This window comes from Jaculus jaculus, chromosome X (genome assembly GCF_020740685.1).
Source record: "Jaculus jaculus isolate mJacJac1 chromosome X, mJacJac1.mat.Y.cur, whole genome shotgun sequence".
NCBI classification, from domain to species: domain Eukaryota; kingdom Metazoa; phylum Chordata; class Mammalia; order Rodentia; family Dipodidae; genus Jaculus; species Jaculus jaculus.
Window position 1 is genome coordinate 103216823 of NC_059125.1, and position 144179 is coordinate 103361001.

Below are 144179 nucleotides of genomic sequence, written 5' to 3' on the forward strand. Positions count from 1 at the left end.
GTGCCAGTTACTTAGGACCCCCCTCTTGAGGATCAACTGAGATTATGAATGGAAAGGAGCTAAGAAAAATAGAGCAGCTACAGATGCATAAATTGTTCAGTTTATGCTTCCTCTTTTTCATCCTTGGGAAGTAGCCTTGGGCAGTCAGGTAAAGAAAGGAAAGGAAATATATAGCAGCCCATGATTCTTGCCCTCATTCTTTTCTCTCATGCTTTCTTCTAATCACTCTTGGGCCTGTACTTTCAAAAGCCTATATGCTAGTCCTGGTTGAGACATGTTAATATGGTTTTATAGCCATATTTTAAGGCTCTATGGCCTGCAGATAAAGGGTAATAGGATAGATTGGTGAGGCAGTTATGCCTGGTTTTCTGGTCAGGCAATATTCTGAGATGGGGGTGGTAGGCTCAGGATTCTGGGAGGTGTTGGCTAAGCACATATTGCCAGTCTTCTTTTGGTAATAAGAGTAAATTATGAAGAGTGGAGAATTTTTCTCTTCCTTCCATTTCCCCCACCTAACTGCCAAAGATACTCTCAGGAAGGGCAAGGAAAGCATTAACTAAACACCATTTACTATATGGTAGCTGCTGTATTTCTCCTAGCCCAATCCCATTTATGATCTCTAAATTCTCCAAAGCTGTGGAGAACTGAGGCCAGAAAGTTAAGAAGCATACTCCAAGAAACAAAACTGTTTAATTGGCAAAGACAATGTTCTGCTTCTTGGTCCAGAGTGCTCTCTCTCCTCTCTCTCTCTCTCTCTCTCTCTCTCTCTCTCTCTCTCTCTCTCTCTCTCTCCAGAGTAGATTTGCTTTAGCAACTAGGTAAAATTGTTTGGAAATCTGCCCAGACCCTTTTATTTCTGCTGATACAAATTAAGTATAAATCTTGGATTTATAGCAGGCAAACTGAACAGAAGATAATAACTAGAAACAAAAGAAAGACTCCTCCAGACAAGTGAAATGTACCACATAAAAATGTTTGTAATGGAAGAAAAGCTTTTGTTTATTTTTTGTGCTGTTGATGAGCACTTGTGAGCATCACAACTCCAAATGTCTCCCAGTCCCTCTGTTGGGGGCTTGAAGTTAAAGGGAGCTTAGGCCTTCTGCTTCATCATTGTTGTGGATAAAAGCTTGGAACCTGAAGGCCAGGCGTGGTGGCACACACCTTTAATCCCAGCACTGGGGAGGCAGAGGCAGGAGGATCATTGTGAGTTTGAGGCCACTCTGAGACTACATAGTGAATGCCAGGTCAACCTAAGCTAAAGTGAGACCCTACCTCGGAAAACCAACACAAAAGAATAATAAGATTGGGACCTGAATAAAACACACTGTGTATGTATATGCAGAGGAGCAGGACAGCCTGTTACGTGGGTGTTTAAATGCTATTGGCACCGCCACTGTCTGCAATATAGTTGGCTGTACAAACTTTGAAGCAATTTCATTATCTTGGGCACAGTAGCATCTATGGAAGTAGACCAAAACAAGCACACAGTAATGTAGATCACTCTCTCCCAGGCTGGTTTACTTTCCTCAAAGTGAGAAAACTCTTATAACTTCTACTGTGAGTGCATGTTCTTAGAAGGCACCTTAGCTTATTATGAAAAGAGTAAACTGTTCTTCAAAGCACAAATGGTTTGGCATGACATTTGTTTTCTGCTACTGATACAGTAATGCTTCTTTACTGGCATGGTCTTAACTATATCTAACTTATTTTTAGCAATATGTACTTATAAATGTTGATAATGGTACACATATATTGGAAAGTCTTAACAACTAAACTATGAGTACACTTCATTATCAAAATAACTTTGTGTCCCCAGTTATGTCAGATAAATGACTGGTATGACCTTACTTAAAACATAGTGCTTGGGACTGCCACCCATGGCCTTCAGCTCTGCTGGATACTGTACCATTCCTGCATAGCTGGGATGGTTCTCACAGCAGCCCCTGTCTTCTGATCACTGTCTTGGATTCTTGCCCAATGCCCAGCGCCTATCATCAAGGGAAGGAACTGGGACTGGAGAGGGTCCAAGAGGACAATGCCATTGTAAGCTTAAGAAGTAAAGCTTGGGAATGAACGTAAGTTCCTTTAACATATTGATAGCTACAGTAAAACCCTAGACAGGCTTTGAAGGTCAAAGACAATGCCTCAAATGAGGTTTGTATATTATGAGGGCATTTGAGTGACCCATAATACCTTTATGCTATTATTACTGAAAAATCACCTAAATTGAAGCAATTTGGCTTATTCTTAGGAGGCAATTTCATCCGCATTTGGTGAAGCCCAGACCATTGTCATCAGGCTTAAGCATTCAGCCCTAAGCAGGCTAGTTTCTGACAACCTTGAGACAAGAAGAATGCATCAGTAAGCAGACACCTCTAGATCCTGTTATGATGGCACTACCTGTAATCCCAGCATTTGGGAGGCTGGAAAAGGAGAATCATGAGTTCAAGGTCACCCTGAGATACATATTAAGCTCGAGGTAAGTTTGGATTGCATAGTGAGATCCTGTCTCAACCCTCCCATCCCTCCCAGTGAGGACATATACCTCTAATTCTGTCCACACTACTTTGTGGTAGCATGTTTCTTCTGGCTTGAGATTTACACTGGACAAATCTTATAGAATTATAAAGGTGGCTTCTAAAAATTAGTTTTGATACTAGCTAACAGTGATGGGCCGGGGAGACTTTTTATAATGTGCATAATGAACAACTGCAACAGAAAGTAGGAAATACTTATTTAACATTGTTGTATTTTAAAGTGATTCAGAAATAAGAGAAAATATTCCATTTGGCCATAAAAGCCATTTATTCACCATGTGGCCCAGGTAGGCCTTGAATTCTTGGGCTCAAGCAATCTTCCTCCCTCAATATCCTGAGGAGCTGGGACTACAGTTGAGCACCAGAATGCCCAGCTCAGACTCTTTCCCCACAACCGTGACTACCATATTGAGCCCATCATGAATATTGATCTCACAACAGCCCAACTCCCACACCCAAACATCATTCTCAAAAGAAAAACAGAGAAGCTTCTTTCTCCATTTATACTGTCTCAGGGCTGGGAGCTTGAAGAGAAGAGTCTTGGGTTATTAATTAACAACCTTTATTACCTGCCTCTGGCATTCCCAGGGTTACAGAGGAACTGGGAATACCTGAGCTCCATGCTCCATAGATGAAGCACACACTGTAATCATAACTGAATCAATAAACAGGAAGCATTTGCAAGTACTGGGTGAAGCAATTATACTCATAGTTTCCCCAGGCCAGGTGCCCAACATGCTAATACCCAGACAAGTTATCTTTGGTATGTCAACAGAGGAGACAAACACACACACACACACACACACACACACACACACACACACAGACATACCTCTGGGGCCATAGCTTCCCCTCCCATTGAGCACCACCCCTCAACATTTTACTCTCCAATCTATCCTACAAAGTGGTCCTAAGTGTCTCCCTAGCTCCCTGCTGAAGAGAAAAGAAGGGACAAGATGTCTGAGGACATATCATTTTCTTTGTCTTTGTCCCTAAAGCAATAGGAAGCCAGTGATGGCAAGCCCATTGGCGCTACAGAATGTGAACAGTCCTGGACAACCTGTGGTATCGCGGCCAGTTAGAAGGCCCAGAGTTCTGCTAGACTTCATTGCTTCGATTCAATGCCAAGCGATGGACGTGTGTGTTCAGTCCCAGTAGACTGGAGCGCGGTGTCAGTGCTGTTTGGGAAAGATGAGAGCAGGTTTAGTTCAGTTGACTGTGCTGGGTGGGGCTGGAGGCATGGGAGGAGAGGAGGGAAAAGCATGGCCAGGTGTGAAGAAGGCGGTGCTTCTCCTAGAGCCTTTCAGACCAGGTCTTCTCATCACTGTCTGGGCATTGGGGGGAGGCGAGCCCGGGGCTGTAAAGGGCAGGAGCTGGGCCCGTGCATAAGCAAGATGAAGAGCGTGCAAGTGCGAAGAGCAAGCTGGGGCGATGGATCTAGACCCGCTCGGCGCCCTGAGCTAGAGCTGGAAGAGCTGCAGGGATGCATTGGCAGCTGCCATCAGCCAGGGAGCCAACGGCAGTCTCAGCGTCTGCAGACACGGGGGACCATTCCTGCTGAGTGGCACAAGCCTGGGATGGCTCCTCCTTGGCCTCCACGAGCTTGCGGGAGCGGGTGTAGGCCAGGATGAGGCCTCCGGCTAGGCAGGCATAGAAGATCATAATGAGCAGGATGTAGAGATAGGTGTCGTCACCATTGGCGCTTGTCACCTCGCGGCTCACGAAAGGATCAGGCACGACCCCCATGCCCATGCTCGGGCCGGGGCCCGCTCCCAGGCCGCTGGCATTGCCCCGATGGTGCAGCTCGAGTAGCAGGCGGCTCAAGAGGGCTTGCAGCCTTTGACTCTCGCTGCAGTTCATGGCTGTCAGGGAGTGACACGGCGGCTCCAGGATGCTGTTGACCTCTCTCTCTGGACGAGGGGAAGCGAGCAAGCTAGCCGGAGGGCGAGCAGGCAAGGACTGTGGTGGCAGCCAGCTCTGGGGCGGGAGCTCAATGGCTGGGGGCGCCCGCCTGCGGGCCTCCTTATCCCTTCACCCCGCGCCTCCTCCCCTTCCCCACCACGCCCCCTCCAGCTCGCCAACGCCTCTTCCCAGACTCCTGCTGTCTGGCCACTTAGGGGAAAGGGGACAGCTGGTAGGGGGAGGAGAAAGGAACAAGGGAGGGGGCGAGCCCAGAGGAGGGACAAAAGAGGCTGGGGCTCAGAGCAAGCAAGGCCCCAGGCAGCAGAAGCTGTAAAGGAGAATTCCTTCCAAGTTCTGGCCACCGGCCCTGCAGGGCAGGCCTTGGCTCTGAGAGAGCAGCAGCTGCCCCCTCCCCCACCAAAGGCAGGGCCTGCCCCCAGACGCCGGAGCAAGACCTCAGATGCCTTCCATCCCAATCCTTGCGTCACGGGTGCAGAGACCCCTTGTTCACATCTTGGGGTCATTATTCCAATAGACAAGGCCTATCTAGTTTCTAGTACTCACAGTTTTTCGCGCACTCGGTCTCCTCCTGGTCTGAGGAAGACATTTTATGCATGATATTCAGGCCAAATTGGGTGACTGGTTGGTTAGGTCCTTCCTTTAGAAGGCCAATGCAGAGTAGGTCCCATATCGTCCAGTCCAACATGGTTGCTGATGCTATACCATACTGCTGGAAATGATTCTGCTTCTGATCCTCACACCTTTTTCAGGGGTCCTCGCAGTGAGTGTGGAGTGCATGATGAGCCCTTGTCTCCTTTGGGAAAGCCTTCTTCCCAGATGTGAAGCCAAGTTATTGCATTAAGAAGAGCATGGATGTCAAAGACTCGTGATTACACTACCTAAGATGTTCCAGTGTCTCCAAAATGCCAGTTTTAGAAAATGTACTCACCACACTTAGGCCAGCAAGCAGCTATGTGACTCTCCAGGGCTTGGTAACATGCTGGTCTAGACCCTGGTGACATCCATGGCAGTCATTTTCCCCCTCAGGGAATATCTTCATTTAGGAAGAAAAAAAAAACACACACACACAAGGTGCTAAGACAAAGGTTAGTTTAGACTATATTAAACTGAATACAGACTGGGCTTTACAAAGGAGAGTTCATTGGTAGAGAGGTAGTAGTAGTCATATCTGGTTTACATAGCCACCAAATGAGAATAATAACAGGGGGAAAAAATCCATGGTTGAGATCCTATGGACACCTCATAACCAAGGTGCCTGTTTAATACCATTTGATTCAGTAGCCAACAGTTAAGTGTCATTAATTTTTAAGAATGAAGGTTTCCTTGTGCCTCTGCCCCAGCCATTCTTCAGTCCACCAGTAAATCCAGGCCTCTAGCCTTCTGTGTATTTAGGTGATATTGGTATTAAATCTTATCCAGGTCCAAATAGAACCAAATTTTGCAACTTCTAATAGAACACAAAGACATGACCCGGACTACTGCCTCAGTGCCTCAGTACCTCAGAAGCGTGAAGCTCAGGGAAGAGTTGTTAAAGTGACTTGCATGATGAATGTCACAAGACACTGCCAAGGTCTTTTTGAAAGGCCGTGACTAGAGATGTGACTGTCCAGCTAAAACACTGCTTTTATCTGTTCAAGGCATGCACATATGCATGCACACCACATATGCATGTAAAATTTAAAAAATGAATAATCACTTAAACTGCTTTTCAAAAGTCTTATGAATTAGTAAGATTACTCTTGTTCTAAGAGGAAACAGGTTCAGACTGGTTAAGTAACAGCACTAGAATTATAAACTTTGATGGTGTTCTTGCTCCTACCGTATTACTATTACCACATAGACAGGGTCCATGAGCTTCTTCCATTTCCCTACCCCTCCCTCCTTCATTCAGTGCTATCTAGCAGACTGTCTTATGTTAAGTTCATCTGCAACCTCCAGGCTAAATTCAGGGGTCTTATCTCAGTTTGACCATAGGACCTGGAGGATGAATTTGAAACCACAACCACCCACTCTCCCACAACTTCCCTAGCCTTGCCACTCTCATGAATTGTATTCTCAAGTTTATCTTATCTCTAATTCATCATGCTCTTTTTTTTCTCTGCTGATGCCTCTTTTTTCCTCCTCCATTAACTGTTGGGATCTCTGAACATTCATCCACCAGCTATTCCCTCTTAATATTCATTTCCCTGGAAAGTGTCTCATTCCATGATTTCAACTACTACCTGACAAGTTTTTAGTGAAATATCTCCAGCTCTGTTACTTTCTGCACAGCATCTCTCAGATCCACTTCTTCCTTTCTGTTTTTATTTAATTGATTTTTTTTTTTAATTTTAGACAGAGTGAGAGAATTGACTCACTAGGGCCTTGGAAGCTGCAATCGACCTCTAGACATTTGTGCCACCTAGTAGGCATGTGCAACCTTGTGCTTGCCTCACCTTTGCATTTGGCTTACATGGGATCTGGAGAGTCAAACATGGGTCCTTAGGTTTCACAGGCAAGCGCCTTAACCACTAAGCCATTTCTCCAGCCCTCCTTTCTGTTTTTGTTGCCACAAGCTTAATCTGTGCTTTCATTACTCAAGTCAAACATGCATACAGTTTCTCTTGGCAAATCTCCCTGCTTTGGCCAGAATAATTCTCCAACATCATGCAATCAATTTGCCCTCATATTCAGAAGCACAAGTTGTTCCTCATGGCCTCTTTAATGGAATTTACTCTTCTTTAGTGGGCTTTCGTCCCTCATCACAACATCTCCTTTGAACTAGAAAAACAGCATATTCCTGGAGGTTGAAGGGGTTCTCCAATACTCTTGATTTTTGCCTTACTAAGGCCCACACCCTTAATGCCAGCACTTATGAGGCTGAAGAATGAGAAACACTCTGAGTTTAAGACCAAACTGGGCTATGGATTAAATACCAACAACCTGTCTCAGCAAAAGATGTTATAAAGTACAAGAAGTTGTGCTTCATATCCCTATTTTCACTTTCTAATTCCTCACTATGTGCTTCTTTTGGCTCTGTCCTAACTCAATCTGCAGCATTTAATGCAGAAATCCCACAAAACACAGAAAATCCCCAAGGAAAATACCTATAATGTGCACGTCTGTTCTCCCACATACACATGATGTAGCCATGTAAGTGTGCTTGCATGCTTTCACCCAATCATTGCTTCATAACCTATCTTTCTCTGGTTTTAAATGAGCCCAGTATAAGATTTCTTTCATTTCCAGATGTTCACTATTAAATGGATGAGTTAGTGAAGCCATACATGTCTACTTTTAATTCTATTGAAAGAAAGAGTTTCCAGAACATAATCACTAATTTACAGTGATATTGAATGTGATATATATAGATAACAACGTGGAAACAAATGAATGGTTATAGAATTTAAACAGTCCCTATCCTCAAGAAAACAAACAAACACTGATTGTGTGTGTGTGTGTGTGTGTGTGTGTGTGTGTGTGTGTGTGTGTGTGTGTCCTGGCTTCCTTTGTATAGCAGAGATTATTGAACCTTCCTTCAAATGCCCGGCCTAGGTAATTCGTGTATGGCCATAATGCCAGCATCTTTTCTTTCCACCGAATGAAATCATGAGTCTATCAGACAAGGTTTGCTTCCTATTCCTCCCATTCTTGCATCCCTTCCATACCTGTTCTATGCCTGTCAAACACTCATCTGTTTATCCATCATATAGGATTTGTCTACTTCCTGAATGGTAATCAAGTGTGCTGAGAAGAAGTAATTTATCATCATATAGCAAGACTTTCAATAACTCTTAGGAAAAGTTCTGGTCCATGTCAAGGTTGTTTTAAAAGTACAATGGAGGTGTTGTGGAATAGGAAAGGTTTTCACTGGTCCTTAAGACTATGACTGCTTCATGGCAACAGTGCAGCTTCATGGAAAGTAGTTGACTTGAAATGAGGTGGTTTTGGCTAGTTGGCAAAGGATGGACACAGATGGCAAGTGCTGTTGGAGTCTAGGGAAAAACCATAGTGGCTATAAAAAAGGAGAAGGGAGGTTTCATGACGTACCGATTATGGATTGAGAATCCTTCCTTCCTACCTTCCTTCCTTAACAATTAGGCTTTACACATTATTTTGTGCAAGGCCCTGTAGTGGGTCCTAAAAGGACACTGGTGAACAGGTCTGTGCCTTTATAACTCTTCCAGCTACTTCTTTGTGAACTGGGAACAAGGAGGGAGTGTCAGAACATGAAGCTGGGTCAACAGTGGACCATGAGTCCAGCCAGAATTGTGGTTAGGAAAGAACTGTGACTCTGGACCCAAGTTCTAATCACTAGAGTCCATGGCCTCATCTGAAAAATAATAAGCATGTAGGTATACTGAACTCACTCGCTGCTATGCTGCCATGCAACCTCCAGGCTTCTTGAAGGACCATCTTGAGGGGTAGGTCTTCCACAAGCCATCCAGCTGGTTCAATCTCACAGGATGAATAGGTGGGATAACTGATGGCTACCCCCATAATGCATGACCCACAATCTGCGTGGGGATGACTGGCATCCCCAATGAGGAGAGTCCCTTAGGAGGGGGCCATGGATAAAGGTAAGGATGGTACTAACATGTGCTGTTAACATAACGAATATGTCCATAACTAATAAAAAATGAATTAGCAGTTTAATTTCTAGATCCATATTTTTTCTCAATTGTTCCATGGTGATATGTGCCACATTGGGGCCATCTAGGATTTCATAAAAGTAATACTTGTGGGTATCAAAGTGTGTTTGTGGTGTCAGGTGCCCACTTTAGAGACTTTGTTTTTAATACTTTTATTTATTAATTTGCAAGGAAATAGATAGAGGAAGGGAGAATGGGAAAGCCAAGGCCACTAGCCACTACAAATGAACTCCATTTTGTGCATCTGACTTTACATGGGTACTGGGGAATCGAACCTGGCTCATTAGGCTTCACAGGCAAGTGCCTTAACTGCTGACACATCTCTTCAGCCCCCCTTAGAGACTTCGTGAGGATTTTAATGTGCTTGTGCTGAGACAATTATAGAATAAAAACACTTCCTTTTTCCCAGAAATCAAATTAATATTTCATCTCTTTGGATTTAAGAGCAGTTCTAGGTTATAAGACCTCCCCTCTCCCTATGGATATTTCTACTGGTTCCCATTGCTCCTTTGAGGAGCATGAAAAACCCCTCTTCTTGGCCAAACTCCCTAAAGTGATATTTATTTTACCTGCTATTTGCTCCCAGCAACCTTCTAAGGCTGGGTAATGATTAATCTTCAGTGTCAACTTAGCTGCATTTATAGTCACCTAAATGACATACCTCTGGATGTGTCTGTGATGACATTTCCGGAGGAGCTCAGCCAAGGTGGAAAGACCTAACCTGAATGGAGCCAGCACTATAGTATGGTATAAGGTCTTGGACTGAATAAAAAATGAAAAAGGAGGAAGCAAGTAGGTCAGAAGTGTCCATCTCTCCTCACTTCCTGACTGTGGATACAATGTGGCCAGCTACTTCACATTCATGCTGCCACAACACAAGCTGTTTTCACTCCCATGACTTCTTCACTGACATGGAATGTACCCCCAAACCATGAGCCCAAATAAACTTTTCCATCCCTCAAGCTGCATTTGGTTAGGATTTGGTCACGTGAATGAGACAGTAGCTGATACAGGCTGTCATTCTTTGGCTCAACATTTTTCTTGTTTTAAAACACATTTTTATTTTTATTTACTTATTATAGAGGGAGAGAGAGAGCGAATTGGTGTGCCAGGGCCTCTAGCCACTGCAAACAAACTTTAGAAGCATGTGCCATCATATGCATTTGGCTTTCTTGGGATCTGATCTGAGGAACCAAACCTGGGCCCTTAGGCTTTGTGGACAAGTGCCTTTACCACTAATCCATCTCTCCAGCCCAGGTTCAACAATTTTCTACAGACTATTTTTCATTATGTTGCCTAGGTTGGTGTGAAGCTCCTGTGCTTAAGCCATCCTTCTACTTCAGCCTCCCAAGGAGCTGTGACTATCACTCAGCACACGCATGGCTCTACTAGACTGTCAAATGGTCTTAGTGTGGTCCTCTGGAGAATGTGCTCTGGCTTGAGGATGCTTTCCAACCATGCTTGCAGAAAAATGACTTCAATACCAGCTGCTCCTCAATGAGGTGAAATCTCATTCTCTTTATCAATCCCAACCAGTGGTGTCCCGTACAGTCCTTGGCAGGAAGGTACCATGTTTGACCTCCCGGCATCCCTTACCTGTTTTGCACAGTGTCTGGACATAAGTGCTTAGGAAATGTTTATCTAGTTGAGCTCTACCTTCATCTAATAAAGCTGGCCAAGCTTCAAAAAGATTCACTCTGTAAGTTGTGAAACTTTTCAGTTATATATTTCCTGAGAAAATTTCTTATGCACAATTTCAAGCATACAACATCATTGAAAGATTTTGCAGTGCATACCTTATTATCACGCAGATACTGCCACTGATATTTTCGTATGATGGCTTTATCCATCCCTTATGCATCCCTCCACTTCTCTTCATTCTTCAGCATGTTCCTCATAACTCAATATTTGCTTATTCTGACTTTTTCCTTTTGTGGAGGTCTATATATACATACATATGGGCTACGTAAATACTAATTGTATTTTTAATTTTTTGAGGCAAGCCTAACAAACTGGTCTTTGTGTGTGAGAGAGAGAGGGAGAGAAAGAGAGAGAGGGAGTAGAGAAAAAGAATTGGTGCACCAGGGCCTCCAGCTGTTGTAATTGAACTCCAAATGTATGCACCACCTCATGTCATGTACATATGCAACCCTGCATGCTTGCATCACCTTATGCATCTGGCTTATGTGGGACCTGGAGAGTGAAACATGGATCCTTAGGCTTTGCAGGCATTAACTACTAAGCCTGTATTTTTTCATTTTAATAAATATTACCTCTACTAAGATAAAGATCATTACACCACTAAGAAAGTTCCTTATTCCCTTCCAATGCAAATGCCTCCCTTCATCCAGGGGCAACTATTGTTTTGATTTTTTTTCCATTGATCATTAGTTTTGAGTGTTATAAAACTTCATAACAAATTCAGTCATATATATAATGCAGATTCTTTTAAATAAACCTTTTTTAGGCCCTACAGCTTCTGAGTTGGTCAGAGTGCGGTCTTGGAGGAGCATGTACTCTGAGTGGGCCCACGATTTACAGCCACCTGGCATCAGCTTCCAGCCCAGACTGTTTCCATCTGTTCTCTCTAGCTGGTGTCTCCAGCTCTGCAGCAGAAGCTTCCATATGGCCACTCACTACATCTGACACAGAGCACATGGGCTCATTAAATGAAAACAAGTTACATGTTCCACAGGAAGTACTTAGTGTTTCATGATGCAAACCAATCTTTTAAAATATATTTTATTTTTATTGTTTATTAGAGAGACAGAGAGAATGGGCACGTCAGGGCCTGTAGCCACTGAAAATGTATTCTAGATGCATGTGCCACCTTGTGCATCTGGCTTATGTGGGCTCTGAGGAATCAAATCTGGATCCTTAGGTTTCATAGGCAAGCACCTTAACCACTAAGCTATCTCTCCAACCATGCAAACCAATTTTGCTGTGCATTTATTTTTATTATTATCAAACATTCTTAAAAGAGGAGAAATATAACAATACTCACTATGCACATATTATTAATAATGGCATTCAGTAAAAATTTTCTTGACTCCTTACTAAATGCCAGATATTATTAAGACTGGGACTAGAGCTGCCAAATAAAGTCTCTGCTCTCCTACTTATATCCTCATGATGACAAATGAGTATATTATAAATGAGGCACTAGTAAGTGCTATGAAGAGCAATAAGACAGGTAATGGGCTAATGAAATGGTATGTTATGTTTTATATAATAATCATAAAACACATTTTATTAACTGATACTAATTTTACAGACTGATAGGATGTAGTGTGGCATATTCATACATGCATACAGTGCAAATTGATCACACATATTCCCCCTCAATCTTCCACTACCCTTCTCAGTCTTCAGTCATCACTCTTCTATTTTGAGGTTTCTATGTGACAAATCACAAGCAATGCTTGTCTTTGTGTCTGTCTTATTTTGCCTTAACATGTTGTTCTCTAGATCCATCCATTTTGCTAAAATAGCATGGTTGAATTCATTCTTTTTTTTTTTTTTTTTTTGAGGTAAGGTTTAACTCTAGCCCAGGCTGACCTAGAACTCACTATGTAGTCTAAGCTGGCCTTGGACTCACCGCAATCCACAAATGTGTAAATAAAACATTTTAAAAAAAAAGGAAATTCAGGGCCTGGAGAGATGGCTTAGCAGTTAAGGTACTCGCCTGCACAGCCAAAGGACCCAGGTTTGATTCTCCAGGATTCAAGTATAGCAGATTTACAAGTTGCTCATGTGTCTGCAGTTTGTGTGCAGTGGTGCAGTGGCGAGAGACCCTGTTGTGCCCATTCTTTCGCTCTCTCTCTTTCTCTCTCAGATAAATAAATAAATTTTAAAAGTAATTCTGAGATGTAGAAACTGTGTGGGTGAGTTTTATGAGCAGATGTCAAGCTGTTGTTCAAAGTGGTTGTCTTCTTATGCTCCCAGGAATAATGTATGAGGATTCCAACTGTATGTGATCACTTCCACAGCTCCTGCTCCTGTTACATCCTAACCTTGTCTTGTACCCATGAAACATATTTGCCCTTATAAAATGATGAAACCTGTTTTGCTTTATTTTACAATTGCCCCCAATTTTGTGACCAAATGTACAACCAAACCTGACATGAAGTTTCTAAAATGTGAGTTCTATACCTGTACTATAACCACTTTTCTTGAAAGAGTGCTATCACTGTGTTAAGCGCTTTTCTTCTCTCTCTCTCTCGCCCCCCCCTCTCTCTTTTGGTTATTCAAGGTAGGATCTCACTCTAGTCCAGGCTGCCCTGGAACTCACTATATACTCTCAGGGTGGTCTCAAACTCAAGGAGATCCTCTGCTTCCCAAGTGCTGGGATTAAAGGCATGTACCACCATGCCTGGCTACTGTGTTAAGCACTTTCTGTGAACTATCTCAGTCCCTCACAGCAACTCTATGAGGTAGGTTCAGTATCACTCCCATTATATTGATGAGGAAACTGAAGCCTACAGATGTTAAGTGTCTGGCCCAAAGTCACACAGGGCAAAACTTTAACTAGAGTCCATGATTTTTGTTACTGTGGCTTTATAATTCTGCTATCCCATGTATGTTGTATAGAAGGTGGCAGGAAGAATATTTCAAAGTAATAAGAGTTATCCAGCTTTCTTAGTTAGCATATGACAGACAAAACCAAAGTCCCTAGGGAAGAGACTGCCCAAAATCCTCCTTTAGTCAATAGCAGAGCTATCAAGATCCAACAGCCTGTGTCCTGGACAGAAAAGTTGTCTAGGCCACTGCCCTGCTTCCTGCAAAATTTCAAGCAATTTTCTATTTCATTTCTAGCCTTTTAACAATGCCTACAATCTACAGAGTACTTGGTGATCTTTGAAAGAAATGCCTGACTAAATAAAAGGGCAAAGTAAGGTTAACCTTCCCTTTGGGGCCAAGAACTGGGCTATAAATGAAATTGGCAAATTTGTGCCAATTCCTGCCTGAACATTATCTTGAAAGTGTCTCTCCTAGCCATTAAATCTTCCCTGGACAAGGAAAGAAAGCAATGTGGCTACTTGGAGCATTTGGTGGGAAAGGAGTGGGAAGGGCAGGCAAGCAAACAAGGCGGGAGGGGGACGACGACTTTCTTTTGGACTCTCACAGCGCCATCTGGTGGACATCTAGGCTTGGCGCCACCCTAATATTTAGCTATTAAGTCCTTTTAGGTTCTGGGGATCCAGAAAAAACTTGAGGGCATGATTCCTTGGTGGAGCTAACATTCTTGAGCAGGACAAGGAATAGACAGAGCCAGCAAGGATATTACAGCAGAGTGTGTTCAATGTGGTGTTAGAGATCAACAGCAAAGAATAATCCTTTAAGAAACAGCCTTGACGCTTTGGAAAACCTGTGCTTGAGTTCCACTTTAGCCACCTACCTAACCGCTGTGTTACATGGGGTAAAGTTACTTCATGTCTCTGTATTCTAGTTCCAGCTGCAAAACAGAGATGTCAAGAACAATCGTCTTTACCATAGGATATTGTGGCAAGGACTGAATAAAGAAAGGCTTACAAGGCACTTAGCACAGTTCTTGGAATGTATTAAAAGCTCAGCTGTGGTTATTTCATTCTTAACTGTACCCTTATGATGTTATGGAACCAGAGGAGACGCATTGAAACCGACCACATAAAGTTCAGGGCACAGTTCCTTGAAGATATCACACCTGGGCTGAGTTTTGGGCAAGAAATAGCCAATCAGACTTTTGTCCAGGTAGAAAGCAATACCGGTCATATTAGTGGGGTGGGGGTGGAGGGAGCAGGGCTCCCCTCACCTCACATCTACATCAGTAGGGATGACCTCCTTCGGGATACTAGGGGTCCCCATGAGGGCTTATGAGTTGGAAAATAATATTGGAACATTTAATAATTACTAAAATCAGGTCCCAAACCATGAAAGAAATTGTTCCCAGGTTGGGTACACAGGCTCTGACTTGAAATTTAATGCTAAGAGAAAAATGAAGACCAGTTGTGTCAGCTACCATCTGTTTGAAATGTGACTTTATTCTTGGGCAGTAATGCTTCAGTGGCTCATTGCTCATTCCACAATATGTTAAACACGCGTGATTGGCCTGTTAATTCGCCACTGTCTCATACGTGAACAATGCTGAGTGCCTCAGTTGCTCACACCATGAGCAGATCTGAGTTCATTTGTTCGTTCATCTCCCCTACAAACCTTAACATTCCAGGTTACCCAAATTTTTCATCCTTCAAGGTCTAGACTTCTTCATGCCTTGTGTGGCAGGCACTGGAGATATAACAGCATATAAGAGTGGCACAGTGTCTAACATCAGAGGCCCAATAACAGTCTGCCTAGGGCCTCAGGAGAGCAAATGAGTCAGACCATGTGTTCTCACCCTGTCCAACAAGAGAGGTGTTTCTGCAACGTAATTGTTCAGTACAGTTTGTAGATACTGATTGATCAATTTCCCGGGATAAATGATGTGCTGGTTTAGGTGTCCCCCACAAACATATAGGTTCTGAATGCTAGGTCCCCAGCTGGCGGCAATTTGGAGATTGAAGCCTCCTAGTGGAAGTGTATTGTTGAGGTCAGGCTTATGGGTGTTATAGCCAGCTTCCCCTCGCCAGTGTTTGGTAACTCTTCTGCTGTTGTTCACCCCATGTTGGCCAGGAGGTGGTGGCCAGCCTCTGTTCACACGACGTTTTCCCCTGCTATCATGGAGCTTCCCCCTCAAGTCTGCAAGGCAAAGTAAACTCGTAATTTCGTTCCACAAGCTGCTTTTGGCCAGGTGATTTCTACCTTCAAGGAGAAGCTGATTGCAACAGATGAGAATGCAACCTACCAGTGAGTTGAGGCCACCCTAAAGGCAGACAGCATCAGTATCTGGCACATATGGAATCTCTTGGAGATCTTTGTGTGCAACCTCAAGCCATAGACCCTAAAATTCTTGTTGCACGCTGTCCACCTACTCTTTAAAGCCTGTTGGGGATTAATGCATACTACTTGTCAGAAGTGAGTGAAAAGCACTCTTGTCCTTCTGCATTAGGCTCCTGAGGCTTTTAAGGAAATATTCACAGCCAACTGGTCCATATAAAGATCTCACTTTTCCACATTCCTATAGCTGTAGAGTCTTCAGTTCTTGGTTCAGTGTCTACTTCACTTTCATGGTCTGTTACCAGGTGCTGAAAACATGAGACTTTTGGTCTCCTCATTGCATCAGGCAGAACAAGTACTCAGAAGCACTTCTTATGTCTCATGTTATTGTGTTTTTGCATATGTATATGTGTGGTGTGCATGTGTTCATATGTGTATGTGTGCAGGTGCATGTGTATCATGTGTGTAGGTCGATGTGAGGTATTTCCATTGCTATTCACCATACTTATTAAGAGGTCTTACTGAACTCAGCGCTCACCAATTGAGCTGCCCAGTGATTCCCCATCTCTCTACCTTCTAAGTGCTGGGACTATAGGTGAACACCATCATGCTCAGCATCTACGTGGGTGCTGGTGATCCAAACTCAGGTCTTTGTACTTGCATGGTTAAGCCATCTCAACAGCCTTACCTCAAATTGAACATATAAACAGATTTAATAGGATTGGAACTGAGTAAGGGCCTTAAAACAAACAAAAAAAAAATTAGCTTTGCTATCTAGGGAAAGGTCATGGTCCAACCTCATGAAAATCTTTTAGCAGGGCATGATGGTACATACCTGTAATCCCAGCATGTGGGAGGCTGAATCAGGAGAGCAGGCTTGAGGTCAATCTGGGCTACAATAGTGAGATCCTGCATTTCACTATTGTAAAAAAAGGACAAGAGATGGGGATGACATATCTATACTGGGAAGATAAGATGTGTGCCTGCTTGTAATGAGGTCAGTAGCAACAAAATCAAGAGAGTACTAGTAGAAGCATGTTACTTAGATGCACCATAGTAAATATGAAAACAATCAACTATGAGTTGGAAGTGGTTGCCGCTGAGAGGAAATAAGGAAAGAGAGGGAAGGAGACAGCTGTCACTCTTCCACTGTGTAGAACAATTGACTTTAAACCAAAGCTTTGCAAACTGTGGCTCATAGTTTCTTTAATGTTGTGCAGTCCAATATCGACATAAAATTACAAACTGAACTCGGTCACACAAAGCACATTGCAAATATTCAACTCATTTGGCAGTTCTTTAATGGACATGAATACAGAACATTTTTTTTTCACATCACAACACTATTTTACAAGGCTATGAATTTTGTGGATGCACTTAAGTGAAATAAAATACTGGTGTGCATCTCATTTTAGTACTATCTTCTAAAATACTATTCTATATATGTTGTATAGCACTGTGGATTACATTGGAAAAGTTTGAAACACTGCTTTAAAATTATGTGTGGGGGCTAGAGATGTGATGTGGTTAGTGGTTAAGGCATTTGTTTGCCTACAAAGCCTAAGGACCCAGGTTCAATTCCTCAGTACCCATATAAGCCAGATGCACAAGGTGGTGCATGCATTTGGAGTTCATTTGCAGTGGCTTGAGGCTGTGGTGCATCTATTGCCTCTCTCTGAAATAAATAAAATATTTAAAAATTATGTGTGCATACCCTTGATTAAAAGTAAAAAATGGGGGAGGGCTGGGAAGATGGTTCAGCAGTTAAAGCTGCTTGCTTACAAAGACTGCTGATCCAGGTTCAATTCCCAAGCTGTCCACGTTAAGCCAGATGCAATATATGTCTTCTTGTGATAGCATCATCCATAGAGTCATATCTTTATGGGAAACTTGGAACTGAGTGTACCACCTCAATAAAATAAACAAAACAGATCAAGACAGTAATATCACAGTATACAAGCTAGGCATGATGAAACTTATGGACCACTACATTCCCTATTTCTTGTGTCATTTATCTTTATTTACAAAGGGAATCTGTTTGGAAATCCAGTCTGATTTTTAAACAGGAAAAGGCCTATAAGGATAAAAGGCTGTTTGCCTATGGTCCAAACCTCCATCCACAAAATCTGTAGGGATAGGGAAGTCCTTAAGACCCTTGGTATGCTAATAAAAAGTTTAAATACCTGACTAGTTAATATTGTTTGGCTATAATATTATAATAGCTAATATAAGCTATTGCTCTTAACACTTTACACTTTACCTCAATTTAATATAGGATAGATCTTATTATCAATCAATTCAATTCTTCCAGATGGATAATTGCAGCTCTGGGATGTTAAATGACCAAAGTCATAGAACTAGTGAATGAGAAGGGCAGAAAAGAGTATACTAAAAGAGCTCTTAACACCATTTTATATGTATATGTCCATAATTCAAAACTTTCTACCTAAAATTATCTCTTACTAGAACCTATCAAAAATCCATACAACACATTTATGATTTGTCCCACAACTTCAGTGTAACAAATGGTTATATTCTATGAACTTTATTAAAGTAATAGTTTTAGGTTAAAATAATCCAAACTAATGGGTAGATTTGATGTAAGGTAGGTTAACCATTTAATTTAATGCTATAAACTATATTAAAAGTTGTACTTAAGACCTGATGGAGGAATGTTCAGCACTGAAATATCTCTATCACACCTTCCAAGGCTCAGGGTCCACTGCAGAAGAGGTGGCAGAAAGTATGTAAGAGCAGAAGGAAGGGCAGGACTGCTTACAATGCAATCAACCAGACAGAAATTGGCCTTGATATCCATCCATGACCTTGCAGTGCCTAGCATTATCTTCACAGGACCCTCATAGTAGGAGGAAAAGATGATGACATCAAAACAAAAGAGGGACTAATGAAGAGAGGGAGGGAATATGATGGAATATAGATTTGTGAAGGGGAAAGTGGGGAGGAGAGGGAATTATCATGGTTTATTGTCTGTATGTATGGAAGCTATCAATTAAAAGGAAAATATGTAAAAAATGTTGTACTTAAAAGTTTGGTTAATATTTAAATGTATAGATTTAATATAAGCACACAAGAAAGTACAAATTGTCTGGATAACATGGGTGGATTTCTTTAATAAGATTCAAGTGCAAACTTAAAAACAAGAACAAAGCTTTTCAAGAATAAACACAAAATCTAAACAACAATCCTGCAATCGTGCATTTTAATAGAAAGTACAAATATGAATACATAATTTGCAACTACATTCAAGAATTAAAATGTCTGTCTCCAAATCCAAATTACCACACGATCTTTAACCTGTTGTCATCTTGTTGCCTTAGAAACATTGGTCATAAGAAACCAGGAAAATAAAGGCAAGGATTACTAATCAATCTACATGATGAAAGAAATAGTACTCTTCCCCACTTCTGACTTTTTGTATCATTCACCTGTATTTTAGTTCTGAAAAGCCATACAATCATATCTCCATTCATGAAAAAATGAGAATGAGTACAAATGCCAGGAAAGCAAGACATTTTCATGTAATCAAAGCAAAGTGTTCAACTTAGAAATATACATACTTAGAGAAAATATTAAGTACAACTTTATTTGATGGATGGCTGACATGTAATACTAACTGTGAATGATTTAAACAGGTATAAAAATGTGAGATCATCTTTAGGCTCAAGTAGTTATGTTACTATGAATATGGAAAGATTTCTTCTTACATAAAATGTATATTTTAGGATGAAAAAAATCAGAAGGCAGTGGCATCTCCCTGGTCCCTTAATAATATTTGGATTTTTTTTACAAAGAATTAGCAGCACCCAACCTTTAAGTGTTAATTATGTGTTTCTAAAGGACCTATTCAACTGACTAGTTGGCAGTGTTCCAGCTTTGAGGAGATGTGGTTGGTGGGGTGCAAGTATCTGAAAGAAGATAGTATGCATGCACATTTAAAAATCACCATTCCAAATGAGGATCACATGTTGGAAAAGTCTAAGAAAATGACCCTTATAGGATAAACAGTGGGCTGGGAGAAGTAGAAGCTAAATAATAGTCTGCTTGATAATAATTACTTTTCACTCACAATGGCAAGTTAAGAGAATGAGAATACTCATATGTAACTTCAGGGAAAACTTGCCGAGAACTTTATATTGAACACTGAACAGAAACTTTTGCAAAAACCTTCACTCTCACTTATAAGAACCAGATGATTTTTCCCTTATTACCACCATATACATAACATTTAAATAGTTTCTTTATAAATATTTTAGAGCACAAAGAATTCATTTTGTTATAGTGGTGGCCCACATCTGTACAATGCAATGTAAGCAACATATATATATATATGTATATATAAAATGATTATGAAAAAGTGCAAAGAATAACAGTATTAAGATTTTTTACAGTAACTATGGTTCAAGTGTGAATATCTATCAAGAATATATAATTCCAGACTTTAAGTGAAGATTTTAAAAGAAACCCACACACCATGTTGTTACTGCACAAAACAGTCCCCTTCTCAAGTAACTCTGCCCTTCTCCCAAATCTATTATTTCCAGTTTCTAAACTTTTCACAAACAGGAAAAAGTGGTAAAAATGTTTCTTCCCTTTAACTTCCCAAAACTCATCCAAGATAATTAATCACCTGTAGGTTTGAACAAGATTTTAAGGAAGTCATTCATCATAACCCGCTTTGCTAAAATTAAAGCAAAATGAAAGGCTTTCTGAAATGCAAACTACTGATTACAAGTCAAACCAGCAACAGCAAACAGACCATAAATTAAAATGGCGATTTCAGAGGAGTACATTTTAAAATCAACCTTTGATATGAAAGGTAAATTCAGAGTGAAAATTGCTTTCCCAGGCCCATTGTTATAAAAGGGTCCTGATCCCAAATATTTATGCGTGTCAGCTTTTCTCACAGATAAAATGCTCACTATGAAATTTTGACTATTTTTTTCTCTCTCTTGGTTTCTGTGTTTTACTTGAACAAATGCAGAAAGGTCATTTTTAGCATTTTTAAAAAATGTACTTTCCTCTTGAATAATTCAGATAATTACAGTTATTGATTTTTGATGTCAAAGATTCAAGAGAGCAATTCAATTTCCTTTCACATATACTACTACATATTTTTGGTATGTAAATGTTTTATTCTTGCTTCAGGCACTGTAATTGCTCACAATTTTATAATGATTCTATGTCTAACCTATACAATTATGATCTTAAAATAATTCCTTCTAAGATACTGACTTCATACATTATTTTACAATGAAATTTTCCCTTCAAAACAAATGGTCAGAAGAGAATTCTCAAGCCCTGTAGCACTTTTGCTTTGAGTAGTGTTGATACATATTTTTGTCATGCTCACTATGGAAACTTCTGAGCTAGGAAGACAACAGACACTGAAAGCTGCAAATTTCATCAAACTACATTCTACTCCAACTCCAATTCATTTTGTTCACATTAAATATTTTCTTTATGAAAACAAGTGTATCTTAGGCTAATTTTTTAAAAAAGAATTTCTGCCCTAAAATTAAAAACACAGCTAAAGGGAAATAGCTTTTCAATTTCATCTTCACTAGAACTATGCAAAAACTAGGTTAAAGGAGACTCAACCACTATTTTAATCAGTTTTGGTTTTTTAAACATTTTTAGAATGATGTATCATACATTCTAACAGACAGCTCAACAAAGGCTTAAATTCAAGAACTGAAACCACTAGGCCACCTCCTGTGTGACTGTAAATAAGAAAGCAACATTTTATTTGCCCCCATACATCCGCTCAATGTCCTTGAGATAATGGTTCTTCAATTCCTTCCTTTTCAGTTTGAAAGCATCAGTTACCAAACCAGTTTCAGGGGTCCATGGTTCTGGGCTTAATCGAACTTTGATTGGAATTTCAAAGCGCTCCAAGTTCACTGAAATAAGAAAGGAAGAGATGGGTCAGAGAGACAATGAAAAAGAGAAGAGGAAATGAGAGGAGGGAAGAGAGGAGACAGGTAGAGAAAAGCAATTAATAAAGGAGATAATGTAGAATTTATCTAGATAATGCAGGTGATGAGACCAACTTACTTAGGTGAATGCCAGATGGTACAATTTAATTTTCTATTTATCAAGATATAAAGAAGTTGTTTCAGTCACAGAAACAAACACCATACCTTCCTCTTGAGAGGTTTTATACTGTTGTTCCTTACTATAGGTGTATGGGTTTCTTACCTTGTCATGTAAATGCCACCTGCTCTGGGAGGATTTTCCTGACTAGTGGTAACAAAAGGGAAGACATTATAAAGTATCAACTACAGGTGGCAGCAAGTCACTTTGAAAACCATTGGTAGGTGTCCACACAAACCTAAATTACTTTGCAGTCCTATGATAAGACTTGCATCACCCTCATATGTAAACATGAAGAGACCTAACAGAAAAGTTGTCTAATTTTAGACAGATTTCTGACCACAATCCAGACTATCTTAGAGTATCTCCATACATTTGAAACAAAAAGACTAATAAGATACATCATTTGTGAATACTTTTTAAAATAATTTATACATTTAACTCATCAATAAGTACCCAAATCATATATTTCCCAATCATATGCCATACTCTAAGTACAGTAATGCTATGGGACCTAGTGGGTCCTAGAATCTTTATTCTACTTTCCTTTCTTTTTCCTTCTTTCTGTTTTTCTTTTCCTTTTTTTTTTTTTAAAAAAAAATTGACCTGGAACTCATTCTGGAGTCCCAGGCAGGCCTTGAACGCACAGTAATCCTTCTGCTTCTGCCTCCTGAGTGTAGGAATTAAAGGCTTATGTCACCTGGCTTTATTCAGTTTTCTACCTGATTGCAATGTAGCTTGATTTTCCCAGTTAACATTACACAGTTAAATACACAATGATAAGTATTCAAGTAACATTCTTTCATCAGCATTCAGAGAATGACAAGAATGTCAGCAGTGCACCTCCAATGGGTACCTTATTGGCTGAGATAATTTTTGAAATACTACTGTAACAGAGAAATTGGGGTTCTGTGGTGCTTCCTGGAATCCCAAGCCCTCAGTTCATATCTGCAAATTAACCAAAGAACTTGAAATTTCAGATTGAAGAGAATGATATTTTAAAATGCCATATTTTATTTAGATGTTACAAAGGAGTGTAGAAAGGGGAAGGCTGAGAGGTAAGGGGACATAAAGTGGGGAGAAGAGAAGTACACCAAGTAGAGCCCAAAAGCCCATGTGGGCCACATGCAGCTCAGGAGTCCATGTGACCAGATGGATCTGGGTAAAAAACATGGAAAGAAAATAGAAAAGCAGCCCCAGGAGATAAAGAACCCATGCTGAGAGTAAGGGCTAGGGGACCCTCCCACCTGGGCTGAGCCAGTCCAGGCCCAGTGGAGGGAAAAAACTCATCCACAGCTGGAAGTTCCCACGTGGTCAAAGAGCAAAAGACTGTCCTCCCCTTGCAAAGGTATTAATATAATAACCTTGGGGTGGTGGGCTATCTTTTGGCCCAGGGGCTGTCTCAGGAAGAGGTTAGCTTAACTTGACCAACCACAATCTTTAAATCCTACGAAAAAGGGCTGGAGGCATGGCTTAGCAGTTAAGGCGTTTGCCTGCAAAGCCAATGGACCCAGGTTCCATTCCCCAGGACCCACATTAGCCAGATGCACAAGGGGGTGCACACATCTGGAGTTCATTTACAGTGGCTTGAGGCCCTTGCACACCCATTCTCTCTGTCAAATAAATACATAATAAATAATAGTTTAAATCCTATGAAAGACCTCCCTCCCAGGAGGGGTCCTGACTGTGAAAAAAAAAAGTTCTTTGGAACTAGGCAAGAGATAAGAAACTTTCCTGTCCTTTTTACCTTCAGGGGTCCAGTCACCCTAACTCTACCCCCTTCACTATATTTAAAGAAAACAGATCAGGATTTGTATCAAAGAAAGTTTTATGAATCTGGTGACATTAACATAAAAGTGTATTAAATCAATAATCCTATAAATAAGATTATCTAGAAAAAAGCATTACACTACAGTAAATAACTATTCTTTCAAACGGATTGTTTTAATAGACCATTGGTATATTTCAATCTTTTTAATGCCCATAGTTGAAACGTTCTTGAGGGAGGGCTGGAGGGATGGCTTAGTGGTTATGGCATTTGCCTGCAAAGCCGAGGGACCCTGGTTCAACTCCCCAGGACCCACATTAGCCAGATGAACAAGGAGGCACATGTGTCTGGAGTTTGTTTGCAGTAGCTGGAGGCCCTGGCTCACCCATTCTCATTTTCTCTCTCTCCCAAATAAATAAATAAATAAATAAAAATAAAATATTTTGGGCTGGAGAGATGGTTTAGTGGTTAAGCGCTTGCTTGTGAAGCCTAAGGACCCTGGTTCAAGGCTCGGTTCCCCAGTTCCCACGTTAGCCAGATGCACAAGGGGGTGCACGCATCTGGAGTTGGTTTGCAGTGGCTGGAAGCCCTGGAGAGCCCATTCTCTCTCTCTCTCTACCTGCCTCTTTCTCTCTGTCTGTTGCTCTCAAATAAATAAATAAAAATGAACAAAAATATTAAAAAATAAAATATTTTTTTTTAAGTTCTTGAGGGAAAATAAAGTTGAGGTTGACAAACTATTGCTACATATTATATTTTAAAACCCAAAAGAAATCAATGTTAGTTTAAAAAATAGAAGGCTGTAAAGAGAGCTCAGTTGTTAAAGGTGCTTGCCTGCAAAGCCTGAGTTCACTCCCCAGTACCCATATAAAACCAAATGTACAAAGAGGAGCATGCATTTAGAGTTTTTTGCAGTGGGAGGAGGCCCTGGTCTGTGTGTTTCCCACCCCATTCTCTCTCTCTTTCTTTGCATGTGTGTCTCCTTGCCAATAAATAAAAATATTTAAAAGTAAGTAAATAGAAATATAGTAGGTCTATTAGGGAAACAAGCACATTCATGCATTTCTTTTTTTTTAATATTTTTTGTTCATTTTTTATTTATTTATTTGAGAGCGACAGACACAGAGAGAAAGACAGATCGAGGGAGAGAGAGAGAATGGGCGCGCCAGGGCTTCCAGCCTCTGCAAACGAACTCCAGACGCGTGCGCCCCCTTGTGCATCTGGCTAACGTGGGACCTGGGGAACCGAGCCTCGAACCGGGGTCCTTAGGCTTCACAGGCGAGTGCTTAACTGCTAAGCCATCTCTCCAGCCCTCATGCATTTCTTATAGGAATATCAGCTACTACATTTTCTCTACCCACCCCCATGTGAAGTAGGGAGCAGTTGATATTGAGGAAAAAAGCCTTTGTAATATACTTTCCTTTTGACTCAGAGATTTCAGTTTTGTAATTCACAGTGAGAAAACAGACACACACACACACACACACACACACACAAATTGTGCATAAAAGGTCTGTTATATTTGCTAAAAGTGGGGGTATGGTACTCACCCAAAAAACCCAACAGATTAAATGGATATTGAAATAACCTTTAGCAATTAAAAATTACAATGTATTTCTGCAGTTACTGATTTAGAAAAACAGAGATGATGTAGACAGGTGAAGTGGCAAACTTACCAACCAGAGATAACTAAAATCAAGAGGACATTTACTTTCTTCTTTATACGTTTCTATAATAGCCATTTTTTAATTATAGCTGACTTATAATTAGGAAATGATTAGATTCATCATTAAAAGAAAAATAATCTTTCAATAGTTTCCAATTAAACATGAAGATGTTGGGCATAGTGGTGCACACCTTTAATACCAGCACTTGGGAGGCTGAGGTGGGAAGACTGCCATGAGTCTGAGTCCAGCCGTGGACTAGAATTCCAGGTCAGCCTGGACTAGAGAGAGACACTACCTCGCGCAAAAAAAAAAAAAAAAAAAAAGAAAAAAGAAAAGAAAAGAAAAGAAAAAGAAAATAACATGAGTAGTACATGGTTTCTCTGCTTTCCATACAAAATTAGTAGCTTAAAATCATTTCTTCCTCAGGATACAGAGGCAGAAGGCTAGTGTGGTCCACAGAGCAAGTTATTGGGAAGCCAGGAATATGCAGCAAGACTCTGTAATAATCTGCATCACCATCTTCATAAATTTCTTAAAGAAGGCATTATCCACAATGAAGGTATTATCCACAATGATACAAGAGGAAGGGGCACTGGAAGGGAGAACTCATCAGAGGTTTATAGGCAACAAAGCGAAAGGGGGCTGCAGAGATAGTGCGGTGGTTGAGGGCACTTGCTTGCAAGGCCTGACAGCTAGGGTTTGATTCACCAGTGGCCACGTAGAGCCAGGGGACCAGGGTGGCACATGCATCTGGAGTTTATTTGCAGTGGCTAAAGGCCTTGGTGTGCCCATTTTTCCTCCCTCCCCCCTGCTTACAAATCAATAATACATAAAAGACTTATTTGAAAAAGCAGAAGAATGTTTGGTAACTGACTTAGAGCTGAAATGGCAAAAAGAACTACCAACCAAGAAGGATGCTAACAGGAAGCAAAATAATCTGGTGCTAGAGGCTGGGGCAATGGCCCCTGAGCAGTATGTGCTTCTGACAGACAGGGAAGAAGGGTGTGACGCTGAAAGCTGGAGGTTAGGTCCCCAAGTCCTTTCTCAGTCTGGTTTGCTCTTCTTGTACCAGGCTGGTCACAGGTTTATTTAAAATATATATTTTTTATTTACTTATTTACGTATTTGAGAGAGAGTGAGATGGGGGGGGGGCAGATAGAGAGAATGAGTGTTCCAGGGCCTCCAGCCACTGCAAAAGGACTCCAGATGCATGCACCACCTTGTGCATCTGGCTTACATGGCTACTGGGGAGTCAAACTTAGGTCCTTAGGCTTCACAGGCAAGCACCTTAATGGCTAAGCCATCTTTATCCAGCCCAGGTTTATGTTTTTGAAATTGAAAACAACAACAAAAAACCTGAACTAGAGAGACTCTGGATATAATGACAAGACAAGAGAGGGAGAGAGTAAGAGTAATGAGAATGCTAGCCAACAGGCAAGAGATTAGTGAGTCTTCATTAGAGAAATAAAGGATCCAACATAAAAATGACACTAACTGGGCTGGAGAGATGGCTTAGCAGTTAAGCGCTTGCCTGTGAAGCCTAAGGACCCCGGTTCGAGGCTCGGTTCCCCAGGTCCCACGTTAGCCAGATGCACAAGGGGGCGCACGCATCTGGACTTCTTTTGCAGAGGCTGGAAGCCCTGGCGCACCCATTCTCTCTCCCCCCCTCTATCTGTCTTTCTCTCTGTGTCTGTCACTCTCAAATAAAATAAATAAAAAAATTTAAAAAAATAAAAAAAAATGACACTAACATCTGAATAACTTTTCAGTGATGTCTACATTGCTTTCCAGAGAGTGTATTTTTAAAAATACGTTTATTTCTTTACTTGAGAGACAGTACATACCAGGGCCTCTTGCTGCTACAAATGAACTTCAAATGCATGTGCCACTTTATGCATCTGTCTTTACAAGGGTACTGGGAAATTGAAACCAGGGCCATTAGGCTTTGTAAGCAAGCACCTTTTTAACTGTTTTACTGCTGAGCCATTGCTCTAGCCCAAGAGAGACTGCATATTTTTAGTAGCTCATTCTTAAATATCAGTTAAATCTGAATGACAGACAAGGATCAACAGATACATGTGGCTATAATCATAATGCAGCAATTCATTGGTTTTTAAATAAATTCCAAGTTAATTTTGAAAACTAATAGAAACATAGTAGGTCTATTATGAAAATGAGCATCCTTATGCATCAGTGACAGGAATATAAGCCACCACAATTTTTTTGCTGGCAAATAGGGAGCGATTTGGCAATGAGGGGCACACCACAAAAAGGAGTACCTTTAAAATCCTCCTTGGAGGAAAATAAGAAATAACACATTGATTTCATCCATAAAGAACAACAGGCTGTTATTAAAAACAAGGCAGTTCAGAATTCAACTTGTCAATTTTAACATTACCATTACATCTGAAATAAATTTATGTGATATTCTGGTAAAAAAAAAATTAAAACCAAATAAAAACAAGGCTAGAAACAAATAAATAAAATCTTAAAATTAATATTCTTAGAGTAGAAAATGGAAAAGTCGAGGAACTATTAGGCTATAAAATTAAAAGACAAAGTGAAATTTAAAACGATAACGTAGACCATGAAAACAGGTGATCTAAAATTTATATAAAATTAATCTCAAATACAAAAAGAAATGAGGGAGTATGGGAAGGAAGCAGGGAGAGAGGGAGAGAGGAGAGAGAGAAAGAAAGAAAGAGAAAGATATCAAGCTACAGTATGGAGAGACTATAAAAAAAATGCAAAGGTAAATACTTCCCAGAACTGACAGAGCTCTCTAGACTAGAAGAGATCATAATGAGTCTATGATAAGTGATTAAAAAAAAAAACCTACATGGGGGCTCATCATTATATCATTATAAACTATCACACCAGAAACAGTTCACTATCTCTGAAATCTCAGATATGAAAGAGTTCATGTACAATGAAATGAGAATATGGATAGAATTGGATTTCTGAGCTAAAAACACTTAAGTTAGGAGACAATGAAAGCAAGCTTACAAACCATCATTGAGAAATGATTTCCAAGCTATGTCACAATGCTGAGGATAAACTAAAGACATATTTAGACATGTAGAAACATCTCAAAAATTTACCTCCTTTACACTTCTCTCAGAAAATTGCAGGAGGATAATACACTACCAAATGAGTGAGTAAAGCAGGGAAAAAATGCACGCAATAGAGGAAACAGGATCCAAAACAGAAGAGACCAAATCAATTCTCAAGATGATAGTAAAGGAGGGTCTGGGGTACAAACAGCCTGAGCATCAGTAGAAGGAATGAAGAGCTCTAAGAAAGGAAATATATGGGCAAGCTCTACTTTCCTATACCTGATAAAATTTTGATATAACTTTATCAGAATTTAGAGAAAGAATGAACAAGTAGAGAAAACTAAGCAGAGAGGGGTTAAAATCAGGGGAAAAGTAAAATATATTGCCCATGATAGGAAACATAACCATGAAACAATATGTAGTTCAGCTATGAATATTTCCAGTTATAACACTGTAACCACACATGTAAGGTACAAAGTTGTAAACTCTGAAAGGGAGTGTGTGTTGGGAGGGCGTATATAAGCTCCATCACTTTCTGTGATACAAGTCGACTGCAAAATCTTAAATGAAAAAGACAAAAATAACAAACAATCATTTTCTGGGATTGGAGAGATGGCTCAGCAGTAAAAGGCATTTGTTGGCAAAACCTGTGTGTCCGGGGTTCAATTCCCAGCCACCCACATAAAGCTTGACAGGCATAAATTTGTAACAACAATAGAACTTGAAATGAATACATACACACATGTAAATAAAATGAATATAAACTTTAAAAAGTATTTTCCTCAGAAAAACAAAGACATGACAAACAGCTAATCTTGAAGGGGCCATTCTTGAGGATGAAGAGCAATACAATATGGAGGGTTGCTGACTAGCACAAAACTCTTGATATAGTTTTAAAACAATATAAATTCATTATTATGCTGATAATGAAAATTAAAATTTTAAGATTATAACTGGCCTACTAGTTGACTTGAGGTACTTTTTCATCTATCTCACTTAAAGGGCAATGTCCAGTTGTTCTGCTAATTTGAAACTGGTGATTGCCCTCTTTCCTGAAGCTGCCTCAGCAGAACTCTGTGCTCTTTTCTTCCAAATGTCTTGCCAAACATGCTTTCCACATTTGCCTCTTCCTCCATCCATCCATTCCTTAAATGTTCATGTTGTCCAGGGTGCCATCCACTACCCTGTGTTCTCATGTGACATTCTTCCCCCAAGGTGAGCCCATCTACCTTCATGGCTTCAATTATTCCTAGGTCTATAGTACAATATGGGCTTCTCTCAGAAGGTTTGACCTAACATACTCAACTGCCTACTGGACATTTTAATGTTAATTATCCAACAGGCATGCCAAACGTGCATGTCCCAGACTGATCTCATCTCCTCAAATAAGCTGTTTTTAACTCCAGTATTTTGTGGCTCACCAGTAGTAATATCTATCTTGTAGTTTGAGCTACAATTCTAAGAATTATCCTAGACTCCCTTTGCCTTACCTGTATTTTCCAAATAACCATCAAAAGTTACAATTTTAAGCCAGGCGTGGTGGTGCACACCTTGAATCCCAACACTCGGGAGGCAGAGGTACGAGGATCACCATGAGTTCGAGGCCACCCTGAGACTACATAATGAATTCCAGGTCAGCCTGAGCTAGAGTGAGACCCTACTTTGAAAAGCAAAAAAAAAAAAAAAAAAAAAAAGTTATCAATTTTGTTTCCTAAATGTTTCCTGATTCCCAGATTCAGGCTGTCTCCATTTCCATTTTCTTTTATTTTTATTTTGTTTATTTTCATTTATTTATTTGAGAGTGACAGTCAGAGAGAAAGAGGCAGAGAGAGAGAGAGAGAGAGAGAGAGAGAGAGAGAGAGAGGGAGGGAGAGGGAGAGAGAATGGGCGTGCCAGGGCCTCCAGCCGCTGCAAACGAATTCCAGACATGTGCGCCCCCTTGTGCATCTGGCTAACATGGGTCCTGGGGAATCAAGCCTTGAACCGGGGTCCTTAGGCTTCGTAGGCAAGCACTCAACCGCTAAGCCATCTCTCCAGCCCCATTTCCATTTTCAAAGTATCTTCTTCAACTCTTAAGTTGGCCTGTTGCCTCAGTCCCTCATACCCAAATACATCTTCACCCAGGTCTCCTGAGCAAATGAAACTAACAAACATGCAAATCTGAGCACATAACTAACCTGATAAAACCTGGCAATGGCTCCACATTGCCTACAGGATTAAGTCCAAATTTTAGAAAATGGAATGCATACATATTTCTACAGTTTCACTTTGTAATACCAGTAACACCAAACACCTGTTGTTCCCTATATATACCTCCTTTTCAGATAGGTTCTCACACTGCTCCTTGGCTTAGAATGCCCTCCTTACAAATCCTTAATAACTTTTAAGAATTAACTTAAGTGACAACTCTACAAGTAAACCTTCCATGACCTTCCAGATTGTTAAGGTACTTTCACATGGGACCTCATGTTCATATCTCCATTGCTTTCTTGTTTGTTTGTTTTTTTGTTGTTGTTGCTGCTTTTTCTTTTTCTGAGGTAGGGTCTCACTGTAGCTCAGGCTGACCTGGAATTCACTATGTAGTCTCAGGGTAGCCTTGAACTCACAGGGATCCTCCTACCTCTGCCTCCTGAGTGCTGGGATTAAAGGTGTGCATCACCACGCCTGGCTTCCATTGCTTTGAAGTCTAATATATTGCCTGGCATATGATACATACTCAGATGCTCTGCAACCAGTTATGAATGTGCTATCTAAAGCAGCTCATTTTACAGAGTTTGCTCTTAGTTGTGACATTATTTATTAAGAATTATCAAAGTCGGGCGTGGTGGCGCACGCCTTTAATCCCAGCACTCGGGAGGCAGAGGTAGAAGGACTGCCATGAGTTCGAGGCCACCCTGAGACTCCATAGTGAATTCCAGGTCAGCCTGGGCCAGAGTGAGACCCTACCTCAAAAAACAAAAAAACAAACAAAAAAAAAAAGAATTATCAGTTTCTCTGTGCAGACCTAGGTGTATGTACATAATATGCCTCTCTAAAGATGGACTGTTAAGCTTAGGCCTCATAACCACATGGCAAGGGTATTGCAACAATCAATAAAAAGTGGGAAAGTTTATTCTACACTATGACATTTAAGGATCCTTTCAACACGGAAATTCATAATTACTGGTAAAAATCTTGCAGTCTAATGCTCAAAGTATTATTAAGTAACTATAGCTTAGTGAATTTTATGGACTTAAACAGCCAATCAAATTTGTACTCACTGGCATTTGCAGCTTCTCGAATTTCTTTCAGTATTTCAGCTTCCATGGCAGGGTTATTGCAGATATCAACCCATGATCCTTCTACTCCCTTCTGCTGGGCCAAAAGGGTCAACCTTTTCTGATTTGGAACCACAAAACTGATCACGTAGGACTGGTCACTAAAAAATTCGATAATAAAATAGAAATTGAAACACTGATCAAAATTTTCATAAATTATTCAATGAAATAGTACAGTAAAAATAATTCCAATTATAAACTTATTTGATAAACTTTCACTAAGGAGTAATAAATACCATAGCACTGACATAAAGGCCGAAAACAGACTATAAAAATGAACCCAAGGCTAGACAGATGGCTTAACAGTTAAGGCACTTGCCTATAAAGCCTAAGGATCCAAGTTTGATTTCCCAGTACCTATGTAAGCCAGATGCAGAAGGTGGCACATGCATCTGGAGTTCATTTGCAGTGACTACAGGACCTGGCATGCCCATCCCCCCCCCCCCGCCTCTTTCTCTTGCTCTCCTTCAAATAAATATTTTTTTAAAATATGAGCCCTTATATCTATGGCTAAATAAGCTTCAACAAGGATGTGAAAACTACTCAATGAAATAGGGCTGTTTCTTCAACTACTAGTACTAGGAAAGACATAGGTCCTCATGAAAATGACACAGGCAGTCATTTATTTCAAAATACATACAAAAATTCACTCAAGTTCAATTCAGTACCTAAACAGTTAAAATGCTAGAACTAGAAGAAAATCCAGTGGAGAAGCTTCATGACAATGGACATGAGGAATTGTCTTAGACAAAACACTGAAAGCACAGGCAACAAAAGTAAACACTGATAAATGGAACTACATTACAAAGTACTACTTCCATGCTCAATATAACACAATAAACCATGAAAAGACTATCTGTGGGATGGTAGAACTATTTACAAATCATATGTATATATGCAACAGAGGGTTAATGTATGGAATATATGCAATAACAGCATAAATAAAGAGTTCAATTAAAGCAAAAAAAGCTGGAATAGATGTCCCCTAGAGATGACGTACATAGTCAGCAATTATATGAAAAAAGTGCTTAACAGCAACAGTAATTAGGGACACAAACAAATCAAAACCAAAATGACATCTCCCTTATAATCATCAGGAAGTGTACTGTTAAAAAAAATAGCAAATGTTGGAGAGGCAGTGGAGAAATTGAAACACTGGTTTACTGCTGGTAAATATAGAAAAAATGGAGGGGAAAGTAAAAATGGTACTACCACTATGGAAAAGAGAATAGCACCTCTTTAAAAACATTAAAAATATACTTGCCAGGCCATCCAGTGATGTGACTTTTGACTATCCAAAAGAACTGAAAGTAGGAACTGGGAAAGATATTTGCATATTCATGTCCATAGAAGTGCTATTCACAATAGCAAAGAGGTAGAAGCAATATAAACATCCATGGACAGGTGAATGGATAACTAAAATGTGAAAGGCACGTGTGTGTGTGTGTGTGTGTGTGTGTGTGTGTGTGTGTGTGTGTGTGTACACAATAGAATATTATCAAGCCTTAAAAGGAAAGAAGTTCTGACACATGCTATCACTTGGATGAACCTCATTATAATTCATTCATAAACAGACATACTGTGACTCTTTTTATATGAAGTGCTTAGAGTCGTCAAATATAGAAACAAAGAATGGTGGCTGCCAAATGCCAAGGGAAGGGGTAAATATAGAATTGTTTAATGGATAGAAAGTTTGAATTCTACAAACTGGAAAAGTTCTAGAGATTGGCTGTCCAATAAAGTAAATACACTTAATACTTACCAAATTCTACACTAAGAAATGGTGAATATGGTAAATTCTTACATTTTTAACCACAATTACAATTTGAAACAAAGGTTAAACTCATATAATATATACAACAAATGGTTCAATCCGTTAGTTGTTTTTTTTTTTTCATTTAAAAATATATTTTTGTTTGAGAGAGAGAGAAGGGAAGAGAAAGAGAATGGGCACACCAGGGCCTCCAGCCACTGCAAGTGAAGTCGATGCATGTGCCACCTTGTGCATCTGGCTATGTGGATAATACAGAATCGAACCTGGGTCCTTAGGCTTTGCAGGCAAGTGCTTTAATCACTAAGCAATCTCTCCAGCCCAATTTCTTAGTCTTTTGACTTAGAAAAACTTGGGTTAAAAATTCACCACACAAACCAGATATGGTCAAGCATGCCTTGAATTAAGCACTAGGAAGCAGAAGTAGGAGGATTGCTATGAGTTTGAGGCCACCCTGAGACTACATAGTGAATTCAAGGCCAGCCTGAGCTAGAGTGAGACCCTACCTTGAAAAACAAAACAAAACAAAAAATTCACCCCACCCCATACTACTTGTATGAACATTTTGGGGAAATTACTCAGTTATTCAGAATGTTAAATGAAAAAACTTGTGGCATAGGTAAGCACTTAGGAAGATACAGTAGGTGTCCAATAAAAAGTTACAAGGTCTGAGTCACTAACAATGATCTTCAAGCTGTTGAATTCAAGAGCTATCATAAATATATACTTTTTCAACTGTAATAAAAGTCCCACAAGGAGCTTAAAGGAGTTTTCCTTATGATCACATGCAATCAAATTCTTTCTTGATTTTCCACTCACTGTAAGTATATCAAACCCAAAACATAATCTTTGAAAGCTACCTTTTGGCAAAAGCACAGATGTTGTCAATAAGTGGGCAATTCTTCAGTGCTGCTTCTACTTTTCCCAGAGACACATATTCTCCTGCTTGTAACTTCACCAGATCTTTCTTACGATCTGTAAGTCATAAAAAGATATTTATTCACAGTTTGCTTCATTGAGGTATGCACAATTCTGAATTTCCTTGAATCTCATTGTCTTAATTAAAAAAAATATTTTATTATTTTTATTTATTTATTCGAGAGAGAGAAAGACACAGGGGGGCAGAGAGAGAATGGGTGTGCCAGGGCCTCCAGCCACTGCAAACTCCAGATGCATGTGCTCCCTTGTGCATCTGGCCAATGTGGTCCCGGGGAGTTGAATCAAGGTCCTTTGGCTTGGCAGGCAAACACCTTAACCACTAAGTTATCTCTCTAGCCCTCATTGTCTTAATTTTTATTTCTAAGTATACTTCCTCTAAAATCTTGTTAAATATAATACTTACCAATGTATAGCAGTGAATAAGAATATGTAAAGTACTAACACAGAATCTCGACATGGTGGGCCCATACCTGTAGTCCAAGTACTTGAGAGGCTGAGGCAGGATTACCATGAGTTTCACGTCAGCTGGGTTTATATACCAACACCTTGTCTCCCAAAGGAAAAGTACCTAAAGTAGTACTGGCTAAAGATTATATACCCTGTACTTGAAACTACTACATCTTATTATAAGCCTACAAATCACAATGAAGGTAATGGAAGGGATAGGACTTAGGAGCATTACATGAGAATGGGAGCTCTGCCTATACAAACTGTATGATTTCAGCAGGACAGTACCCCCCTCTCACCCAAACTTTTACCAAGGATAATGGTGCCTAATTCATGCAGGCACATCACACAGTATCTTCCATATAAGTTATATTCAACAAATGTTAATTATCATTTTCCATCTTTCATATTACCTGTTTTAAGTGACAGTGCTATAAGAAAGTACTGGCATAGGAGGGCTCAGCTTACTTCAAAACGTTTGTGTGAGTACTGATTTGCCTAGGAGACCATCCCTCAGAACAGCTTTCTATTTTAGTGAAATTAAGAATCAAGGAAGAGAGCTGGGTATGGTGGCACACACCTTTAATCCCAGCACTTGGGAGGCAGAGGGAGGAGGATGACCATGAGTTGGAGACCACTCTGAGACTACAGAGTGAATTCCAGGTCAGCCTGAGCTGCAGTGAAACCCTACTCGAAAAACCAAAAAGAAAAATAAAAGAATCAAGGAAGAGCCAGTCATGATGGTGCACGACTGTAATCTCAGCACCTGAGGGGCTGATACAGGAGGCTTGTGAGTTAAAGGCCAACCTGAGAGACACAGTAAGTTTGAAGCTAGCCTGGGTTGCTTACTGAGAATATGGCTTCCATACGTGCGCGCGCGCACACACACACAGACACACACACACACACACACTCTCCCTCTTTCTCTCTCTCTCTCTCTCTCAATGAAATCTGCAAAGGACCAGATAGTGATATAGGCTTGAAGAGATAATACATAGATATACAGATATACAGATGATAGATAGATGATAGATGATAGATGATAGACAGATGATAGAATGAGAATGAATTATGAATGAGAATATCAAGGAAATATGGATTACCACTAGCAGGGCATGGTAGCACATGCTTTTAAACCCAGCACTTGGGAGGCAAAGGTAGGAGGATCACCATGAGTTGGAGTCCACCCTGAGACTACAGAGTAAATTCTAGGTCAGCCTGGGCTAGAGTGACACCCTACCTCAAAAAACAAAAAACAGGGGCTGGAGAGATGGCTTAGTGGTTAAGTGCTTGCTTGTGAAGCCTAAGGATCTCTGTTTGAGGCTCACTTCCCCAGGAACCTCATAAGCCAGATGCACAAGGTAGCCCTTGCATCTGGAGTTCGTTTGCAGTGGCTGGAGGCCCTGGTGCACCCATTCTCTCTCTCTCTCTCTCTCTCTCTCTGCCTATTTCTCTCTATTCTCAAATAAATAAAAATAAACATAAATTTAAAACAACAAAAAAGTTTACTACTTATAAATCTAGTCATGTTTCTTTAGTATTTTTCCAGCAGAACAAAGTCACAGGTGAGGAATATATTTTTCCAAGAAAACTTTAACTATATTTTATCTGATATTAGAAAGTCCAGCAGTAGATTAAACAAGTTACTAGAGCTATGACTAAATGAACTACCTGGTTAGAGGAGGAAGGACTGAGACTCTGGAAGAGTGGTCCTTATCAGTTAATTGGGTTTTAACTTTTGCCTGTTTAAAGTGAAAAGAATATTTCCTTTGGAATCACTTTTGGAGTTGCTTTCTGATTATGTATCTAATTCTATAAGTTCAGTACGGTTATATCAAAGCAACAAACATTGTCAGAAAAACAGACTGGTTTTGAAGATTGATAGGATATAATTGTTTAAGTTTCTGGGGCAGTTAGAGACATAGAAATAGCCATCAGGAAAAAAACAAACATGAATGCATGTTCATTACTGGGTGGGGAAGCAAATTATAGGGAAGGCCTAAAATAGTACATATTACAGTAAATAGTTAAGCAGAACCACATGAAATTGGCCAATAAAGACCTCTTCTGAACTACATGTTTTCAGTAAGCAATCTGTTATTTTGCTGTCCATTCTCCCCACCTCAAATGCTGCTGCTACTAAGATACAGGCTCCTGTGTGAACATTTCCATTTATTAACTCATCAAATCTGAACCACCACCCTGTGAGATTGATGTCATCTCTAGTTCACAGTTGGAAAAGTTCAACCATAAGTAAAATGACTTGCCCAAAGTTGGAACCAGTGGAGCCATCACTCCTATTGATGACTTGATCAACATTATCTTTTACATTTGTTGAAATGAGAAAGATTAAAGGAAACCACAGAAAAGTAGATGCACTGACCTATGATCTGTAAACATCCATCAGGATGGAATTCTCCAATATCACCAGTACAAAACCACCTTTGCCCATTTTCATCCACAGAATAATCCTCTGCTGTTTTCTCTTCATTTTTAAAATATCCCATGGAGATATTCTGTCCACCAATTACAATTTCACCTCTGGGGTTTGGCTTATCATGAACCGTATAACCACCTAGAAATCATAAAAAAAAAATGAGTTTTCATTCTAAAGGAAAATTGGTCTTCATTAATTCTTAAAGCTCCTTTGTTATTCTTTCTCTTCTGATCAAATTTCTTATCATGCTTATGGGAGAGTATCAGTTTACATTTAGTTAGTTTTACATGAGGACAGTGATAGATTTCAGGAACACAAGAGCAGGCTACAATAATCACCAATGACAATTAGCCATCTCAAACTTACCTATGACATGAAACTTAACACCCAGGACATAACTAAAGCTTAGGGTTCAAAGAGCTCAAAGCAACACTTAGAGTTATGATAAGTAAATTAATTACCAACATGTTATCAATGCATTTCAGATTTACTTCTGTAAGGATGTTTTAATCAAAAAGAACAGAGTAAGTATATGTGAAAGACAACACCATTAAGTGAGAGAGAAAGGGAAGCTATGGGACAGGGAGGGATAATTTATGAATTCTGCCTGTGGTCAGCCAGTTATTTTCTAGTAGTTACTGCCAATTCTTTCTGACATAGCTAGGTTATGAAGCAGTTGTTTATTTAATAATCCACTTACTAAAATCAATTTATGCTTAGGATCATTTACTGTGTTCATCATAATAAGACTGATAAACTTTGGTCTCCACTTCATTTATAGAATGGATTATCACCAATGTCTGTGAAGCACAGATTTATAGTGAGTGACTTGCCTTTAGAAGAACTGTACTGTAGAAATTCTACTACACACGTAGCTAGACAAAAGAGTCTCAACAAAGAGCAGCTTTGTTAGGTTCAAGAGCTAAAATTGTGGCATGTATATGTGCATAATCAGTCTCCCCTCTAAAAATATGGGGTTCTTCTTTCAGCCCCAACAGCCTCTCTAGCAAAGTTGAACTTCAAAGGTTCCTCATCTCTTCCAAAACCCAGGGAAAGCCCCACTCAGAATATTTTTCCACTTCACTATTATTCCTAAAGAATAATGGCTATAATCCAGGCTTTCTCCCCTGAGTTAAAAGAAAGCACAGGGAATAAGCACTAGCAAAGAATTCCTTGCTACCTTGGAAGAACAAAACTTTTAAGAGAAATGAAAGTCTTAACTTTGTAATACATGATAATATATTTCACAACTTTAAAAAAATCTAAATAAAAGATCAGCAGCTTAGAAACAAATCCAGGATGAAACAAGTCTTGGTGCTTGCATCTGCAGTATATCCAGAGCCACTAGAACCTGTCCTGAAATGCTTACCTTCCTGCCAGTCTTTCAGCTTAATTTCACAGCAGATAAGAGGAGCTCCAACTCTTCCAGTAGTATAGTCAGTAACTACAGAAGAAAAAGCAATAAAACATTAGCACACTACATTTCAAATGTTGGAATTGAAACCATGAATATTGCATTTAGTATCTGAGTCTGAAAGATGGTCAAATTAGAGGCCATACTGAGGAGTGTAATGTGTCATAATTTTTCAATGTTTTGACTCCATTTCTTTTGTGAAATTTTGCTCTTCAGATTTGTATTTTAGAAAAGTATATGTACAAATTTCTGCTAGAGAAGGAAGACTAGCTTTACCATTACCTACCTAGGATTCTGATAAAATAGAATTCAATGAGAATTCCAGCTGTATTACTTTGTATCTTGGACAAGTCACTAAACTTTTCTAAGCCTCCATTTCTTCATATATTAAATGAAAATAGTAACAGAACCTACTTCATATAGATATATGCTATAAAGATTTGATGAGATGGCATATGGACAGTACTTAATATTTCTTGCCCCCAAAATGTTCAATAAATGTCAGCCATTGTTATCAAACATCACAATGATGATATTATCCCTTTGTGATTTACATGTTCATACCAAACTAATTATGTGCCTAGCACTATATTAAACATTGTGTGTGGGGGGAAACACAATAAAGGACAGTAAAATTTTACTTTCAGTGACATTATCATATCAACACACTACCTGGGAGAAACGCATACAAAACAACATGGAAAACAGTCAGACATTCAATTGAATGGCACAAATGATAAGCATGTTTAGAAGAGAGGTTTGAGTAGTGGAGCTGGAACAAAGGGGTCAGTCTTACAGATGGCCTAAAAAAGCTATTGTAAACAATGACGTTAGCTTTTGTGATCAAACTTCAATTTAAAAATAACAAGTTATGTTAGCCACAGATAGCCATGACATTAATCATAGGATCTTGAGCCATCTCAAAAAAAAAAAAAGACAAAGAGTTAGATACAAGCTGTGTCTGGGAAGCTCTATCCCCTGATGTTCAAAATATCCCTTTTTTTTTTTTTTGGTTAAATGTCCTTGAGGCCACCAATAGGTTGTTCCCATGAAGACACGGGGCAAGTTCTCACACATGTGCACTAACATTGAGTCTGCAACCCCCAAAGAACCCAAATTCATTTTAATATCATTTGTACTTTGGTTTGTATTCCTTTTTTTATTTTTTTGAGTTTTTCTAAAGGAAAAATATCCTAAAAGGGAAATCCAGTTCACAATGATATGGGAAGAAAACAAAGGGTCACCTTATGTCATGAAAATGTCACCTACCTCATAAAGTCCTAAAACCTTTAAAATCCATCATGCAGAGCTCCCTGGAATGTTCTGCCTAACATACACTTCTGATTTCTCTTTCTTGCTTTGCTTTGATAAATCAACTTTTGCTTAAACTGTCTCCTCGCTGAATTATTTGCTTTAAGAAGAACTGAATGATCTCTATAATGAGCCCACTAATATGTTAGAACAATACATAACACAGCAGCTGGGAAAAAAACTTGATAAAAGAGTTTGGTACTAGAGAATGGCTATGGCAAGTTAAAAAAAAAATGAGCATTCCAAGACAAAGAAAGGAAGAACAGTGGAGAAAAGGTGTAAGGAGGGGAGGGCAGAAGAGAGAAGAAAGCAGAGGAGAGAGGAGAGGAGGAAAGAGACCAAACAATCTCACTGGGAGGAGAGATATAAGTGGTTTGCCCAGAGGAAAAAAAGACAGAAGACAGATATATAATATGTGGAAAATAATAATGGATAGGTGCAAGAGTGTCACATTAAAGACATTTTGAACGGTATGTAAAGATGTGTTTAGATTGGATACACCATGTGTCAAAAAGTGGGCAGGGCAGATATGTCTAATAGAAGATAAGGATGGATAAGATACAGCACAGGCAGACCCAGCTAGGAAAAGCTGTTGTTGCAAATGAGCAGTTGATGACAACTTTAGTGCAAATACACACACACACACACACACACACACACACACATCTGATGAGGCAATAGTGAGATAGTCTGAAATAAGGGTATTGATTTTGAAAATGTAGAAATTAAAATGACACTGAGAACAAAATTCCGTGACGTTTCTCAACCTGGCATGTTTTTGTCAGGGGATATGTGGCAATGTTTGGCAATAAATGTTATTGTCCCAGCTAAGGTGAGCAAGTTACTACTAGTGTTCAACTGCTAAACATCCTTCAATGCACAAGGAAACACTCAACAACAAAGGATTATGTGGTTCACAATGTGAACAGTGTCAAGGTTGGGATATCTTGCCTTAAAAGTAAGTATCTGAAGATAAGAAAAAGTACAAAAGAAATCAAGATAGGAATGAGTATTTGAGAAGGGTACAAAAATGATACTCACAGAATGTTATAATCCAAAGAAGCATTTAGAGTTGCAAATTAAAAACAAAAAAAACCAACAACATAAAGTTCTATATGATAATCTAAAGTAAGCCTTCATAAAATTGGGCTGGAGAGATGGCTTAGTAGCTAAGGTATTTGCCTGCAAAGCCAAAGGATCTCAGTTCAATTCCCCAGGATCCATGTAAGCCAGATGCACAAGGTGGTACATGCATCTGGAGTTCATTTGCAGAGGCTGGAGGCCCTGGCGCACCCATTCTCTCTCTCTGTCTCTCTCTAAATCTCTCTCATGTCTGCCTCTTTCCTTCTCATTCTCTCAAATAAATAAATAAAAATTTTAAAAAAGCCAGGTATTGTGGCCCACACCTTTAATCCCAACACTCAGGAGGCAGAGGTAGGAGGATCACCATGAACTTGAGGCCACCCTGAGATTAAAGAGTGAATTCCAGGTCAGCCTGAGTTAGAGTGAGACCCTACCTTGAAAACTAAAATAATTAATAATAAAATTAAAAATAAAAAATAACACTGACTATGTAGATTTACAATGAATCTGGGGGTACTTTAGAAGTTATTATAAAATAATCCTAGTTTGCAAAGGTAAAGCAAATGGTTTCATTAGTAGTGTTAATACATCATCAATGTTTACCTTCAGTAACTGTCCCAGCACCACATGATTCTGTCAGTCCATAGCCTTGGCCAATGGGGCAGCAGAAGCAGACATTCATGAATCGGTGTGTCTGAGGGGAGAGTGGAGCCCCACCAGACAGCATCATACGGACATTCCCTCCCAGCAGAGCCTTCACCTTTTTAAACAGCAACCTTGACAAAATGGAAAAGAAGTGTTTTTAATATATGCATAAATTATTTTGGGTTCCAGGCTAAATTATAAACTCAGGGGAAAAAAATCTCTCTACTTTGGTTGACATATACATTTCAGAATCAGGGAGGTAAGGAGAGATTAATAAAATGACAGCAAGTAGCGCCTTGAAAATATGTCAGAAAAATGCTTAGCCCAACCCCAAAACTCAGATATGCAGTATGAGGACATGTTCTGCTAACTGGGGGAAAAAAAAAGATGCCAAGGGGAAACAATGGAAAGGTTTGTTTGGAACATTTAGTCAACTGTCTTTTGTCCCTTCTAATGAAAACTATGCCTCACCTCTGTCCCCCAGCATTTTATTTATAATAACTTATATTTATATTCATTAGCTTATTTTATGAACAAAATAAATAAGAAACCTTTATGCCAAATAATTTTGAAGATCACTTTTCTATTCATAACTGACACTTTAAACTCAAATGTCTTAATTCAAAAGTCCATTTTTTTTTCTTCAGGAGATCCAATTTCACAAATATTCACCTCATTATAAAAATGTGTTAAATTTGTCTTTTGCCTATTGTATAAACAATAGGACTTAGACAAAAGTATCTATTCAGTCTTATAATATTAAGGATATTATCTAAACTAAATTAACTTGCCACTTACTTAATCATTTTCAGATTTAAAAGCACACAAAAAATTTATGAGCATAGTGGCACATGCCCATAGTGCCAGCTACTTGGGAAGCCAAGGCAGGAGGATTACTTGTGCCCAGTAATTTGAGGATAGGCAGGACAACATAACAAGACCTGATATAATACAACACAATACAAAACAGGTTTAAATTGCAGGACCCATAAAATGTACTCACAGATTGCAAAGAGGTGCATCATATCCCTTTTTGATCTGTTCCAATTTGTAATCATACCCTATTTTGAATAGAGTTTTCTGAATATAATTCATCTCTTGAACTTTACTCATAACATTCTTATAAATTCTATCCATAATTTCCTAAAAGGTAAGCAAAATATTCAATAATTGGAAAAGAGTTATACCAACATGAAAATAGTCTTTAATTGATGACATCTTTTTTTCTTATAATATTTTAGGTAGGTGTATAGGATAATGGACATACTTATTTTCTTCATTATAGTATTAACTTTTCCAACATTACTTGTTCACTATTTTAAGAAAAACAAAGATAATACATACATGTTACACATATGCATATATATTAAAATAGCATTGTATCCTTAAACATCTGTAATGATTTCTCAATCTAAAATAAAATAAAATTTTAATTATAGAAACTGAGGATGAGTATAGGAGTTACTTTAGGTCTGTATACTAAACTCTTCTACAATTTAGGAAATACTAACTAGAGCTAGAGAAATGGCTCAACAGTTAAGGCACTTGCCTACAAAGCCTGATGGCCTAGGATAGATTCCCCAGTACCCACATATAGTCAGATGCACAAAGTGGTGCACATGTCTGCAGTTTGTTTGCAGTGGCTAGAGGCCGTGGCATGCCCATTCTCTCTCTCTCTCTCTTTCTGTGTGTGTGTGTGTGTGTGTTTCTACTTGCAAATAAATGAATAAGAGTGAAAAATATGAAAAAGAAATGCTAGCTATAGTACAGAGAATGCATGTAGTGCTCACACAGAATTTTAAGAAAAAAATAATTTCAAATAACTTTATTTATTTTCAGATAGTACCAAAAGATCCAATAATGTTGAATCTAATCTTGATACTTCAGTAATAAACTATGACACTGTGACTCTTAGAACATGGCAGATGGTATCATGATTTTTTAAACATTTTAGTAACAACCTCTCTCTATATAGATATACAATATATTATGATCATGATCCCCTTCCGAAACCCTCCTTTGTCTCCCCTGCCCCTCCACTGAATCCCTTCTTTCCAGCTAGACTCTGTTCTGTTTTGATGTCATTATTTTTTCCAACCTATTATAGAGTTATTGTATAGGTAGTGTCAGACACTGTGATTGTAAATTTTTTTAGAAGTAGGGTCTCACTTTAGCCCAGGCTGGCCTACAATTCATAATGGTCCAACCTCAGCCTCCTGAGTGCTGGGGTTATAGGCATGATCCATGATACCTGGCTTAGTGTTAGAATTTTTTAAAATTTAACATCCTTGCAATTTAGGCATTAATGTTCCATTTTCATTGGAGGAAAGACAGGGGAAAAAAGGAATAAATTTTTTACTGATAGCTACTGGACAAATTAGAGGTAGGACAAGGGATACATTGGGATATATTGACCCACAGGCTCATATGTACCATGCAAAACATAAACAGCCCAATCAATAATGGTAGTTTCTTAAAATTAGCACAAATTATGACATAAATTACAACTGCTTATAATCCCTACTTCTAAATAATGAAGTATCAATCACCAGTATTAATGAAGGTGTGCTATAAAGTGATTAAGTTTATAGATGGCTTTCAATATTAGAATGCAACCCATTTGCAATCAAGGTATGCAGAACTATCCCTTACAAAAGCAACAACCATATTCAATAAAACACAATTGACTCTCTAAAACATTCATCAAGATTTGTGACTGAGATATACCAATATTACCATAGAGGAACTTCAATATCTTATAGCTTCTCCCTTTCTTAAGAGGCTCTACACAGATAAGTAAATGCAAGGAAGTGAGACAGCTGTGTGAGAATCACTTCCACTTCTTCCTTTCCTCAGGCATGGAAAGGCATCAGTGAGAACACAACACAACACAGTTGTAACAAGCTGCCAGAATTTATAGTTAATCAAATTACTCTATCTTAAGTTAGCATTCTACAATGTCAATTTAGTTAATGTTAACAACAAGTAGGGACTTATTTTGAATCCTTACATTGTGGCTATTAGTAGTACTAAACTTCTTTTGCCTCCTAGAAAAGTAACAAAGGCAGAAAATAAGAACCTATCAAAACAATTCCCAATAAAGAAACTCTTTCTTGTAAAAAGAGACTATTTAGCCAGGCGTGGTGGTGCACGCCTTTAATGCCAGCACTTGGGAGGCAGAGGTAGGAGGATCACCATGAGTTCAAGGCCACCCTGAAACTACATAATGAATTCCAAGTCAGCCTGGGCCAGAGTGAGACCCTACCTCAAAAAATTTTAAAAAAGTGCTGGAGAGATGGCTTAGCGGTTAAGCGCTTGCCTGTGAAGCCTAAGGACCCCGGTTCGAGGCTCGGTTCCCCAGGTCCCACGTTAGCCAGATGCACAAGGGGGCGCACGTGTCTGGAGTTCGTTTGCAGAGGCTGGAAGCCCTGGCGCGCCCATTCTCTCTCTCCCTCTATCTGTCTTTCTTTCTGTGTCTGTCGCTCTCAAATAAATAAATAAATAAAATTAAAAAAAATAAAAGAGACTATTTGAAGAACACAAGGAGCTCAGGAGGCAGAAGTAGGAGGATTGCTGTGAGTTTGAAGCCAGCCTGGGAATACAGAATGAATTCCAGGTCAGCCTAGGTTAGAATGAGTCCCTATTTCACAAAAATCAAACCATAACCCCCTCAAAAATAGATTTAAGGAAAGCAACAAGGTTTAGTGAGACACCAATGAATTAAAACTCAGAACATTATTTACTCTCTGGGCTTGAAGAAGAAAGAGGAAATTAGGACTGGAATGTGAATAAGGGCTATAGCAATATGAAAAAGATCTGGTTCAAGCCAATAGGAGAGACTTCTGAACTCTACACAATGTGGGGATGAAACACAGAGAACACATACACCTCTCCAAGCTTCCTAGCCTCTAATATTTAAAGAATGCCTCCAACTACCTGAATCCAAATGTGATGATTCATCTCTTTAACTTGATTACATTGAGGGATACCTGGGAGATTATTCTAGGTGTAACTGTGACAGCATTTCCAGAGGTCATTTGGTCATGAGGGCTTCAAACTAAGCAATAGTTTAATTCATTATTTAATTCAAAATTTGAGTACATCATTGGGAGTTAGTGGAACTATGAATGGTGGGACCTGGTTAGAAAAGTATGTGTATCCTTGGGAGCTATATCTTCCCTGGTTGCCTTCCTGACTGCCATGAGGTAAACAGTTTCCTTGTGCCATGATGTTCTGCCTTGCCACAGGCCCAGAAACACTGAACCAGCTGCCCACAGACTAAAATCTCAGAAACTGGGAGCCAAAATAAAATCTTCATCTTTTGAATTATTTCTCTCAGGCATTACGCCAGTGAAGCAAGTCTGACTAACACACAAGGTAAGAAGTCTTATTGAGCCATCAATGGAAGTCAGCCTCCTAAGATACATATAGGACAGGAAAGAATGGACAATTTGACCATAAATGGCCTATATGCTACCTCTGCTTGGTCCTTCAGACCTAAAAGCAAAATTATTTCCTGGTCACGTTGGCCCTTTCCCTTCCCTGTGTTTTCTGATACAGTTTATTAGTCCCATACTTTGGGTAATAAAGTGAGTTTGTTGTTCCCATAAAAAGCATAAATCTCCTGTCAGATTGGCCACCATCATGAAAACAAATGATCATAAATGTTGGCGGGGATGTGGAAAAAAAGGAACCCTTCTACACTGCTGGTGGGAATGCAATCTGGTCCAGCCATTGTGGAAAACAGTGTGGAGGTTCCTAAAACAGCTAGAGATTGATCTACCATATGACCCAGCTATAGCACTCCTAGGCATATATCCAAAGGACTCATCTCATTTCCTTAGAAGTACGTGCTCAACCATGTTTATTGCTGCTCAATTTATAATAGCTGGGAAATGGAACCAGCCTAGATGTCCCTCAACAGATGAGTGGATAATGAAGATGTGGCACATTTATACAATGGAGTTCTACTCAGCAGTAAAGAAAAATGAAGTTATGAAATTTGCAGAAAAATGGATGGACCTGGAAAGTATTATACTAAGTGAGATAACCCAGGCCCAGAAAGCCAAGCGCCACATGTTCTCTCTCATATGTGGATCCTAGCTACAGATGACTGGGCTTCCGCATGAGAATGAAAATACTTAGTAGCAGAGGCCAGTAAGTTAAAAAGGAGACATAAAGGTTAGAGAAAGGAAGGGAGGAGGATACTTAATAGGTTGATATTGTATATATGTAATTACAATGATTGTAATGGGGAGGTAATATGATGGAGAATGGAATTTCAAATGGGAAAGTGTGGGGGTGGGGAGGGAGGGAATTATCATGGGATATATTTTATAATCATGGAAAATGTTAATAAAAATTTTTAAAAAAACATAAATCAATCTTTAACAGTCAATAGTTTCTATTTTTGCCAGTCATTATCATTGAAATTCAACAAGTTGAGTCCAAATTTTGATCCTACCACCTCTAAGCTTTAACATTGGGTAAGTTCCCTGTGGTAGTTTGAAAAGATGGCCCCCAGCACATTCAGTGTTTTATTACTTTGTAGTTTGCATGTGCACCACCTGGAGGTGGTGTCATTGGGTGTATCTTAAAGTGTGGTGGTGGGTTTCAGATTTCAATCTAAAGATATGTAAAGCGTGCCTAGCTGGAGTTCCTGAAGTGTGCTGTGCTATGTGGCTTTTGGCTTTTGGACTTGTGCTTTTCTCTCTCTGTGTTTGGACCTGTGAAGCAGACCAGCTTCTTCTGCTATTTATGGAACTTCCCCTGGATCTGCAAGCTTCAATAAATATCCCTTCCTCCATAACTGTGCATGGTCTGGAAGTTCATCTCAGCGAAACTGAAGCTGTCTGCTACATTTTCTTTTTTATGAAATGGAGATAAAAAGGTCCACCCAGCAAATAGACAACATAGCAAGAATTATTTCCTGCCGTTTAATGTCAGAGACCTTCTCATTTAAGTATGAAAACATGCTGAAGCCTACAGTTCCTCTAAATAGAAGGCCAAGGTCTCCACTTACCTCTTCCAGTTTTTTTTGGTTACTGGCTGATTTTGTAATCAGTAGCTGTTAGGACCATAGAATATCTTACATCATCAAAGCTTAGAAAAATTTAGATGGAACATTTTTCATCTATTCTGACTTTCCATGTACAAAAGTAATTTTGTGAGGAATGCTGGGTGATGACTAAATGTCTGATTGCTACAATAAAAGCAGCAGTGATATACTACTTCTCTATGACTTCCCAAGTGTAAAAGTACTAGAACATATTAGGTTATAAAAATTTGAAACACTGCATTAAATGCTTTAAGATTCATCCCTGAAATGCTATACAAATGTAATAATCTATGTGTGTGAGGCAATATCTCATGTAAGGATTTGACATATCTAGAGTTAAACTTACTTCCCTTAGGATCTCTTTCTTTTTTATTTTAAAATTTTATTAGCTTACAAAGAATTAAGTTTTGCCAGGCACAGTGTACACGTCTTTAATCTCAGCTCTTGGGAGGCACAGATAGGAGGATTACCATGAGTTCAAGGCCATCCTGAGATTACATAGTGAATTCCAGGTCAGCCTTGGCTACAGCAAGACCCCACCTCAAAACAAGCAAACAAACAAACAAAAAAAGAATTAAGTTTTCATTATGGCTTTTCAAAAATAATTTGTTTTTGTTCTTTCCCTCCACCATTCTCTCTCCTCCTCCTTCCCACCTTTGTGCCCTCTTCCTCTCTATTAGCCTCCTTTTTACTTTCCTGTCACATGTGTCCTTTTACCCATGCCCTCACCTGTTGTTCTCCTTTCATGATCTCCTATCTTGTTCATAGCCTATAACCCTCTAGGATCCCCTTATATGCATACATACAAACATTAAAAGTAAGGCTCTACATATGAGAGAGAATATGTGATTTTTGTATTTCTGATATCAGGTCATCTCTCTTTATGTAATACTTTCTAGATTCATCCATTTTCCCACAAATTTCATAATTTCCCTTTTCTTTACAAATGCCTCCATTGTGTGTGTGTGTGTGTGTGTGAGAGAGAGAGAGAGGGAGGGAGAGAGAGAGGGAGAGAGAGAGCCATTTTTATTATCCATTCTTCTATTAATAGATATCTACGTTGGCTCCATTCCCTTGCTATTGTAAAGAATACAGAAATAAATAGTTATACAAGCATCTCTATAGTAGGATACAGAGCCCAGGAGTGGTACAGCTAGGTCACATAGTAGTTCAATTTTGAGCTTTTTGAGAATCTTCCATACTGATTTTGATTGTGGCTGTACCAGGTTACACTCCTACCAGCAGTGAGTAAGGAGTCCTCTTTTCCCACATCCTCCTCAGCATTTAACTTTTGTTCTCTTTCAAATGGGAAGTTTTCCTTAGTCCAATTAAGAGCCAGAGAGAAGGTGAGATAAAAAGCTATCTCCATGTAACACAGAGAATAAAAAGAACTGCATCTCAGACTCAGCAATGTCACTAACCAGCTCTATAATCTTGGTTATGGCTTTCTAAGATGGCCTATATCTTCCTTATTTTTTTTTAAGTAAGAGATTAAACACTATGATCTTTATGGTATATTCGACTTTAAGTTTTATGAGCACATCTCACTCTAAGTACTTTGAATGAGCTCATCTTCACCACCTAATTTTTCCACATCATCAAATTTCAGAAGCCTGCCATGTCATCTTTGTTAATTTATCAGTGATTTTAAGGAACACATCTGCCATAATTTCAACAAAGAAAAAATATATTTTTAAATGTACACATACCTTTGAAAGGAGTACTTTCTAAAATGTAGAAGGGCAAGAAAGATAATGCATAATTGACCACCTTATGTTCATATTCACATTCATACTGTGTACTCACCGGAACAGCAGCCATAAGTGTGGGTTTCAGTACACTACAATCTCCCTTGCTTCCCTTCTTAATTTTGCTGGACTATATTAACAAAAAAATAAATATGATCAGGAAACCTTAGCAAAATAAAATGGTGTCATTCAAGTATTAATAATAAAGATAACATTTACAAATGGTATTTGATCTTTTGTTGTTATACATATTGTGAGTCTAAAGCATAGGTGTGTTCATATTTTGTCCTGTACATTGTGGCTTCTAAAACATCTCAGCCTTCCTGAGAAATTTCAATACAGGATAATAACAGAATGGGACATTTTAGTGAGTTGAAGATTCTTATAATAATACATCATCAAATAGAGCAAGATTACACCTTTAAAAACAAAGCTCTATCAAAGCAGTCAATAGTAAATCAAAATTACTTTTTTAAATTTCTTAATCAGTAGGCAAATAAATATTACAAAGTCATCACTATATGTGTCAAATAACATCATACAGAATCCAAAATTTAATAATATTCTGGTTGACAGTATAGGGAAGACAATTCTAGTGGTCACATGGTGATGTGTACATGTATACATAAGTGTATATACTTTTCTTCTTTCACATATAAATAACAATTGGGATTTCAAATGTCAGGTCAATGGGGAAATTGATAAAGCCTTCCACTAAAAAGGCAGATAAAATAAAAATTCCCTGTAAGGCAATTCATTAGTCTATAAATTTAGAGCATCATGGGTTAGCCAGGCTAATACAGGGAAAATGAGTATTAGTTCTTAATATGCAATGAAAGTCATAAGAAGCACCAACTTGGTCATGGAGAAGGTTCTGCTAAATAGAACTTGAATGTTTTTTCCCCTGCTTTTCTTTTCTTTTTTTAAAAAAATATATTTTATTTATTTATTTGAGAGAGAGAGGCAGAGAGAAAGACAGAGACAGAGCACACCAGGGCCACCAGCCACTGCAAATGAACTCCAAACACATGTGCCCCCTTGGCTTACATGGGTCCTGGAGAATAGAACCGGGATCCTTTGGCTTTGCAGGCAAATGCCTTAACTACTAAGCCATCTCTCCAGCTCCTCCCCTACTTTTCTTTAAAATGGAAAGATAACATATCTCCTTGTGTTTTACGTACTTGGTAGTGTGATTGTGTGTGGGTGTGTGTGTGTGTGTGTGGGTGTGTGTGTGTATGCAATATAGACATAAAATGGACTCTCAAGTCCTCTAAGTAGGAACTGCCATGTGCATGTTACTGAGCAGGTTTGATTAAAGAGAGCAGATCCAGAGTAGCAAGAGAAACAAAGAGCCCCAAATTGTGCTATTATTCTTAGTAAGACAGTTAAGTGACCTTTATTCAAAATGTGTGGAATAAAAAGTGTCTCAGACAATGGGTTTGCTTTTCAGGTTCTGGAATGTTTTCAACTAGGAATATTTTCAACTACCTAATGAGATATCCTGGAATAGGACCCAAGTCTAGATGTAAAATTCATTTATGTTTCCAATACACTGATTCACATAGCCTGAATTTTACACAATACTTCAGGGTTTTGACAATTACCTGCCACATGAGGTAATATGCAATTTTCCATTTGTGCCATTACTTTAGTGTTCAAGGAGTTTTGAATTTGGGAGCATTTTGAATTTCAGTTTTTTACTTAGGAATGCTCAATCTGTATTGTCAGTTCTTTGGCTTTATGATCATATTAACACTGGTATTACAACATCACTGTGATCTGCTATCTTCAAGTGTGGTGCCTCTATTCTCTGGTGTTTGTTCTGACTTCCAATTTGAGGATGATTCCTGAGCTTTTTGATTGTTAATAAGCTTTGGTCTTTATAATAAGGTTCACTTTACAAGTACATGTAGGGCTGTAGAGATGGCTTAGCAGTTAAGGCACTTGCCTGTGAAGTTTAAGGACCCAGGTTCAATTCCTCAGGACCCAGGTAAGCCAGATGTGCAATGTGGAACACAGGCCTGGAGTTCATTTACAGTGGCTAGAGGCCCTGGTGTACCCATTCTTTCTCTTTCTCTCAAATAAATAAAGAAAATATTTAAAAGTAGATATTACTAGGGCAGTATTTAAGGCACTTGTCTGCAAAGCCTAAGAACCCAGGTACAATTCCACAGTACCCATGTAAAGCCAGATACACAAAGCAGCACATGCATGTGGAGTCCATTTACAGCGGCTGGAGGCTCTGGCATGCCCATTCTCTCTGTCTGTCTTTCTTCAATCTCTCTCTCTCTCTGCTTGCAAATAAGTAAATATATATATATATTTAATTTTTCGTTAAAAAGTAGATCTGGGGCTGGAGAGATGGCTTAGCAGTTAAGCGCTTGCCTATGAAGCCTAAGGATCCCAGTTCGAGGCTTGATTCCCCAGGACCCACGTTAGCCAGATGCACAAGGGGGCACATGCATTTGGAGTTCGTTTCCAGTGGCTGGAGGCCCTGGCGCACCCATTCTTTCTCTCTCTATCTGCCGCTGCCGCCTCCTCCTTCTCCTCCTCCTTCTCCTTCTTCTTCTTCTTTCTTCGCCCTCTCTCTCTCTCTGTCACTCTCAAATAAATAAATGAATAAATGAAATAAAAAGTAGATCTGAACTAGTGCTTGTCCCAATAGACATCGAGAATTAAGTCAGACCAGCAATAGATTCCAATAACCCGGTCCCTCCATCCCCACAGTCTATTGTTCTCAGAAAGGCAGTGGAGAAAAAAAAAAAATCACAGCCAAAGTTTACGGAATTTTTTTTTTTCACATTTTTGTATCTTAGAACATAACAAAATGCCCATTATATTATATTATATCATCATGAGTTTTTCTCAAAACTTGTTTAACAAGCTATGCCCAAGTTTAATCTATGGTCTACTTTGACTTTATTAGACCAAGTTCTATTTATTAGTTTATTTGATAGGTTACTTTTCTTTTATTATGCTAGCATATTTTAAATGGAAACTTAGGGCTAAGTGACACACATAGACACAACAGCATACATTCCATATTGGATGTCATAGATCTAGAGAAAATTTAGAAGGAAATTGAGTTAAAATTCTATCTCTTCCAAAAGAGGAAGCTAGTGGCTCCAGGATAAAATATCAAAAAGTTTCAATGTGTCTACTGTAACTATCCAGTGGGAAAATAACCACAGAAAGATAAAATTAATTATTAATTTCAAAATAAGCAAAGCAAAGCTAGCAATCAGGTTATATATACATACTCACAAACATGTTGCTCATGAAAGTTCTATTTGATATAATAGAGAAAGCTTTAAGTTAACTAAAATACCTCACATTTAGTAATAAGATAAGCAATGTACCTTATAATCAAGAACAATGAAAAGGTAGTCACCTGGTCAGAGAGTGTAAGTGGAGAAGAATATCCAATCCTACAGCCATAGGTAAAGCAAGATATCTCTGCTGTCAATTCTAGCACATGAGCCAAAGGTAAGTAACCAATATATGTGTCCTTTGGTCTAAAACAAAGTAAGAGAAACATATAAAGCATTCTTGCAAAGACATTTTTTAAATTAGGCATATCAATGAATTTACTAGTTAAGTACCGAAGAGTTTATAAAGTGCTGAACATGACCTCTGTATGCCTGAGCATAAAGCTGTGATTCTCTCTTACCCTAGTCCAGGTATTCTTTCACACTGGCCTGTCATGCCAGCTATCAAATTGCTATGATGCATCATGACTCCCTTAGGCCGCCCAGTAGAACCGCTGGTGTACATGACAATGGCCATGTCTGAAGGTGTTGGTCTATTCGGAGGAATGCTTGCTAAATGAACAAATGAGAAAGTACCACATTTTCTTTAGTTAAAGAGTTAAATTACTTGACAGTAAGCTGATCTGATTTTATATAATGTTATAGAGTTTAACAAAAATAGTCTATTGATGATGATCAATTTGAAATGGTTCCCAAATTACTGTTAAATGAAATGAGAATTTCCAACTCAATTTGGCCCATTTTCCAGAGGTTTACCACCTCTTCATAGTGCTATGTACAAAGCAGTGTTTGGGAAAGATATCTAAGGCTTCAGAAAAATCAAGAGGATATCTTCTGTTTTCTCATCTCTAAAATGTGTTAGCTAATTTGGACTTCAGCTCTTATCCAGTGGTAGGTAGCACAATTACCTATATAGCTTGAACAAAACAGTATTTATGTCCACCTTTCTGAAAATTCAAATTTGGTATCTGGGATGGAACAAAGCTTTACATATGTGACTCTAATACAGACCTTTCATTGAAAACTACTTGGCTTGCTCACAAAGGTAACTCCAACTCTAACAACACTCTATGGTACTAGTTTTTAAATATCACACTGGAGCTTCCACTTTTAATACAGTATTATCATGCTAACCCAGTAACCTCATAGCCAAGAATACACAGATAGCAAAAATATATTATTATCAGTTTAATAAGATTAAAATTGAAAACATAGTTACAAAATGCCTTACATTATATTTATACATACCTGTTACAGTAAAGGGCAAATTACAATATGCCAGTGGGGTGACCAAAGTCAATGGCATATACTTCAATAGGCTAAATGAAAGTATTATTAAAGCAATCCACAGTCACTGTTAGAGACTAAGTAAATAGGCACCTCTGAGGATTAATCTTCTCTGAGAGTTAATTGAAGCAGCAGCAATGGATATGTTCCGTTGTTCTCGGTCAGGGCACACCAAGTAACCCTTCCCATCAGCATGTAAAAAGTATCACCTTTGTGATAAAAACTGACTGGCTAAATGCCACAAAATATATACACATTACTGTATTGTGATGTATCATGGCACATCATAACAATAATTCTTTACTCAAGCAGAACAGTATCACAAAAATATATAGATCCTGCATAGCCAAGAGATGCATGGGGTGAGTGAGGTATGTGGTTTGTCATGTTAGTGCTCAACCAAAATTACCAGGATTAATAGATATACTCTACTGTGACACAGTGACATCAGAATTGATAATATACCCTACTGATAAGAATTTTCAGTCAAGTATGCATCAATAGTGCAGGGTCATCCTAGTGAGAAACATTTCTCCATGGTTACTTGTGTTTCTGTATATATTATAAGCAGAGGCAATGATTTGTCCTGGACTCTCTTTTCTAAGGGCATTCTCTCTCTCTCTCTCCTTCTCTCTTAGCAGGCATGCTTACTGTTGAGAACAAGACATATAATAAAATATTTAGGTTCTGTAAGCTCAGAGTGCCTCTCCTATAACACAAATACTATCATAACAGTCTAATTATTGTTTTAAGTAACAAACTGTTCCTTTCTCTCTAACCTTGAAGTTTGCTATCTTCAAGAAATTTGGGAGGATCATATTTGCTTACAAGCAAGGTAAAACCTCAGCCTGATTCTGCTATTTATGACATATGACAGAAAGATACTGTAAACACATTTTTATTTTCTAATGATAAGACTCTCAAAGTCTAAGCAGAGCTTGAACCAACATTTTCTCCTGCTAAAATGAATCCTTTCCTCATCTATGTAAGTACGGTGACCTTCACATTTAACACAAGAAAAAATATGTAAATGGAGTATTAGATTCCACAACTCTCTATCTACCAAATGATATTTGTCTACAAGGTACATTTACTTGTTTCAAATGAAGTACTAAGAACCATTTCACTGGAAGAATAAATCCAAGCCTGAACTTTGGTACAGAGATTTTGTTTTGTTTTCTTTTCAAGGTAGAGTCTCGCTCTAGCCCAGGCTAGCCTGGAATTCACTACGTAGTCTCAGGCTGGCTTCAAACTCATGGCAATCCTCCTACCTCTGCCTCTCAAGTGCTGGGATTAAAGGTGTGCGCCACCACGTCTGGCTTGGTAGACAGATTTTTAACCTCTGAAATATCACTAAGATCTCTAGTATTACACAATAAAGCATATTACTAAAGAGAAGCTCTAAGGTCTTTTCCCTTTATGAGCCCAAATTGAAGTTCACTTTGGGATCTCTTAAGAAGTTTCACAGAAACTACCATATTGCTATTTATTATAACTCAACTACTAAACAAATCTTGAACAATTACCATCTTGAGAAAAGGAAAAGAAATATTAACTACACATTGTCTGGATAGATTTTAAATATTTTAAAACATTTTAAAGAATTTTAGTATTTTCATTCATGTTACTTTTCCTAACCTATTAAAATAGCAAACCTTGAATAGATGAGTAAACTCATTCTAACTGCCTTACTTACCATTTTCTGGCTTGGATCCCAACTCTTCTACAGACTGCATGCTATGAATCTCAAACCCTTCAGGGTACTCTCCTTTATTGATAGTCTTATTATCCACATAAATGATATGTTTAACACAATTGATATCTAACAAGGCAGTCTGTTGAATAAAAAGAAAACCCAGCTATTAAATTTGGCACCCCACAGAAAATTTATTTATTCAACATTTTCCATTCCTACCAGTTAAGATGTTAAGACAGGCAACAGAGAAACATGTAAAATTAGATATCAAAATTTCAAAAGACTCCATAGTGAATTCTAGGTCAGCCTGGGCTAGAGTGAAACCATACCCTGAAAAACCAAAAACAAAGGAAAAATAGAAAGATCTCAAATAAACAATCACTCCATCTCAAGAAACTAGAAAAGCAAAAACAAATCAAACTCAAAAGGAGCAGAAAGAAACAGCCTGGTGTGGTGATGCATGCCTTTAATCCCAGCACTCAGGAGGCAGATGTAGGAGGACTGCCGTGAGTTCGAGGCCACCCTGAGACTCCATAGTGAATTCCAGGTCAGCGTGGGCTAGAGTGAGACCCTACCTCGAAAAACCAAAATATATATATTCACAGCCCGGGCTTGCACACCTTTAATCCCAGCACTCCGAAGGCAAAGTAGGAGGATTGCCATGAGATTGAGGCCATCCTGAGACTACATAATGAATTCCAGGTCAGCCTGGGTTAGAGTGCAACCCTATCTCAAAAAAAAAAAAGATTATTCATGCTGGTCATGGTAGTGCACGCCTTTAACCCCAGCACTCCAGAGGCAGAGGTAGGAGGACTGCCATGAGTTCAAGACTACCAAGTGAATTCCAGGTCAGCCTGGGCTAAAGCAAGACCCTACACTGAAAAACAAAACAAAACAACATTATTCACCATGATCTAGTAGAATTCATCCCAGGAATATAAAGATGATTCAATATATACAAATCAACAAATATAATACAATATGCCAGCAGAATAAAAAGAAAAATAAATTTGATTATCTCAACAAATGAAGAAAGTACATTTGATAAAAACTTCACATCCACTCATGATTTAAAAAAAAAAAAACACTGAGCAAATAAATTAGACTGAGAATGAATGAATTTCAGCACAACAAAGAGCTAACATTATATGGAATGGGGGAAATATGAGAGCTTTTTTTAAATGTGGAATAATAGAAGTATGTTCTTTTCACCACTTTTATTTAACATAATTCTAGAAGTCCTGTTCAAAGCAATCAGGTAAGATAAAGAAAATAAAGGGCATCTAAATTGGAAAGAAGCCAAACTGTCATCAATCTACATAGACATAGACATTTCTCAAAACTGTTGCTCTCAAATGAATAAATAAAAATAAACAAAATAAAATTAAAAAAAGAAGATCTACAAATGATCAATAGGTATATGGAAAAAATGCTAAGTACCAGTAATCATCATAAAATGAAATCAAAACCACAATGAGATTCCACTCAAAAAAATACTAATATGCTAACCAGTTTGTGGAATAAAGGGAACCCTTGCAAAAAATGTGAATTAGTATATACCAATTACAGAAAATGGTAAAGAAGGTCCTCCAAAAATTAAAAGTAACACTACCATCTAACAATCCTATGATTGGATATGTATTCAAAAGAAATGGAATCTACATGCTGATGAAATCTGCACACCCATGTTCATTTCAGTACTATTCACAATAAACGACTGACAAATGAAAACAATTGAGGTGTCTATCAGGTGATGAATAGATAAAGAAAATGTGCTACAAATATACAATAGAATACTATTCACTCATGAAAAGGATAAGATCCTTTCATTTGCAACAATTTGAATGGAAATACATATCATTATGTCAAATGAAATAAGCTAAGCATAGAAAGATAAGTAATATATTACTTCATTTACATATAGAATCTAAGAAAAGTTGATCTGACAGAAGTAGAGAGTAGACTGGTACTTACCAGCAGCTGGGGAAGAGTAAAGGAAGGGAGTTGAGCAATGGGTACTAAGTTACAGTTGGATAGGAATCAGATCTGACATGCTACTTCACAGTAGGGTGACTGTAGATAATAATAATGTACTATGTACTTAAAAAATTAAAAGAAAGGCCGGGCATGGTGGCGCACGCCTTTAATCCTAGCACTTGGGAGGCAGAGGTAGGAGGATCGCCGTGAGTTCAAGGCCACCCTGAGACTACAGAGTTAATTCCAGGTCAGCCTGGACCAGAGTGAGACCCTACCTCGAAAAACAAAAACAAAAACAAAACAAAAAAAAAAAATTAAAAGAAGTTATATTGAATGCTTTCACCATAAAGAAATGAGACATGTTCAAGGAAACACAGATGTTTAAGCTGATATAAGCATTATACAATGTGTGCGTATGTGCATGCATAACACAATATATAATATACACAAGTTTTATGTTTTTATATATTTGTTAAAATCAAATATATACATAAAATGTTCATATTTACCTTCAGTTTGCTTTCTAGAAGTTCAACACTAGTAATCAGATAGGAAGCCTCAGATTCATTTAATCCATGAACTACTGCTTCTTTGCCAAGTGTTGCATACAAAGTAACAACTACATAGAATACACATATTGAGTAATTAATACTTTTTAGCAAGATGTTATTTAAGCCATTTCTTACATATAGGTATATGAAAGACACAAGAACATTTTTTCAATTTAATTTTACATTATAGTCTCCCTGGTAGCCCAAAGATAACCTTTTAAATTCCCAAAAGTCAAAAATGCCATAACATTCAAAACTCAGTTGACAAAAATGCTCAAGATCAACAGGTCCTAAGTCAAGTCTGAGGCAACGCAGAACGTACTTTCACTGTCCCAAAGAATGGATAAGTAGTCATCCACAAATAATGTCTCTCTTAATCAGATAAATGACTTCCATACCTTACCTGATGGGGCCTAGCAGATGTATTCCTGCGGAGCTGCCAAGAAGTGATAACACAAACTGAACCCACAATTAGATAAAACTGAGTCGTATCTGCCAAACTTAGAACACACATGGCAAGCCAGCTTCTGGCTGGTACACAGCCACCTCTCAGTGTTAACTGTTTAAGTTGGGTGATGGGGACCTAAGGGATCATTTTCAAATGGTTTATTTTTGGGTGTTTGAAATGTAAATTAATTCCTACACAAATTCTGCAGTGCTATCAACAGCCAAGTGTTTAGAATATGACATTACTCTGAACTAAAAAAAAATAAATTATTTCTTGTATAACAGCAAAAACAAATGCTTACCAATTAGAAATATACCCAGCTTTCCTTTCCCTCCATCATCTCTAGAACCAGTTCAAGCTAGCACATGCTGATTTCATTTTCAAAACTGGAATTAGTCAAACAACAAGACTCAAAGTGGAAAACAGAACCAAAATGATTTTTTGTTGTTGTTTTAATCATTTCAGCATATGATCTCCAAAACTATAGCCTCCAAACCGCAAATATTTCAAATCTAATTTGTTTCAACTTAAAAAAATAAAAATAAATTTAAATTAAAAAAAAATTCTGGGCTGGACAGATGGCTTAGTGGTTAAGGTGTTTGCCGGCAAAGCCAAAGGACCTCGGTTCAATTCCCCAGGACCCACATAAGCCAGATGCACAAGGTGACACATACATCTGGAGTTCGTTTGCAGTTCCTTGAAGCCCTGTCATGCCCATTCTCTCTCTCACACACAAATAAATAAAGTAAAATTCTGAGCCAGGTATGGTGGTGCTCACCTTTAATGCCAGCACTCAGGAGGCAGAAGCAGGAGAATCACCATGAATTCAAGGCCTCCCAGAGACTACATAGTGAGTTCCAGGTCAGCCTGGGCTAGAGTGAGACCCTACCTCAAAAAAAAAAAGAGAAGTTGCTATCTACAATAGGAGTTATTAGCTGCCTGTTTGTTGTCCTAATTCATATAGAAAATGACAAAAGACCATATTTGTTGCAAAGATTTTATGCAAGTGTCTGATTCTTGTTAATTTTTGCAGTGGAGAGGATTAGCCTATGACCTCACATATGCTAGGCAAGTATTTTACCTTTGAGATATATTCTCAGTTCTGCTTTGAAAATAGGAGCATCTTATAACAAGTTTCACATGTAAACAAATCTCCCCTATGACAAAGCACAAGGCACTTACGAGGAAAGTTGTACTTAAAACAGGTCTGTGCTGAAATCATCCATTCGGCCCTGGTCTCACAGAAGATGGCGATGGTGCTCTTTGGTTTCAGCCCCAATGCAGTGAGTCCACTACCGAAGTTACTCACTCTGCGGTTCACTTCAAGATAATTCATCCATTTATAATTTCCAAGAATTAACTGTTAAAGGAGAGACGTTCTTTGGTAGTAAGATATTCAAATGACCAATTAAAACACTGTTCAAAATATAGAACTCTTAAGTCCCCATGTAAATACACAGAAGCTATAAGAACCTCTGGAAGGGCTGGAGAGATGGCTTAGCGGTTAAGCGCTTGCCTGTGACGCCTAAGGACCCCGGTTTGAGGCTCGGTTCCCCAGGTCCCACGTTAGCCAGATGCACAAGGGGGCGCACGCGTCTGGAGTTCGTTTGCAGAGGCTGGAAGCCCTGGCGCGCCCATTCTCTCTCTCTCCCTCTATCTATCTTTCTCTCTGTGTCTGTCGCTCTCAAATAAATAAATAAAAAATTAAAAAAAAAATAAAAAATAAAATAAAAAAAAGAACCTCTGGAAATTCATTACCCAGCACTCTAGAGTGCCAGCATGAGCAGTGACACAATACATTGTACCTTTGTCATTCAAACAAATACAAAGCATATGCATGTTTTACCTTCTTAAAAACCTTTCCGTTTGGCTGCATTTCATTTTCTTCACTCAGGATTTCCCTGGTCCCAAGGCTGTCCTTCTTCCCAAACTTGGCCACAGCATGGTCGAATAATTTGTCCAGTGTGTCTGCTCCAGGGATGTCTATGACAGCTAGTGAGTCGAAGTGCGTGATAGAGCGATATGGACTTCCGGGTTTGTCTGAAGTGGGCTTAGCTTTTATTCTCTTTGCCATAGCGTTTTTCTTCTTGGCATTGGTAAGAAAATACCATGGAATAAATATAAGGGCACTGTATATTGTTATTAACAAGTGGACAGGTAGCAAAATAATGGTAAGCACATTTAGCTTAAGTTTCATACTGGAAAGGCTTCTAAAATGGCGCTTATGTCTTGTTATTCTTTGGCTTCGGAAAGCCTTATTTTGCTGAAGAAGGCAATAATGGAAGCAGCAGTAAGAGGAGCAGTATAGCCAAGGCAGTTCACTTTTAGTGATACAGATAAATGTTAGTAATCTTTGGAAGCCGACAAAAGTACACCTGTAGGTGAAGATAATGAATCAGGCAGAGAATAGGAAAAAAAAAAAATAAAAGAGTATTAACAAGTTGATAGCACAATTGATTTAAATACTCAGATCTTTATTAGTTTATATAATTGATTTGATACAGAAAGCTGAAATAACTGGTATGAAATACTGGGATTTTCAAGTTTAATCATCATTGGCATAAATGTTTTTAGTGGGTCAGCTTCTGAATTTATTTTTTCTGGGTTTCTAGGTATATGGCTACTCCATAAGTCGTTCTTTAAGTCAGGTGAGCAATAGTCATTTCATGTTTATATAAGACCATGAACATAATATTTAAGCTTATATAAACTCTGAGAGTGTAGAGTATGACAATCATGAGGTCTATCTTAAATATATAAATATGAAACAGCCAACTTTAGCCAGAATTTTGCATCTATAGGTGAGGATAGAGGGCTATGAGCTTTGGATTACTTCTCAAAGAACAACCCAGAAATATTTTTTTAGCAATATACATTTATGAGATAATACAGGTCAATATCTTCTATTCCCCAAATAGGAGTAATACAGTTATAAAATAATTTTCTAAGTTATCATGTTGTGCTCAAAACTGTACCAGTTTTCTGAGGAGTGTAACACCTGGTCAGTCTATGACATCTGAGGCAATTTGAATCTAAGATACAGCTAGTATTTTTCAATTTGGAAGGGATGGGAGTAAGGAGAACACCTAAAACATTTTTTTTATTATTATTTGAGAGAGAAAGAGAGACAGAGACAGAAACAGGCAGGTAGAGAAAGAGAGAGAGAGAGAATGGGCATGCCAGGGTCTCTAGCCACTGCAAATAAACTCCAGATGTGTGTGCCCCCTTGTGCATCTGATTTACATGGGTCTTGGGGAGTAGAACCTGGGTCCTTTGGCTTTGCAGGCAAGTGCCTAACCACTAAGCCATCTCTCCAGCTCCTAAAACATTTTTAATTAAAAACTCATACTGACTGCCCATACATAGAGTTACTCTAGCTATTGCAGAGATTCGGGGTGCTTAGGTTCCACTCTACTCTACTTCTATGGTGACATAAAGTAGCACACTGAGGTACTCCATTACTGAGTGCAGTGGCATGTGGTACAAAAAGATGTGTGAGAAGTTAAGAAGAGATGCAAAATGTCCAAGAGTACATAGGAAGGACTTGATCATTGCATTTAAGCTGGTCCTTATGTCAGACACCTTGAGATGGGGAAGAATGGAAGGCAATCTGGGCTGGAAAGAAACTAGCATAGCCAGGACATGGAGTACATATAGGAATATAGACTCTGACAGATATGACAAAGTCATTTTGATTGGATTAGGCAGGAAAATGGGGGTCACAGAAGGTCAGAAATACTATTATAGAATCCACCACTTAGACTCATGGTCATCACAATCAGTCCCTGGCATGTACTCTTGCTTCTCCTGCCACTCATGCTGTTGAACCACTCAGCTGAGCCACAACCTAGATCCATCCAACTCTCCCTTGAGTCTGTACACAACCAAATTCACAGAAGCCTATGATTGTGCTCAATGTCCCATTTGGGCTTTCCATGGAGCACAGAAAACAGACTGAATTAGTCTAGTCACTGTCCCACCCTTCCAAATTTCTGGCGTTATCTCTCTTTCTCTGTCTTTAGAACCCCTCCCACTGTTCCTCATCCACTCTTATTCTTAGATACTGACCATGCTTACTATCTTGCAAAGAAAACAAAATAATTCACAGACAACCTCCACAGCATTCTGTAATTATACGTAGCCACCTAGGCACATATGTGGCCATATGCTCTTTTCTCTTCTTTGACTACATGGACAGTTAATGTTTCACCGGGGCACTGTGCCCATGTCCACATGTGACATGGTAGTGCTGCTCTCCCCATTCATTCTTCATTTCTGCTCTACTGAATCATTCCCATCAGCATCCCAACAAGCCACTATTGCTTTCAGTTCAAAATGGAAACACAGTCCTTCTCTTGTATTGAAATCCTGGCTACAGTTCAATTCCTCTCTTTATGAATCCTTAAAAGAGTTGTCTATGCACTCTGTCTCTCAGTTATCGCTTCTCATTTTCTTTGAAACCCAATATACTTAAGCTATTGTCCTCTACCACTGAACTAAATTGGTCTGACCCATGTCACCAATAACTAACATGTCATTACATCCAAAGGTCAATTGAAGCCCAGTCCTCATCTTCCCTCACCCAGTGGCAGCCTTTAATCCAGTTGACTCCTTTTCTGTTAAAAAACTTCTCTTGGGGGCTAGAGAGATGGCTTAGCAGTTAAGCGCTTGCCTGTGAAGCCTAAGGACCCCAGTTCGAGGCTCAGTTCCCCAGGTCCCACGTTAGTCAGATGCACAAGGGGGCGCATGCGTCTGGAGTTCATTTGCAGAGGCTGGAAGCCCTGGCGCACCCATTCTCTCTGTCTCCCTCTATCTGTCTTTCTCTCTGTGTCTGTCACTCTCAAATAAATAATAAATTTAAAAAATAAGTCAAAAAAAAGTTGCAAAAATTTAAAAAAAAACCTTCTCTTGGGTTTTGGAAGAACAAATTATTCCAAGTTTTCTTCCTATTACTCTGGTCTTTTCAGTCTTCTTTACTGTCTTCCTCGTCCCCCTGACCTCTAGAGACTATAGTGCTAAGTACTTCAGTTGCCTCTATACAGTCAGGTCTGTTGTGATGTCATTCATCTCACAGACTGCATCATCACATGTGATGATAATTCCCAAATAAGCCTAAAAGTCTCCCTTAAACTTTAACTTGTATAAATGACATTTATAAGTCAGTTAAGTTCCTCAAATTGAGCTTGTTCAAAACTGAGTCGCTGACTCTGCTCACTCCACAAGTGTATTCACTCAGTCTTGCCTGCTTCTGTAGATTTCAGTGGCTTTGACCAAAATCTTGGGTATACCATTTTACTCTTCCCTCTTTCTCACACATTCCACATGCAATTTATCACTAAAATCTAATGACTCCACTACAAAACAGAAATGTAATTCAACCTCTTCTTATCACCTCTACTAGTACCACCCTGGTTCAAGCTACTATAATCTCCCATAAGGATAAATACAGTAGTTGATTTTATCTCTCTATTTCCACCTTCTACCTCAATAGGAAATTTTAAACTCAGCAGTGAGAACACTTCTCTTAAAGTGTATGCTAGATCCTATCATTCCTCTGTCCAAAATCCTTCAATAATCCCCCAAATGATTCACTTAGAGCAAAAACTAAAGTTCTTATTATGACCTCTAAGGCCGTGCCTCAAGTTTCAGACCTCACCATATACTATGCTTGCCCCTGGCACACTGTGTTGCAGCACCACTTGTTCCACACTGGTCCTGGTATATATCAAGCCCGCTCATCACATCCAACCTTTGTACTTGCTAATCTCATCTACTAGTACTAGTCTCCTAAGATACCTGTGTAGTTCTTTGCTGCCTCCTTGTTGACATCTTTTCTAGGAGGCCTTCTCTCAATCCCTTCTTTTTTAACTTTATTTATTTATTTATTTATTTATTTATTTGAAAGAGAGGTAGACAGAGTGAGAATGGGTACTTTAGGGACTCTAGCCATTGCAAACAAACTCTAGATGCATGTGTGCCACCTTGTGCATCTGGCTTACAGGGGTACTGGGGAACTGAACCTGGATGCTTCGTAGGCAAGAGTCTTAATGGCTAAGCCATCTCTCCAGCCCTTTAACCCCTCTTTTAAAGCTGCATCTCCCCCACTTCTTTTCTTGCTTTATGTTTCTCCTTAGCACTTTTCACTACTATATATCTGGTTATCTTTTTTTTTTTTTTTTTTTTTGGTTTTCATGTTTATGCTCCATTACAACACAAATTCCATCAGCAACCAAAACAGTGTTCACTGTTCAGTGAATATATTGAACAATAATGTTCATGGAACTATTCTGAAGCTAACAAGCCAATGCATAGGCAACTGAACATAAATGTACTTATTCTTAGTCATACTTAAAAAACAAAAAACATGCTAGCATTCTAGGAAACACCATGCTCATAAAATCCTTAATAAATAAAATAAATTTTAACAAGTTATTGGTTGTTTGATAGAAAGTAAGAAAATGGAAACCTCTCTTGCAGAAGGTAAAAATGCGTACTACAAAAGCAGGAAGGATAATATACAATTTGTACTATGTGCTTTGACAATGATGCCTTTTATGCTGTCCTTCCTTTCCTGTCTGAAATGTGATACAACTACTCCCCATTAGAAGGGTAGAATCTTCTGTTTGGCCCTCCTTGGTATAAAGTAATGGATTTGAACACTAAGAAAGGGTGAGGCATCATCTTTATTCATGAGGATAGTTAATTGTTCCTAATGAATTTACCATGCCAGACAGAGTCATCTTTATAAATGCTTAGTTAGCAGTCCTTATATTATATATTATTATACCATATATTATATACTATATATATTATAGTATATATTATATTATTTAATTTGTTAGAAAATCCCTTTGAGGTAGTGCTCTCATTTTACAGATGTAAGAGACATAGACAAGATTAAATGATTTTCCAAAGTTAGCAAAACCAAATAAAGATTTGAATCTAGGTCTGACTTTCAAGATTATCCTTTTAGACAGGCGTGGTAGTGCATGCCTTTAATTCCAGCACTTGGGAGACAGAGGTAGGAGGATCACTGTGCGTTCGAGGCCACCCTGAGACTAAGTAACAGTGAGTTGCAGGTCAGCCTGGGCTAGTGTGAAACCCTACCATGAAAACCTAGAAACAAGAAAAAGAAAAATGATTATGCTTTTATTTCCATTGCCTGGGTAAATGGAGTAATTTAAATAGACAAGAGTGTAGCCTGCTGGAAGAGAAAAATCACTGGGAATGGTAACTAGCAGGAGACCCTAAAAACTATACAACTGGCCAGCCAAACAAGATAAACCCATTAGTCCAATAGTGGCATGTCGATCCTGGGCATTGGGGTGGTGAGGTTAACCAAATGATCTCTAATTTGATTTAAGGACCACTCCATGGAAGAAAATTTATGCCTGATACTAAAAACATATTAAAAAAAATAAAAGCCTAAGGCTGGAGGATCACAAACCTAGGAGTTCATTTGTAGTGGCTGGAGGACCTGGAGCACCCATTCTTTCCCTCCCTCTCTCTCTGCCTCTTTCTCTTTCTCTCACTCAAATAAATAAAAATAAAGTTAAAAAAAGAGAAAAACGTCAATACAGAAGAGGAATTAGGAAAAAGTGGGGGTTCTGTGGAGGGAATAGGGGACAGGGACAAAGAAGGGTAGTGGGAGGGGATTATGTAAATTTTAATTATTTTTTTTGTTTATTTTTAAAAAGAGTGACAAATTTTATGAAGGAAAAAATACTGGCAACAGTTTTGAGCACTGATCTGTCCAATATCCTAAGGTATTTTATTTTATAGGGCCAAAAGGTAAAAAGAAAATGTCTTTACTGTCCCAAAGATCCTGGAAGACTTAGTTAAGAGTCAGATATGTTTTTATTTTTATTCATTTTTATTCTGAAGTCATATTTAATAGGTATTTCATTCCAGTTAATTCAAACACCCTGAGATAGGTTAAACACAAAAGCATTAGCGAAACATTAAGATGTAGTGCCCAAAGTAAACAAACACTACATACTGATTAAAGTCCAAATTTAAAAGAAGAAATCATCTCCACCAGAAGCATATGGCACAACACCAGTTTAAGAATGAAAAAGAAAAACTAATAAATTGAAGATACATGATACATGCCAAGATTTTTTTCAAGTTTTAGGAAATGAATGAAACCAAGCCCTGAACAATACATTTGCCACCATAGTAACAAACTACAACATTTGTCTTTGACACAAAGATCTAATGAAAATGTCAATAAAAGACATTTTCAGATCAAAAACTGACTCTCTCTCTCTCTCTCTCTCTCTCTCTCTCTCTCTCTCTATATATATATATATATATATATATACACACACACACACACACACACACACACACACACACACACACACACACATTATTTTAAGAAACCACATTTTCAAGTCACACATCATTTAAGAGTCACCTAAATACCAAATAGAAATAATTTGACCAGAGAAAACAATTAGCTGTATCCACCTAACATTAAATCTAAAAACAATTATAAAAGTTCCAAAAAGTTTAGACAGATAAAAATACCTGTTATAAATGCATCTGGAGTTTGTTTGCAATGGCTGGAGGCACTGACATGCCCAGTCTTTCCCTCCCTCCCTCTCTCAAATAAATAAATAAAATATTTTAAAAAGATATTTCTAAATAGATGTTACATCAAGTTTTTTTAAATGAACAGGTGGAGTGCTTCTATAAAAATCTGATTTTCTTTTACACACTATTAAAAACTTCCAAATGACTTTAGAACAAACAAAAGAAAAGATTCTATTTTAGAAAAAGAATTAAGTGCATTTGGTAACTTCAGTGAGACTTCACAGAGATATAATACAATATAATTCACTTCACACATTAATATTACAACTTATAAAATGTTAATATTTTAAGGCAATAGAGGCATTAAGAGTAGCTAGAAAGACCTCTTGCTATCAGATAGTATGAAAGGTTGAATCATCCCATGACATATATGTATGCATGTAAGTGTGTGTGTGTGTGTGTGTGTGTATCAGACTCTCCTTGTCAGTGTCACCAGTCTCAAATTTACACTGAAAACAATGACCATTTAAACCAATATGAAATAACTTGTATAATAAAACTTTAAACTTAAATTTTTAAAACTCAAAAAAGTATTTAAAAAAAAGCTTGGACAAATACATTATATATTCATATACGTGCATGTATATAGATAGATACAGATATACAGAGATACAGATATGTATGTCATATACTAACACACTATACCCGTAACTAGTTCTTTTGACAAAAAGTGTCTTATGACTAAGACTGATTTTCAGGTGCATCTCTCAGAAGATTAACCAAACCTGTTTACTTCATCACCTGGAGAAAGAGTAACTCCTGAAATCGCCATCCTGCCAGTCTCTTCCCAGCTTTTCCCAGCAAAGAAAGCACCTCAGCAGCCATGTCGAAGATCCTATTTCATGCTCTAGTGTGAACTCTCTCCCTCTCATAATGCTTTAAGATGTCTCCAGCATGCATCAGATATTTTTACTAGGTCACAGGTTAGTATAACTGGGATCCTATCTTGGTATGTTGAAATAGGAGAAACTGTTGTTGCCTACACACTTCACATAGACATCACTGTAATTGTATGTTTACTCCCCATTGTAAGTGAAAGAGATACAACTGATTGTTAAATATACAGATTTCTTCAGTGGGGAATTGACTGTATACAGTTTCATCCATAACTTTAAGGAATGTTAAAGAGAAGTTATGTTAGGAAGTAGCACCTTCTGGCAAAGTATAATGTTACAACCTAACTTTATTAAACATCATGAAAAGTGGAGAAAATCAAGTTCTGGGAGTTGGGTATTTGAAGAGAATTAGAAATGATTCAAGACTGTAGAAGGGATGTAGAGAGCATAAAGGCAATGACAATGGTTTTCATGGCTACTAAGGGGTACTAGCTATAGGTCCCTGTCCTCAAAACCTTGCTGCTAAAAGAAAGGGCCCATTGGGGGGGAGAGATGGCTTAGTAGTTAAGGTCGTAATAGTTAAGTAGTTAAGTGTGTGAAGCCAAAGGACTCAGGTTTGATTCCCCAGGATCCATGTAAGCCAGATGCGTAAGGGGCACATGCATCTGGAATTTGTTTGCAGTGGCTAAAGGCCCTGGTGTACCCATTCTTTCTCTGTCTGCCTCTCTTCTATCTCTATCTCTCCCTCTCCCTCTCTCTCTCCTTGCAAATAAAAAAATGGCCCATTGAGCAAATGTATATACTTGCATTTTGTCTATAAAGTATTGAATTTACTGGGTGTGTTTTCTCTATTGGAATTCATTTATGATTTAAACATAAGTTAACTAAAAAATAACTTAATTATAGAAATGAACTTTAAAGTAAATTTATAATAAATATATATTTTGTCGAGTAAGGAATATACACAATCTATCTGTAGGCTACACATCTATTTCCTATCATCTTACATATTTATTACTATAAAGTAATACAACTGAGCTATCAATCATGAATGTAGGTTTCTAAAACGTATCTGCAACTAGTGCTACTTCCCATAGGACTGACTTCAGTGTGACAGGGAGAATTTTACAACTAGGCCTTTTTTATAAACACATGACCTGCCCTCCCCATTTGTTAGAGGACGTGGCCATTTAATAGGTTGGTTCTTGGCCAACAGTGTTTCCCTGTATTTTATACTGCTAAAAAATTTTTTAAACTAGGTCTATAACCACATCTTATAAAATGGCCAACTAAGTCACTATATATCTGCTCCCTAACCACCCTAATGTATGACTGTATCATGTTTAAAAAAATCCTCGCTCTGTTCTTCAGTATTAAATATATCATGTAAATGAGACTACTAAAAACAACTCAAACACTATAAATGTGTTGATTGAAATCTCATGGCCAGTCATTGCTCACATATTAGTCCTAATAAAGAAGGGCACCTATCCCAAATACTGCAGATAATTCAAAGTTTCTGACATGTCATTAGGGGTGTGTCTGAAATTTCAAAAATCAACAAATTTTTAATTGAAAAAGGAATCCAAACAAAGTTCAAACACAAGGTTCCATGGAAAAGTACTCTTAAAGTTAACATCTCCATGTTAGTGATTGGACTATATGCTATTCTTTCTTTTGCCATTGCTGTGCTTTTCTGGCCCATATCTCACTAAGGTGAGTGAGGCAAAGGCAATAGGAAACTATTGTCTATTTTGAAATCTATTTTGAGACTCTTGTGGCAAAGATATGACAATTGGTGGAGAACATCCAAAGTGCCATAGTCTGTACATGCATAAACATAGCTGATGATGTGTTCTGCCAAGCTTTGACAATTCTGCTATTCACCTTCAGAGCTTATTCCTGCCCATGTCAAGACTTGGATTGGCCAAGAGTAACTGTTATAGGCCAATTGCTATAAATACTGTATCTGTGCATGTAGGTCTGGATTCATGAGAGAGAAAGAAATTCTCAGAAGACCAGAAATACTGGAGAAGCAGCTGAAAGCTGCTGATCCACCACAGATAAAACAAATAACCTCTCCATTTTTGCTTCCTCATCTCTAAAATGAGAAAGTTGAATTTAGATGTTAATATATCAAAGACCAGTTAAATTTATGTTTTTAAGATGGTGACAGGTTATGACACAGAGCTACTAATAATCTGTTGCTGGGGGGATTTTTTAAATCCCTACCATTTACTACCACCATCATTTTATCAAATAAAAATGTTTAATTCTCCAAACTTCAAATTAGCAACATATACCTTATAAGAAGCAATAATTCTTTATTTTAAAAATGTTAATTTAAAACAATTACTTTCTGCCCTTCTTTTCTATAGTCTACTATGAACTAGTAAATCTCCATGATGTAGAAATGGTCTAAAAATCATCAACATCTGGGAAGCACTGGACTAGTAATTTTCAAGATCTGAGGTTCAAGCACCCCGATTTATTTTTTTATTTTTTTTCACCCCGATTTAAAGTTGAATTTCTTTTCCTTCCTACATTAGTCCAGATGAACATTCATCTGAAGGGCAGTGCTGAGACTTAAAATTAAGCTTAAATCACCTTGAGAACAATAAGTAGAATAAACTTCATTTAAAAAATTTAATTAATTAATTTATTTTCAAGAGAGAGATAAAGAGAGGAAGATAGAAAATGGATGGGCACACCAGGGTATCTATCCACTGCAAATGAATGAACCTGAGATGCATATGCCACCGTGTACATCTAGCATTATGTAGGTGCTGGGGAATCAAACTAGGGTCCTTAGGCTTTGTAGATAAGCACCGTAAGAACTGAACCATCTCTCCAGCTCTAAACATCAATTTTTGAAGTAAGTAGAATCTGATACTGAGTTAGTTTCATGAATAATAATGCATCATCCTATGTGTGCTCTCAAGCCCATGTTCCAGATGAAGCTGAGATGCTTGCCAAGGACACAGAGCTAGCCTGTCTACTTCCACAGTCAGACCTGGAACTCTAATTTGGGGTATGATGCAAAGAAATAATTGGCACTTTTCCTTTCATAAATGAGTGACAAATGGTTTCAATTTCAGAAGTTGCACAAAGTAAAAATGTTTCCCTGATTTACTTATTTATTCAAATACTGCCTTTTTAATACCATGAAAAATAATGGTAGAATATTTCTACTACAAAAGACTGTAGATGCTGGTTAGTATGGTCCACTAATGACTTCAATAAACAGATATAATTACACATTTAAAATATCTGAAGGACACATACTTACAGATTTCCTCTTTGTACGAAGAGCAGGTATTTCTTCTGAGATTTTAATCTGCAGTAAGAGACAACAACTATGAGTACAGTCACAGGAAAATGAATGCCTGTAAAAAAACAAGTGATTATTTACATTTCTTGTGCACCTTACCATACAATATGATAGTACCAAAGGGGGGGGGGGAAACGACTAAAGATGAGTGAGTACCTACTTACAGATGGTGTTAATAGGACTTCAAATATATAAAGTGAGCCAGGCTCAATGGGGCACTAGTTAAAACTTCATGTGAAAAAAAAAATGGCAAGAGATAGAAGTCATGTTCTCAAAGGTTGATTTTTACAATGACTTCTTTGGTCAGAACCGTAAGCCAATTTACAAACAAGGACGATGTTAGACTACTGCAAACTAGTCAATCTACCAAGATAGGCATCCCGATTCCTAAATAACAATAGGCATCTAGCTATTTTCCCATCAAAACCAAATATAAACATATCCCCTTAAACAACTCATATCAGATTTTTTTTGTTGTCTAAAATTTGTATACTGATGACTGGAGAGAGATGGCTCAGCAGTTAAGGCACCTGCAAAGCCTAACAACCTGGGCTCAAATCCCTAGTAGCCATGTAAAGCCAGATACAAAGAGTAGCCCATGGGCTGATGAGATAGTTTAGCAGTTAAGGCGCTTGCCTGAGAAGCCTAAGGACCCAGGGTTGATTCTCCAGGACCCATGTAAAGCCAGATGCACAAGATGGCACATACATCTACAGTTTGCCTCCAGAGGATGAAAGACCTGGCACATCCATTCTTATCTTCCCTCTCTCTCTCTCTTTCTCCCTCTCTCTCTCTCTCTTAACTAAATAAATAAAGACAAAATATTAGTTTTAAAACACCTCATTCTTACATGCCTTTGTATGTATATCTACTTTTAAACATTTCCATTGTATAACTATATCATATTACATATACCCAATGTTTTCTATTAATGACAGTTTTTTTGGTTTTTCGAGGTAGGGTCCCACTCTAGCTCAGGCTGACCTGGAATTCACTGTGTAGTCTCAGGGTAGCCTCGAACTCACAGTGATCCTCCTACCTCTGCCTCCCGAGTGCTGGGATTAATGGCATGCGCCACACATGACAATTTTATTTATATAATTTCTGGTCTTCAAAAACAGCAATGAACATTCTTATTAACACATTTTTGCCACTGCTACTATAGAGCATACTTCTAACACAATTATAATGAGTCAAAAGAGTACAGCCATTTTAAGATGTTTTAGGCTATTGAAAATTGCCCCTTAGAGCTGATATACTAGCACATACCTATAATCCCAGTACTAGGGAGGCAGAAGTAAGAAAATTGCCATGAGTTTGAGACCAGCTAAGATGACACATTAAGACCCTGTTTAAAAAAAAAATAAAATAAAATAAAAATTGCCCTTCAGGCTTAGAATCAGTAACATGCTAGTGGTAGTGAGCATGTGCAAGTGAGCATGTACAATAGCCAAATCTTGAGTTTTCAAGTTATATTCTCCTGTAGAGGAAACCATAGTTCTTTTTTTTTTTTAAGTTTTATTTATTTATTTGACAGCGACAGACACAGAGAGAAAGACAGATAGGGAGAGAGAGAGAATGGGCGCGCCAGGGCTTCCAGCCTCTGCAAACGAACTCCAGACACGTGCGCCCTCTTGTGCATCTGGCTAACGTGGGACCTGGGGAACCGAGCCTCAAACCGGGGTCCTTAGGCTTCACAGGCAAGCGCTTAACCGCTAAGCCATCTCTCCAGCCCGAAACCATAGTTCTTTAGAGTAGTTGATTACAAAGCTGGGGCAGGAACAAATGAAATATGAGCCAGTGTTATCTTGTGCTAGAAAATAAGGAAAGCGTTAAATATATGCACATGTATGTGTTATATCATAGAGTCACAGGGATCAACCCTAATGGTCAAAGATGTTACAATGTAAGCAGTCAAATAAATAGCATTTTAGATTATATGTCAAAGAATAAAATCATATTCATGAGTCCATATTAATAAAATTAAGGAGGACATACTGTCTACAGGGAAGAAATCTGATTAATAAATGTAAAAAAGAATAAAGAAAATAGAAAATCTCCATCAGAATGTCACCAGAATAATTGCAGGCAAAAATAAATCAGCAGTGTGAACTGGATACCAGCACAAAGGGGAAGGAGATCAATGCAGAGAAAAATCAACTCCTACCAAATCAGAGAGCCAGAGCCTCAGAGGCCCCCAACACCTCAGCACTGAAGCAGACCAAAAATGAACCCAACATGGCTCAGGGAAATCTTGCGGAAGAGGGGGCGGAAAGAATGTCAGAGTTACATGTTGGGTCATGATTTTCAGAGACATTTATCATACTAATAACTGGGGGCTAACTCCACAATGCACGACCCATTTTCAATAATAAGGAGGGTCTAACGGGAGGGGGTAGATCACAGATGAGCCTAAATAATGGTACCAAACTGCCTGTATTTACTGAAAAGAAAACTAATAAATTAAATTTAAAAAAAATAATAATAAAATAAAATAAAATAAATCAGCAATGAATGCAAACCTTAATGGTTAAAGTTCAAAATTAAAACTGGATATTGTGTAGTCTCAAAGAATCTCCTCCCATGTGCATTAATAAAATATAATATGAATTTAACATTTATTACAAGTGTGAAAACATTCCTGTGGAGAAACACCACCTTAATCAAGTAAGCAAAACTATCATCACTATTCAGTGTGCTGATCTGAAAAAGCCCGTTTTTCTTCTTTATCTGTGGAAGACTCCTGTGACCAGGCTGCATTGATAAAGCATGTGGAGGGGCATAATTGGGAGCTCTTGAGCTTTTTACCTTAATGTTACATACTTAATTTTCATGATTCTAAGGCCCTGAATACAGGCCTCAAGTCCATCTTGTCCCGCTTAAATTTGCTGTGCAGAGCTATAAGCTTTCATAAAAAATGTAAAAAAATGGGGCTGGAGAGATGGCTTAGTGGTTAAGCGCTTGCCTGTGAAGCCTAAGGACCCCGGTTCGAGGCTCGGTTCCCCAGGTCCCACGTTAGCCAGATGCATAAGGGGGCGCACGCGTCTGGAGTTCGTTTGCAGAGGCTGGAAGCCCTGGCGCGCCCATTCTCTCTCTCCCTCTATCTGTCTTTCTCTCTGTGTCTGTCGCTCTCAAATAAATAAATAAAAATAAATTTTAAAAAAATGTAAAAAAATGATGGTGTTATCCAAATCCTCTTCTTTGTGAATGGCAATAGAGTCCTTTAACAGACTCATAATCAGAACACCTAACACACTTTAAGTCTAGTAAACAGTTGACTACAGGGGTGTTGATCAATCCAAACACCAAAAAAATCTTTTTCATTTGACATACTCTGGATTGTGTTTGTGTGTGTGTGTGCATGAATGCGCATGTGAGTGTGCATGTGAGGGGGCATGCATGCAGTGTCCATCAATATTGATGTCTGCCTGAGCTGGGAGAATTACATTCCTGGTTCCGTGAGGAGAGTATGTAAAGAAACATGAAACAGCCCCATTTTATTTTAAATTAGACTAATGTTTATTGTTCTCAGAACTGAACTTTTCCTCAAAATTAATTTTGTTTTTGCTTTTGCGTTTAATAAAGTACTGCTAGATAAAGCCAGTTTGACATGGTAAGAGATGTCAGACTGATGAAAGGTGTGCAGCCTGAATTAAAACAAAACCCTGAACCCTGTTAAAGAACAATAAAACATATTTTACATGGGAAAAAGCTACCATCACTAGTTCAAGACACATCAACATTACACAAGCTCTAGCCTTGAAGACAGTATGGGATCATTTCCATGGTGTTCTTAGAAAGAAATAATGGTAATTTTCAATGACAAAATCGGATAGCTAACACCCTCACCAAATGATTAAGTTTAAGACCTCAGTAATAGGACACATCAGCAACATGTACCCTGTGGTTTGATGCATCATGTAGAGCACATCCTGTTTCCATGATAATTTTACTCAAATTGAGCAATTTAATTGAATTATGGACAAAACATCAGATAAGCCTATATTGGGGATATACTACAAGGAAACTGATCAATATTCTTCAAAATGAGCTTGGGGCCTGGGAATGTAGCTAAGTGGTAAAACATTCACTTTGAAAGCACAAGGTCTGAGGTTTTATCTCCACTGGGGATCAAATTACAAACAGCGTGTTGGAGAGGTGGATTCATGGTTTCCCTGTAAATCCCAAGGATTCATGTTTGACTCTCCAGGTCCCACATAAGCCAGACACACCACATGATGCAAGGTCACACATGCACAAAAGGTGGTATACATGTCTGGAGTTCAACTGCAGTGGCTAGAAGCCCTGGAGTGTGCTTGCATGCTCTCTCTCTCTCCCCCATAAAAAAAAAAAAAATGCAAACTACTAAGGCCATGAAAGGAACAGTCATGGGAAGCAGGAGACTAAAGAGACAGAACAACTCAAGGCAACATGGGATTTCACAACGGACACTGACAGAGAAAAAGATTTGTGGAAACTCTGTTGGCATCCTAACAAAATCTGTAATTCAATTAGGAGTATTATGCCAATATTAACAATGTTGACAAATGTACCATAAAATAAGTATGCTAACATGTGAAGTTAGGTGAAAGGCCTAAAAAAAGAATAAGGCATTTTATGTTCCCACCAAGAGTATATTAGTATGCCCATTTCCCTACACCCTCTCCAATACTAGACTGAACTGTAATGTATAATGTGTGCTAATGAAGTTTAAATGTTTAGCCAATGAAGATCTAAAAGTATTACACTACCTCTTAATACTTTATGTCAGATTCTTGCTCAAGTTGTTGCCCAATTTCCTACTTCATTGTTTTAATGATTCAATAAGAGTTCCATATATATTAAGGAAATAAGCACTTGCCTGAAATAATGTAAATATATTTCTCAGTATAGTTTTCTCTACATGCTGGGTGCTTCTTTTGAACAACACTTTCTGACCTCGAACTTGTGATCCTCCACATTAACATCCTGAATGCTGGGATTACAGGCCTGAACCACACACAGACAACTTAAACATTATAAAAAAAGTAAAGAAAAAGTTTTAAGAAAGACACTCTTCTCCAAGATAAATCAGAAGGACATATGCTAAATGAAGCAATCTAGGAAGAAAAGTGCTATGTGAAATTACTAGGTAAGGAATCAAAAGTAATTAAATTCATAGAAGCAGATAACAGAGTAGTGCTTTATCAGGATCTGGGTAGAAGGAGAAACAGGGTAGTATTAGTCAAAGTATACATGGATTTGTTTAAGAAAGATAATTCCTAGAGGCCTGTTTTATGCAACATGGTGAGTATGGATAACATTACTGTATTGTACACTTAAAATTTTGCTGAGAGAAAACTTTTGTTAAGTGTTTTTTGTCACCCATGCATAAATAATGATAATAAAGATGACGGGAGAAAACTTTATGTGATAATGGATAGCCCAAGGACTCATGTTCAACTTGATTATTTTGTTTATTTATTTTTCATTTATTGAATAGGTTGTGGTGATAATTTTATGGTAGATATATATAAATTCATAAAGTCATACAATTAATTATGTTCTGCTTTTATATGTCAATCATACCTCAATAAATGAAGTGATTTTAAAAATGAACAGATAGAGGCAGGCATGGTTGTGCATTCCTTTAAACCTAGCACGTGGGAAGCAGAGGAAGGGGAATTGCTGTGAGTTAGAGGCCAGCCTAAGACTACATAGTGAATTCCAGGCCAGCCTGGGCTAGAGTGAGACCCTACCTTGATAAAATAATAAAGGACAAGATATTAATTATTGTCTAGTTGTGGTACAACAGTTTTTGGAGCTGATTTTGTTTATATAGTTGTAAATTGTACATTCTCCAATTTAAAATGAATATAAATTAGGGCATGCAGCAATTAAGATACCATATAAGTCCTTACATTTCTCTTTCAGAAGTCTCAGTATGCATTTCTTAGAACAATTTTGCTTGGGGGTGCTTTACTTGTTCTGCTACTGCTAGGCAATTATGAAACAACCATTCCATGAAAACTGCCATCACAAGGTGATTCTTTATTTAGAGCCAAGACTATTATAATGCTGAATCTTACATTTATTTACATTCTAAGGAAATTGTATTTCAGCAAGCATTGAAGTTACTAAGTCTGTCTCTTCCCAGTTTACTCTAGAAGTGTGTTGACAGCACACATGAAGTAGACTTAAAACTCACCCACCACAGCTCAAGGAATTTTGCAGAAGAGGCGACAGAAAGACTGTAAGAGCCACAGGTTGAGACATCATGCCCAAAAGCATTCCCTTCCCCCAAAATAACTGACTACTGTTCCCACAATGCATAAAGTACAACCCTATCAAGAACATCTGCAACCCCACTGAGAATGGAATGGGGACATAGAGGAGGGAAAGGAAGGTACCAACATATGATACATCCATATGAAACATCTTGTTAATAATAATAATAAACATTTTAAAAACAAATGAAAATACTACATTAAAAATACTAATGACCTGAACAACACTTCAAGGAAGTGCTTGTGACTGCAGTGATCTTGATAAGAAAGTACTACAATCACAACTTTCCATAAAATTGTATCATTTTGACCAGATGTTATACTTTTTTACAAGCCATAAAATGTAAGTCATAACAAATGAACACACACGACTGACTGAAGTAAGGAGCAATAAGCATTTATGGAGTAATAATTTGAGTGGAAAATATACTTTCCCTTATAATCTATTTGAGTAATGAAAATATATTTTAATAAATAGTCTTTTATAGCTAAAGTACAATAACTCTGAAGGAATTATTTAGAGCTACCAGTTCCTTCTATTATTACCATGTATAGTATGGCATCTCTCTTTCATTTTTGTAATGGCTGCTTTTTATTTACCATGAAAGACAACAATACATTGAAGTTCAATCAAAAGTAAGGTCTAAACTAAAATAAGTGCTACCAAAGGTAGATTACAAGGTGCTTTGCATAGTGTTGAAAGTGGCAGAAATTGGGATATGTTTTACTGAAAATAATTTTTTTAATATGTGTCAAAAAGTTTTAAGTCATACCTTATGACCTGGTAACTTCACTTTCTACTTCTAAGAATATTGAAGAATAACGAAGTAGCTGGGTGTGGTAGTGCACAACTTTAATCCTAGCACTTGGGAGGCAGAGGTAGGAGGATCATTGTGAGTTCAAAGCCAGCCTGAACCTACAGAGGTCCAGGTTAGCCTGGACTAGAGTGTGACCCTGCCTCAAAAAAAAAAGCTCAAGACTCATGAGTCATGAGGGGTATCACATACAAATGAAAGTATAAATAATTTCTGTGGTGGCAATAGTTCCACATACTTGTTCTTCTTAAGCAAAATCTCAAATGTCAAATTTTAGCTGTATAATACTCACCACGTGCCACATCCCATACAAATTTCCTTCATTACATAATGGAAAGGTTTTTATTGGCAGAAATCAGTCCTCTATGTTGTGTGAAGCTTGAAAAAAAGTACCAATGGGTGTTATCCCTTTAACATTTGCAATTACCATGCCCAGAGTGCTGCTTTCCACACTGGTAGTCAGAGGAACTATGAAGATGGGGGACTTCAGAACTATCCATCAATCCTCTCATTTGCAACCCGGTCTCTGGGACAAAATACCCAAAGTTCCGAGGAGAGGATATCATCTAACCCAAGACAGTCTGGCTTCAGACATTCCAATCAACCATGATATCACGTTACAAATGCATACTAGCTGATTTCAAACAGAAGTAGGACACAGAAAAGGCTGAATCATTTCTTTTCCCTCAAAGTTTTCATTTCAAGATGTTTTGGGCCATAGTAAAGTATCATTAAGTGATCTTACTTCCTGTAAGACCCACACGTCTCTGAAAGTGTCCTTCAATAACCTTAACAGGGACTAGCGGCATGAAGTTCACAATACTAAAAATGAGAAATGAGCACAGCTGTTGCACATACAATTTTACTGCAAGGTACAATACATTTACTCAATAATTAATGGTTTATGTCAAAGTAAAAGACAACTGTTCCATGCCTTATAGGTAACTGCATGGAGCCAGCACTTGAGATACTACATTCAAAACATGATCCCCAGAGGAACTGGTTAAAATGAGGGTGATCATATTTCCCAGCTAGCCAATGACTGTCACGACTGTCAGGACTGTCATGTCAGTTACACCTGTTGTCCCAGAATATTATTAAAAAAAAACCCTTTCTTTTGCAAAAATATCCTTGTGATAACCCTGGCTATACCCTAATTCTGTTCCCACAGAGAATCAGACAATAATGTATGACTGGAAAAACACTTCCAAGTACAAATTCATGTTTGAATCCATAATCATGTTTAATGGGCAAGTAAATGAAAGCACTAGCTAGGCCATTAAACACAGCCACACATGACTTTTTATTCCAAGTGTTTGAACAAAATCATATTACTGTAATTTTAAATAGTTTATTTACATCTGTTTAGACTTCAAACTGAAATTAATTCCTCATCTCAGCTTTTTATATTTTAATCACAAAATAAATCAGATTGGAGTTGGGGAGCTGGCTCAGCAGTTAAGGGTGCGTAAAGGACTAAGGACCTAAATTCAATCCCCAGCACCCACATAAGACAAAGATGGGTGTGACCACACATGCCTGTAATCCCAGTCCTGTAAAGTGTAGAGACAGGAGAACTGCATTCCTGGGAATTGCTGAGCCTCACTGGTTAGCAAGCCTGCTTGAAAGGAAAAAAAAAGAGAGAGAGAGAGAGAGAGAGAGAGAGAGAGAGAGAGAACTCTGGATTCAATGAAAGACATGTATCAAGGATATAAGAATGATAAAAGAGGACACAGGGGACTCTCTACTCTGGCCTTCACATGCATGTGCACAAGGCACACACATATGCATATGCCATACACACACACACACACACACACACACAATTCATACACACATCCACTGCAAAAGAAGATTTTCACTTACTGTTTTATTCATATACCTTTTAAAGACAATAATCTTGTTTAAATTGTGTTCACCTTTAAATTAACTTTAAGAATCAGAGAAAAGATATTGCCAATTTGAACAATCAAATAAAACTACTTTTGCAGCTAATACATATTTTATGCTTATTTGTGTAAGATACATATTCCATTATAATTTTCCATGTATAATTTTCTAGAAAACCTTAGCACTACATATTAAAATTTTCCTTACGAATCAATGATTAAAGCAAATCTAAGAGTTTCCAAAGTAATCCAGATCCTATAAAGTACAGCAGCTAGAATGATTAAGAATACTAAGAAATCAGAAAAGAAAAAAAGACCATAAATTTCAAGTGCTATGCTTCACCAAAGGTCAAGACTGTACTGTAACATTATACCCTAGCTGAAAGGCATCTTGTAGGGCAGTTAGGAGCCAATATGCTATAACCAGAGAGCAGAGCAGGTCTTCACTTCCTGGCTGCTTACAGGAGGTAGATGACCTAGGGCAATTTCACTTCTTAGCTTCAGTTCCCAACTAGGATAAGGAGAGACCACAACTATGATCTAGTGGGAACGTTATGAGCCTAGAAAGTGTTGCTGTACGGGGCTGGGGAGATGGCTCAGTTGTTAAGGGCTCTTGCCTGCAAAGCCTGCCAACAGAGTTGGATCCTCCAGCACCCACATAAAGCCGGACGCAAAGGATAGCATGCATCTGTGACCCCAGTGCCCTAAGACAACAAGAGGCAGAGCCAGGAGAATCCCAAGCTGGAAGACCAGCTAGACTGGCATTGGTTTACAGCTCCAGCAAGAAATCCTGTCTCACAAAAAGTGAAAGAACATACACCTTGAAATTGTCTAACCTCCACGTGTATGCCGAGGCAAGTACACACCCCAACACACACAAATAAATCAAGTGTTGCATCCACGGTTTTCGTCATTGTGAACTTCGTATAATGTTTTAAAGTATCAACTTTAATCTCTCACTTCCTCTCCTAGTACATAATTTTCCTTCTGTCAACAACTCTTTATTCTCTTTTCCTGGCTTCCTTTAGCTGTTCAGTGAAACCTGTAGAAAGCTTTCATTAATTTATTTATCTCAGATGTGTTTGATATTTCCCCTCAAAGCACCCTTGAGCTCTGCACTTGTGTGAGTTTCTCTACACTGGCTGTGCTTCACTCAAAGACAAGGTCACACATCTTGATTGCCAAGGTAATACTCGGACATAGCACAGGACAAGGAATAGTTACTAAGTAAGCATTCCTTGATAGATAGTTACTAAGTATTGCTTGCATACTGTTACTATTACTTAGTAAGTAGTCCTTGAATGGATATCACATGAAAGAACAGAGGAAACTCAGGAAGGATTTCTCAGCTAAAGAGGTTTATGCCTCTTCACATTTTGAGATATATAGGACTGCTTCCTCTCACACACTGACAGGCTTTCCATTCAACATGAGAAGGCTAATATTCTTACCAACTACAACCTTCATGTTCATTTTGTGTAAAGAACATGACTTCATAAGCAGAGCAAACAACAATCTGCTCAGTGTGTTGACATTTCTGTCATGTTTCATATTCCAAGATCTTTATTAAAATAAGAATATCACAGCAAAAAGATATGGTTAACAGAACTACCTGACCATGAGTAGAGAGAAGAAAAAAAAAGGTGAAACTATGAACAGGAAAGAGTGCTCAAGAAAGAAAAGAATAAATAAGCAAAGTATTGGTTGGACATGGTGGAAAGCAGTGGAGCAACATCACCAGTATGTCCATAAGCCACCACTGGGTGGCACCAGTGTCACTAGTTAACCAATACAGAAATGAAACCAGGCAAGGAGGAACTTTCAGGCTATGAGATGTGTCTGGCAGAGCGTAGGTTGGATGTTTCCTAGTCTATTTCCATTATATTAATGGGCAATGTACTAGAGTCAAGTTCTCTACACAAGGATATGTCCTAAGTATTACTAGAGCCCCCTGGAAGATAAGTTTTTTCACTACTTGTACCTAAAGATTTCACATCAGCTCATTTTTATAAAGCCACAGACTGTCAGTAGAGAAAGGGTGAAAAGAATCAGAATAAACAGTAAACTAGAGTATTTTCAAGCTTTAAGTTGAGCCACATAAAACTGTCAATAGTCAAAAACCTGATACCAACCAAAAAAAATCCCTGTGGGCTAGAGAGTTGGGTTAGCAGTTAAGACATTTGCCTGCAAAGCCTCACAACCTAAGTTCAATTCCCCAGTACCCATGTAAAGTCACATGCACAAGGTGGCACATGTATCTGAAGTGCTTTTGCAGTGACTAGAGCACACCCATAATCACCACACTCAGTCAAATAAATGAACAAATAAAATATTTCAAAGACAAAAAGTATTTAAATGTTACCTGCAATTTCTTGTGGTTCAACTTGACATATTAAATGAAATGTTAATGATGAGGAAGAAAGTATGTCATATTTCTGTTTTGTTTGATAGGAAAACAAAAGAGAGAGAGAGAGAGGGAAGGAAGGGAGAGTTGACCATTGACATAAAGCAATAGATAATTAACTAAGCAAAGAAATGGACACAACAAAGTAGTATAGGAATACATTTGATTAAAATCAGCAGAAATGACAAGAGGATCACCAAACATAAAGGAAGTTCTATATTTAAGTGCAAAAGGTAAATTTAAAAATAGCATATAAGGGCTGGAGAGATGGCTTAGCGGTTAAGCGCTTGCCTGTGAAGCCTAAGGACCCTGGTTCGAGGCTCGGTTCCCCAGGTCCCACGTTAGCCAGATGCACAAGGGGGCGCACACGTCTGGAGTTCGTTTGCAGTGGCTGGAGGCCCTGGCGCGCCCATTCTCTCTCTCTCCCTCTATCTGTCTTTCTCTCTGTGTCTGTCACTCTCAAATAAAATAAATTTTAAAAAAATAGCATATAAGATGTTTTGCACATCTTTTACAGAAGTCCAATTTTGGGGGTAGTAGACTTGTATTCTCCACAGAAACATATGGATTAATATATACTAAAATTATCAGTTCTCTGAGTTGAAAGATTACCCACATTTTGTATTATTATTATTTTATCTAAATATATTCTTGGCTTTTTTTTGTTTTTTTGTTTTTGTTTTTGTTTTTGTTTTTGTTTTTGTTTTTGTTTTTCAAGGTAGGGTCTCACTCTAGTCCAGGGTGACCTGGAATTAACTATGTAGTCTCAGGGTGGCCTCAAACTCATGGCTATCCTCCTACCTCTGCCTCCTAAATGCTGGGATTAAAGGCATGTGCCACCATGCCCAGCTAAATATATTTGTTTTATATATTTTTATTTACTTGAAAGACAGATACACAGACAGAGATATACACAGAGTTTGTATGAGCATGCCATGGCATCTTACCACTGCAAACAAATTTCAGATGCATGTGCCACTTTGCTGAACCTGGGCCAGCAAGCTTTGTAAGCAAGAGCCTTTAACCACTGAGCCATTTCTATTTCTCCAGTCTACATATATTTTAAAATAAATATGTACAATACCTTAGGCCACTGTGATGGAAAGAACTGGTAAGAAAACATGAGAAATACAAATAAATTCTAGTTTACTTAATAATTTTTTAGCACTGTTATGGTAGATACAATGTTAACATTAGAGGAAACTGGATACATGTAAATTATACATGGACAATAGAATGATCAGTAATAAATTTACTATAAATCAAAAATTGCCTCAAAATAAAATTTTTATATAAAAACAATATATCATGTATTAATCATATTTTTAAAATGTATACATAATTTTTAATCCAGAAGAGACATACATTTGGGTAAACCATGCCTATATGTAAACAAGAATATGGTCAAATATTGGGTGAAGAGATGGCTTAGCAGTTAAGGCATTTGTCTGCAAAGCCAAAGGACCCAGGTTCGACTCCCTAGGACCCATGTAAGCCAGATGCACAAGGAGGCACACACATCTGGAGTTTGTTTGCAGTGGCTGGAGGCCCTGGCACGCCCATTCCCTCTCTCTTTACCTGCCTATTTCTGTATCTATCTATCTCTCTCTCTCTCTCTCTCTCTCTCTCTCTCTCAAATAAATAAATTAAAATTAAATATTTATTAAAAAGAATAAGGTCAAATAAATACTTTGGCAATAAGCCACTACCCCTTCTAACAAAGCCTCTCCTAGATATGAAAGTGGTGTCTCTCTACTGGACATAGTTCACTAGAGCAGAAAACAAATTTTAAGGGTCTAAATTATTGCTTTTGTGAATATCATAGCTGAAGACCATCCATCATTACATGGGAGAATTAAGAAGAGAAGGAATGAAAAATTAGTCAGTGACAACCTTTTTCTTTCTTTTTTTTTTTTTCTTCCTCCTTTGGCATACAGAGACTTAGGTATCATTCATTCTGGCATTGTCAAATACAATTTTCTTTCATTGATTCTTGTCCTTCCTCCTCCCTTCAACTCCCCTCTCCTCCTATCCTGCCCCCTTCTGTTTACATGTCACCTGTGTCCTTTCACCTTTCCCTCACCACTTTTCCTATTCATCAGTTTCTTCTCTATTATGATTACCATTCTACCTTTATAGGTTTGACACACATTTGTCCCCCTATATATACATATTTATAGATAATATAAGCTAAGACCCACACATCAGAGAGAACATGTGGTTTTGGTCTTTCTGAGTTTGGGTCACTTAGTATAATCCTTTCCACGTCCACCCATTGTCCTCCAAATTTCATTTTTTCAATCTGCCAAATTGAATTCCATTGAGTACATGAACCACGTTTTCATTCTCCATTCATCTGTTGGATAAGCATGTAGGCTGATTCCAATTCTCACCTGTTATAAAATGGAGGCAATGACCATGAATGTGCAGAACTATTTAGCACAGTGTGGAGCCCAGGGGTGTATATCTGGGTCAGATGGAAGTTCTGTTGCTAAATTTTTGAGATACCTACATAATGATTTCCATTGTGGCTGTACTAGTTTTCACTCCCACCAGCAGTGAATAAGGGCTACTCTTTCCCCACATGTATGTCAGCATTTGTTGTCAGTTTTTCTTTCCTTTAATGCTTTTCATATGAGTTTCCCAAATCCTTAGTAATTAAAGGTACATGTGAATGTGTTTGTTCAAGGAATGTTCAACTAACATATACTATATTCAGCTTTCATGGAACTTGAGGTGCAGAAGACAATCTTTTAAGTGGATAGCAGCCTAATACAGAAAATTAAACATATAGATAAAATAGAAAAGAAGGTCACCTGTGAGGCAATCCTTAACCCTATAATAACAGCCCAATCAGATGATTATAGACTTTTAAAAAGTTATTAATAATAACTACTCTCTGTGATTATCCACTTATACCTGTTACTGCTGGTATTAGCTGGCTTATCGAAAAGTAGATTTTTATTTTAAAATTTCTTTAAATGTTAGGGCATGAAAACACGTGGAAGTGGATCAAAGGATGAAAGTGAAGTTCTAGAGGAAAAGAAAGGGGGAAATGCACAAACAAAAACTTGCAGGCCCTCATCAATTTCATGAATTGGCAAACACTCCTGTCTGGTGACATTATTCCAGCAAGTACAAGATTTGGAACAGATTAAGTCCACTGTAGACCAAATCCAAGGGAAGTTTCATTGCCTAAGTATTTAAAATACCTTAATATAAGGCACTAATATATAGCACTAAAATAAGAATTTGGGGCTTTGGAGAGTACAGCTCAATGGTAGAGTACTTGCCTAGCATGCACAAGACCCTGCATCTCCAACACTGCAAAATAAAATCAAATAAGGGTTGGAGATATTGCTTAGTGGTTAAGGTGCTTGCCTGCAAAGCCTAAGAACCCAAGTTCAATTTCCCAGTACCTATGTAAGCCAGATGCATAAGGTGGTGCATGCATCTGGAGTTCATGTGCAGTGGCTAGAGGCTCTGGCATAATCATTCTCTCTATCTGCCGTTTTCTCTCTCTCTCTCAAATAAATAATAAATTTTTTTAAAAAAATAAAGTATAAATAAGACTAACCGCAGAAGCCTTTCATATCTCAATGAAATCCTCTTTAAGAAAGGCAGGTTATGTTTCCCCATATAGGGGTCAGCCACGATACAAACTTGTTATACTTTAGAGTGTTGATATTTCCTACCAGTAGATACTGCCCATAAATTCCTAATGCATTTAGCTTCTGCTGCATGGGTGATGTAAAGTGTCTTGAAGACATCCCTTTACAGTTCCTTCTGTGAATATTTAATCTCAAACATATCATCTCTAAACTAGGCAGTAATTCAATCCTCCTTGAAGCATCAGCAACCAATGTCAACAGCAACAAGAGATAAGAAGGGAGTTTGCTCTGTGGTGTAGTGAAGCAATCTGCTGCTTGCCTTTCTTCAAAAGCAAACACAAGGTCAACACAGAAGCTGGTTGTGAAATCTTCTCTCTTACCATAAACCACATGCAGCTCTGTTGGATATGTAAGTGTCTGAAGGCAAGATGTTTTTAAAGAATACAGAAAGGTAGTATCCATATGATTTCAGTGGCCTTATCTTATGGATTCCAAGGCAATGATGCTTGAAGAAACTAGAGGAGAGTAACACTGAGGTTCAGAGCCACATGCCCAGTCCAAGTAACATTCTCATCCTTTAGCAGCAATGGGATAGTGCCAGGAAACCATAGGGGAAATAGTCTAGCCATTTCAGGACATGCTTGCAGTGGAGACAAGGACCTAAATTCCAAAAGTTCACAGGGTCATTCCATAGGATAGCTTTAGGCAACTCAAATTAATAACTGCGAAACTACCAATCATTTTCTTTAATCCAAGAGATAAATCCAATCTCAGTACTCAGGAGACTGGGGCAGGGGGATCAAAAGTTTGACTCCAAGGGGAAGAAAAAGAAAAAAAGGTCATCATCAAATCATAGGTCTAGCAATTAATGTTTTGCCTTAAATTTCTAGTCACTCCCTTCCAGCAAAATAAATATTTTTCCATGACTCAATAACAAAATGTAAAAACATCTAGAAAAGATTAAACAAATAAAATAGCATTATTTGTTACCTTAGCTAGGAACGACATAAAATTAAGAGCAATGAACTCTGGGGTAAAAAATAATTCTTACGCCAAAGTTAGATACTTTAAAATTACTTACAATGTAAGAGTCATTACAGTGACACAGAAATATTACATGACCACCAACCAAGGCCCAGGGAACATTGTAGAAGTGAGGTGGGAGATGGAAAGACTGGGACAGGGTGAGAAAGGATATCCTGTGATATTATACCCCCTCCAACAGAGACGACTGGGGCCTTCATGATCTGACAGTGAATACCAATAACCCCACTGAAGAGGAATGAACAGGAGAGAGGGGATGTGAGTATAACTCAACAGGAATATAACCAATATGTGATATGTTCATACAGTAATGTTCATAATAAAAATGTCAAAAATATTAATAATAATCTCAACTTTGAAAAGAATGACAGGGCTGGAGAAATGACTCAGCAGTTTAAGCATTTGCCTGCAAAGCCTAATGATCTGAGTTTGATTCCCTAGTGCCCACGTGAAGCCAGATGCTCAAAGTGACACAAGTGTCTGGAGTTCGTTTGCAGGTGCTAGAGGCCCTGATGCACATTCATTCTCCCTCTCCCTCCCTCTACCCCCTTCTCTCTCTCTCCCAGGCTTGGTGGTGCATGACTTTAGTCCCAGCATTCAGAAGGTCAAGATAGGAGGATCACTGTGAGTTCAAGGTCAGCCTGATACTACATAGTAAATTTCAGGTCAGCCTTGGCTACAGCAAAACCCTACCTCAAAAAATAGAGTGATGGAGAGATGGCTCAGCGACTAAAGCACTTGCCTGAAAAGCCTAATGACCCAGGTTTGATTCATCAGTACCCACATAAAGCCAGATACACAATGTGGCACATGCATCTGGAGTTCTTTTGCAGTGGCTAAAGGCCCTGGCGTACCCATATTCATTCTCTCTCTTCTCTCTCTCTCTCTATGTGCCTCTTTCTATGTCTCACTCTCATTCAAATAAATAAATAAAGCATTTAAAAAAAGAAAAAGAAAATGCAGAGGTTTAATTACATTGTGCAGATTTTTCACTGGTGACTATGACCATCAAAAGAAGTCCTACAAAGCTTCTCAATATGCAACACAGCCTGATGAAGCCATAGGCTAGAACTTGGTTTGAGTATAGACTAAATTTCAAAGCCCTGGTTTGCAAACCCCTTGAGAAGTTCTGACTATATGACATAAGTTCACTCACTTCTTCCTCATCTCTGCTAATGATCTCGAACAGCATCTACCTGCTCTTTCCAGCTGGCACTATCCTGAGCAAGATAAGATGTTCATTTAATTAAAAATAGTGCAGGAGATGGGCTAAAGAGATGGCTTAGCAGTTAAGGCATTTGCCTGCAAAGCCAAAGGAACAAAGTTCAATTACCCAGAACCCACATAAGCCAGATGCACAAAGTAGCACATACATCTGGAGTTCGTTTACAGTGCCTGAAGAACCTGGCATGCACATTCTCTCTTTCTCTCTCCCTCCCTCCCTCCCCCTCCCCCTCCCCCTCTCCCTCTCTCTCTCCGTCTCTCTCTACCTTTTTTGTCCCTGTCTCTCTCTCAAAGAAATAAATTTAAAAAATAGGGCAGGACAGAAGTCAACCAGTATCTGAAGCTGTAGATATTAAAAAACTATCCATACTGCTTTTTTCCTAAACATACATATGTATGATAAAAGCTTAAATTTAAAAGATAGCATAGTAAGATATTAACAACAATAAATAATAATAAAATGGAACAATTATAACAATGTACTATAATAAAATCTATTTAAAATTTACAAATTGTTTATTTCTGGAATTTTCCACTTATTATCTTCATACTGTGGTTGACCTCGGGTAACAGAAACTATGGAAAGTGAAACTGCAGATAAGAGGAAACTACTGACTTCTTTGGAATAAATTTCCTAAAGAAAGCTATCCTCATAAATATTTTAATATTTAATCTCTTGGTAATCAAGGAAATGTTTAAAACTTAATGCAAATACATATAGCTTTAAAAAATTCTTCCACATAAAAATCCTGGCCTATACACTCGACACTAGAAGCAAATCAATGTAAAAGCAGCCCAAAAATTTCTGGGGAACATTTTGAGATGTAGAATACACTTATGAGTTTAGTCATTTTTGTTTTAAAATATGTACCTGTAACTGTATTTGAATGTGTATGTTAAAGCTGACATTTCTATTTGGTAAAATACACACCACATATCTTCCCAATCAAAGGTCCACTGAACATGCACCTGAGCCATGCCTTTCTAAATTCCCGATTATGGAAACAACCTGCTTCAAAGAAATTCTAAAGGACTGGTAAAAGGAACTTTCTGGGAGTAGATCCCAATGATTTCTAAAACCTTTTGGATGTTGCCTTGGTACCTGGTAACTTCTACATCCTAAATATTTTACCAAAGACTTTAAAACATCCTGAATTACCTTGCAATTGACAAAATTCAGAAACGCTGTGCTTCCAGCTATTGTTATATCATGAGCCATGGTCTGAGTTTCTCTTCTTGGCACTACTATACTGAATCATACTCATCTATAATTGGTTGACTACTTCTGTTCTATTCTTCAGTAAAGTTCTGGTTTTTCTACTCTACTTTTTTTTTTCTTTATTAACACATATACTCAGTTTTGGTTAAGCCTCTGCATTCCTTCCTCTGCCCCATCTCCCTAATTCCCTATTCTTTTCAGCTACTTCTCAACGTTGTATCATTGGTGGTTATGTGGGACATAGCAACTTTTACTGGGATTCATCCCATTACAATATATCTGTGTGTCTTCTCTTCCCTTCTCTAAGCTATGACAGACTCAGGTTGGTTCATTAAGTTCCTGCTTCTTGTCTAAGAGAACTTTTCAGGTTCCTGTTCATCTAAGAAGTAGAAATGACCATGGCATTCTGAGCACAAAGAATGCTCACCATACCCTCAGCAGTAACAGCTTACTTCTCCAAGTTTGCTTTGATGATACATGACTCAGGCACCTCTAGGTGAGTGTGGTCTTTCAAAACCCTATCATTACTTTTTTATAGTATTGTAATAACTTAAGTACACATTAAAGGCAAGAAACAGACTTGGTAAGAGAAAACAGGGATTCGGATATGTCTCCCCATTGCATTAACCTCATCACAGCCACTAGAATCCACCATTAACATTCTCAACTTCTTCTCATTAATCACACAAGAAAGAGGAAACCTCTATCCTGACTCTCCTGTTAAGTCTGATAACTTAACAACACCTATGAGAGAAAAATCCCCCTGCTATGAAAGCAATTCCAAAAAAGCCAAAATGCAGATAGCCTAGGAAAACAGGAATTGTTTCAGTATCGTAACAACAATATGAGTGGCTGTGGACAGTCCTCACATTAACAGACTCATCTGTGAGGTAGTCTTCTTTTATAAGATGTGCTATGGAATTTGTTGGAAATGATAAAGGAAACAAAAAGCCTTTGTTTTTTAAAAAAAAGTATTTTGGGCTGGAGAGATGGCTTAGCGGTTAAGTGCTTGTCTGCTAAGCCAAAAGTCCCAGGTTCAATTCCGCAGGACCCACGTTAGCCAGATGTACAAGGGGGCACACGCATCTGGAGTTCGTTTGCAGTGGCTGGAGGCCTTGGCGTGCCCATTCTCTCTCTCTCTCTCTCTGTCACTCTCAAATAAATAAATAAAAATAAACAATTTTTTTTAAAAAAGTATTTTAACTAGGCATGATGGCACCCACTTCTAACCCTAGCTCTTGAGAGGCAAAGGTAGAAGACTTGCCATGGGTTTGAGGGTACCCTGGACTACATAGAAACTCCCAGGACACCATGGGCTATATAGCAAGACACTGTCCCATAAACAACAATGAGGCTGAGGAGATGGTTCAGTTGGTTAGTCACTTGCCAAACAAATATGAGGATCCTCACAAAAAAACTGTCAGATATGGTGGTATGCACCTATAATCCCAGCATTGTAAAGGCAGAGACTGGACTGAGGGTTTGGCAACTAGCTAGCTAGTCTAGCTTGACTGGGGAATTACAGGTGCAATAATATACCCTGTCTTAAAAATATAGGATGGGGCTGGTAATGAAATGGCTTAGTGGTTAAGGTGCTTGCCAGCAAAGCTAAAGGATCCAGGTTTAATTCCCCAGGACCCACATAAGCCAGATGCACAAAGCGGCGCATGTGTCTGGAGTTTGTTTGCAGTGGCTGGAGGCCCTGGCACACCCATTCCCATTCACTCTCTCTCCCCCTGTCTTTGCTCTCTCAAATAAATATACAAAAATATTTTTAAAAAGAATAGGGAGGAGGGCTGGAGAAATGGCTTAATGGTTAAGGACATGCCCTGTACAATCATGAGGAAATGAGGGGGGTCTGAGGCAACCAGAGGTTTAATGTCCAGATCCCACAGCTGGGTACAGCCACACAGACCTGTAACCCCAGTCCAGCAGGGGAGCAGAGACCAGAGACTCAACAGAGATCTGCAAGCTCTGGAATCAGTAGACCCCAGCTCAAAACAAAGACCAGGGAGAAGAGCAATGGAGTAGAACACTCAACATTCAGTTCCAGGCACAACCATCAAGCATACTCCCTGCCCCTGCAGACAAGCTATAGGACACCACACCACAAAACACACACACACACACACACACACACACACACACACACACTACACACATACACACACACCACAGCATGGGGAGTGACAGAGGAATAAACCTAACATTGGCCTCTGGCCAGAACACATGTGTACACAAATGCAAGCACAATGACACACATACATGCAGCCAAACATATATGAACACAATATATACATGCACACACTACAAATACACATACATGCACAAAACAATCACATCAAAAACATTCACTTCTATCTCCAACAGCATAAAGCCAGAGGAGATTCTAATGGGCCTTCAGTGGATTTGTTTAATAAATGCTGCTAAATACTGTGAGAAAGCAACCCCTAGACATATTTGCCCATATGAAATTTGGTCCATTACCACAATTCTCCTAATGTTCAGTTTAATTTACTACAAACAGGGCTATCATAATAAAGATTCACGTTGCTATAGGGATCTAAATGTTGTTACTTTTTGAAGTTATAGAATAAAGACCTTTGCCATGGATATTTTTTGCCAAACACTAGACATAATTGCTTTTTTTCCATAAAAACAAAATTCACACAAGACAAGATTCCTAATGATATTCCAACACAATCCACTTACACAGTGTTACAGTCTGGTTCACATTGCTGGTAGAAATCACCTGACCAAGAACAGCTTGTGGGAAAAATAGGTTTATTTTGATTTACAGGCTCGAGGGGAAGCTCCAGGATGGCAGGGGGAAACGACGGCATAAGCAGAGGGTGGACATCACCTCCTGGCCAACATAAGGTGGACAATAAGAGTGTGCCCAACAATGGCATGGAGAAACTGGCTATAAGACCCATGAGCCTTCCCCCAACAATACACTGCTTCCAGGAAGCGTTCATTCCCAAATCTCCATCAGCTGGGAACCTAACATTCAGAACACCTAAGTTTATGGGGGACACCTGAATCAAACCACCACATTCCATTCCTGGCCCCCATAAATAGATATCCATACATGATGTAAAATACAATGCATTCAGACCAACTTTAAAAGTCCCCATAGTTTTTATCAATCCCAATGATGTTCAAACATCCCCATAGTCCAAGATCTTTTAACTGAGTCATAATACCAAACAAGGAAACTCTCAAAAACCCCACAATGGCACAGAGTAAATAAACTGCAAAAGATAGCATTGGGCATAGCAAAGAAATATCAACCAATACAAGATTTAAAACAACCAGGGCAAACATCAAACTCTAACTTCAAATCCAACAACTCTAGGCAGTGACAGATCTGCATGTCCGATAATTCTAACCAGCAACAAGCTCTGGCATTCCAATTCCGCCCCTCCAGCTAGGCTACTCACAGTCCTGGAAAACTTCATTGGGGCTGGCAGCTATCCTTGGCAGTCATCTCGTGGCCGGCATCTCCACTGGGTCTCTGCAATCTACAGTTCACCCTCATGTCCCCATGGTGTCTCCATGCAGGCATCCAGCAAACCTGCTTCACACTGCCCATGGCCATTTCCAAAACACAAGATGTGTTGCAAACACAATGACCCTCTCTTTCCTGCATTCCTCCATAATACCAGGAAGAGTATCAATTTGTTAATCCAGGGGGGAATAAAACAGACTTTGAAGAACAGGACTCCTTGAGCATTCGGGCCCTTTCAAAAGAGTCTACATTCTTTTGTTGCCCCAGTAGAGGTTAGCTGTTCCAATCTCAAAGGTTGTAATCTCTCAATTGCAGCTAAACGGGCAGCAGTTCACCCAAAGATTTTTCTTTCTGTGCCATATCCCTCTGCTCACCCCAGTTCATTTTTAAAGAAAGCAACCCTGCACAACTTCTCAGGACCCAGGAATAACAGCAAGCTTCCCACACAATCTGCTAGCCCAGTCCAAGTAAAGCTCTTTCTCACCTTCATAAGCCAAACCTCACAATCCATAGTTCTTATTGCATTCAGGTCTTTCAACTCTGACCAGAATAGTCAGTCCATCAAGCTGTACTTACAGCACTGCAAGGTGTCTCTTAGGCCAAGGTTTCAAATCCTCCCACATTCCTCTTGAAAATCAGCTCCAAAAGGCCAAAGCCACACAGTCAGGTGTCTAGCAGCAATCCCACTCCAGGCACTACTTTACTGTTGCAGTCCAGTTCACACTGCTGGTAGAAATCACCTGACCAAGAGCAGCTTGTGGGGAAAAAAGGTTTATTTTGGCTTACACCCTCCAAGATCGCAGGGGAAAACGATGGCATGAGCAGAGGGTGGACATCACCCCCTGGCCAACATAAGGTTGACAACAGCAACAGGACAGTGTGCCCAACACTGGGATGGAGAAACATCCATAAGCCCGCCCCCAACAATACACTGCCTCCAGGAAGCATTAATTCCCAAATCTCCATCAGCTGGGAACCTAACATTCAAAACACTTAAGTTTATGGGGTACACCTGAATCAAACCACCACACACAGCATCACTGTTAAGCCCAATCTTAGTACAAGCAAGCACTCTATAAATAAATAAATAAATATGGTTTTTCGAGGTAGGGTATCACTCTAGTTCAGGCTGATCTTGAACTCACTGTGACCCGCCTACCTCTGCCTCCCGAGTGCTGGAATTAAAAGCTTCCACTAGCACACCAGGCTTAATGATATTTCTTTTGTGACTTCACAGAATATATGGAGCTGTGCTGGGCCAGAGGAAATGAAATAGCAATGAGCTCTGGAGTCATAGACTACTGGCACAAATTCTTGTCTCTGCCCCTCAGTAGTTGTGTGATCTTGGCCAGCTTTTTTTGGTTGTTTGTTTGTTTCTGCACCTTCCATCCCGTTGCCAGAAGGGTTACATGAAACAGTAAATGCAAAATGTTTATAACCAAAAGGCATTTCCATTTATTTTTAAATTTATGTTTTTCTTGGCATACAGAGATTTTGGTATCACTCATTCTGGTAATTTGAAGTCCAATTTGTTCTAGTTGATTCTCTTCCCCTCCTATCTCCAATTCCCCTCTCCCAAAACACCCCTTCTGTTTACATGTCACCTCTGTCTTTGTGCCCTTCCTCCACCCATCTTTCAGTCATCTCTTTTGTGATGGTGGTCTCAGGGGATTTTTGTTTGTTTGTTTGTTCGAGGTAAGGTCTCACTCTAGTGCAGGCTAACCTGGAACTCACTATGTAGTCTCAGGGTGGCCTCAAACTCATGGCAATCCTCCTACCTCTGCCTCCCGGTGTCCTGGGATTAAAGGTGTGTGCCACCACGCCCAGCTCATAGGATTTTTTTTTTTTTGAGGTAGGGTTTCACACTAGCCTAAGTTAACCAATAATTCACTATGTAGTCTCGGGCTGGCCTCCAACTCACACTGATCCTTCTACCCTTGTCCCCCAAGTGTTGGGATTAAAGGTGTGCACCTCCACACCCAGGAAGGAGAGAGAGAGAATGAATATGAATGGGTGCACCACAGTCTTTATCCACTGCAAATAAACTACAGATGCATGCACCACTTTGTGCATCTGGCTTTACAAAGGTATTGGGTAATCAAACTTGGGTTAGTCTTTGTTGGCAGGTGCTCTAACTGCTAAATCCTCTCTCCATCCCATTACAGTAATTGTTTTGTAAATGGAGCTCACACATTCCCATTGCCTAGTGAGGTTGTGGCACAACATATTAGTCATGTTTGTGGTGATGCTTTAAAAAAAATACTATTGGGTTGTCAAGTCATAGAAAGCATGTCTTACAGTTATGTGCACTAGGTATGTAGAAGGTACTACTATTTAGGTTTGTCTGAATACATCTATTGGTCATATAGTGATCAAGTCACCTAATAACAAATTTTGTAGAAAACAGCCTCATCATGAAATGATACAGAAATGTCACAAACTTACCTGAATTGGTTCAACGTTGAGAACTTAAAACTTCCTTGGTCATCTAATATTTCCCCTATAAAATTATAGCTTGTCCTAGAAACTAGGTGTTTTAACTAAAACACTACATTTATATGGCACTATGTTCTTTTTTCACCAGATGTCTTTTTCACCAAGATACTCATAGGATACTGTGTCAAGTTATAGGAAGAAGGTTATTAATCAGTATACATAAGGACCCAGTTTTTTTTTTTTTAGAAAGATAGTGTAAATGTGTGTATGCAAGTGGGCTTGTACATGTAAGAATGTTTACGCATGCATCTAGACCACAAAGTTAACAATGCATATGTGATTATGGTATTATGGTATTTTCATTCATCCTTATGTTTTTTCACTTTTATTTTATACATAAAATATCTTGATCAAAATCCCCTCCTGCTAACTCTTTTGTCCCCTCTCCCCAAAGTCCTTTCCAATGAATCCCTTTTTCTTTCACTCTTATATTTTCAATGTAGAAAATACAAGTAGTACATAATCAATGAGAGAAAAAAGTTATCCTAAAAAATACAACATCCAGCCAGGTGTGGTGGTGCATGCCTTTAATCCCAACACTCAGGAGGCTGAGGTTGGAGAATCACTGTGAGTTCAAAGCCAGCCTGAGACTACGTAGTGAATTCCAGGTCAACATGGGCTAGAGCCAGATCCTACCTGGGATAAAAACACCAAAAAATAAAAATAAATAAAAATGCAACATCTCAGTATTTTTATATAACAATAATCATATTATATGTACCACCCACTGTACAAATGTTTCTTATTAACTTACATAACTAATAACAAAACTATGTAGATTAACAATTAAATATATGCCTACTGCCTGGCTCTAACCCTACTTCCTTTTTCTCTAGGGATAACTATTCTTGGTGTGTTATCAGTCAGACTTTTTTTTAATTATCTATACACAAGATAAGGGTTTGTTTGCTTTGAGATAAGTGGAACCGTGGTTTACACGTGTTTGGTAACTACTTTTTGCTAGTCTCCCACTTAGAATACTCTGGAACTCCTATGTTAGCTCATATAGGTCCCTTGGAAAGTACTGTTTTTTTTTTCTTTTTCTCTATAATCTGTCTGTACTACCTCGATCATTCCCCAAATGAGGGACATTTAGGTCCCTGTAAAGTTTTTACTGTTTTAAACAGCTTCACCACAACAAAACTGTACAACTTTATATACTTGTGCAGTTATATCAGAAAACAAAATTAGCTTCTAATGTAACTGCTGGGTCAAAATATATGTGCATGTTTTAAAACATTTTTTATTGACAACTTCCATAATTATAGACAATAAACCATGATAATTCCCTCCCCTCCCCCACCTTTTCTTTGGCAAATCACATGTGCAATTTTTTCTGTTTTTGTCAAGGTAGAGTCTCACTCTAGCTCAGGCTGACCTGGAATTCACTATGTAGTTTCAGGGTGGCCTCCAATTCACAGCTATCTCCTACCTCTGCCTCCCAAGTGCTGGGATTAAAGGTGTGCGCCACAATGCCTGGCACATGTGCATTTTTCAATGAGAGGATTCAGGTAATCTTTTTCATAATGGTACAGAGTGAGTGCCATTTGTTAAAAGTGCATATTGTATTTCAGTTTTGTCAAGGTATTTGTTGAAAATAGTTTATATTTCCCTAATTAATAAAGTGAACTTAAGCATCTTTTCTTTTTCATTCATCATTTCATATCTTTTCCTGGAAAATGCCCTACACCACTTTTTCTAAATATACATTAATACTTCTCAATTTTTTTCCAAACCTCTTTGTTATCTATAAGAGCTTATATATAGTGCAGAGTATACAGAAATCTCTTTATTGACTTTGATTGGAACAGTTAGTTAATATAAAAGGTCATAAAACAAACATCTTATTTTATCTTCATTCCACTTTATCAATGTTAAATGTATACCCATTCACCAAATTGTTGACATGCAGCCATAAGGCCAAAACATTTATAAACATTGCAAAAAAATTAAACTGAATTCTTCAAGTAAAACTTCAAAGAATTAAATGTACTTGTGAAGCAAGTACAGTACGGAACACTTTCAGATTTCTGTCTTTATTCTTCACAAATCATTTATAGCTGTCTTACCCATACTGCATTAGACAGTATTTTTCATAGAAATTGGCTTACATCAACTCTTCCTAAAACAACTTAATGCCTTTCATTATAATGATCCTCTTGTCACCATCACCAATTTCAACCGTTATGCATGTGCTAAACTGTACTTGCTTCAATACCCATCCCCTACCTCTCTCGCCTACCTGCTAAATGATGTGATTTAAACCCTACTCTTTTGTGTTTCAAAAGTACATAGCAGCTTTAGGAGTAAAACTGCTGCCATGCCTACCTCACTCATTACCAGAGTGGCTCCCAGTAAGATGACTGTAGAGGCCTTCATTTGAATCTTGCCAGTCAGTACATATGCAAACACATTCACATTGAAATACCCCACACTTCAACAACAAAAAACAGCCTTCCCAGTCTCTATGCAAGTCTTAATTCTACTGCTAAGCTTAGTGAAGAACATAACACAGTTTTCTGAGCCACAATACCCCATGGAAACATAACCAAAAGATACAAAAATTCATGGTCAAGTCTATGAAATTTCCTTTATAAAAACAATACTTTATAAGATTGATTTATTTCTGAGTTAATCATTGTGTGTGTGTGTTTTCTGTAGAGGTCAGAAAATAAATAGGCTTAACAGGTCATAGGTCTCTGTCCTGATTCAGACACTATACTGTGAATACAGCCAGACAATACATAAATGAATGGCTGTGGCTGTGTTCCAACAGATGTTTATTTACAAAAACAGGTGGTGCACAGGATTTGGCCACAGGGAGTATTTTGCTGGCCCTTGACTTACACAAAAGTTTGGGATTTTTTTTTCTTTCTTTAAATATTTTCATTTACTTATTTGAGAGAGTATGTATATGAATGTGATAGGGCCTCTTGCTGCTGCATGCAAATCCCAGACACAGTCACCATTTTGTGCATCAAAGTTTCCACAGGTTCTAAGGAACTGAACCCAGGCCAGCAGGCTTTGCAGGCTGTACCTTTAGTTGCTAAGCCATCTTCCCAGACCCAAAGTTTGTTCTTTTTGTTCTAATAGGAATCTAGAACACAAACTACACACTAGTTGGAGCAAATATGGTAACAGCAAAGGGACCCATAATAAATTTAGCAACACCATGAAGAAATGAATATTACTTATTCATTAATCATTAATCTTTTCCTATAAGTTCTTCCCATAATACAGGCACATATATTTCTACACTATGGCATTATAAGCATCACCTAAAACTTACCTTTTAAAAAAAAAAAACAGTAATGGCTGAGGGTGTTGGCTCAGGAGAAAAGCATATAACTAGTATGTACAATGTATGGGTTCAAGCTCCAACACCATAAAAAAGTTAAAATAAATGTTGAATAACTACTATAAAAAGAAAGTATGCAGTCTAGGCAGACAAACTAAATATATTTTATCCATTATTTGGATAATAGTGAGTAGAAAAAGCCTAATAAGTAAATAGCCATCATTTATAACTTCCCTACTCAAAATGTGAAATTAACTTTCAAACTAAGTGTATACAAGAATACAAGTTTGTTCTATAGATAACTTAATAAGCAATATTTACTGAAAATGATAATTTTCAGAGATATATTTTTTTCAGTTTAGAAAATGAAACCAAATGCCTCCTTGCAACAGCAAGTGTCCAATTTTATAGTAGACTTTTATGTTGCTGTTAAGGTAAATATTATATTTTTAAGGCACATAAAAATGTCAGGATTTTAATAGGGTGTGAGAATGTATAACCTGTTTCCATGCCACTGATTATAGAACACAGGTCTGGGGTTGTTTTGAAAGAGTCAGGCTTGCTCACATTGCTTGCAGAAACCTAATGGGTATTGTACAGAACAGAAAGGAATAAAATTAAGTAGTGAAAATATGTATGAGCCCTTGGTACCAAAAGCAGAGGTCACAGAAGAAAAAATGGTAAAACTGGACCTCATCCAAATACAACCTTTTGTTCTGCAAAACTGCCCATGAAAAGACTGGGCAGACAAGTTACAGACTGAAAAAATATACTCTCAAATCACATATCCAACAAAGGATTAGTATTTAAAAATATAAAGAATTCTTAGCATAGTAAGGTGACTCACACCTTTAATCCCAGCACTGGGAAAGCTGAAGTACAAGAATCTCCTGAGTTTGGGGCCAGCTTGGGCTACAGAGTAAGTTCTAGGTCAGCCTGGGATAGAGCAAGACCCTGATGCAAGAAAAAGAACTTCTAAAACTCAAGAATTTTTAAAAGCCCAGGTAGAAAATGGACAGAAAGTAGGTCAGACAATTCACTCAAGATCTAGTGATAGCAAATGAGCAAGCACAGGAAAAAGTATTCAACTTCACTAGCCATCAGGAATTTTTAAGTTCAAACTAGGAGGAGCTATCACTACATACATTTCAGAATGGGTAGCATGAAAGAGAGTGCCAACACCAAGATGGGACAAAAAGACACAACATCCCATTCAGACACTGCTGCTGAGGAAATGCAGAATGGTATACTGAAGATAAAATGTGAACACTACATAACCCAGCAATTGTACTCTTGGACCATTATCCCAGAAGTGAAATTTTAAGCACAGACAAAAACATATACATAGGAACTTTATTTATACCAGGGCAGACACAAAATCAATAAAACCCTGGCAACACCAAATGTTTTTTGACTAGTGATAGGTTAAATATACATGCACAACATGGAATTCAATGTAGCAATGTAAAGGAGCCAATTATTAAGGATACATTCCCTCTATAAATCTCTAAGGAATTATGCTAACTGAAGGGGAAAAAAAAGCAATCTCAAAGGTTGCATTCTCTGTGCTCCCATTTAGGTACATCCTTTAAGTTACAGAATAACAGACATGGAAAACACAATATGGTAGCCAGAGGTCAAGGGAACAGGGAGATAAAAGGGCAACACAAGAAATCCTTGTGATGATGGAACTGTTCTGTAGCTTGCCTGTGGAGATCACGCAGTTACACATGCTCACACTTCATGGCACAAAATACACACATGTAATTACATATATACACTGACACAATTAGAATAAAATGGATAGGTTATACCTATTTCAACTTCTTAGCTATGATACTACACCATAGCTATTTTTATGACATTACTATTGGAGGAAATATACAGCATTATTTCTTACAATTGTATGAAAATTTACAACTGTATGAAAATTCAGTTAAGAGGGTAAAATATACTATATAATATCATCCAATACTAGGGAGTAGGAAAAAAAAAAACTATTTTTGTCAGGGGCTCTGTAATTGAAAGTCAAGGAGGAGAAGAAGGCATAATGCTGAAAACAGTATACACAAGTTACAATTAATACAGTCCTCTCCTCTCCTTGACCAAGCCTTAACTCCCCCAGGATTTTGTTTATACCCCTGACATGGCTGATGCTACTTTTAATAATATCTACCATGACCATACCACCATCCCATACTATAAATTCATACTGCAGGTTTTTTTAACCATCATTTCCTAAAGGCCTGGCACAAAATACAAGACAGCCAAAAGATCAATACAATTGAATGAATTAGTAAATAGAATGAATATGATGTCTGCATATGCTTTTCAAGTTTTTATCCAATTATAATTATAAGGCAATATATATGTATCCCCTTACAAGTTTCTAAAAGCCACCAGTACTTGATATTCAGTATAGTATATACACATTTCATTTGCAAGTAGGACTTAATATATAATACATGATTTTTGATAAAATGCTTCATAATTCATTTACTTCTACCTATAGTAACTCATTGTCAAGATTAGGTAAGGAGTAAGCATTTCTAGATTGAAGCTAGTATATGCAGACCTTTGGGGGGGGGAAACTCTGAAAACAAAACATATGACAGGATTCATAATACAGCCTTAGTGTGAATTGCATTAAATATACACACACACACACACACACACACACACACACACACACACACATAATATAACTTCAGTATCAGAATACAGACACTTGATTCACATATGGGAAAACTAAGAAAGGTAAAGTGATTTGCTCAATCTAGCTAGTACTGGGACTGGAATCTTAGCCTCCCCACAGTCTCAACTCATGTATCCTCACTAAATGGGACAAGACTCCTCTGCCTTAACTCAAAACATCCCTATCCAAAAATATTGTAGCAAACATCTTAATATAATGTTATTTTTAAGAATTTTTCAAGCCGGGCAAGGTGGCGCACACCTTTAATCCCAGCACTCATGAGGCAGAGGTATGAGGACTGTATGAGTTCAAGGCCACCCTGAGACTACATAATGAATTCCAGGTCAGCCTGGGCTAAAGTGAGACCCTCCCTTGAAAAATAAAAAATAAACAAATAAATAAAGATAACTCTTTTTTTTTAAAAAAAGAGTGTTTTTCAAAAAAAAGCCACAAAACTGAATTTATTCAAACTTTTAATTGCTGCATTACACTTTTCTGTGGATTTTTTGATGTCAAACTACATGTCATATATGGACATAACGTCCTTTATTCAAATATGCAAGTACACTGACTGTGTAAAGTCTGATCCCCTGTCTAAATGGCAGTGTTTCTTCTAACTAGATTCAATCAAAAGGAAGAGCTATTTTACAATTTAAAAAGAGGCCTTACACTATTAAATTTTTTATTAATACGATCAGTAGCAGTAGTGTAACTGAATGTCCACTCGCTGCTTCATGTTTCAAAAGCATTTGAAAGTTTCTCTTAAATAGAAAGATAATGAAGGGGAAAAAAAGAAAGAAAAGAAAAAGGTACAAGCCATGATGGGCAATGGGCTTTTGTCAGGTTAAATCTCTTATGCAGTAACATGTTATGAAGTATGAATTTAGAGGCCCAAGAAATAAAACACTAGAAGGAACCAACCATATGACGACAGCTGGACATTATTTTCACAAAACAGGGAATTGAGTAGTTGGCTAAACCATTTACCAATAATAATAAAGCAAATTGCTCACTTCTTCAAAAACTCACTTCAATGCCATTTTACCCTTATTCTGATTCCTAGTGTCATTTCTCAAAGTGAGGATTGATGTTTTTAAGTGAAAAGTGTGAACAAAGCAAATGAATTTCAGAGGATGAAAAAAATGCCTCTGAAAGAGGAGATGCTGGAATAAAAAGGAGAAATGACGTCTTTTTTGAAATATGTAACCGGTTAAGCAATGAATCATATTCTCCTTGGTTTTTCTGTCTATAGAGAGATCGGTCACGGTTCTTTTGGGCACTCAAATGAGAGGAAGAGGAAGTGAATAAGGCTAATGCTAAATAGACAGCAGCCACTGAAGACAGGATGAAGACGAAATTGCAGCTTGTGCATGTTTCGGCTAGAATCCAGTTGTTAGCTAACACGCCTAAAGGTGCATCTAGATGCTGAGATATGTATCCATCGCTAAGGTTCCTCAAGCTCCAGAGAGCAGATGCTTCTGGAGGCAGGCACTCCCCCACTCCGATATTCAGAGGGACTGAGAGGTGACAAAATGGAGTTGAGGTCTAGGGGAGCCCTAAAGGTCGTTTAGAGGTCTAGCAAGCACTTGATGTGCTCCTCTCACTGGGGTCGTGGCAAAGCCTGCTACTCTGAACGGAATGGTGACTTCTGCCCCTAGGGCTATGAGGGACGATAGGAAGCCACAGGCTAGGTTCTGGGGATCCTAGAGTCTATCAAAGAAGAGGGTGACAGCGGGAATCTTCCCTGCCGCCTCAGGCGAGATGAGCCAACGGTTCCATGGGGGCCCCCAAGAAGATGGCAGCCCGTGGCTGGGAAGTGGACCGCCCACCCAACCTCCCTCCTGGCTCAGGTGGGACCTGCTGCAGCTTGGGAACCACGAGATCCGACAGGGCAGAGACACCGGGACGGCATCCTCCTAAGCCTGGGGGTGACTCACCGTTCGTAGCCGCTGCCCAGCAGCTTCTCTGGCAGCCGGTCGGCTCCTGGCCCTCGGAGAGCTCACGAAAAGGAACCGCGGTGCCCGCTAGCGCCGGGCTGACAAGGAGGGGCGCGTCGCAGAGGCCGGAGAAAAAGCCGCAGCAGCGCGCGCGCACCCGGACGACCGGTGGGGGCGGGGCGCGGCGCGAGCCCGGAAAAGACGCGCCTGGAGGGGCGGGCGGAGCGGGGGCACGCGGTGGTGTGGCTGAGCCCGCCGAATCGCAGGCGGCCGCCGGCTCGGCCCACCCACGCGCCCGCCCCCGCTCGTGCGGGACGTCAGCCGAAGAGGCGGAGCCCAGCGGTCTCGCCGGCCGCGCAGGGAGGAGGGGTGCTGCTGCTGGGGCACGGAGGCAGCTAACGGCTCCTCGTGGCCGCCTGGCCGACTTGAGCCGTGGCCTTAAGACAGTGGTTCCGCAGGGCCTTGAGCCGAATCGCAGAGAGATGGTGAACTGGCCCACGCCCGCACTTGGCTTCTCAGAACTCCACCCAGGATGAAAGTTCCCCTGAGGTCATCTTCCAGCTGCCCTTTAAAGATACTCATCTTTGGGCTGCATTGCTCTTCCTTTACAGGGAGGGCTTAACACTAAAGGCATCCCACTCCTGGAAGCCTGAGCTAATATTTCTCATCACTGTATCTTGCCTCACACTGTAGTTAAGATCCTTGCTCTCTCTCTCTCTTGCTCATGAAAGGTCTTAAGGAGGCAGGATTTTCACATTATGTAGTCCCAAGAGCTCAGAGCTTATCAGATGAAAAGAAAGTTACAGCAGCACTGTTACATCTTAATGGCCCCTGATCTTTGTTTATAAGCCAGTCCTACATGCTTTTCACATGACATTTGAGAAATGATCATTGCAAACAAAATTCCAGTAACTATCTCAGGACGTCAATCGGACAGACTGTAATTGCAAATGAGCCAGAGTAAACTGCCAAGAACACGTCAGCAAAATGAATGTCAAGTGTTCTAATTCCATGATGCAGAATGGTGGACCAGCTTCCCCTTCCTGCTTGTCATGGTATTTTACTTCACTTGTTATTTTTCATTTTATTAAAAGTCCCAGAGCTGGAGAGATGGCTTAGTGGTTAAGGCACATGCCTGTGAAGCCTAAGGACCCAGGTTCGATTCTCCAGGTCCCACGTAAGCCTGATGCACATGGTGGCGCATGTGTTTACAGTGGCTAGAGGCCCTAGCGTGTCCATCCTCACTCTATATCTCTTCCTCCCTCTCTCTGTCTCTAATTAATAAACAAATAATAAATCTTTTTAAAAATTGCCAAACATCTCAGATCAGAAGCCACAGTATTTTGTAAACTTTAGTGTGCATCACAATTGTCAGGGATGCTTGTTTTAATGTGTCTATGTAGAGCTATAATCCCTTCAGCAGTTGAACTGAGTGAGGCTGAAAATGAAATATTTTTTTGTTTTTTCAAAGCAGAGTTAGCCTAGGCTCACCTGGAACTCACTCTGTAGCCCCAGGCAAGCCTCTAATTCATTGGGACCCTCCTACCTCAGCCTCCCAAATGCTGGGAAAAAAAGGCATGTGGTACCACTACCAGGTTTGAAAAATGTTTTGTTTTGTTTTTTTGTAAAAGGTACCAAGATGCATATAAATATTGGTAAGATAGTCATATAGTTTCTTTTCTTGAGATTGACCTAGAAAGCTCAGAACTTCAAACATCAGGTTTAATTGTCAACTTTATGAGACCTTGTTGGACACCAGAAATAGGTAATCATTAGTAAGCTATATAATCTACTTGGTACCTACGGTATACACAGACATGTAATCTATAGTAGGGTTAGAAATGCAATTGGATGGCCGGGCATGGTGGCTCAAACCTTCAATCCCAGCACTCAGGAGGCAGAAGTAGGAGGATTGCCATAAATTCGAGGCCACCCTGAGACTATATAGTTAATTCCAGGTCAGCCTGGGTTAGAGTGAGACCCTACCTCAAAAAACCAAAAAAATAAGAAAAAAAGAAAGAAAAAGAAATGCAACTGGAGGACGGATCACCCCTGCCCTCAACAAACTTACGAGTTTAGCTATGAAATTAAAACAAAGGCACAAAGTGGGGGGGGTGCTGGAGAGATGGCTCAGCAGTCACAATTTAAGCTAGATGACCAAATTTGTTCCCTAAATCCAAGCACACTTTCAACAATATGGGATATAAAGAAATGAGAATTTCCTTGAAGCTCTTGGGGATCAATGGCAAGCACAGCAAAGAACAGCAGAGCAAAAAAGCTTACCTCAAGTGAGGCAAACAGGTGTGGACCAACTCAAAAGTTATTCCCTGACACCCACTTATGTGCCCATACATGCACTTAAGCCAGATATTTTTAATTAGCAACAGTGAACTCAGTAGTCCTCAGTTTACTGAAGCTCTTCAAGCTTTGTAATGTATAAAGGACAGAAGTTCTTAGGTTTTGTTTATATATACACATATGCACATATATATATGCATGATGTAGGTATATGTATAAAACCAAGAATTTACTTATATTCTCAAGATATTTTAATATTTATTTTTATTTATTTATTTGACAGAGAAAGAGGGGGAGAGAGAGAGAGAATGGCACGCCAGGGCCTCCAGCCACTGCAAACAAACTCCAGACAAGTGCGCCCCCTTGTGCATCTGGCTAACGTGGGTCCTGGGGAATCAAACCTGGGTCCTTTGGCTTTGGAGGCAAATGCCTTAACTGCTAAGCCATCCCTCCAGCACTATTGTTCAAGATCTTTATCATTTAAGCTGTATTAGTGCCCACAGTTCTGGCCATCTACCATATCTGAGCATTTAACCACTCTCAGGAGGAAGAGGAAAGAAAAGTTATATATCCAAAAGGAAAACTAAATGTTTCCACATTACTTCTAGATTCTCCTTTTTTTTAACATTTTTTTGTGATCAAAACAAACTTTTTTTCAATTTCTTGTTATCAGAAACCTTCCAAAAGCCATGCTTTATGGTACATGCCTGTAATTCCAGCCCTCAAGAAGCAGAAGCAGAAGGATCTGGAATTTGAGGCTAGCCTGGTCTATCTAGCAAAATGCTATCTCAAAAGAGCACAAATCAACAAGTAGTAGTGGTGCATGCCTTTAATCTCAGCAGGAGATGGCTGAGGTAGGAGGATGGCCATGAGTTCAAGGCCATCCTAGCTAAAGCAAGACCTGATTCTAAAAAGAAAAAAAGAAAAGAAAAGAAGCACATAAATAAATAAAAAATAAATCATGGGAAGAGAGAGAGAGGAAGGTGAGAGGAGAAAGGGAAGGAGGGAAAAGAAGGAGGGAAGGAAGGGAAAAAGAAAAGATCTCTAAGGACTGCAAAGCATTCCCCAAGCAGCTGTCTGACATTTTAGAGGGAACATTTGCACCATTGTTTACTAGCCAGTAAAATGGAAGATTCTTATCCCTCTCTGAAAGATGAAGAAACAGATGCAATGAAATGACTTGTGCAGTCACAAACCTAGCAACAGAGCTTGGAATTCCTCCCAAAGCAGTGAACTTGACATGGACACAAGGTTCAGTCAATGACACCCATAAGTATACATCAATTTAGAAACAGAATGACTATATGGAAATGTCAGTTAGGAAAATGCACAGTGCAATTATCAAATTCAAAGTAGAACATAAAAATGGAATACATGTGACATAAAAAGAAAAGTGTGCATATTGTAGGGTAAGAAAAGGAGACCAGAAAGAGGATGAAGGGGGAGTACATGAATAAGAAAAAAGTATGTACAGAAAATGACATAATGAAACCCATTAATTGTATATTAACTTAAAAAATTAAAACTTAAAAGACATACCAAAAGCATGTTTTCAAAGCTAAATGGAATTTAACAAGACTGTTCTGTTAGTAAGCACTGATATTTTGGCCTTGCCGGTTTTGCTCTTGTGTAACAAGAAGCTGAAATAGATAGCCAGGCTGCTCTTGGCATTAGTTATTTATGGAAGGACAGAAACCAACTGTTCTTCATTGACTATGTAACAAAACTTTGCTTGAAATTTACTTCACGGGTTAGTAGGATAATAATTTCCTCCTGTGGTACAAATACAAGCAGCAGGACTTTATAATAATATATGCACAGACAACTTATGTTTGATTTTGCCATTGACTAACCTTATTTATTTATTTATTTATTTATTTATTTATTTATTTATTTGCAGACCTAATAACCTGGCTAAATAGATTACTTAGTGGCGTGTCTGAGCAATTAGTGAAATTGAAAACCTAGGCAGAAGATCTCACTGTGAGCTAAATAATAACCTTAGCCACTCCTTTCAAAAAATGGTAACCAGGTACAGTGGCACTCTCCTTTATTCCCAGCAGAGGTAGGAGGATCAGTGTGACTTTGAGGCCAGCATGAGACTACTGTGGGGATTCCAGATCAGCCTGGGCTAGGGTGAGACCCAACCTCAAAAAAAAAAAAAAAAAAAAAAAGGGTCAAAGGCATAACTGGAGGACCACAGCTCATTGGGGCAGCACTTGACTAGTACGTGTCAATCTACGGTTTGATCCCCTATACCAAAAATAACACACACACACATACACACACACACACACACACACACACACACACACACACACACACTGTCAAAGGCATAGAAGTCAGATCTTTAGGAATGTTTTGTCCTTTCAAATAACCATTTCTTTTTTGTGTGTTTGTTTGTTTTTGTTTACTTGAGAACAACACAGAGAGAAAGAGGCAGAGAGAGAGAATGGGCACACCAGGGCTTCCAGCCACTGCAAATGAACTCCAGATGCGTGCGCCCCCTTGTGCATCTGGCTAACGTGGGACCTGGGGGATCGAGCCTCAAACCTGGTCAGGCTCCACAGGCAAGTGTTTAACCACTAAGCCATCTCTCCAGCCCTCAAATAACCATTTCTTTATATTCCAGTATATTTTATCAGTTTTTAGTCTCATTGGAAGACAAAACAGGGCTGCTGAAATGGAGTAGTGAATAAAGTGCATGCTGTGCAAGTGGGAGTGCCTGAGTTTAGATCCCCAAACCCCAAGAAATAGCCAGAACCCTGTATTGACTTCTATAATCCCAGCATACCTATGGCCAAGATAGGAGGTGGAGATGGGAGAATTTTCCAAAAGCTTAAGGACTGGCCAGACTGGCTAATGAACAGCAGTGAATGAGAACAAGAGAACATGCCTCAGACAAGGTAGAAGGCTTGGACCATCACTGGAAAGTTGCCTTCTAACTGTCATTCCTGCAACATGGCTACACAAATTACAAAAATGAAAGATCAAAACAAATAGAAAACCGTTTAATGCCCATAACAGGAATTCTCATGAGCCTGAGCCTTCCCAAATTAATAAAGGCACTGTGGTAAAAATTAAAATTCCAACAAGTTTATTTTATTTGTGTGTGCATATGCGTGTATGCGTGCACATACCACAGCATGCATGTGGAGGTCAGAGATCAACTTTGACGTGCATCCTTCTTTGAGTCAGGGTCTGCTGCTGCAAACAAACTACCAGACTGCAAATGATTATCAGTAAGATTAGCTGACACTCCAGCTTCTGATTCTCCTGACTCCGCCTTCAGTTGTAGTCAGCTGGGATAACAGATGAATATGCCACTTTGCATCCAGCATCATGGGGGTGCTAGGAAATTGATCCCAGGCTGGCATGATTTGCAAACAGGTGCCTTAACCCCTGTGTCATCTCCCAAGACCCCCAACAGGTTTTATTTTATTTTATTTTATTTTTATTTATTTATTTAGTTGAAAGCAACAGACAGAGAGAGAAAGAATGGGTGCATCAAGACCTCCAGCCACTGCAAACGTATTCCAGACACGTGCAACCCCTTGTGCATCTGCCTAATGTGGGTCTTAGGGTATTGAGCCTTGAACCAGGGTCCTTATGCTTCACAGGCAAGCGCTTAACCGCTAAGCCATCTCTCCAGCCCCCTCCCCACAGCAGGTTTTTTAAAGTATATTTATTTATTTGCAAGTGAGGAGAGAGAGGGGGAGGTGAGCCAGGGACTCTCAATACTGAAAATGAACTCCAGATGCATATGCCACTGGGCACTGGGGAATCAAATATGGGCCATCAGGCTTTGCAAGCAAGCACCTTTAACTGCTGAGCCATCTCCCCAAGCATCCCCAGCAGGTTTCTAATGAAATTCAATTTCAATTTTGCTCATGAAACATATTTGTTGTCCTTTTTAAAACTAATTATTAATCCCACTAATTAAAGTCCTTGACACATCGCTTCTTAGCCTTTTGGCTGAGATCAAGTGTAAAGTCCTTGACAGTTATCCTTGCAAATTGCTTTAACAACATTCCCCAAAAGGAAAAGAAATCTTATTCATAAAGCTGTGAAAATTAAATATTCTGTGATTATCATCAAATCTGCAAAAAATAATGTTACTTTTGGTACACTTGGTCCAATTTCTTAGTGTCTAGTCAGGTAATATTAGGAAAAAGATGCATCAACCTCATATCTCACCCAAATCCTTCATTCTTCTTTAAAATTTACTATTGATTTGCAAGCAGATAGAGAGAGGGGAAGAGGGAGAGAGAATGAGAATGAGAATAAGAATGAGAGGGAGAGAGGGAATGGGCATGCCAGGGCCTCCTGCCCTGCACAAAGATTCCAGATGCATGTGCTACTTTGTGCATATGGCTTTACATGGATACTGGGGAATGGAAGCTAGACCATCAGGGTTTGCAAGCAAGCACTTTTTTTTTATTCAGTAAGTCTTAAATGACAGATAAAATTAACAAAAATAAACTGTAATGTGTCTTACTCAGAATTACAAATCCCTATAGCTGGAAGGCCGGTGAGAGGCATTGCAGTAGGAGAGAAACCATACATGGTTTGGACTTGGGCCAGCCATTCTACACTAAGTTAGAAATCTGTGTTCTGAGCCTGAGCCTCTTTATCTGAAAATTGGGGACGATGATTCTTCACTCCTAAGACTGATCTGAGGGAAGATTAAATGAAATTGTGTTAATAAAATGCCTGTTTGGGGCTGGAGAGATGGCTGTGGCCTGAGGGGGCCTGAAATCTGTAGCTGGAATCTCCAGATCCCTGGTAAACAGCTAGAGAGGCCATTTGGGCCTGTAATCCCTCAAAGGGGAGCAGAGACTAGGGAATCGCCCCAGGCTCCCAGGAAAACAGCAAGCTCTGGTATCATTAGAGACTTGGGAGAAAACTGGCTGGAACAGCAAGGCAATAGATAGGACAACCTGAATGTTATGCTTTGACCACCATATACAAGTGCCCCCTGCACTGCTGCAGGCCAGAGTATGGCACACTGCAAGGGTGCATACACTAGCATACACTACACACACCCTAATACACACACATGCACACAAGCAAAAATAAATGCTCCATTTGTGGCAATTTGGGTAAAGAATAGGAGTTGTTAATGACTGTTACCATTTGAATAAGAAATGTTCCCCACAGGCTAGTATATTCAACTGTGTGCCTTGCGGGTGTCATTATTTTGAAAGGTAACAGAAACTTTAGCTAGAGGAAGTAGGTCACTGGGAACAAGAGTTTGAAAGTTATACCTGGTACCTGCTCCCTTCTCTCTCTGTTTTCTGTCTGACATCAGGTAAGTGGTCTCTGATACATAGTCCCACTATCATGAGGTTCTGCCTTGACATGGGTCCAAAATGAATGGAGCTAAGGGGTAAAGACAGAAATCATGTGATGGAACAAAAGTTTTATCTCTTAAATTGTTTGTCACGTACTTCTTCACAGGGAACAACAATCTAACACAATTATCAGGTTCAACCTCCTCATTTGATACATGAATAAAAAGTAAGCTAGGGCATAGAGAAAGGGCCCAGTAGCGCAAGTGTGAGGCCGGGAGGGGGTGATTCACCCTTAGTTAGATCTTCAGCACACACACAGAAAAGCTGGTCATGGCATCGGACACCAGTATCCTCAGTATTGTGAGGATGGGGATGGGAGAATCTCTGAGACTCACTGGTAAGCCAGACTGTGACTAAAAAATTAAAATAAAAAAAACAGCACTTCTTGGTTCAATGACAGACTCAGTCTAAAACAATCAAGACAGATGAGCGATTGAGGAGGACACTCAAAGTTCTCTAGCTTCTACACATGAGCTCATGGGACCCACACATCTGCACACACACACAGTTGCATACACTATATGCATACCACGCACCACACAACACCACTTGCACTACACACACATACACACACATGCACACCAAAAAAGGAAGTTATAACCAGAACAGTCTTTCTCCAAATTCTCCCATTTATTGACATTCATTAAAGCTAAGGTTTAAAGTCCTTGAAAAGTGGCGTACAGCCATTTCATTCACTATAATTACTGCCTGACCTGAAAGCTAACTCACATTCTTTGCAATTCTCCCTTTGCTGATGCCTTCTATGAAATGAACAAACCCTATGAATATACCCAAATATTCACTGTGCTTAACACCAGCATTGTTTTCAAAATGATCACTCTTAAAATTAAAATACTATAATAAAATTATCAGCTTCTTTTTAATTGTATTTGGCACCTGATAGAAAGCAAATGAATGTTATTCAAATAGAAAATATTTAGCAATATATTCGAATGTTAAAAGCCACCACCTACTGAGCATTTGCTATGTGCCAGCCTCTGCACCAAACCCATTCACACATTAGTTCCTTTAGCACACTCATCTAAACCTGCAATGCAGATACTATTAATTCTTTTTTTTTTGAGAGAGAGAGAGAGAGAGAGAAAGAGAGGGAAAAAGAGGAGGGGGAAGGATAGAGGAAAGAGGCAGAGAGAGAGAGAGAGAGAGAGAGAGAGAGAAAGAGGAGGGGGAAGAATAGAGGAAAGAGGGAGAGAGAGAGAGAGAGAATGAATGGGCACAGCAGAGCCTCCAGCCACTGCAAGCAAACTCCAGATGCATGTGCCATCTTGTGCATCTGGCTTACGTGGATACTGGGGAGTTGAAACCAGGTCCTTGGGCTTAACAGGCAAGCGACTTATCTGCTAAGCCATCTCTCCAGCCCAGATACTATAATTCTAATGGTAGAAAACTAGGTAAAAATCCTGAATATTCATAGTTTCAGACTATGAATATGGATGAAAAAGTCTGTTTCATGTCTCTATCTTATCACCTAAATCCACATAAAAGAGAAGCAAAGCCTTATTTTGGAATATCCCACTTTTCCATGCTTCTCGTGAAAGACATTTATAAAAAAGTGTTTTGGAAGGTTAACCCATAAATTTTCAGTAAGTCATTTCTACTGCAGACCTCCTATGCAGGTAGCATACAGTTTGCAGAAGCTGTGGCTAACCTCACCTTTCCACAGGCTAATTTCAATAGTATTTATGGAATAGTTCAACAAGCCAGACTTTGTTGCCACAAGGCAAAGATTCAGTGTACAGATGTAGATCAGCGTATGGATCAGTTCCTTCTTTGACTCCACTTACTGAACTGTGGTGAAAACTGGGCCCTATGTGAAGGTGTCCAAGTTCTTAGTTTCATATTACCAAATATGGGCTAAATACAGTCCTGAAAGGGTATTAATAGACAATTTTCACTTAGAGAACCCCATTTTACCATTGTCTTTTCATCACTATTATTATTATTATTGCATATCAAGTGTCCATTCACTTTTTTGAACAAATAGACATGTAAAGTAAAGGGACTTTGGATCTCCTTCCACAAAGATAATAATTATCATCCTCAACAGACCTTTCCACATGTTTATGTATACATATCTGGTCACATATACTTAATTTTTTTTTACAAAAAAATGAGACTTCCAGTTCCACAAAATAAAAATAAGAAAACAAGAATATATTATAGTATAGATTTTTTTTGTTTTTTTTTTTTTGAGGTAGGATCTCACTCTGGTCCAGGCTAACCTGAAATTAACTATGTATGCTCAGAGTGGCCTCGAACTCTCAGTGATCCTCCTACCTCTGCCTCCCAAGTGCTGGGATTAAAGGCGTTCGCCACATCCGGCTTTATACTACAGATTTTTTTCCTTTTATAATATATTACAAACTTCATTCCATGGAATTATTCTTGCACTCAAATATCTAAATATCTCTTTCACTTTTGCTGTGTAACAGTGATATGGATATACCATATTAACTTCATCTACTAATAAACATTTATGACTTTTGCCAAATTTCCTACTATTAAAAATACTGGGCTGGAGAGATGGCTTAGTGGTTAAATGCTTGCCTGTGAAGCCTAAGGACCCCGGTTCGAGGCTCCGTTCCCCAGGTCCCACGTTAGCCAGATGCACTAGGGGGCGCACTCGTCTGGAGTTCGTTTGCAGAGGCTGGAAGCCCTGGCGCGCCCATTCTCTCTCTCTCCCTCTATCTGTCCTTCTCTCTGTGTCTGTCACTCTCAAATAAATAAATAAAAATTTAAAAAAATACTTACTATCCTTATACAAATATCTTTCTTTAGCTATTGAAATGTTTTTCTATAATCTATGTATAAGTCAGTGTAGAATACTTGCCCAAACTATGTGAGACTTAGGGTTTAATCCCTAGCACAAACAAAAATAATAATAACTTTTCTGCAAAGGAGACCACTGTAAGTAGAAATGTTGTCCATTCTAAATTTTAAAACAACATTTTTTATTCAAAAGTTTTTATTAACAACTTCCATGATTATAAAAAATATCCTATGGTAATGCCCACCCTCCCCCCCCCACTTTCCCCTTTGAAACTCCCTTCTCCATCATATCCCCTCCCCCTCTCAATCAGTCTTTCTTTTATTTTGATGTCATGATCTTTTCCTCCTATTAGATGGTCTTGTGTAAATAGTGTAAGGCACTGTGAGGTCATGGATATCCAGGCCATTTTGTGTCTGGGGGGAGCACGTTGTAAGTAGTCCTACGCTTCCTTTGGCTCTAACATTCTTTCAACCACCTCTTCTGCAATAGACCCTGAGCCTTGGAAAGTGTGATAGAGATATTGCAGTACTGAGCACTCCTGTCACTTCTTTTCAGCACCATGATGCCGTCTGAGTCATCCCAAGGTCACTGCCATCTGAAAAGAGAAGAGTCTCTACCAAAAGTGAGAGTAGCATTAATATAAGGGTACGAAGATTAAGAGAAGTGCCTACTGGGCAGTTTGATAAGCATAGTATATATATATTTAGCCAGACAGCAGCAGATGTTATACCTCTACAGCTCATGACTACCCCTGTTGTAGGTTTTCAATATCAGGAATGTATTCCGTCCCATGGAACAGGTTTTCAGTCCAATTAGAAGGCAGTTGGTTTCTACCATGACAGAGGTGCCACTATTGCACCTGTTGAATCATTTGGCCTGTCTGGCCAAATATAAGGCTTGCAGTGCCCACTGTTGAGTATCTTCATTGGTGATTTCTCTCTCTCTCCCATTGAACTGCATATTGAACTGCTTCTTCCAGCTTTCTGTCAGCTGGTCTTCATGGAGGAGGTTATCAGCTCAGTTCCAGCAGGATTTCTCAGTGGCCTTGCAGCCCAAGTATGTGGAGTCTTCAGCAATAGGGTCTTACCATCTATTCCTGTTGGGAAACCAAGGGCCTTGTCAATGGCCTATAATGTTTTGGGGGCATCAGGGACCTCCCTGGCCACCAACTCACTGGATGGTATCCCATCCCTGGCATTGAAAATTTTCTAGCAACAATCTATGGCTCCTGAGCGTTCCATTGTCCAAAAAAGTAGGTTTCCATATGATTTATTTATATCCTTTTAGATTTTCATTAGCCCTCCCCCCACCTTTCCTTTAATCATCTCTTCCCCTTACCTCACTTAAGTCTTTCCACCCCCACTAATCTGTTCTTCTACTTACATGTATACAATACCACCCTATTAGGTCCCCCTCCCTCCCTTTATATTCTCTTTATATCCCCTTTCTAGCTTTTTCTTTGAAAAGAGTTCCCTGTTCAAAGTGTCCATTTTTCATCTCCTTTCCAAAATTAGTGTTAATCTAAAATTCTTGCCAATCTGATAGATAAAATGCTTTTTGTTGTATGAGAGGTTTTCCTTTAAAGACATTTAATAATGCTGAGTGTAGCACATGCCTATAATCCTAGCCTTCTGAAGTCAGATGCAGGACAATTTTAAGTTCAAGGCCATTTTGTGCTACATAAAAAGACTCTGTCTCAAAAAATAATCCCCCCTAATGTTTAATATTCTTTTATAACTATTTCTTAAACCAGTAATGATAGAAAACATGCATTGTAGGAAAAATAAAAATACTATATATGTAAAGAACATTTTTAAAAGTTACAATTCTAATACCATGAAAGTTTTACTCCTAATATTCTGATATAGCATTTATCATTTTCTTATTCAATATTTTGAAAATTCAAGCTATTCTGTAAACATACACTTGTTTGCTTTCATTCACTCTCCTAAGTACAAAGTACTAGGATGGTATAATTTTCTGATATCTATGTATCATATAGTTTATCTACTCAGCCCCCACATTGTTTATGAGATATATCAGTCAGTCATTCAATTTTTCTAGTACTATAAATGATACATTATGACCATCTTTGACATAAAGCTGTGTTTCTCTTTAATTTTTAGAACTTGTAATACTCACCAAAAGAAATGACAGACCTATGATAACTGACAAATATCATAAAAACACTTTTCCTCTAATTTTCAAAAGTAATTATAACAATAGAACTTTTAAGCAAACGGCCAGTAAGAAAACAAATTTGCCGGGTGTGGTGGAGCACACCTTTAATCCTAGCACTCGGGAGGCAGAGGTAGGAGGATTGCCATGAGTTCAAGGCCACCCTGAGGCTCCATAGTGAAATCCAGGTCAGCCTGGGCTAGAGGGAGACCCTACTTTGAAAAACCAAAAAAAAAAAAAAAAAAAGAAAACAAATTTATAGCCTGGTGCTGTAAAATCACAAATGTCATTATAAATTAAATTAAATGATTCATCAAAAAAACCACCAACTGGGCTGGAGAGATGGCTTAGCGGTTAAGCGCTTGCCTGTGAAGCCTAAGGACCCCGGTTCGAGGCTCGATTCCCCAGGTCCCACGTTAGCCAGATGCACAAGGGGGCGCACGAGTCTGGAGTTCGTTTGCAGAGGCTGGTAGCCCTGGCGCGCCCATTCTCTCTCTCTCCCTCTATCTGTCTTTCTCTCTGTGTCTGTTGCTCTCAAATAAATAAATAAATAAAATTAAAAAAAAAACCACCAACTGTCAATAGGGTTTGATTCAAAAGCAGATTAAGGTCATTTTTGTTTTGTTTTGTTTTGTTTTGTTATTAGGTTTGGTGTTTGGGAGATTTTGGCAGGAGTACAATACTTTCAGCAGTACTGGAAAATACAGTGAGAAGAAAGAAAGCTTAATTAAATGGACTACACTTACCTTAAAAGAAAGGCAGCTTCAATTGCACCTTCCTCCCTCATACCCTATACTCTCCCCTGCTTTTAGCATTTTGCGAAAGCTGCTGCATTTTTGGAAGTGAACAAGCTGACCAGGGCTAAAAAAAGATTAAATACAGGAATACAAGAAAAGTACTGATGGAAAGTATATCCTGAAATTAGTAAGACATAAACAGGAGGTAATAAAACAGATAAAGAATAGATCTCCAAGGCTAGGGAACTGACTCAGCCTTTAAAGGCACTTGCTTGCAAAGACTGTGACCCCAGGTTCAAGTCGCCAGTGCCCATGTAAAGCCTGATTCATAAAGTGGTGTATGCATCCAGAGGTCATTTGCAGTTGCAAGAGGTCCTAGCGCACAATACTCTCCTTCCTCCCCACCTCTCTCTCTTTCAAATAAATAATTTTAAAAAAGGATAGATCTCCAGAAGCTAAGAAGATAGTTCACTGGACAAAGCGCTTATTGTATAAGCATGTATAACTGAGTTTGGATCCCTAGCACCCAGGTTTAAAACAAAAAACAAACTAGGTGCTGTGGTGATTGTCTAATCCCAGCACAACAGCGAGAAGGAAGGCCTGCAGGCCAGCTAGCAATGATTCTCAACAAGAGTCTCTTCCTCAAACAAGATGGAAGGTAAAAATTGAGACCTGAAGTTGTCCTCTGACCTCCACATTCACACTTACACATAAATACATGTAGATAAGATCAATTTTCTGATAAAGTTATCTGGTAGTGATTTTTGTTTTGTTTCGTTTTGTTTTGTTTTTTTGTTTTTTTCAAGGTAGGATCTCACTATGTAGTCTCAAGGTGGCCTTGAACTCACAGTGATCCTCCTACCTCTGGCTCACAAGTGCTGGGATTAAAGGCATGTACTACCATGCCTGGCTTCTTAGTCAATTTTGATAGTCTTCGTTTGCTACAATATTGAGGATGGGAAAACCTCTACAATGGGTCATAAATAGTATTTAACATAATGACCGTATCTAAGAGGACCCTTTCCATCAGCAACTGGAAACTTTGATGCAGTCTGGAGCATACCATCTCCTTGAGAAAGGTCATATTTCGTCTACATATAGTATCACATGAGCTAGTTTATAATCTTGGCACTAAAATAAGGAACCAATGGCAATGAGTTGACACCAATCTGTTAAATATAGGTTACTGGATATAGGGTAGAGCCACATCAGCATTTTGAAGACTTTCCCTACAAGTGGGATGGGCTGTGAGGCATTTTAAAAAAGTATTATTTTCCTGTAGAAAACAAAAAATATATCAGCAGATCATATGAAAGTTAAGGTGTCCTTGCTTCAAATCACAGAAGTTATAGAATGAAAGACTGGAAAACTTCTGGAGAGAAATACTTTATCCATTGACTAAAAAAACAATAGAGCTATATCCTGTTATAGCCAGTGGCACTGTCTTTGATAAACAAACACTTATGACACACATTGCCAAAGATAGATTAAGCAACCTCAAGACAGAGGACAGGTCATCACACGCACAAGTGTATCGTGGCACTAAGCCAGCACACAAAGCGAAGAATGACTGCAGTATTTCTGAATCTGTGTCCCTGGGCTTATATTCTGTTGATACAGGTTTGACTGAGGCAAGTTTTATTTTCTATGCATGAAAACACAAAAAAAGTGCTTTGGCCTTTGAAATGTCGAATATATAACACATAAACTTTTCAAATGGAATTTTAAGGCTACAAAGAACTCCGAAGGGCATCTAGATTATGATCATTTATTTATTTACAAACAATACACCAAGAGGTTAAATAATTCATGCAAGGATACAACGTTGTTACTTCACAACTCTGGAACAGAACACACATTTTATCACTTTATACAAAACGTTCATCCCACATGGATGCATTGTTTACCACATACCAATTTTCCAGGGGTTTTACAATTTAACCATAAGCAAAATTCCTACAGCCACATTTGTCAAACTGCTGGGTTTGCTTGGATTAAAAAAAAAATTTCATCAAGAACATCTAAGGAAAATATGACCTGTTCAATTCACGTGGAATGTGTCTGAGGAAGCAAATGGAATTTTTGAAGGAAAAATGATTAATTCTCCTTTATATAAGTTTAGGGAAAACTCCAAAATTTTCCAATTTATTCAACCATTCTCTTCATATGCTCACTATATTTCTTAACAAAGATTCATTAAAAGTTGCAAAAATCGGGCTGGAGAGATGGCTTAGCGGTTAAGCGCTTGCCTGTGAAGCTTAAGGACTCCGGTTCGAGGCTCGGTTCCCCAGGTCCCACATTGGCCAGATGCACAAGGGGGCGCACGCGTCTGGAGTTCGTTTGCAGAGGCTGGAAGCCCTGGCGCGCCCATTCTCTCTCTCTCCCTCTATCTGTCTTTCTCTCTGTGCCTGTCGCTCTCAAATAAATAAATAAAAAATTAAAAAAATGTTTTAAAAAAAAAGCAAAAATCCTTGGTATGCAGTGTATTTGTGGAGTTAACAAACAAGCCCAGTTGCTATTGCTTTTCTTATTTGCCATCTGCCTTCTTTATTCTTGCCATTTTATTTAACTGTATCAGCAAATATTCAAGGTCTGTATGCTTAATATCAGAAAGGAACTTTTTTTTTTGTAATTGCCTAACAATTTCATATACATTGTATTTTAATCTATCATTACCTTGTCTTATGACACTCCCACTTCCGTTGAACCCCTTCTTCTCCATCCTCCCCTTACTTGGATACAATGTTGAAGGGAATGACTCCCTCCTCCTCCCAGCAATCATTAACTGCCTTGTGAGTCCCTCTCCCATGCTTGACAGAATGCTTGCTGGCTCTATCTTATGCATTCCTTGTGCAGTTATCTGGGTGCTGTGAGGTTTTAAGTACAAAGGCCATGTCATGTCCAGATGGAAGACTTCTGCAACCTTCCTCCTGACCTTCTAGGTCTTGCATTCTTTCTGCATCCTTTTCCATGACGTCCTTCCCTAAGCATTAGAGAGGATGATATCGATGTAGGGCTGAGTAATCAGCAGTACTCATTTTCAGCACTTTGATCAGTTATGAGACTGCAATAATTTCAGTTCCCACTGCAAACAGCAAGCTCAGAAAGAACCTTGGAATGTTATAGAAATTGTGACATTCTCAAGTATTAGGGACAGGAGGACATTTAGGGCATCCATCAAATGTGATTTTATGGCACTAGCTTTCTCATTATTATTTACTTCTGATCTTTACATCTTCTCCAACATAGAAAAGAAACTGAGCCAGGCGTGGTGCCGCAAGCCTTTAATCCAGCAGTCAGGAGGCAGAGGTAGGAAGATTGCAGTGAGTTTGAGGCTACCCAGTGACTCCATAATGAATTCCAGGTCAGTCTGGGCTAGAGTGAGACCCTACCTTGAAAAAGAAAAAAGAAAAGAAACTGAAATTTGAGAAATATTTTGATGTAAGAAATAAGCTACATTGAAAATAATTAAGAAATGAATGCAAAGATGCTCCACATCACTAACCATTAGGGAAGTGTAAATGAAAGACAGTGAGGTACCACTTCACATCACAGGATGGCTACAATAGTACAAAAAAATCACCAGGAAATAGCAAGAGTTGCAAGGATATGGGGAAAAAAAATGGAGTTCTCTGTTAGGAATACAAAATGATACACAATTACTTTGGAAAACAGTTTGCCATTTCCATTTAAAGTTAAACCTAGGGCTGGAGAGATGGTTTAACTGTTAAGCACTTGCCTGTGAAGGCTCAAAACCCCGGTTCCAGTCGATTCCCAAGGACCCATGTTAGCCAGATGCACAAGGGGATGCACATGTCTGGAGTTTATAGTGGCTGGAGGCTTTGGTGCACCCATTCTCTCTCTCTCTCTAGCTCTCTCTCCTTCTTTCTCTCTCTGTCTGTCACTCTCAAATAAATAAAAATAACAAAACAAATTTTAAAAAAGTTAAACCTAGATTTCTTAGGTAACCTTACAAGTCTCCTCTTAAGTATTTACCCACAATAACTAAAAATAGGTATTACAACAAATAAATGTACAAATGTGTTCATGGCAATACCATTTACAAGAGCCCCAAACTAGAGCCAACCCAAATATCTATCAACAGTTAACTGGACAACTTTGTTGTACCCATACAATGGAATAGTCTTATCCATAAGAAATAAAGTACTGATATATGCAATGACATGGAGGAGCCTTGAAAACAGCATGCTATGTGAAAGAAACCAGACACAAAAATGGCATATTGTGTGATTCCATTTATGTCAAGTATCCAAACTTAATTTATAGTGGTAGTGTGCAAAATGGTAGATGTCAGAGAAAGGGATTCATTGATTAATGGTTAAGGAATTTTACTTTGGAGTTGTGGGATGGTTTTAGAATGAGATAAAGAGTTGGTGCCTGCACAACCTAGTGAATATACTGAATGCTACTAAATTATTTATTTAAAATATTTCATTTTCATGTTGTGGAAATGGCTCAGTGCTGTTAAAGGAGCTTGCTTGCAAAGTCTGCCAGACCAAGTTCTATCCCCCAATAGCCATCCTGGTGGTTTGAATTAAGTGTCCCCTATAAACTCATGTGTTCTAAATGTTTGGTTCCAAGCTGGTGGCATTTTGGAAATTGGAGCCTTACTGGAGGATGTGTGTTGTTGGGGGTGGACTTATGGGTGTTTTAGTCACCTTCTCCTTGCCAGTGTTTCACATACTCTCTTGTTGCTGTTGTCCATCTGATGTTGGCTAGGAGGTGATATCCAGCCTCTGGTTACGCCATATTTTCTCCTGTCATTATGGACCGTCCTCTCAAGTCTGTAAACCAGAATAAACCTTTTCCTCACACAAGCTGCTTTTGGTAGGGTATTTTGTTCCAGCAAGGGGAAGGTAGCTGCAACACCCAAGAAAATACAGATGCATAGAGTAGCACACACATCTGGAGTTTGTTTTCAGTGGCAAGAGGCCACGGCATGCCCTTATACACTTTCTTACAATCGCTCTGTCTCTTGCATAAATAAATATTAGAAAATATTTCATTTTTTATATATGAGTTTTATATCCATAAATTATTTATGAGTCGAAACTACATTAAAATCACAAAGTAAAGGATTTCAAGATTCCATTTTTCAAAACTTCATGAAATGCAGATGCACACATTTAATACCAGAACTCTGGAGGTTGAGGCAGGAGGAATATTGTATTTTCATGGCCATCCTGAGCTACATAGCAAGTTCTAAGCTAGCCTGGGCTAGAAAGTAAGATGATTCTTCCAAAAAAAGTTCATGAAAAGACCAATTCCCTTAAAGTAAAATTTGCATTTAGTAAGTTATAAGGTGATCGTCTAGTCCATTATTCTTGGTCTGTTTCTTGTTTATACCTGCTCATGATATGATGCTAAGTCGTACAATATAACAATTTTTTGTTTACTATGTCACTGACATTCTTAGCATTCCTTAAGGGTCCTTTCTTCTCTTTATTTTTGTTGTTGTTATTGTTTATTTTATTGCTTAAGGGGGTGTTTTTTATAGTATTTTTACATTTATTTATTTGCAAGCAGAAAGAGAGAGAGGAGACAGAGAGAGGGGAAGAAGAAGGGAAAGAGAGAGAAATGGGTGTACCAGGGCCTCCAATTGCTGTAAATGAACTTCACATGCATGTGGCACTTTGTGCATATGGCTCTATGTGGGTACAAGGGAATTGACTGATAGGCTTTGCAGACAAGTGCCTTAACCACTGAGCCAACTCTCCGGCCCCCTACCTTTCTTTGAGATAGAGTTTCACTGTGTAGCTCTTGATGACCTAGAACTTCCTAAGCAGACAAGCTGGCCTTGATGTTGTGTTCCCATCTCTGCCCCCTGAGTACTAGCATTATAAGCAAGCTCCACTATGCCCAGAAAAAGTATGACCCAGACTGGCCCTAACTCCTTACCCTTCTGTCTCATCCTCTTCCACATATGCTTATGGGTGTATGCCAACAAAGCTGGCTCCCTTCAATAGTCAAAAAATAGGAACAAATCTTATATTGTCTTTTTAAATTTAACACTAAATTTATAATTACTTGACTGAGCTCTGAATTTATAAACAATAATAAGCATAGCTATTTTATAATCTAGCCTAATTTATATAATGTTCCTAATGTAGCATTAAAACAACAAAGAGTTCTTTTAAAATAATCCATATATTAAAATTTTGCTCACAAATTTCCACTTTTAAGGAGCTAAATAAGAAAACAATGTTTTCTGGGAGGCTGAGCATGTGGCTCAGTCATAGAGCATAGGCTTAGCCTGCTTAGCCCCTGGGTTCAATCCATAGCATTCCCTACAAATGTTTTCTGCAGCATTTCCAGCAGTTTTCAACCTTTTCTCATTCATGAATTCATTTTGTTATTATCAAATGTTAACTTAAGTATGTCCAACATGGAATGAGGCACATAAAATATAGTAACGAACTAGAGTCCAAGTCACTGCTCTTAAGGAACATCTATGTTAATGCATAGCAAATAAGAGGACTTCAGCAACTGATGTGTCCTTCTATTTTATTGTCTCTATTTTTAGGGGTTCCACTAGAAGGGAGATGGGAGAGGGAGGACAAAATAAAGTCATGGGAGGGGATTATGATCAAAATATAGTTTGTACATGCATGAAAATTATTAATAAAAAGTTGAGAAAAGAAGATGACATGTTATGAACAACATAAAAGTGACTATGAAAGCAAAAGTATATTTTATGTAGAGTTGTGGTTGAATTTGGATAGGCTTTCATGAGAAAGGAACATCTGAAAAGAGACATAAATAAGAAAGAGGATCCAGCTATGCCCAGGTTAGAGGAAATTGTGGCCCAAGGAAAGGAATACCAAGTGCAAAAAGTGGCACAGCCAGTTTGGGCTTGGGCCTTTGTGACAGCAGATTGGGTTATAGAGAACCAAGGATAATGTGGCACAGAAAGAAGTCAAAGAGGGACTTGGGAGCTTGTTTATTGGGTACAGCACTTGCTACTAAAGTGTGAGTATCTGCTCAGATTCCCATAACCTACAGAAAGCCAGACCCAGCCCTCCTATAGCTAAATGAGAGGTAGAGACTTAAGAATACCGGAAGTTGGGCCAGCTAGCTTGGCTTTCACAGGAATGACCCACAAAAGAACCTGCCTCACACAAGGTGGAAGGCAAGGACCAACTCTTTGGGTTGTTCTCTGAGCTCCACAAAAGGGCTGTGGCATAAGCACACCTGTACTCACACACATACACCAAAAAACTCTAAGATAAATAATAAAAAAGAAGTCAGAGGGGTAAAAATGTAGAAATGTTCCAGCTTTTTGGGATACTACTCTCTAGAGTAGGAATTTTGATTCTATTTGGGGATTCATATGCTTTGAAATACCTTTGAATGCCAATAGTAATCACACCAGCAAAGGCTAAAGTGGATTGCTAAAGTGAACACACACACACACACACACACACACACAGAGAGAGAGAGAGACAGAGTATTTTAAGAGTGTTATGCAAGCTAGATATGGTGATACAGACCTGAGATAACAGCACTTGGGAGACTGACACAAGATCCTGAGCTAAATTCAAACCTGAGGTACAGTAAGATCCTGCTTCTAAAAGGTGAGCCAAGTTATGAACCTTTGCTTGGTTTGGAAACATTAATTTAATCAACCTAAGTGATGTTTTATCCTTCTCTAGCCCAGGATTTTTCAACCTCAACTGTATTAGCATTTGGGCTGGATAATTATTTGGAGAGCAGGCCTGCACATTAGGGCATGTTTACTATCATCCTTCATCTCTCCTAGATTGGAGTGCCCTTCTCCATGCACACCAAAAGCATACCCAGATATTAGCAAGTGTCTTGGAGCTCTGCTCAGAAAGGTTGCCTACTCTGGAGGAAGGACTTCTCTCAGTTAATCCTTGCTGGAAACAACCTCACATACCTGTCTAAGAGATGTGTCTCTTGATGCATAATCTAATCAAGTTGACAACAGAACTTAACCATCACACTCCTCACATTCCTTAATACTGGTCTAATCATGAGACTGGCTAAACCTGAAGACACTGGAAAGTCCTATGGAACCTGACAGGAGACCATTATTACCAACAGCATGAGTAAGGAGGGGACCCTGCAAGCTATACAACTAACTTGCCAGGCCAGGAATACTGTGTAATAGTGACACACAACCCATGTGGGTAACCAACTGCTCTATGACTGAACATAGAAGTAGCTAGGTGGGAGAGAACACAAAACTAGTGCTGGGAATCAAGTCACTATCCCATGTAAAGGAAACTCCAAGACTCTACAGAAAAGTTCCCATTGCCCTCTGGATAACAAGAGTAAGTAAGCATACATAACAGAAGTCTCCCAAACAACTATGTATATCCCCTGTAATGCAAGTTGCTCTCACTTCTGTTGGAGGATCTGTTTTATTTTATAAATTGCAAAGAATACTAAGGAGATCCAAGATACACCAACACTACAAGAAAAGTGAGTTGACTACCCACTATGAGATGTCCCACATCTACCACATCAGCTTGGGCCCAGGAGACTCTGCAGAGGAAGCAGCAGCATGAATACTGCTCTCCCTGCTGGCTCAACAACCAGCACCAGAGTAATGGAGACAATGTGGTTAATCACTACTCAGCAAAGCAGAAAACCAGAGGCCACAGAGAACTCAAAACTGAATCAGACTGCTAGTAGACCCTCTGTGACTCAAAAGCTTTTCAGAAGAGAAGGAGGCAGGATTGTAAGAGCCACAGTGTAGGTAAGATTATCCTGAGGTACAGTGTCCTTCAGAAAATGACTGAAGCCTTCATAACCCCACAGTGAATACCAACGACCCCACTGAGGAGGGCCCTCAGGGAAAGGGGAGTGAAGATCAGGGAATATAGAATTTAATGCTTTATATAATAAAAATAGTAAATAATAAATAATAATCATGTTCCTCTCATAGTAGTATATCATACTAACATAAGCTATTGCCTATAGGGGAAAACTGAATGGTTCTATAAAAAGACTTTGTGATACTTTTGAAACTATAAAACTATTATAAACATTTTTATTTTTATTTACTTATTTATTTAAGAGAGAAGGAGAGAGAGAGAGAGAGAGAATGGACATGCCAGGGCCTCCAACCACTGCAAATGAACTCCAGATGCATGTGCCACCTTGTGCATCTGGCTTATGTGGGTCCTGGGGAATTGAACATGGGTACTTTGGCTCTTCAGGCAAGTGTCTTAACTGCGAAGCTATCTCTCCAGCCCTATTCTAAACATTTTAAAGTTCATTTTAAAAAATGTCTTCAAGTGATGCCAAATGTCCCCTAGGGGGCAAGATCTCCCTGTATTTAAATGCATTGTTTTAGGTCAGTTTTACTATTTGCCTTTCCATTAGAGGACTTTCCACCCTTGACAATATTTTTACTAAATTTGGGTTCTCTGTGATATCAGAAACTTGCTTTACAAGAATTTCTTTTTACACCTTTAACATGCCCTTTGTCTTCGTCACCCACAGCTTCTTCCTCCTCTTCACTTTTGTCTGATTCTTCACAATATGCCAATTGAAATAGGGGGATGCAATGTCATTTCCCTCATGCTTGACACTAACAAAGCATGTCTGCAATTTTTTCTACTTCAAAACATGAAGTAATAGTTCAACAATTTACTTCAGTTGAGAAATCTCCAGACTGAGATGAGTGACTTAAAAGCACAAATTGCATTCCATTGCTATTGCAATAACTAGTTCAACAGTGACACTATCCTCCATGTTGCTGCTGCTTTCCCCTAGATATCCAAATGCAGCTTTCCACTCAGTTATGGAACAGGTCTCAACTGAAGGTATAAACTGCAGGTATAAAGTAGAATTACTTCAAAGCAATGACATATGCAAACCCCATACCATCAGTTTCCATAGCATTTTGTGCTCACAAAACATCTTAACCAGTATTTGTTCACACATAAATACTTCTGCTTTCTTTTAGAATGAAATATGAAGAAACAATAGTTTGACACCATAATGAAATTAAACCTAAAGAAATTAAAAAAAAGAAACAGCTGTAGGAAACAAAGACAAGTAGATTCACTCCTCTTTGGAGGTTTCATCTTCTGAAGCAGTGATTCCATTTAGATCATTGTTTTCTTACTCTAATTTGATCTCCCTGTTCCCCACTAGCCCTAATAGAAATACAGCCTATGTTTTACTCTATGGATAATATGGTGTTTTGGCTGTGTTGAAGTTAGTGCTAAAAGCTAGACTGTGAGAAACTAGGTTAGGCTTCTTATCTTTTTGACCCCTTTGTTCAAGAATGTGTAGGATGGAAGCTATAGGTCTGGGCCAAGTGAAGACTGATAAGTAGAGTATGGTTTATTGTTAGTACATTTGGTTTTTGCAGGGATCACAGAGCATGAGAAGCAAGCTGGAAAGAACAGAAGGGAAGATAGAGTTATGGTACTTTGGCTGGCCTTATGGATTTGAAGCACAATGAGAACAAGCACCTATAGCCAAAGGCTGAGGGAACAATTTTAATGAAGGACTTTCTATAATTCTGGTCTCAAATAAATGTGTTTTGATTAAAATGAAAAAAATTATAATAGAGTTGGACAAAGGTCACAAATTCCAGTGATTCAGAGGCTGGGATCTGGGGCATTGGAAACCAGTACCCTTTACATGGCCAATACTGTTTGCACAAAATGCACCAGGAGCAGAAGATGACTAGCAGACAAACATATTAAGATTATAAATGAGCTTGATAAAGCCCTTGTGGTAAGCCACCTTGATGAGGACAGCCAGAATTGCTGAATTGGAAGCAAACCATCAGAAAAACCAAAAATCTTATCAATGGAATTGAAGAGAATCATCTCATAGCATGCTTGCATTTTTACAGCAGGCTTAACTTGATTGAAGAAATGTTAGTACCTTCAAAAGAGATATGAATAAACTGTTGGTGAATCAAGAAATGGAAGATCTCAATAACTAATTGATTAAGCTTAATGAAGACTTGATCAAATGTAAGAATGAAAGAATGAATTCGAGGAAGCATCAAGAAAATCAGAACCCAAACTGAAATCATACCTCAACCAAGAGATGGACACAATGCAAAATAACACATCAGAAAACAAAATCAAATAGAGCTTATAAAAGATGGGCATGGTAGCACACACCTTTAATCCCAGCACTAAGGAGGCAGAAGTAGGAGGATCGCCATGAGTTCAAGGCCACCCTGAGACTACATAGTGAATTCCAGGTCAGCCTGAACTAGAATAAAAACCCTAACTCATAAAACCAAAACGAAAAAAAAATCCTATAAAATACTCTGTAGAACCCCTCACTAACAGAGTTACTCATGTGGAAGACAAAACCTCTGATCTTGAAGACAAGACAGAAGAAATTTTTCAGGAAGCCAAAAACTTTGCTAAGTTCAAAAAAATCAAGTGAACAGAATATAAGGGAATGGTGGGATACCCTAAAATGACCAAAATCCAAATCATGGGTATACCAGAAGAAGAGGCAAAGCAGGCCAGAGGCATAAAGAACATATTCAACAAAATTATTGAAGAAAAATTTCCCAATCTCTCAAAAGGGAGGCCCATCCAGATACGAGAAGTCCACAGAACACCAAATAGACAGGAGCAAAGAAGAAGCTCTCTAAGACACATCGTAATTAAAACTCTTAACAAGGAAAATAAAGAGAAAGGGCTAAACACTGTAAAAGAGAAACAACTCACTATATCCAAAGGCAACTCCATCAGAATGACCTCAGATTTCTCAATTAAAATCCTGAAAGCCAGAAGGGCCTGGAATGGAACACTTCAAAGCCTAAAAAACTATAGCTTCCAACCTCATTAATATCTGATAAAATAGACTTTAAACCAAAAGTAATTAAAAAGGACAAAGAAGGCCACTTCTTACTCATCAAGGGAATGATCCAACATGAGGACATCACAATCATAAATCTATATGCACCAAACACAAGTACACCACAGTTTTTAAAACGAAACCTACTTGACAACGAAACAGAAATAAACACCAACGCCATCATAGTCACAGTCCTTAATACTACACTATCATCAATAGATAGATCACCCAAGCAGAAAATCAACAGAAAAATAACAGAGCTCAATAACAGCATAGACCTAATGGATATCTAAAGAACTTTCTACCCCAACACTGCAGGATACACATTCTTCTCAGTAGCCCATGGAACCTTCTCCAAAATTGACCATATATTAGGCCATAAAATGTACCTCCATAAATTCAGGAAAATTGAAGTAACTTCCTGCATCATATCAGATCACAATGTTTAAAGCTAGAAATCAATAACAAGAGACTCATCAAGAACTCCACCAGTTACTGGAGACTAAACAACACACCTTAAAACATTGAATAGGTTGTAGAACAAATCAAAAAAGAAACTGCAAAATTACTAGAATTGAATGATAATGAAAACACAAACCACCCAAACTTATGGTACACAATGAAGGCAGTCCTAAGGGGAAAATTCATAGCTCTAAATGCCTTCATAACAAAGATAGCAAGATTCGGGGCTGGAGAGATGGCTTAGCGGTTAAGCGCTTGCCTGTGAAGCCTAAGGACCCCGGTTCGAGGCTCAGTTCCCCAGATCCCACGTTAGCCAGATGCACAAGGGGGCGCATGCGTCTGGAGTTCGTTTGCAGAGGCTGGAAGCCCTGACGCGCCCATTCTCTCTCTCTTCCTCTGTCTTTCTCTCTGTGTCTGTCGCTCTCAAATAAATAAATAAATAATTTAAAAAAAAAGTATTAAAAAAAAACAAAGATAGCAAGATTCTATATTAATAAGCTAACTGTCCACATAAAGGCATCAGAAAAATAGGCAGAATCCAACCCTAAGAGCTCCAGATGGAAAGGAATAATCAAGATCAGAGCAGAAATTAATGAATTGGAAACTAATTAAATTAATTTAAAAATCAATGAAACAAACAGCTGGTTCTTTGAAAAAATAAACCAGATGGTATACCCATGGCCAATTTGATCAAGCAAGAGAGAGAGAGAGAGAGAGAGAGAGAGAGAGAGAGAGGTCTCAAATTAAGTAAATTAGAAATGAAAAAGGGGAGGTTACAACAGACATCAATGAAATTGGAAGAATCATCAGGGAATACTTCCAAAACCACTATACCACAAAACTGGATAATCTGGAAGAAATGGATGAATACCTAGACATTTACCACATACCAAAACTAAACTCAGAGCAGATTAAGCTCCTAAACAAACCTATCACATTCATGGAGATTGAAAAGGTAATGAAAAACCTCACCAAAAAGAAAAGTTCAGGACCGGTTGGCTTCTCAGCCAAATTCTATCAAACCTTCATTAAAGGACCGAAACCAATTTTTCTCAAACTGTTTTACATAATCAGAGACCAAGGAATCCTCCCCAACTCCTCTTATAAAGCTAGCATCTCCTTAATACTAAAACCAGATGGAGATGGATCAAGAAAAGATAATTATAGGCATATATACCTGATGAATTTAGATGCAAAGATCCTGAACAAAATACTTGCAACCCGAATTCAATAGCACATCAAAGTATTATTCACCTTGAAGGAAAAAAAAAAAAAAAAAAAAAAAAAAACCTCAGTAACAGAAGCCAGTAAGTTAAAAAGGAGACATAAAGGGAAGAGAAAGGAAGGGAGAAGGATACTTAATAGGTCGGTATTGTATATATGTAAGTTGAATGATTGAGATGGGGAGGGGATATGATGGAGAATGGAATTTCAAAGGGGAAAGTGGGGGGGAGGGAGGGTATTACCATGGGACATTTTTTGTAATCATGGAAAATGTTAATAAAAATTGAGAAAAAAAAAAGTATTATTCACCTTGACCAAGTAGACTTCATCCCAGGGATGCAGGGATGGTTTAACATATGAAAATCAGTGAACAGAATATATCACATAAATAAACTTAACCATGAGAACCACATGATCATCTCAATTGATGCAGAGAAGGCCTTAGAAAAAATACAACACCACTTCATGACCAAAATGCTGGAAATAATAGGCATGGAGGGTTTATATCCCAAAACAATAAATGCTATTTATAAAGCACATAAAGCCCAAATAACACTTAATGGGAAAAGACCCAAGGAGTTCCCACTGAGATTGGGAACAAGACAGAGGTGCCCTCTCTCACCACTGCTTTTCAACATAGCACTAGATGTCCTAGCCCAAGCAATAAGACAGGATAAAGAAAGAAAAGGGATTTAAATTGGAAAGGAAGAAGTCATGTTAGCCCTATTTGCAGATGACATGATCCTGTATGTTGCAGTCCAGTTCGCATTGCTGGTAGAAATCACCCAACCAAGAGCAGCTTCTGGGAAAAAGAGGTTTATTTGGCTTACAGGCTCGAGGGGAAGCTCCACGATGGCAGGGGAAAATGATGGCATGAGCAGAGGGTGGACATCACCCCCTGGCCAACAGAAGATGGACCACAGCAACAGGAGGGTGTGCCAAACACTGGGATGGGGAAACTGGCTATAAAGCCCATAAGCCCACCCCCAACAATACACTCCCTCCAGGAGGCATTAATTCCCAAATATCCCTCAGCTGGGAACCTAGCATTCAGAACACCTAAGTTTATGGGGGACACCTGAATCAAACCACCACACTGTATATAAGTGACCTGAAAGTTTCCATCTCAGAACATCTAAAGATGATTAATTCCTTTATCAAAGTGGCAATATACATAATCAATGCACAACAGTCAGCAGCCTTTCTATATGCAAAGGAAAAATATATAGAGAAAGAAATTAGTGAGGTTGTCTCATTTTCAATAGCAACAAAAAATTAAATACCTTGAAATAACACTAACCAAAATATGAAAGACATATAATGAAATCATAAAAAAAAACTCAAGAAAGAAATTGAGGAGTACTTGAGAAATCTAACAATGACAAATGTTGGTGAGAATATGGGGAAAAAGGAACCTTCATTCACTGTTGGTAGGAATATAAACTTATACAACCACTGTGGAAATCAATTTGGAGATTTTTAAAAAGGTTGAACAAAGAGATACCAACAGACCCAGTTATTCCCTTACTGGGCATTTATCATGAATACTTCATGCATCAGTATAGAGACATTTGCAGAAAGGATGACAGAGCCACATGTTGGGTCATGATATGCAGAGACATTTATCATACCAATAACTGTGGGATAACTCCACAATGCACGACCCATATACCTCAACAAGGAGGGGCCAATAGGGAGGGGGTAGGTCATGGATGAGCCTAACAATGGTACCAAACTGACTGTATTTGCTGAATACAAAACTAATTAATAAAAAAAATTTAAAAACAGAAAGTCTGCCCTAATATTTTGTTGGATGATGCTCTGATTGGGTGGACTGTTAGTATTTCTTTGCCTTTTCCTCTGAGTGTTTGCTGATATTTTGTGTATGGCTCAACTGATTCTTTCCTTACTCTTCTTTGTTCATATATTTATTTATTGAAGAGCATTTTATGGCATGTTCTCACAGATGGGGCTGTCTTTCTTCTTCCCATTTAGAATTTTCTGTATAGCTGGTTCTGCTGACATGAATTGCCTTTGTGTTTTCTTGAAAGCTCCTTATGTCTTCATCAATTTTGTAAGATAATTTTGCTGGCTATAGCATTGCCAGTTGGTAGTTATTTACCTTTGAAACTTGGAATATATCATTCCATTCTTTTCTGGCTTTTAGGGTTGCTGATGAACGTTCCGAGGTTATTCTGATGTTCCTGCTCTTGTATGTGCAATGGCATTTTCCTCTAAAATCTTTTAGTATTGTTTCTTTACTGTGTGATTTTTATATTGCTATTATGAAGCAAAAGTCCTTCTCTGGCCATGTTTATTTGGAGTTCTTTATGCCTCTTATATTTGGATGTTTTCTTCTTTCTGTAGGTTTAGGAAATATTCTCTTGCAATTTCATGAAACAATTCATCAATTTTTAAAATATTTTTAAATTTATTTTTCTTCAAGTGGGGGGAGAAAGAGAGAGAGAGAGAAAAAGAGAGAGAGAGAGAGAGAGAGAGAGAGAGAGAGAGAGAGAGAGGATGGGTGTTCCAGGACCTGTAGCCACTGCAAATGAATTCCAGATGCATGCACCACCTTGTGAACCTGGCTTACATAGGTCCTGGGGAATCGAACCTGGGTCCTTTGACTTCACAGGAATACATCTTAACTGGTAAGCCATCTCTCCAGCCCCAGTTGATCAATTTCTTTTGCATTTACCTCAGCTCATACTTCTACCCCTTGCATTATGAGGTTTCATCTCTTGAATTTTTCCAGAGTTCTTTGAAATATTGTTCAGGTTCTTGAATTTTCCCTGTATATGGTTTTATGTATATTACTGTCAAATTTGTCCTCTGTCCCTGAAAATCATTATTTTGTGTGGATTTGTCTATTAGTAGTGCATTCAGATATGGTTTTCATTTAGGACTGCTTTCATTTCCATGATTTCTGTTTCTTTACCAGCATTTCAATTTGCTTGCTGAATTTTTCCTCCAAATTTATGACTTCTTCATCTAATTTACTCAGTTTTATCCATTTTGAAGATTGTCTTGAGTGTATATTTTAATGATCTCTCATCTACTTATTTGAAGTGTCTATAGAGTCATTAATTGTTTTTAGAAGTAGGTTTCTAAGTTCTTTTTCTGACATTTCAACTATCTCATTTTCAGCTCCCATTTGTGGGGGTGTTGAGAGTTTATGACTGTGTTGTGGTAGTTGTTGTCCCTTAATCTTTGGGTTAATTTGTTTTGTATTGAGCGTTTGTGGAAATGGATGTTTTTCTGCTGCTTATATTTGTTCCCTTTTCCCCCAAGCTCTATCTGGTTCTTTCTTTTGTCTTGTTTGTAAGTTCTTTTACTTTCACTAGGAAGTATTTCAGGTTTCTAGGGGTAAGCCTAGTGTTGAGTCTCACAGATTTGTTGACAGTTCTCGTTTTGCTTATCTGTAGGATGGCCTTTTCTATTACCCATCTGTTCCCCTTGGTTTACACAGTCTTTAATTAGGTTGTTGTTTGGAGAAAGTGTGGTTTAAGTGATGTTTTGATAGGAGATAAGTATATGGATAAGAAAGATAAGTATGCAAGGAAGAATGGAGACTATTATAGTTTTAGAAATGTAGAGAAGTAGGTATTTTAGCATTTTGTTGAGAATTTTCTTTTTTCTTCTTATTTATTGAGAACTTCCATAAATATAGGTAATATACCATGATCATTATCCTCTCTTTTTTTCTGCCTCTCAACCCCACCTCCACTGAATTCCCTCTTCTTTTCAACTATATTGAAAATTTCAATACATGAAGGTTTTGTAACTTGGTCATATTCCAGTCCAATTGCCCTTTTGCCCCCCTCCCTCACCCCTATTCCACTGAGTAATTTCCTCTTGCAAAGGAGTTTTTCTTGTTTTGATGTCCTGTTCTTCCTTTAAATTTTTTATTTATTTGAAAGCGATGGACAGAGAGAGAGGGAGAGAGACAGAGAGAGAATGGGCGTGCCAGGGCCTCCAGCCGCTGCAAACGAACTCCAGACGTGTGTGCCCACTTGTGCATCTGGCTAACGTGGGTCCTGGGGAATCGAGCCTCGAACCAGGATCCTTAGGCTTCACAGGCAAGTGCTTAACCACCAAGCCATCTCTCCAGCCCTAAATTTTTTTTTATTTATTTGCAAGTGAGAAAGATAGAGGGAATGAAAGAGAGAGAGGGAATGGGCACACCAAGGCCACTTATTGATCAATTCTGCAAACAAATTTCAGCTGCATTTACCACTTTGTGAATCTGATTTATATGGGCACAGGGAAATCAAACCCTGGCCATCAGGTTTTACAAGCAATCACCTTTAACTATTTACCCATCTATCTAAGAGCCCTAGTTCTTGTTATTTTTGTCCTATTCCATTTTCTATGTCAAAATATCAATGGGGGGCTGGAGAGATGGCTTAGCGGTTAAGTGCTTGCCTGTGAAGCCTAAGGACCCCGGTTTGAGGCTCGGTTCCCCAGGTCCCACGTTAGCCAGATGCACAAGGGGGGTACACGCGTCTGGAGTTCGTTTGCAGAGGCTGGAAGCCCTGGTGTGCCCATTCTCTCTCTCCCTCTATCATCTTTCTCTCTGTGTCTGTCGCTTCAAATAAATAAATAAAATATGAAAAAAATATATCAGTGGGCTCTGATTTGTGCAGTTCTTGTGGGGGTAATGACAACCACTATGAAAGTCATGAATTCACCAGTTTATGCCTGGAGTACAGTGCCTCAAATTACTTCTTCCCACCCTGTAGCTCTTTCTGCTCCCTTCTTCTGAAATGTTCCCTGAACCTTGGAGGGTATGATAGAAATATCTTGTTTGGTGTTGAGCTCACAACAGCCCTTATTTTCAGCTTTGATGAGTTTTGAGTCTCTTGATTAACTACCACCATCTCCATAAAGAAGCTTCTCTAGCTAACAGTGAGAGCAACAGTAATATTCTTTCTACCACCTCCTGTCCAATGTTCCTTAAACTCTGGTGGGTGTGATAGAGACAAATACTCTAGTACAAAGCATGGGGTATTCTCTTCTTCTTGTCAACTTGATTAGTCTTATGATTTCCCAGTCTTCATTGCCATATATATATATATATATTAATATATATATTTATATAATATATATAATAAAATATATATATATATTTTAAAAGCTTTGTTGGGCTGGGCATGGTGGTGCACACCTTTAAGCCCAGCACTTAGGAGGCAGAGGTAGGAGGATTGCCATGAGTTCACCGCCACCCTGAGATGACAGAGTTAATTCCAGGTCAGCCTGGACCAGAGTGAGACCTTACCTCAAAAAACCAAAAAAAAAAGCTTTGTTGGGCTTAGTGGTTGAAAATCCAAAGGATCCAGGTTTGATTCCCCAGGACCCACATTAGCCAGATGCACAAGGGTCACATGAGTCTGGAGTGTGTTTGCAGTGGCTGGAGGCCATGGCGTACCCTTTCTCTCTCTCTCCATTTCTGTCAAATAAATAAAAATAAAATATATTTTAAAAAACCTTTCTAAAACAAAAGTGAGAATAATATTAATCAGTGGGCATAAATGTATACATTTAGTAGGTAATTTGTTGTGCTCAACATAGCCATTTAGTCAAAGAACAGAGACAGTTTTTCTAGTCATTCCATAAATGTATGTGCTCTGAATGCTACGTCCCAGCTGGTGGCAATTTGAGAAGTGGAACATCATGGAGGTGATGTATTTCTGGCGGTGGGCTTATAGGTGTAATTGCCAGTGTCCCCTTGCCAGTGTCTGGCACACTCTCCTGGTGCTAATGTCTGACATTGGTCAGGGAGTAATGGCCACCCTCTTCTCATGCCATCATTTTCCCCTGCCATCATGGAGCTTTCCCTCAAGTCTGTAAGCCAACATAAACCCTTTCCTCCTACAAGCTGCTCTTGGTCAGGTATTTTCTGCCAGCAACATGAAGTTGATTGCAACAGTAAAATTGGTACCAAGGACTGGGAGTTGCTGAGATGAATCTGATCATGTGGTTTTTTGGTCTTTTGGAACTTTTGTTTTAGAGTAATGGAAATGGCCTTGGTACTTGCAACTGAATACGCCTTCTGGAGTGGCAAACCAAATATTATGAACTATTATGATGAGAGTTTAAAAATGTTAAGTGCAGAGAGAATTGTATTTACAAGCTTTGCTTATGAACTTTCTAAGGGGAGGGAAAGACTACAGAGGACTTAGTTGACACTGGGCTACAGGCACAATGGTGGGCTGCATTCTACTGCCCAAGCCCTGAGAGTTTGATCAAGGTTAAATTTGTAATTGACTGATGTACTTGGATAAAGATATGGGACTGGGGAATTTAAGATTGGAAAAACACAAACACGTTTAAAATTTACTGGCACAGGGACTGGCTTTAGGTTTCTAAGCTGCTATTGTCAAAAGTATTAGCAATATTAAGGAAGGTGGCCCAACTGCTTTACATTAAAACAATGGAGAGAATGCCTGAGGTGATCCCACCCCCAAAACACTGAATGGTAGGAATGCACTTTTTGAAAGGAGATCAGTAAACAAGAAACATGTTCTCCAAGGTCATGATTTATTTTAACCTTGAATTAAGAATATTGCTATATCCTGCACACCTGGTAATTGTTTCTGAAGCATGAAAAATGCATAGAGCCAGGCATGGTGGTGCACACCTTTAAGCCCAGCACTCAGAAGGCAGAGATAGGAGGATTGCAGTGAGTTCAAGGCCAACCTGAGACTACAGAGTGAATTGCAGGTCAGCCTGGGCTACATTGAAATCCTACCTCGAAAAACAAAACAAAAATTAAATTAAATTAAATAAAGCATGGAGTGCATTATGAAGTGCACATGGTTCCAGGAACTGCAGCTGAGACATGGTATGTAGGCAAGGCAAGCTGACCCTGATAGGCCAGTGGAGCCTTTGGAAGATGGACTGTGGTTTGCATGGAGACACGAAGACGTTTTGGATATTATAAGGACTATTCAAGGACTACCATGAAGTGCTGCTGGCTCAGGGTGAAACTTGTTCCTGGCTATTCATCCCAGCTGGAGGGGTAGAATTGGAAAGTCCGGAGGCAGTCAGTCACTGGTTATGATATCAGAATTGAACTGCAGATGTTTGATGTTTGCTTGATGGTTACTGAGCTTGCATTGTTCTAGTCTCTTATATTTTGCTGTGCCTTATAGAAGTTGAAAAATGTTTACTCTTGTCTTTATATGTTGAAAGTATATAACTTGTTTGATTTTACAGAGTCACTGCTAAAAGACTATCTTAAATCTCATATGAGACTTACTACGCTGGAACTATCTTAAGTTGATAAAGGCTGTGGGAACCTTTGAAACTGGAGTGAACATATATACAATGTAAGATAGTTATGAATCTATTGGGAGCCAGGTGTTGAATGTGGTAGTTTGAATGGATGTCCCCCAATGAATTCAGGAGTTTTATTAAAGCTTGTAACTTCAATCTCTAGCTGCTTGGCTGGAGGTGGCGTCACAGTGGGTGGATCCTAGGGTCCAGCCCAAAGGTGTGTTTGGGGAGTTCCAGTCTAAAGTTATGCAAAGTACTTGAACATTTCCTGGAGTTCCTGGAGTGCTTTTTGTTCTTTTGGGGTGGCTTTTCTCACTGAGTGGATATGTGAAAAGGGGTCAACTTCTTCCAACATTATGGAACTTTCCCTGGATCTGTAAGCTTCAATAAATCCCTTCCTTCCATGACTTGTCCCTGGTTTGGAAGTTAATCCTAGTGACCTGAGGCTGACTGCTGCACGTGCCACTATGACACCTGTGGGCCCATCTTGCTTGGCTGGTTGATTATAGTTTGCATAATCCTCTGCTTGTTAAGACTGTTGATGGGTTTTATTCCCCAGTAATTTATATAGTACTTTCAAACACTAGGGCAGCTAGTCAGGTAGGATTTTTTTCATGAGTTTAAGGAACACAAAATTATTGCCCACCTAAGAATTTTACTGTTTTAGCTAGAGGTTCTGAGCTCCCTTGCAATTGTGGGGATAGAATGTCTGCCTTCTGATAGGGGAGAAGCTCAGAGTCTCTAATCCTAGATCCCTTTAGACTCTATACCTGGTTTTCACTGGACCATGTCCTCTTCTCTGAACCCTGTGAGCCTATTTCTTATAAGGATGGCTCACAGAGACCACTGAGATGGACCCTGTTGTTTGGTGGCTGTGGCATGGCATTTGTCAGGACACAGCTAGGGCCCTTGGGTGATAGAGGTGGCCCATTGGAAGAGTGGGGAGCTAAGGACCACAGATCAGAGATTTGGAAGGTCACTGAAGTCATTTCTGTGTCTCCTCTAGGAAGCTGGTAGTTGTTTCTTTGCTGTTAGAGGCAAACCCTGGGGTTGAAAGGATAAAAGTTGCCCTATTTCTGCTGCTCTGTTTTCTAGCTGCTTTGCTAACTTGCCTTTTTAAGCTTCTGTAATATGGCTTGCTTACTACTGCACTGAATCACAGAACTGCCATTTTGCAACTGCCTCCATTTTGTAAAAAGTATGCAACTACCTCCATTTTGTAAAAAGTATACCATGAGGACCTGGCCCTTTGTACGCCCTACCCAATCAGAGGGACCCTCACGAGCCCGCCTCGTAGGCCCCACCCAATCAGGGGAACCCACGGCTGAAAAGCCCCTATGACTCTGCATACCTATAGTTTTCAGCCTTTATAAGCTGACCGAACACGTGGCGAGGGGCTCTTCACCTTTCCTCCTGCGAGAGGAATCTGTGTTGAGCCCCGATGCATCGGAATCAATAAACCTCGTGCGGTTTGCATTGAGAGCGTCCTGCGTGAGTGTTCTTGGGGTCCCGTAGACAGCCCTGAGCGGGGACCCCTCCGGGGAACCCCACATTTGGCGAGCCAGCCAGGAGTCTCTACAGGACCCCAGACCTCATCTAGGACCCCTCAGAGGTAAGAGGCGCCTCCCGTCTTGTCTGTGTATGTCTGTACTTTTATATCTGTCCTCTGGAAAAATTCTCGATTTCAACCGGTTTCAGTATCTGGATGCCTTCCCTTTGGGTGCTCTGAGTTGGGGCTGACGGGCCTGAGAACCACCACCCAGCAATCTGGAGGACGCTCCTGATTGCCCCCAGGAGACAGGTTTTTCTGTCTCCTATCTGAAGAACTCGGATCGAGTTCGCCTCTGTCGGGAAGCATCATCTGGGTCCCGCTCGCCGCCATCTGCTTCAGTTTCGTTTTTACTCGAGCAGCGATCGGGCCGCCTTTGTCTCTTTGTTCTCGGTGTTCTCCAGATCCTTTTGTTCTCCTATCTCTTTTATTCCCCTCCCAACATGGGACAGACTATCTCAACCCCTTTGGACTTGACTTTAGCTCACTGGACTGACGTTAAGAGCTGAGCTCATAATTTATCTGTTGAAATAAAGAAAGGAAAATGGCAAACTCTATGTGAGGGAGAAGGGACTATGTTTAATGTTGGATGGCCCCGAGGAGGGACCTTTAACCCAGATCTTACCAGGGGATGATCCAACTCAGAGACCTCTGCCACCCCTACAATATTGGCCTTTCTCCTCCGCAGACCTTTATAATTGGAAGGCCAACCACCCTCCCTTCTCAGAGGACCCCTCAAAATTAACTGCACTCATGGAATCCCTAGTTTTCTCCCACCAGCCCACATGGGACGATTGCCAGCAGTTACTCCAGACCCTCTTCATGACTGAGGAGAGGGAACGTATCCTGTTGGAAGCCAGAAAGAACGTCCCTGGTGACGACGGGCGCCCAACGTGGTGGCTCGAGGCACGGACCCCTGCTGGACGGAAAGCCCCCAGCACATGAGCTCCGGGGTCACCGCTTCTCCGCCCAAGAAGACGGCAAGACCTGGTAAGTTTTCCCTCTTCATTCCGTCCCATCAAGATGGGCCATTCATTGTCTAAAGAGGCTTCTTTCATAAAGGATTTAAAAGCCTCTCTCAGAGAGCGAGGAATACGGGTAAAGAAAAAGGATCTTATACAGTTTTTTATTTTTGTTGATAAGACATGTCCATGGTTTATGATTGATGGACCTAACATTCATCCCAAGAAATGACAAAGGGTTAGTAAAGAATTAAATCAAAAACTTACTACTGAAAAAAATGGCAAAGAGTCAACACCTCTGTCTCCTGTGTGAGATATGTGTCGACCCCAGAGCTCTGGTTTCCTGAATAAAGCCTCATGCTTTTGCAGCAAGTTGGGTCTCCTGTGTGTCTTTGGGTGCATGCTATCTCGAGACTTGAGTGAAGGTCTCCCTCTGGGGGTCTTTCAATTGAGGACTCGTCCAGGGATTTGCACGTCCACCCAGGACTCCGGAGACCCCCTTGGAGGTAAACAATGTAAATGTCTGCAGCGCTGCTTGTCTGAGTGTTTGTCTGAGTGTTTGAGTGATTTCTGTTGCTCTGATCTGTTTTAATTTCGGTTTAGGCAGCTGTTGTTCAGGACCGTGAGGACCTGACAATGGTGGTTGGCAGGACCACAGGCTGCAATCCTGGGGGACGCCCCAGGATCTGAGGAGAGTCAGGGTGGCTGACAGTCTCCTATCTGGTAAAGGAAGATTGTGTATTTCTCCTTCAGGAGAAACCACAGAGGCATCTTCCATCTGAAACTGCATTTGGTTTTCTGTTCTGGACGCATCGGAGGTGTCACGGTTTTTGGTTTCTTTTTGTCAGTATCTATTTTGTGTTTGTTTGTGGACTCTTGTTTCTAATTATGGGACAGACTATGACGACCCCCCTGACTCTGACGGTATCTCATTTCTCTGAAGTTAGAAGTAAGTCTCATGACTTATCTGTAAAAATTAAAAAAAAAAAAAAAAAAAAGGTAAATAACAGACTTTCTGCTCCTTTGAGTGGCTGCCAGAGGGAGCATTTGATCTAACCATTATTTCTGCTGTTAAGAATATTGTTTTTCAGAAGGGACCCATTCTCACCCAGATCAACAGCCATACATCCTGGTCTGGGAGAGCCTAATGATGGATCCCCCAGCATGGGTCAAGCCCTGGATCCACCCCCGCCACGGTCAGGCTCCCAAGTCCTGGCAGTGGCCCAACAAGCCACGAGAAAACCAAGCCGAATGGCCACAGACCCCTCGGCTCAGCCCAAAATATATCCTGAAATAGAGGACCCTCCCGAGTGGCCCTCTGCCCCGATTCCATCTCCCCCACCTTAGCCGCCTGCTCTCCCCGCTCTAGCTTTGGCTGAGGGAGGAGGAGATGGGCCCACTGCAGGGACTAGAAACTGAAGGACCTGATTCCACTGTATGAGCCTTTGGTCCTCCCCCTGACCTAGCATGTCTCAGGCCCAAATGAGCAGCCTACCTAGCTCCCAAATGAGATTGATGTGGGATTCCCTCTCACCCGACCTGAATGGAATTACAACTCAGCAGAAGGTAGGGAGCAACTGACAGTCTACCACCAGGCTCTGATGGCAGGTCTCAGGGGGGGCTGCTCGCCGCCCCACGAATCTGGCTAAAGTAACCTCCCTCTATCTTTTTAGAATGCTTGATGGAGGCTTCCCAGAGATATACTCCTTTTGACCTTACTTCTCCCGGTCAACAGGCAGTGATAACAATGACATAGATAAGGCAGTCCACTCCAGACATTAAAAGCAAGACAAGAAAGGAACTTAGATAGGATATTGGCTACAGTGATTAAAAAAAAAGAAAAAAAAAAAAAAACCCGAGGGCTTTAGGAAGCCCCTTGAGAAGGATCAATGTACGTATTGCAAGGAAAGAGGATGTTGGGTTCGCGAATGCCCCAAAAGGAAAGAAACTGGGAAGGAATTTTTCAATGTTGGGACATAGAGTGCTTGTTAAAAATGTCTTTTGAGTGGTACTTAGATCAGAATGTTAAAGTATGTAAATGAAGATGTGCGGATGTGAAAAAGAAAAAAATTTTCAGGCTGAAGTATGTTGGGATAGTTTGCTTGAGCTTTATCAAATTTAAGTCATGGGTAAAACATAAAATTGTTTTATGTTAATAAAAATTTCTGTGGTACATGAAATCAACAGCTATCAAGTTTAAGCCAAAATCATTGGTTGTCAATTAATGTTTTTTTCTTTCAAGAAGATTTATCAAGGGTTATATTAATATTTAGCTAGCTGTTTGGGTTCAGAAAAGACCAGATTCTACTTTGTTGTATATAAAGTAACTGTCTCAATTTTGGCATCTTAAGTCCAGTGCTTATAACAAAATTAACCCTTAAGACATATCCCCTACTTTAGGGCACAGCCTCATGCTCTAACAATGGTCATCATCTGAGAAAAAAAGGAGGTTAAATAAGTTAAGTTTGTAAATCAACTGGTACTGTTTTCAAGACTGGTAACAGGTTCTGCCTATACTTATAAATGTTGGATATTTAGAATTGGAGATGTGCCTACTTTCTATACCTCAGATATATGGCTTATGCTACCACAGTACAACAAAAATTTTAAAGATAGGACAAAATGATTTTAGAAGCCCTGTGCCATTCTTTAGTTAAGTCTATTTCAGTAATTAAATGTGCTCTATATGTATGTACATCCAAGCTGGTGTAACTTCCTTTCTAAGTGTGTTAATCACCTATGTAGAAGCCAAAGCCAATTGGAATCATCGGAGTAAAAAGTGTCAATATTTTGGCCTATGCTCCCATGTCATGAGGCCACTGGAGATGATGGGACACTTCTACACTGGCCCCCTGGTAAGTCACCTGTCTTCCTGAGCAGGGAGGATATGGAGACCCAAACAAAAGTGGTGTACAATGTAAAACAGGAGAGTCACAATTGAGGAGCAATCAGTCCGCCTGACTTCCCAAAGAAGGGAAAACTACCTGGCCAGCATGGCCCTGACTCATCCTAACAGGCAAAAGACACCAGTAAGCTATGGGGCTAATCCTGTGTCCCTAAAGTCTCTTTGGAGAGCCATTAATGACCTCCAAAATTAATCCTTAATTAACTTTTGGCTATCCACAAGGTCTTAAACACTCAGAGAGAAATGTATAACCAAAGATAAAAAAAAAAAATAGCTCTTTATTATTAAGATTAAATGTTATGTATATGTTTCTGATAACTCTGCTAGCATCTCATCTGTTTTACAAGCCATGTTAAATACTACTGTGCCATTTAATGAACAGTTCTGAAAGAAGATCTCAGCCAGCTCATCCTCAGATGGTCCTGAGATGATCTAAGCCTGTCTACCTGGATTCCCTCGACCTACAAAAAGACCAGTTTGCTGTGTGTT

General features: G+C 39.0%; 2 protein-coding genes across 7 annotated transcripts; both read right to left on the minus strand.

Annotated features, from left to right (window-relative positions):
• Nucleotides 1-3154: 3154 nt before the first annotated feature.
• Kcne5 (potassium voltage-gated channel subfamily E regulatory subunit 5) lies at nucleotides 3155-4507 on the minus strand. Its single transcript, XM_045140843.1, has one exon. It carries the CDS (start codon nucleotides 4395-4397, stop codon nucleotides 3975-3977), a length of 423 nt encoding a protein of 140 aa, XP_044996778.1. The 5' UTR covers nucleotides 4398-4507; the 3' UTR covers nucleotides 3155-3974.
• Nucleotides 4508-19048: 14541 nt separating this feature from the next.
• Acsl4 (acyl-CoA synthetase long chain family member 4) lies at nucleotides 19049-104272 on the minus strand. 6 transcript variants are annotated; one of them, XM_045140304.1, is made up of 16 exons: nucleotides 104121-104272; nucleotides 71670-71717; nucleotides 60793-61321; nucleotides 60129-60306; nucleotides 58457-58566; nucleotides 55971-56109; nucleotides 53389-53539; nucleotides 53110-53233; nucleotides 49777-49848; nucleotides 42916-43055; nucleotides 41871-42043; nucleotides 38829-38903; nucleotides 37406-37597; nucleotides 34497-34611; nucleotides 31809-31966; nucleotides 19049-21864 (listed from the first exon to the last, which is right to left on the minus strand). In XM_045140304.1, exons 3-16 carry the CDS (start codon nucleotides 61141-61143, stop codon nucleotides 21707-21709), a joined length of 2136 nt encoding a protein of 711 aa, XP_044996239.1. In that variant the 5' UTR covers nucleotides 61144-61321; nucleotides 71670-71717; nucleotides 104121-104272; the 3' UTR covers nucleotides 19049-21706. The 6 variants fall into 6 exon arrangements, with proteins under 6 accessions (XP_044996239.1, XP_044996241.1, XP_044996240.1 ...); XM_045140306.1 differs by having other exon boundaries at nucleotides 60793-61029; nucleotides 104121-104271; XM_045140305.1 differs by having other exon boundaries at nucleotides 60793-61032; nucleotides 104121-104271.
• Nucleotides 104273-144179: the final 39907 nt, after the last annotated feature.

Coding starts and splice junctions, on each gene's coding strand:
- Kcne5 (XM_045140843.1), bottom strand. CDS start 4,397: ATGAACTGCAGCGAGAGTCAAAGGCTGCAAGCCCTCTTGAGCCGCCTG.
- Acsl4 (XM_045140304.1), bottom strand. CDS start 61,143: ATGAAACTTAAGCTAAATGTGCTTACCATTATTTTGCTACCTGTCCAC. Junction 58,567..60,128: donor TTTTAAGTACAACTTTCCTC/GTAAGTGCCTTG, acceptor TATTCTATGTAG/TTGTTACTTTGTATGCAACA. Junction 53,234..53,388: donor GAAAGAATACCTGGACTAGG/GTAAGAGAGAAT, acceptor ACTTTGTTTTAG/ACCAAAGGACACATATATTG.